The 135,811-nt window shown below is 47.5% G+C and overlaps 1 protein-coding gene across 2 annotated transcripts; it reads right to left on the reverse strand.

The window, feature by feature from the left end:
* Positions 1-439: 439 nt before the first annotated feature.
* USP7 (ubiquitin specific peptidase 7) lies at positions 440-64,272 on the reverse strand. 2 transcript variants are annotated; one of them, XM_088017354.1, is made up of 31 exons: positions 64,126-64,272; positions 33,285-33,389; positions 27,283-27,481; positions 25,373-25,511; positions 24,660-24,748; positions 22,457-22,565; positions 21,395-21,525; positions 20,741-20,795; positions 19,672-19,752; positions 19,482-19,572; positions 16,913-16,995; positions 14,105-14,214; positions 12,403-12,559; positions 11,202-11,346; positions 10,813-10,943; positions 9,878-10,012; positions 9,293-9,394; positions 9,025-9,130; positions 8,187-8,279; positions 8,030-8,097; positions 7,595-7,695; positions 6,581-6,734; positions 5,768-5,835; positions 5,176-5,284; positions 5,014-5,091; positions 4,214-4,314; positions 3,306-3,405; positions 2,510-2,629; positions 2,253-2,324; positions 2,022-2,112; positions 440-1,779 (listed from the first exon to the last, which is right to left on the reverse strand). In XM_088017354.1, the coding sequence occupies exons 1-31, from the start codon at positions 64,202-64,204 to the stop codon at positions 1,673-1,675; spliced, it is 3,309 nt and encodes a 1,102-aa protein (XP_087873480.1). In that variant the 5' UTR covers positions 64,205-64,272; the 3' UTR covers positions 440-1,672. The 2 variants fall into 2 exon arrangements, with proteins under 2 accessions (XP_087873480.1, XP_027973270.1); XM_028117469.2 differs by lacking the exon at positions 64,126-64,272 and adding an exon at positions 32,360-32,535 and having other exon boundaries at positions 33,285-33,357.
* Positions 64,273-135,811: the final 71,539 nt, after the last annotated feature.

Genomic DNA, 135,811 nt, shown 5'->3' on the forward strand with positions numbered 1-135,811 from the left:
AACGATCCTCTCTGGCCTGCCCACACGTCCTCCTTCTACAGCAGAAAGGCTCGGGCACGGAGGGCACCCCTGCAATGTGCCGCCCACACGCCCCGGGAGGCAGCTCTTGGGGAGCGAAGGCAACGCGGGGCCATGGAAACCTGGAAACGTCCTTCCACAGCAGAGACCAGCCCAGAGCCAGGAACCCACGCCGGGGTGGCACAGTGGGCCTGGGCAGCAAGACGCACACGGCTGCCCTGGGCAGCACCTGCCACTGTTCCCGTATTTCCAGCCCCCTCCTGCGTGCCCGGCTTCCTCCTGGAAAACCTCCTCTTGCTTGAGCTGAAACGGAACTAGGAAGAAGCCAAATCCCAAAACCCCCAGGAAACCAGGACCGTCCTGAGCAACATGACCAGTAGAGGGGACACAGACCTCCCTCGACCTCCACGTCACTCACCGATTTTTAGTTTTTATAGAAAATTTTATTCAACATACAACATTTTCCAGCAAAAAGGCAATATACAGGAAGAGTTGGTGTACATTGCTGCTACAGAAACAAACAAAAATCCTGGAAAAGGATGAAAAATAAGTGTGATCTGCTGATTCTATTTTACTGCACTCAAAACTAGACACGCAGCCGGCATTAGCTCCAAAATAAAAGGAAACAAGGCTGGGACTGAAATAAAACTACACACAATGAATATCAACATCAGTGAGAGTCACTTAGATGCACCCAACAAAGTCACCTCCTCCCAGTGGCGAATTTTACATGTTCATTCATTAAATATACAATTTCATTTCTTTTTTTTTTTTTTTTAACTTTTTTACAAAGTCAACAGCTTACTGACCACTAGTGAGCATGCCCTCTTTGCTAAAAGGCTCTCCTTTTCTCCTTCTGTCTGTTCCGTTTCGAGGAAATTCTACTGGTAACTGCTTCACCTGCTTGTTTGAGTGGGGTGAGATCGTTAGGTCTGACGAGAGGCAGCAGAGTACACCTTAACTGTACTGGACAGTGTTTTCAATTGAATAAGAAGACCCCAAACCGCCTGGCGGGCCCGTATTCATATTCAGTGCCTCCACGTTGCGAGCGGGTTGCGGAATGGTGGTGACTGGCAGAGTGAGACACGTTTACTGAGACCCAGGCAGCGGGAGGAGGACCGAGGAAGGGGGACAGTACACGCAGTGAAGGAAAGAGCACTATTTATTAGGTTGTGAGTTTCTCTGTTTTGCCTTTACAGATGCACAAAAGGTCATGGCAAGTAGAACTGAGAGGGAAATACGTCAAACGAGCCTACACGCAAGACCAGCTGCGGGGCTGGTGACCGCGACCCTAGGAAGGCGGCCAGGCGGCCTCTGCTGGCTGGGAACAGACCAGAGGCCTCTCGCCAGAGCCTCGCGGCCCTCACCTCTTCTCCCCCGCGATGCTGGCCGTCGCCTTGCACTGTGGTTACCATAAAATAACTCTCATCGGCATCCAAGCTTTATAAAAACACCTTCATTTTGCTCAAAAAGGGCAGTCAATAGATACAGAGAAGCCAAACTGAACAGCCTCAACAAAATAAAATTAACATCAGCAGCAAATCCCCTTGCTGAAGACTTCGGATAGAGTGCACGTGTACCAAAGTTCTAGGCTGTTAAAAAGGGGCACACACCCACGCACGGCCCCTCGCCTTGCACACACTGGGTAAGGAAGTCAGTTATGGATTTTAATGGCCTTTTCCAGGTAAGTGTAGCGACTCCTCTTTGGGGCTTTGTTGAAGTGGTCGAGCCCTAGCCAAGGCCGAGGATGAGACATGTTACCTGGTGGAGAGAGAGACACGGCTGAAACTGGACGGAGAGCAAGTCCTAGAAGCCCAGGGCCAGTGGCCGACCCGAGGTGTGGCTCCCGGGGAAGCTGGGACTCGGAGCCAAGCACCGCCCACCCTCATGGACCAGACCACCAACGTTTCAACCCTGGTCACGCACTGTTCCTCCCTGCTTCACAGACGCCACTGGAACCCGGGGCGGGCCGCCCACTTCTCGGGCCGCGGGAGGGCGCTTACCAGGCTGGGGCTCAAAGTCTTTCAAGTTCACTTCATACTCATCCTCGTTTATGTACTGGTGTCGGCCCATCATCACAATGGCAAATTTAAACTGAAAGACAGAAGGGCCCCTCCTCCGTGAACTCTGGGCACGAGCAAACACACACCTCTGGCCAAAGTCTTGGCTGCTTCCTGAGCCAAGGTTTCGGGGTGCTGCCAGACATCCCTCACAAGTGCCCAAGACGTGCGTACCTTCTCAAACTCCTTTTCCTGGATGTCTAGCAGACTCTGAATCCGTTTCATGACTTCTCTGAAATGCTCGCCCTACGAACGGTAAAGGACACATGTGTGCACGCTCATCTGTGTGCGCCCCTCCGTGGCAGTGGCCCCTCGTGGCCCGCGTGGACACCACCAAAGCTCATCATCAGCCCGAGGAGCCCAGATTCAGCAGCACAAATCCCAAAGCACTGAGACGGAGAATACTCGACCTATTTACCAAACACCCTCACCTGGTGTATCCTCAGCAAAAATGGAATCCCGAACGTCCCGAACACCTCTTTGTGGAAGTGCGCCACGGTGACGAGCATCTCATTCTCCTTGTCTATGTCCACCTGGTCCAAAGGTATTTCCTGGGGACAGGAGACACACAGAGCTGAGCAACAGTCTATGCAAACAACCTCCGCATTTGCTTCTGACTCGATGCTCCAACGTGGCGTCACTGTGGGTGACGCCAGGTTTGGGTCTTGTTAGAATGAGGAGAGCTCCGAGTTGGAAGGTATCTGCATTTTTACAGGAAACTCTGGGTTTCTGGAGTCCAAACGATATACTAGTCTAGTAACTGGAAATTTCAGCTGCTCCTCAATCAACAGGGAGCCACAGCTTCTAACCAGACTGGTTTGGTGGCCCATACTTAGAATTCACTCCTGAGAACAAGTCCTCTGCGATCCTACGTACATGGGGACCTCCACAGTCAGGCCCAGACCAAGAAGGACGCTGCGGCAGGGGAGCGCAAGCGGGTTTCAGCAGAGCGGGCCGGCACGCTGTGTGACAGACGGCGGGCAAGGCCAAGCAGCACTGTCAACGGGCCTCATGCCACTCAACCCGACACACCTGATGTGCTTGCAGAGGAAGATTTCAATAAAGTATTAATTCCTCAAAATGCGTAAGAGTAAAATTAACCGCAGGGATCACATCTACTGGTACCCTACACAACGCTTAGGCCGTGTCCGCAAGTCAGGGCTATCTGAGAAGGGAGGCGGGTGGCCATCCCACAGGCCAGGGCGCCCACAAGGGAGGGCCCGTTACCTCTATTCGAAATGTTCTACTCGTTGCCGGAGATAAGCATTCTAACAGTTCATCTTCTTGGTGCACACCAATAATCTTGTAGCTTACGATTTCTAGCAGCCTGCACAAAACAAGGGGGGAAATGAACTACATCAATTCATGTGAGAAAAAAGGACGGGTAAGTAGCTTCCTAGAAAGAAATTCTTTATTATAAAGCTATCTACATTTGCTTATTTTCTTCCTCTTCAGAGAGCTGAAAGGCCCAAAGAGGGCATCCTTGGGGAGGAACAGAGGCCCGGTCGGCAGCCCCGGCAGCCCGAGGCCATGCGGCCCCGTGTGGGCACAGGGATGGAGGGGAAACCAAGTCTCCAGGAACTGTGTACATCGTGCCCACGATGGTTCCCAGCTGGGCAGGACCTGTGGTGTTTTTCTCCTGCCCTCTTTACAGAATAAGGATCTCATTCTTTTATTGATACCACAGAGCACGCATTCCGAGAAGCGAAGAGCCCCAAGGCTTGTTTTGTCCTGTGAGCGGGCAGCAGGGCACCGGCATGAGAAGGCCCAACTCTGAAACAAACACTGCCCGTCAAGTCTGGGGCTTCTGTCTGCAGCCGGAATATCCGCCCCATGGATCAGAAGCACCTGGATTTCTCCACTGCAACCAAGAGCAACCTGGATTTCTGCCCTGTTTCAGCTGATGCTCCATTTGAGTCCTCTCTTTACTGTGGGTGATTTTTCTACCCGAATCTCATCTTTCTACAGCTTAATAACAGGAGACAGGGAAGGAAGAAAGAAAACATGGCTCAATTGTGAAATACTTATAAACCGCCACAAAAGCCGGGCGGAGAGCCGGTCTGCCACTCTGCTGCACCGGTCCCGGGAACACGGCCGCAGGGCGCGGGCCACCCCCAGCTGCAGGAAATACTTGCCTAAGTTTCCCTGACGCCTTCTCCCCAAGCTCAACAGCCTTTTTACATTCTTCCAGCAGGTCCCGGACACACCCATGCTTATCGGGATATAGTGTGATTTCCTAGGAAATGACAAGATGAAAGAAAATGTAAGGGGTCTCTGCTCGAGCACATCCTTGATGCTGGAAGAGAGGAAGAAACTGCAAGGGATTTTCAGTTGTCCCTAGCTCCCCACCACATCACCAACGCCCCCAGTCTGAGGGCCCCTGATGCGTGAACTTGGACCCCCGGCCCCGGCCCCAGCCCAGGCCTGCAGGGGAGTTTAAGAAATGCCAATTTGATGCCAAAAGGTTGCCGTTTACAGGACAGCTTCTCGGCAAACTCTCCCACAGCAGGCCAGCTCCTAGCCGGCTCTCTCAGCAAAGTGACAACAGGACAGTGTCAGCCGAGACAACAACCAGGGCTGGACTGGAGGAGGTCAGCCTGTCAATTCCACCCAGATGAGCATGTTTATGACACATGGCAAGCATTTTCCTTAAAAACCGCCAGAGCTACAAACGCGAAACACTAGGGTGCAAGCAGGGAAAGACTTATCTATGCCCACCTCAAGTGGGCAGGCAGCACCCACCCCGCCCTCAGGCTCGCTGCTGGAGACCAGAGGGCCAGGCAGAGGTAGAAATGGTTCAGAAACAGTGGTGGTGGCAAGAGGGGGACAGAGGGCCTCTAACACCTTTATTTCGTTGTTTTAGTTTTCAAGAGCTAGACAAACACTAAACACACACCAATGAAAATAAAAATTCGTATCATTAAAAAGCACGTACCTCTTCCCTAAACTGGCTGTTTAACCAAATACACTTAAAACTTCGTCTGTTTTCAAAGTCTGTGATTTTCATCTTAAGCTATTGAGAAAAGAGAGGCTATCAGATACGTCTCCACAAAACCCAAACCTCATGACCCACGGTTACATGAATTCGGACTCATACCTGCTGATAGTAAAGTTTCTTAGGTTGTCTAGGCTTGAAGAACTGTAGGAGATCTCTTAAAGTCCCTTCATAATTATGTCTAAGAGGGTTACCTGGGCCGTCCCTATAACTGCACGAGAAAACAGCATATAAACAAATGACTTATTTGCCTAAAACAAGTATCAGTGAGTTAGCATAAATGCAAACCACTGCCCGTACGCCTAGCTTCAAACCGTGGGCCTGGCACAGGCCTTCCCTCCATACCCCTGCTGCCCGAGCCCTTAGTCCCCCCGGCGGTCCCACATGCGCTCTCGGCAACGGGGACAGGGCACACGCGGGCTTGGCCGGGGTGGGCCCAGCTGGATGCGAGGGAGAGGTGTTGGTGATGTTATCTAAACAAGTCCGGCTCTAGATGAGGCAGGCTGCCAACTACGCGGACATCTGGGAGCAGTGTGGGCAGGATGTGTGTGGTGACGACTCTGCATCGGAAACTAAGCGGTGGACTGTCAGACGGTGCAGCCAGCTATTACTGGAATTAGTTCCACGATGTCGAGATCAATTATGGAGGGCATGCAGTACAGACCAGACAGCAAGGGGCCAGGGAGCACCTTACCCTTGAGACTTGAAAAACTGGAGCAACATGGGGTCAGTGTTGAGCCTCTGGGCCACTGTCTTTGCAACCTGGGAGGGAAGGGACCCAAAGTCAGAAAAGGCCCATGTTGGGGAGTGAACTGAAATTTGCTTATAAACTTTACCATTAACTATTTACCTAATGTTCTTAAAGAAATGTGAAATGAATAGCCTGAATTTACATGGCCTAAAAACCCACCACCGACTGAGAACAAACTATACTCCCCAGTGTATGCTCCATGGGGGCAGCACGTCGGTGAAATCACCTGTTAAAGGGTTTTCTGCCTTTTTCTTAAGTAGCCTGAACACACGACCCCGAGATTAAGACCTGAGCTGAGATCGAGAGACAGATGCCTAACCGACTGAGCCACCCAGGTACCCCACCTTTCCTTTTAAAGATTATTTAAGCAAACTCTAAACACAATGTGGGGCTCCAACTCACAACCCTGAGATCAACAGCCGCACACTCCTTCCACCCAGCCAGCCAGGTGCCCCAAGGGTTTCTCGCTTTTAACGGTGAAGTCTACAGGTTTATTTTCCAATGGCAAGTTGTAATTGAAGCAAAACTGCCGTAAAAACTATCATCTCTGAAACCAAATCATGCCCGGGTGGATGGGGTAGGGGTGGGAGGGGGCAGCGCCAACACCAATCCCCTCAAGAACCATTCAGACAATGGGGCCGTCACCTTCCTCCAGAACCAAACCCAGCAGCCTCTCTCTCTTCAGTCCTTCCTTTTTAAGAAGAACTTGGTCTCTCTGGTATAGAATCTGAAGGGGAAGGACCACCTGTCAAATACCTGAAAATAATTCATTCGGTTTGATAATGTAACCACAAATCCAGGATCATTAGGGATTGTTTTATCACAGAAAATGACATCAACACGGTGGTAGAGGTCTCGGAAATATTCTTTTGCAGTGGGTAATTCACTGTTATCATTTTCAGGGTCATCCCTGCGGGGGGAGAAAGAAACAGATTGCAGACTGAATCGAAGTCCAGGCCAGGGGTAATGGTTATTTAAAAAAAAAAAAAAAAAAGGCATCACCTCTGAACCCACAGTGACACGGACTAACAGTGTGGATGCCAGGAGTCTGTCCCAGAGAGTCCGTAGCCAGGACAGTTAAGGAAAGGCCACCACACAGAGGAGCTGTGCTCGGAGCCTCCCATGTGCTAGTGCAAACCGCCCCCTGCTTCACCTCCTGACAAGGGCACGAAACCATGTCCTCCCATTAAAGACTCAGCATGACGGGCCTCACGGCAGAGCCCACTCTCTGACCCCAAGCTGGCAGGCGACCACCTTCCTGCTAAGGCAGCAAGTATTTACTACCTGGTCCTCCAAACACAAGTCTGCCAACCCCCGCTCTTGGGGACCCCATCACCGGTGCTCGAGCCCGCCACGGCCAGGTGGCTTCTGCAAGAGCCCAGGCAAGGCTGCTTGCTGACGAAGTGGCTAAGACGGCAGACCTGCTGGTCCGACGGGCCCTAAACGAACTGCCTATGCAGGTGCGTGCCAGGGACGCTCATGCTGAGGGAAAGGAAAACCATCCTGCTACTGTTGGAAAGACCTCTGCCACCCCACTGAGAGCTGCCGTGCTCATCACGGATTCTTAGAAAATGAGACCACTCGTTACATGAGCAAAAGGTCCACTGCCCACGATCCCCCAACCGGGAGAGGCCGACTTCTGTCAACGTTCTCAGCTACTTCAAACAAAATCTAACTCAGGGTCTTGACACGGTTTTGTTTCTGCTTTTGGGGCTTATGAGGAAACTCGCTCTTAGTACAAAGTGATACAGTCCTTCAAAAGGTACTTACTTCTGGAAGACTATAATGTCACCGTCCATTAGTTCATCAAGGGCTTTATCAAGAGACACGTCGTAATCCTGGATTCTCTCTGTTAAATTCGGTTTAACTTCCTACAGTAAGAGAGATGAATGGTTACCGCCTAACGTTTAATATGACCAGACGCCGCAGGTGTTCTCCCTGAGAATTCTGTTCTCTGTGCCCTACATTTCTAGTGAGAATGCTAATGGGAACGTTACTGTCCACAGAGACGTAATGATCACCGAGCCCGAGTGAGGAAAAATCAGACATCTACAAACGTGACCCTCTACTCAACACCACCCGGGGCCTCCACCACTTAGCTGCAGACTGCACACAACAACGAGTCAGGGCTAGCAAAACAAACAAGAAAAGCCCTCCCCAAACCACAAACGATACACTGATTACAGAAAAACAAGACATCCAAACCTCATAGAGGATAAGACTAGTATCTTGGATAAATCCTGCTCTGTCACACATAACCGGGAGCAAGTCACCTGCGTTCGAGAAAAACAAAGAATCCAGAGCTGTAATGGACCGAGACTTTAGCAAAACCAACTCCGATGGTGAGGACAGGAGCACTTACGTATTTTACAGGATATTGGTGTGTAGATGTGCCCACAGTAATTCAAGCTCCGTGTCTTGGGGTCATACATCTTCAAAAATAGCATGACATCATCTACAAGGTTAACAAACAGGTTTTGTTAGGATCTTAACACTTGGGACAATGTCCTAAAAATATTAATAGTAGGCAACCAAGTGACAGCGTCTGGCACCCAAAAGCCACCGTGTCAGGTGAGGTTCATCATAACGCTGACTGACCCTAGGAGTATAGCATCATTCTGCACGTCGGGCCCCCATGAAACAGTAATCCGAGGCAGGGAGGATGGGACCGAGGGCAGTGAACTTATTAGGCATCTTATTTTCAAGGTTAGGTACTAACCAGCTAGCTGACTGTTGCCATGAGAAAATGCTACTATCGTGTGTCTTTGCAGCAATGACAACTGACCATTTTAGAGCGAGCGTCAGCAGGCTCTGACCCACCTGTTTTGGCAGAGTTGTGCCAGAAGATGGCCAACCTGTTCGTTGCCGAGTTTCTGCACCCGCTTTCTGGCAGAAGAGGCCGCAACGGCCCACAGGCGTGAAATACTTACTACCCGGCCCTGGGCAGGGACGGTCTGCAGCCCTGCCCCGTGGCGGCCCCTGTGAGGCACGCGGCAAACCACGCAGACTCAGCACGGCCGCGGCCTGCTCGCCACTGGCAGCCAGTCAGGCCCAGCCAGCTTCGCCAAGAAGCCTGAACACAGGAAGGGGTTCAGGGGCATTTCTGAAACCGGACCTCCTGGCAAGGGAAGCATGCCTAACCCCACGTGTGACTAGACACTGGTCCCGGGCCCCGGCTCTGCTGCTCCGGGGGTACTTACGATCTTTGTCAAACTTGGGTAACGTGGCTCCACTGGCAGCCAGCTCCGGATCAACGGTTTCCAGGAATATCGTCCACGGGTTTTCATTATCACTCAGCTCAATCATCTATTTCCAAAAGAGATGCTGCTGTTAGGATATTTCCAGGGCTAAGTGAGAGTGAAGAGCACGGCTGCCCACCATTCAGCGGGCCAGAGGCAGACAAGCAACAGCGGCGCAAAGCGACTCTGACCGAGGTGCGCGGCGCCCGCCACCCTCACGTGCCCTCACCGTCTTGTTGCCGTCCGCCTCGTTATCCAACATTGCTGGCCGTTTGGTTCCGTTGCTCCTCGCCTGCATGGGCCATAATCGAATCTGATCTTGTGGAAATCCCTGAAAAAAATTATCACTAAATTAATTAAAACAAAATCAGGGGCACCTGGGTGGCTCAGTCGTTAAGCATCTGCCTTCAGCTCAGGTCATGATCCCAGGGTCCTGGGATCGAGCCCCGCATCGGGCTCTCTGCTCCGCGGGAAGCCTGCTTCTCCCATTCCCACACCCCTGCTTGTGTTCCCTCTCTCGCTGCCTCTCTGTCAAATAAATAAATAAAATCTTAAAAAGAAAAAAAAATCAGCTCATACTTTAATTCCGTATGACTGTAAATGATTCTAGGATAAGAAGAAACAAAATGATAGTTTGAGCTCTCCCTGCTGACATGGACGAGAGAGCCGAGCCCACCACCCCACCCCACCCCCAGCTTCCAGGGTTCCCAGGATGCCTGGGCTCGAACGCCCGATCCTAGCTCGTCCAGTTTGTGAGGAAAGCAGACAGAACCTGGAGATGAAAACAACCATCCCCAGAAGGGCCGGCACTCACCATGGTCTGAGAGAGGTTCTGGACAAATTCAGCCAGAGAGGAGTTTTTCAATACTTTGAACACAGTGTATTTCACTTTTTCTTCATCATACATATCATTTCCTTGGTGGCCACAAAACTGGTCCTCTGCAACTATCTGAAAATACACAAGAAAACACACAACAGCTCATACTTTAATTCCATGCATCCAACGGATGCACAGATGCTGTGAGACCACTCCAAGCAAAACAAAGTTTCAACAGTAACAAGCTAAAAAGAGCTAGTCTCTGGCTTCAGTGACCCTTCTTCCAGGGACCCAAAGAGAAAAGTATCAAGATGACAAAGGACGAAATCGGGTGTTTAGTTAGAAAGTACAAACACGGATGCCAGGGTGGCTCAGTCGGTTAGGCGTCTGCCTTCAGCTCAAGTCATGCTCTCAGGGTCCTGGGATCGAGCCCTGCGCTCCCTGCCCTCCCTGCTTGTGCTCTCTCTCGGAAATAAATAAAATCTTAAAAAAAAAAAAAAAAAGTACAAACACCTGCACCGCCACACACCCCCGCCCCCTCCCTGGAGGGCGAGCTGGAAGCCTGCTGCATGGCAGGTTCTGGATACCGCCCGGGCCCAGCCAGGACGCCAAGCTAGCACCTCTTCCCAGGCAACCAACCTGCTGAAAGCAGCACCCACTTCCCAATAGAGCAGCCAAACCATAAACCTAAACCTTCTGGAAGTTCACCTCCCCGTCCAGCTCTCCCTCCTTCCCCATCACTGGCGACGCCTCTCCGTGGCCTGGAGCGCCACCTCCCACCGCAAGCTCACCCTCCCATGCCCCACTCCAGGGGCCCTTCCCGCTCTGAGCTCCTCCATGCCCACGCTGAGAGAGCGTGGCTCAGTCTGGGGGGCCCTTCCCCTGAGCGGCCCCCACCATGGGGGCAGCGACGCCGCAGAAGCAAGGCTGACCTGCACTTGCATGTAGAGGTGGGCTTCCTGCCGCTCCTTCCGCTTCTGGGCCTCGATCCTTTTCTCCTCCTGGAGTCGCTCTACCAACTGCTGAGGGATGTCGTGGTCGGTGACCGCTTGTAAAACCTCACCTGCATGACAAACATGCCTTCTCTCTCACCTGTGTGCAGGTTCTCTGCTCCCCTCCTCAGAAGGTCCCAATGCCATGTGGTTGTCAACACAGCAATCTTATTTGAGTGAAATTGCTCAGGACCGCGAGTCCCCTGTCCAGCTGGCCTGGGGGTGCGGGGACCAGGGCTGCGCAAGCCGAGCGTGCGGCCGCGTGGGGACGGGTGGTAGAGCTGGGCAGCACCCTGGGAACGGGGACTCAGGCCTGCGGCGCGACTCACTGAGCTTGGACTCCCTGATGTAGACCAGCATGTACGCGTTGGTGCAGTGCCGCACGGACAGGTCGTCATCATGGCCCCCGTAGTTGTGCTCGATGGCCTCCTCCTTCGTGCACCTGGACACCACGTCGTCGTCAAATTTACACCACTGACAAGGAAAGCAAGGAGACGTGGCAGAGATAAAGCACACACAGGGGCAGTGTTCTCCTAAAATAAGTCATCTGAGGATGTGCCGGCCCCGGGCACTGTGTCAGGTAAGCCGGCCTCTCCCCAAGCTCCTGGGCACCTTGGCCGACTCTGGCCCGCATTCGGGGTATGGGGGTGGGAGGGCGGGCTGTGAAGGTGCATCTGTTGGCAATTCTTACACTCCAACAGCCCGCTTCAATTTACATTCAATTCACCAACAGTACAACTCTTTACAGATTTGAGAAAACATACAGAGCACACCTCTGCTGCTAGTAAAATCGAAGTTTTATGGTATAGTTATAAAATTAAATAGGGACATTTGATCCTATCTCATGACACAGTCTCACAGCAAGTGAGGGTCTGACTTTAAAAAGTCAGATTTGTACATTATACTTATATTCCAATCTCTTCATTGTGGATCGAGTCACTTTCAACGGTACTAAATCTTACAGTGAAAGGTTCATTGTGGTCTGGCGCTATGTGGGTCCCTCCACCAAATCTCAGCTCGAGCGAGGTGGGCTCAGCCTCTGCTCTGTTCCTCACTGGCCCTATAGTCCTGGACACAGAGCCCGAGGAGACCCTCATCCCCTGGGGACGACTACAAGAGAGCAGATCCACGCAAACCTGGGGCAGACGGAGGGTCACACACCGCGGACAACCAGGCCTGCCCAATGACGTGCCATGAGCACTGCCTCCCCAGCCCGGGCCCGGCCATGGATGATTATTCTGCTGGTATTCTTAAGTGGGAAGTAGGTGCCTCAATTTACATAACGAACGGATCAAGGTTCAACGCTCAATACTAATAAAGAGAGGCATAATACAGTATAATCACTAATTTCCTATTCACCTTTAAAGTATCAGCAATTAATGCATGAGAGCACAGAAATAAATCAAGAGCCCAGGGGGCAATCTTTCATTATCCAGGCCATCGGGCAGGACCGGGCTAAGGTGAAGCTGAGTGCCAGGGTGAATGCCCTAGACACCATCACATCCGACTCCACCCCTGCCCAGCACTTACTTTGCCATCCCCTTTGGGGTTCAGATAAACCACATAATGTCCACCATGATTATCTCCACTGTGAACCAGGACTGCATGAAGAATATAATTTGCAGGGTCCTTAGGATCTGTTTTTTGCAAAAATTCATCGAGTGGTAACTGTTCTGGGAATTCAAACCTATTAAAAAACATTTTTAAAGAAATCCAGGTTTCATTCACAGGTGAAATAGTTTACCTTTATGCTTTATTTATTGCTAGACGTTCTAATTTATTGGCTCATCTTTATTTGGAAAGGCAAGTATCAATGTGACTTGGGAGGCCCCATGAACACTTCGGAGGCAGCTCCCATTCATTAGAACAAGTTAATTATTCAGACAGCAGTAAAAAATTTGAAGCTACATAGGAGAAAAATGCTCTAAATGCACTGAGATAATGCTTCACCGAATTTCAAGTTCAGAATATTACACAACAGCCAGTCTTGTGAGAGATGTACACCGTGATTCTTCTAGGATGTGGATAATTCTAAATGTTATTAACGAATAATTCTGGCTGTCCACAACTTAGAACAAAGCATATACTGTACGTTTGAGAAACACGGGAAATCGGATCTGATCAGTGAAGACATGTAAGCAAGGATCCCCTACACCCCATGATTGCTAAAGACATCCTGAACTTGATTTGCTTTTAAATGACTGGGTCCATAAACATTTTAACAACACGGTCGAAATTAATCAGGAGTGCCTTGAGAGGAGGGCTGTCGAGGACTTGGAGAGTGAGCTCACGGAGTCTGAAGGGGCAGCCGCCCCGGCACCAGCCCAGTCCGCTCTCAGCAATCCTGGCTGCACTGCCAAATGTTCAGAATTCCTAAAGGATGTCAGAAATCTGGGCTTTTACACAAAATCTCATGGGGTTTTTTTTGGGGGGGGGTTGTTTTTTAATGTTGGCAACTAACGCCAATAAAAACAGAAACAAAAGCAAGGTGGGGACCCAACAAAACACACCAGCAGGTGGGCCTTGGTCTGCAGGATGCCAATCTGTGAGGTGTGGTGGAGACGGTTTCGTACAGATTCCACAGCGATGGGCAAGAATGAAAGAGCAAAGACCCGGCTGGTGGCAAGTAACTTGACTGGGTCCGTTCTCCCTCAAGTTTGATGGGTGACTAACCAACGTCTATCCTGTGCCCAAACTAACCAGTACCAAAGTTCTGTAGTCTAAACCAGGTAAAGTAGTATTTACTACCATTCTTTTTATCTGGCATTTTAAGAATGGGGAAAACACCTAGAAGAAGGCACACACATACACCTACATCATCTTCCTGAAAATTCCAACACATTCTAGAATACCAACTGAGAGATTACAAAATATTGAAGGATCGTATTTAAACAAATACAGCAACATCAAATTCCACTCCTGAGGTAACAGCGGCATTCCGGCGAGTGCAAAACAGGTGGAGCAGAAAGCCCTCTCCCCTCAGACCTCCATCTGCCACAGTGTGGAGGGGGCTGGGGTTCCCTAAGAGGGAGCAATGGGAGGAACAGCCTCTGAAATCTCGTAAGGGAAATTATCCCTTTAAAACCATATTCTTGGGACAGTGAGGCGAGAGAGAGACCTAAATACATCAGAGATGGACTGAAAATATAAAAAGACTAAACAAAGCACTAAAACTGACCCCCAAAGTCAGGCGATGATTCAATCTTAACTTTAACATCCCACTATAAATTACCTATCATTGATCTTGATATTTTGGTCCGTCTGAGGGTCATACATAAATCTCATCAGCTGTAGATGTAACACTGGTGGCAAAGTTAGGAATTTCACACCTTTCTCTGCTTCCTGAACATTGAAAAAGAAATGCAAGTTTAGTTCAGCCCTCCTTAGTCCTTGAAGCAAGGACAGCAATAGCGGTTGGAGAGATTTGGTGGGAGAGGAAGGGTAGGTATCCAGCTGGGGTGCTTTTAAAATATTGTTTAAGAAACAGGCTCATGGGTGGCTCAGTCGGTTAAGCGTCCGACTCTTGGTTTCACTCAGGTCATGATCTCAGAGGTGAGATCAAGCCCCCGTCGGGCTCCAAACTCAGAGCAGAGTCTGCTTGAAATTCCCTCTCCCTCTCCCGCAGCTTGCATCTTCTCCACCCCCTCCCTCTCTCTGATAAATGAAATCTTAAACACACACACACACACACACACACAAAGACAAAAGAACCAAGTTCAAACAGAGAACTGGTGGTTGTCGTAGGGCAGGGGTGGGGGAAGGGCGAAACAGATGAGGGGTATCAAGAGATACAAACTTCCAGTTACAGAACAGGTCACAGATGCAAAGTACGTGTAGGGACAGAGCCAGCAGCACTATGCGAACTCTGCGGTGAGCATCTCATGATGTATGTGAGCGCCGCACCACTACATGGCACACCTGAAGCAAATATAATACCGCACACATCAACGACGCTTCAATTAAAGATAAAGTAAGGGGCGCCTGGGTGGCTCAGTCGTTAGGCGTCTGCCTTCGGCTCAGGTCATGGTCCCAGGGTCCTGGGATGGAGCACCGCATCAGGCTCCCTGCTCGGCGGGAAGCCTGCTTTTCCCTCTCCCACTCCCCCTGCTTGTGTTCCCTCTCTTGCTGTGTCTCTCTCTGTCAAATAAATAAATAAAATCTTAAAAAAAATTAAAAAATAAAATGTTCTGCTTAGCTCTTTCTCAGGTTCGCTGCAAGGGCTTGTGTGTGAACAATTTACTCTGGATTATATCCTGATGCCCAACAACAGGGGAACAGCTAAGTAAATTAGGGCTTAATCACTTGCTGGTGTGTTATACAGTCATTAAACACGATAGGAAATACGGAAAAACACAGAAAATCATGCAGTGGAAAGGCAGAAGTCGGGGACTGCAGGGAGGCGAGATCAGGCGTGCTTACAGACACCTGGCCGCAACAAGTGTGGCTGCTCACAGGCACGGGGCGAGACAGCGACCGGTCAGCAGCTTCCTGCCCCTGGTCTCAGAGCACATTCACTTCAGAGCACACGATGCACAGCACACACTCAGCGCTTACAGTCCAACCCAGTTCTGAACACTGTCCTCACTCGATAACAGCAAGACCCTCACATCAGCAACAGAGCCTCGGTGCAGTGGGACACGCCCCGCTTCTCAACAAGGCCTCCTCTGAGGGGGGCCCGACTCCACAGCTCCCACATGCCTGGCCCCACCTCAGCCGCCTCTGGTTTCCTCACAAAAATAAGCCTCTGCACAACCCCACCACTACCAGACCACCGGGCTCTCAACACAGCTCAGCTTCTGATTTAGACCTTCCTTCTGGGGCCGGGTATGTCCGGCCGAGGCACTGTGCCTGTGACAAGCCCCAAGACAAGGCTCTCTGATCAGTCGCATTAGCATGCCGAAGACGACAAAGTATCTCTGGAAAGAAAAATGGAAACCCAAGGAACCTGCCATACAAAGGAACGGCATGGTTTCGATACAACTTAAAAGAACAATAAAAGAATTGTTTCTCTACCACAGTCCACGGAGGCTATGATTCTAAAATACATACTGCTCACCCAGACCCCAAACCATCCAGTGTGGACAAGGGCAATTCTTGTGAGTTGACTGAAGTGTTTCCTAAGCACATCTAGGCACATGCTTGCAAAGTGACTTTCTGATCCACAATGCAGGATCCTGAGTGGCCTGACCAAGCAGAAGAGCAGATCTGTGGCTCACTGCAATGTGGGCACACCAGCACCATGAATTCTAAGGTAGCCAGCTTCGTAAACACAGGATGGTGTGGGAAATCATAAACTGGCTGAGCCCACGTGTCCAGGTTATGAGTCCAACACAGACTCTGGACGCTGCATCCGTGAAGGATGCTACTGACCCACTTACATCTGCCTGACCGGCAGCCAGGAACATGCCGCAGTCCATGTCTCTCCAGCCAGCCACAGACTGACCAGTCACTTGTCCACAATGCTTGGTGCTCTGCCAGAAGCTTAGAGTCCCCACGGGGCTTTGTGGAAAACAATCAGGGACACCGTGTATTCACAGGACAAGCAACAGAAAACGCACTCCTCGTTTTACAACTCATGATCCTTTAGATCCTTTAGAAAACTAACCCCATCACACACACACACACACACACACACACACACGCCGAAGTGCAAACCACCCATGAGCCCAAAGTCCAAGAAAGAAAGAACCTCTACTGCAACTAGAAGCTGAGGAAAAGCTCCAGTGGAAACCAGTGAGGCGAGGAGCAGGGTCATGGGTGCCGTGCAGAACACGCCTCCCTACAGCGGGACGGGGTCTCCCGTGTGCTGGGTGATGGGTCTACCCAAGACGCTGCACGTCAACTTCCCGCCCCCAGCTCAGCCCCACCAGGGGCACAATTGGAGGCCCCAAAATATAGTGTCTGCACTAAGAAGTAAAATCTTTTGAGCTCTAAATATGAACAGCGTATGAAAAGGTACAAGTGACTTTCCTGTCCACAACTGAAGCAAAGGACGTGAAAACACAGTAATGGGAAAGGCGGCACACAGCTCCCACGTTACCTGCAAGCCGTGCTCCCCAGCGTCGTATTTATTGTCACCGTCTAGTTGTTCCACAGCCACGTAGTCCACAAATGATTCAAATACTTGAAAGAGAGAAAGAGGAAAAAAAGTCAGCCGATGATTTCACTAGAGCCCTGATGGTAATGCAGCCGCCCCGACACACTTCGGCATGCTGGGGAGGAGAGTGGAGGGAAGAGCAGCCCGGAGTGGCGGCTCCCAGCCTGTGCCCGAGACCCGCCACGCCCGCCACGACCCCCGGCCTCTGCCCGAGACCCGCCACACCCGCCACGACCCCGCCACAGCTCCAGAACAGAAGCCCTGAACCTCTAAGAACCCCATCGACATGGTTTCCTATAAGGGTGTTAGAAGCGTTCATGTGGAGTCAAACGTTTTACTCACTTTTAACAAAATCAAGGAACATTCAAGTACACATTTTGACCCACTTTTCATAGAGCTACAATTGAGACGATGCAGGCAGAGAGCAGGACCGTGGGGGTAAGAGGGACACGATGGGACATAAGTAAGATGAATCAGGACAAGGGCCTAGTATCGACCACAACACGGGGACTGAGCCGGGAAGCTCCTGTTGTTACGCGAGAACTCAAACGCTCTGACTCACATACAAGAGGACGATGTGCAGGGTCAGATGCGTTCACGGGGATGGAGTGCTCCCTTCACAGTGCGTCCAGAAGAATCACAATGCTCGCTGTGATTAGCTTACAGAGCTGGGGCGCGTGGGGGAAGACAGAGAATTCGCCCAAGGACAACTAGCGGACCAGAAGACAGGCTAAAAACAAATCCACACGGATAGGAACGTCTGCTGACAAAGGTGCAGAGCAATGGGAGAATGTGACGGGTTCACCAGAGACCCACGTGTGGGGGATCAGTCCTGACGTCCTACCACACGCAAAAAACCATTCCGGGTGGATTACGGATAAAGAGAAAAGAGAAAATAGTGAGAGATAAAATAGCTTATGACTTCAGGGCAGGTGTTCTTAACACAGAAAGCAGAGAATGACTGGCTGATTTCACTCAAATTCTGAAATGCCGTTCAACAAGAGCGAATAGAGGCGAGCCCCACGCAGAGCAGCCCCACAAAGCCGATCGCCGGGCAAGCATCCCGAGCGCGTCCGGCAGCACTCCTGCCCTGCTCCTGCCCGAATGACCCATGCGGGACTTGATGTCCTGTGCTCAACAAGGTCACACCCTGGATGATGAGCGCTACAGAACCAGGATCTGGAAGGAGCCCTTCACCTGTCCCCACTCACTGTGCAGAAGAGAAACACAAACAAAGCCCAGCGTCTCCCTGACAGAGGGAAGATACTCTCTGGGGCCGGGGAAAGAAGTGCCCAAAGGACGAGAGAGCAGTCCCCAGAGCTCATGCCGGCCTGCGAACGGTCTCTGCTCCCACCAGCCACGGTGAAAAGCCCCCTCACACATGGAGCTCCAAGAAGGCGGCTCAGAACGGTGCTGCCTTAGCTGTGGGCCCAAGTAGCCTAACACTGTTGAGCTCCCACCTGACAGAGTGTAAAAACGAGCCTCCGAAGAACCACCCTATGTCCAAGTCACTTCAACGTGCCCCAGAACAAAGGATGAGAACATCCCATACCCAACAGTATAAAAATCACCAAGGCAGGCATCCAATAAGGATGCAAAGCTGGAAAACAGAGCCCATGATGAAAAGTAAATCCACCACCGACACAGATCCATAAATCACAGGTGACAGAACTGCTCAACGATGACTGTAAGTCCCTATTAAATACATTCCTGAAGTTCAAGAAGATACCCAAACTACCAGTAAGCATTTGGCAGGGTGACAATGTCGTTGACCTTCAAGGAAACATGTATTAAAACCGAGATGGCACCATACTCCCACCAAAATGTTCATTTGGACGGCTGACAGTTCTGCTGGGAGTGTGGCTCAATGGCAGCTCTCACTCATTGCTGGAGGGACCAGACTTGATAAACTGAGTTGAGAAAGTTGCTGGCTTCACCTACTGAATGTATGCAGACCCCTGGAGCCAACAATTCCGCTCACCATGAATGCAAACGTGCAACGAAGCCGGGCATGAGAACGGTCAAGGAGCCTTCAGCCCAACAGCCCCACACTGAAAACCCTAACATCAAGGAAAGAATGGTTTCAAAACACCTGCAGTTTACCCTCCATGTGGAATACTATAAAGCAGCGAAAATGATCACACGATCACCACTTGTGGCTATGATGTGGAACAGAAGAAATGCAAAGCAGACGCTGTAAGCTACACGATCTCATCTCTATAAGTATTTCAAACATGCAAAAATAACCTAGGAGGGGAGATTAAAGGCCCAAACAGTGGATTCCTTTGAGAAGGGGAGGTCGTGGTCGGGAAGCGCCAATATCCGTGCTGTGAATGCCATGGGGCCTGACCCGGGTTGGGGGCCGAGCCTCTGTGCGCTCTGTGAGCCACACACTCGTCACTCGGGCAATGTTCTCTGTGCAGTATTTCAACGAAAACCACTTGGGTAAATGAAGCATTAACGCAAAACAGAAATTAGCAAAAGGTCGTGCCAATATGTACACAGGACTTACTATTTTTCTTTCCTTTTATACTTAGCTGGATATCGTAATAATCTTCTCTTCTATCAGATCGATAGTCTACTTCTTTACACTGGATATAGGACTACAAATAAGGAAAATAAGATGGCTTAAGTATTAATTGTCAAAATACTAGCATTCTTAAATCGTTTAAAATCATTGTTGAAAGCTGGTAAGCACATACCACCATTTTGCCTCTGAATAATTTAGGTATGGTGCCTTCCACACACGTGCCTTTCATCTTATTCTCCACATTATCAAGCAACTGGAAGAGAAAGTTTCAACTCTAAGAAAATGTTATGCTCAATTAACATACAATAATTTGAAACTTGACTAGGAAATTTCAATGGTCAAAGAAGTTCTAGACTATAAATATTACGACCTTTAGCATGCAATTATGAAAACATACAAAGTCTTCTTCCTTGGTTGGATATTTACAAAAATATCTACATGCAACAGTTGAGATTAACCTCTATACAGCCTTTGGAATGAATTAGTAATCTGTAGTGCCTTTAGAAGCATTTTTTATATTCATTTTACCTCTGTGGAAAAGCATGTAAATTGAGCACTAAACTTAACTCGTATTGGTCCACACCAAGAGATTAATGAGGTTGAGCCTGTCAACAGGATTGACTGGTTTGTCCATGGATATTTAATGAACTGGATTCAATCCAGCTAGTGCTGCAAAAAAGAAAACACACCTTGCCCAGCCAATCACCTTGAATCACCATTTCATGTTGTGTGTGTGTCTGCGTATCTGTGTGTCTCTGGTCACAACTGGAAGGACGGGAATTTGCTAGTGACTACAGATGGTTTTGGGGAGAATCATCTGCACAGAGGGCTGCCTCAATTAGAAACTCTGTGCCAAGGAGGAGTCTGGACACTCCAGAGTAACAATGGAAGTCACGATTCTAACAGCGAAGCAGGGTGATCGGGACAGCTACTTAAGCCAATCTGCGGTTTCTCGGATTAGTAACTCAGGCAGATGTGCCAGTTTAACAAATTTAAACCATACTACCTATTGCTATGTAAATCCAAGTTTCCCCTCACACTGCCCTCTCCAACAGCAATTTTGTTTTCATTCTTTCTGGCTCGTAAATGAGACAGACGCTGCCTCTCCTTCCTGGCCTGGTCCTGTCCCGCACAAGGCGCAATGGCGTGAAGCAGGTCTGAGCTTGGACTTGGTTACCACTTCTGACAGTGCTTTGCAGCAGTCAATGTTAAGGAGTGTACAATTACAGCGTAGAACTTACCACTCGACACAGCTCTTGAACATCGTGCTGCATGAAGCTATCTAAAGTTTCCCACCTTGGAAAGAGAAAAGGAACATTTATATTTAAACTTCCACATTTCAAATAACAGCATATTAAGCAACTCAGACTTAAAAAAGTAAACTGCAGGGGCGCTGGGGTGGCTCAGTCTTTAAGCCTCTGCCTTCGGCGCAGGTCATGATCCCAGGGTCCTGGGATTGAGCCCTACATGGGGCTTCCTGCTCAGCGGGAAGCCTGCTTCTCCCTCTCCCACTCCCCCTGCTTGTGTTCCCTCTCTCGATGTCTCTCTGTCAAATAAATAAATAAATCTTTTAAAAAAAATTCATTTTTGAGGAGGTTATTGGAGGGGGGGAGGCGCCTGGTTAAAAGACACACTGGATTTTATCAGGACACACCACAGCTTTGTCCTGCTCTGAACATCTTGCTGTGTGTGAGAGGACATCATTACGTGGTAAATTACGTCTCAAGCAAAATTCTAAAACAGAGCCTTTACGTCCAAAAAGGACAAACCAAATACAGTGATAAAAACACTCGGGTGTACTTAAATGCCTACACTCTGCTCTCGATTCCCCCACTACATGCTCATTAGTCTTCCTTGCAGAAGGAAGAAGGGAAAGGCAGATTTCCGATACATACCCGAAGGACTTCGTTAGCTTTTTTGTTCCTACAGGCTTATCGCTGTGCTGTAATTCGTAGAACACTCTTTGTAACGCTAAGGGGACGCTTTTGGATGAATCATCACCCTCTGTTGGCATCATGTACACAGCCTAAAATAATTGATTAAGAAATAAAAATGGAATTTTATGTGAAAGTATCATTTCTAGTATCACCACAATGGCTTAAGGTAGTTGATAGGGCTTCTAACTATCCCCCACAATAGGTCAGGAAGTTTTTTTAAAAAGTAATCATGAAAGGCTTTAGAGGCAACATAAAAAAAACACAAGAAAGCAAAAACGAATTTAAAAAATTTCCCACGGCTCACCATCCAAAGAGAACCACTTTTATTTCCTACCTCTTAGAGCCACACTTTTTAGCTTAACGTTACTTGTGAACAGAAGTTGTGATAAGACCTAAGTGCCACTGCGATGATCCACAACCGCCTGTCCTCGCGACACCGTCCTGTCGGGGCAGGGACCGTGCCGCCGGAACAGGAAAAAGCCAGCAGACCAGCCAGCGGCCCCCCCAACAACCAGGAGTCTGTGTTGCCTGCACTGCTCCATGCTGTTCACACGGCATTCCAAAGGGACAGACGACTAGCTATCCTACGTTACAGTCAAGGGATGTCTGTGGTTTTTATTAATATTCTCATGAACCTAAGGTTTACCTGTAAGTGAAAATTAGACTTCACCACCAGGGGATTTTCCAAAAATTCAGTTTTGATAAAAACTTTCAAATGTCGCTGCTAATGGCTTTCATATTAAAAACAAACAAAAACAAACTTTATTATGAGGCTACAGAGCCCCATAAAGTTAGGTTTGTTAGCCAGCCAACTTTTGATCACCCCAAGTTAGCTTTACAAGTGTCCACACACTGAGGAATAAAGATACGCATTCGCATAAAAGAGGGGCCCTCTCTGGAGACAGCACTGTGGTACTGGGAGAGACACGGCAAAGTCGGGTGACAGGACTTTGCCTGTCCCTGAGGACTTGAGCAAGAGGGTGGGTGGAAGGTTGAGGGAGAGAAATACCATCCATTTACCTTTCGTAGTTGATTTGTGAAAAATAAAGTCTGCAGCAGGCTGTTCATGTAACAAGTCGCTCCCTGATTCTTTAAACCGACATAGCCCGTGTGCTTCTTTGAATCCCACCTACAAGATCAGTCGGAGGTTGAGGGAAAACCGCACAGGACACCTCCTCACTTCTGCAGTGTGTGTGGAGCGTTTCGGCGAGACGCCGGCGAGACCCCGCACTGCCGTGCACCATCACCTTTTTCCCACCAGCCTGACGCAGGAATGACAGCCACGCACCCCTCCAAGGGAGAAACTCACCGCCAGGCCCCCGGGCACCAAGGGCACCAGGGCCAGGAGTTCTTAGCACGGTCACGGGCTCTGCTCGCCCCAGCGCACAAACCCAGCACTGGAGAAGCGGCTTAACGCCACCGACGGCAGCCCTGCCTCCTCCTTCCGAGATCAGCACTGACAGACAATCGTGAATTCTATGGGACTGGCTCCCAGTGTGGGTCCGTAACACACACACTAGGTCACATGTGGAGTCAGCAAGAAATGCAAACAGTCGGAACCCCTCTTTTTGCAGTTATACACATAAGCAAAGACAAGCATGTACACTGGGGCAAGTTCTAGCTCAGGCTTCTAAACTCCTAAGTGCTCTTTCTCCCTCGTCTACGGTGCTGGTTGCTGAGGAAAAAGGTACATTTTCTCAGAGTTAGCAGCCCCCACTGCATGCTCCCCCCCATCGTAACAGGAAGCTAGAGAGAATGCCAGTTGAAGCCACCCCCCCATCTCCCTCTGAATGTAATGCAAAGACATGAACAAACACGATCGCCACCAAGCATGACCAACACTAGAGGAGATGTTTATTGTTGGCCGAGGTCAGGGTCAATAATAATACTCTGTGACTCCAGGGTTTAAGCTGTGACCTTGCTGACACGCTCGGGTGTACCAAAGGGCCCTGGTTAAAGTGTGTGGGTGTGTGCGTGCGAGTATCTGTGCGTGCGAGTGCATCTGTGGATAATTTTAAAAACTGGCGAGAAAATGCAAGAATCCTAAACTACAGATGGTGGTTTTAAAAACTATAATCAAAAATTAAGTGACAATGGCTGAACAGGTTTTGATAAGTAAGACTAAAGCAAGAAATCTGTTTTGATTGGTAAGGCTGGAAAACCAAACCACATTTTTAGTCAAGAAAAGTATATCATAAACAAGGGTAAGTTTTTCAAAATGGGGGGGAAATACCCATAAAAAAAATTTAGTTTTCTTGTTTTTGCCCCCACTCCTGATATCTGAATACAATCTGAGCTCTGAAAAGGCCCCTGAAGAAAAGCTGGATTCCTCCTGTACACACCCCAGGCCACAGCAGCCAGGACCCGGACTAAGTAACAGCTCCTTCTTGGCTGCCCCACGGTTCCCTGCCCCGGTCCATCCAGGTCAACCCACACCCGCACTCTTGCCAGAGCAAGGCCACATGAAGACAAAATAACGTGGGCAAGAAACAGGTGCCTGCCGCTGAACTTCTTCCCAGACTGCACCTACGGCCTCACCCTCGGGCCTCGACCAGTCAGCAGGGCCCCACAGCCTGATTCCAGCTTCCGGCTCAACCTCCACACCTTCTGGATGTGCTGCCCAACCCCACCCTTCCCTGCTGGTGTCCTGGCTCCTGCTGTTCTCCCTGCCCCAATCCCTCACCCTCCTTGACAAGTAACCCCCCCCCCATGCTTCCTGTAAGGCCGAACACTGCCTCATGCACACAGACCTCCCACCGCTGAGCAACATCGCATCTCTTATGGGTCCTCTGAGCTCGGCTCCATCGGACTCAGCACCTCCAACCCACCCATTCCTTCCCTGCTTCCTCATCATACCCACTGCTCCCAGCCCTTCCCATCCCTGCCCTCTTCAGAGTAAAACCAGGGCATTTCCTCTGTAGGATCCATGAACCGCCCCACCAGTCTGGACATTTGAGGACAGGAACCCACGGCTGTCCTGCCAACCATTATCACGTTCCTAGTGCGCAGCAGTGTCCGGCCTACAGAAACCTCAAGAAAACAACGCCAAGCGAAGGGGTGAAGGTGAGGCTAGCATACAGAGCCGTGTACCCCCCGTATGTGTGGGCAAGCGCAGGAGAGTGCGTATCTGTTCAGTATGTGCATCTCTGTTCACATGCTAGTGCTTCTCTCAGCACAGCACAAAAGGTGTTTCTTAATAGCACCCAATTAAAGAAAAACTTACGCAACTCCATGGGGAGCATCCGCCTGTACAAAGACTTCAAAAGTAACTTTGTCATCATCTATAAATCCTTTCTCAGGATCAGTCACTTCCTATAAAAAATAAGAATATCCAACTTGCATAAGAACACACAAATGCTCACTTCGTTCCAAAGAGACAATAACCCTAGTGCCCTCTACGTATTAAGAGGAAAATGCTACTTTTTCTAACCCCCAAACGGTGCTTCTGATTTTGCAGTGTTTTGATTTGCTTTAACTAGTGTCCTCTGAACAAAACCAACGAGAGCTTGGTTCCTCTAGGAAGCATCCGGGAGGCACTGGGGGCTCATCCAAGGCACGGCCCGGAGGCATCGGTGCCTGCTCCCCAGAGCAAGGGCTCCAAGAGTTCTGGAGAACCCGCACTGGAGGACCCAGCAGGACACTCCTGATAACACGCTCCTGGGTTCCACCTCTGCCAAGAGCAGCCAAAACAGACAGGGCTGAGAACTGAGGAGGTAACCTAAAACCATGCCTGACTTAGGGGGACCCTCACCAATACTGCCCTGTCGGCTGCTTAAAAACCACAGCTAGCCAACTGGAGAAAACACATTTTCGGACACCTGTCCCACTTAGGAAGCACACATTTTGATTCTAGAATACACAGAAGACTCTGAAGAGTGAAGGAACTCGGGAAGGAGTAAGGCTCAGATCATTCTGCATAAATACTCGGTTACTTACGCTCCAGGCCATGAAATTGGAAAACCCCCAGTCGTTCTCCTTGTGGAAGAACAAGTGGCTAATGCGGCGGCTGAACGACTTCTCATCGTCTCTGTAATTTATTATCTTCAGCACAGCTTGCGCGTGGCAAGACCACGACCTGTTCAAAGAAAATCTAAGCCTCAGTTGATCTATTTAACTGATGTTTGCACACTTTCAAAAAACACAGCGCACAAAAATTCCCACATTTTTTCCTTGTCTTTTATTTTTTGGGAGGGGTGGGAGGAGTTGGGGAAGGACATATTTACCTTTAATGGTGAAAACAGCTAAAAGGGTCTGGGGGTGCCCCTAGGCCATCCGTAGTGATCGACCCATGGTTTTATTACTTTTAATTTCTTTAAAAAGTTTTAGGTCAGGTTTTTTTTTTTTTTTTTTTACTGTTATGAATAAAACAGAGAGGTTTCTGAATTTTAGATACTGGTCTTTAGATTCTATGAGATTCTATTTTCTGGTCACATGGTAGTTTTAGTATCTAATCTGGGTATTATGTGAAAGAACAGAATGAGGGAAGATCAAAGTCGTGCCCTCCAGGAGCCCCCCTCCCAGCGGCTCCCAGGCAGGGCTGTGCCGCGGGCTCCCGGGGGACTCTGAGCAGAGCCACCCAATCACAGCACAGCAGAAGTGTCCCCGCTGCCGTCAAGGTGGGCAGAGATCACAAAAGGGCCTCTGGATCAATGTTTAAAACCCGAAAGGATACAGCCCTTTAAAGGTCCGCTAAGGGCTTGGGGCTACAGGAGAGTTGAACCCACAAGAGCGCAGCCTCACGGCACCTGCGCATCTGCTGGCTCGGGCCCGCCGCCCTGGACACGGACTGCTCTCTGTTTCCCCAAACGACTGTCAGCCTGAAGTTGTCTGTCAGACTAACGTGTAGCCCAAATACTCACCAGAAATCAGGTCATAATGGGAACACAGGAAGAAAAAATTCAACCTACACACGGCCCTGGCTGCAGCATACACTTGGCTTCGCACCTCTTACACATTCAAATCAAAAGCTCAAGGAAACAGACTGCGTTCCCCGAAGCCTGGACAGAACAGCAAGGGCCAGTGCCCTTGGGGAACAGCCTCCACTGAAAGCTCCAAAGGGCCCTAGTCTGGGGGTGGCCGCAGAAGGAAGCAGCCTTCTCATGGGCTCCTCGATACGGAACGAGAAGGACACGATGACCGAGTGACCCGGGGACCCCTTCAAACAATGTCAACTAAGCTTCTGAGAAATGCTGAACAATGACAGTTTTTAATTAAGGGAAGACTCAAACTTTTGAGAATGAATCAATGGGTAGAAAATGTGAAGACTTAATCTTTAGTTTCATCTGAATAAAGGGACCATGAAGACTTTACTCAATTTGAAGACATTTTATTACACACTTTTTAAAAATTATAGGAACAATATTCCTAAAATAAGCTGAAGCGGCCCGTGTTGTAAAACCCTCAAAGAATGTTTTAATTTGATCTTTCTGAATTAACACACAGGAACTGGTTAACACAACAACAGGGAGGCTACAGGACCTGAGGGATTTTCCTGGACTACGGTTTTCCTCTCAGGCAGTGACTTGTCGAGTACGAAAGCCGGCGATCCAGTAGTGAGCCTGCCCAAAGGGGCCCCGATTCCAGGTTCCATGGGCTGGTAGATTCTAACCCGTGAACTTCACTTTCTCATTTGCAAGAAAGAGACACCTTTTCTAGTTTGGATAGAATACCTACCAGTGAGTTTTAAAGAGGGAAATGTATTTCATTGAATGTAAAATCAAAGGGCTATGTAGAGGCAGCAAGGAAACTCAAAACTGTTAAGTTCAAAGAGGCTGATCAGATCGGGCCTCCAATCGCGTAGCGTAACTATTTGTGGGTTTGTAATCGCATCATTTAAACTGTCTTACGTGGAATCAGATTCAGCATTGCACTGGAGAAAGAATCCTACGCTTTTTTGGTGTGGTCTGTCTGGATAAAAGCGTGGCATCACCATAATCTTCCATGGCAGATTTCGCACAAAACACGGAGGGCTAAGGACCGACTCACTCAGTCTGCTGAAGCGCTCGACAGTGAACTGAAAGGTCGCCTCGGAGCGCCAACTCGTGTCTGCAAGAGAAGGCCGTGTCAATCACAGGGCTCGGGCATCATGAAACAGCACCGACGGCCGCCGACCGTGGGACCCCGCGTGGGACAACCAACGACTGCAGGCAACCGCAACCTAACCGCTAAACCCAACTCTTGGGGAACACGAGAGCATCATTTCCCGAGCACTGACAACCTAGAACAGTGAGGTAACACACAGTTTATGTGTGAATGAAATCCAAAACCCAGAGGGCTAACGACACACACCTGCCTGCCCTCGATTCCAGAGTTCGGCCTGTAAGAACATCTACTCTACTCTGGCAATTCCCGAGTCCTCCTCAGTGAGTGGGCAGGCTGGGCAGAGGCCAAGGCCCAGGGAGGGGTGGGGGAAGGCTGACTTCGGCCAGGTCTGCAGAGGAGCAGTGAGGGGGGCGAGGTGCTTGTGGGCGCACAGAGAGAGTGCCACAGCCATGGCCACAGCAGCGCAGACAAGACTGCTGAGAAGCGAGCCCCAAAATCAATGTTAACTTCATCAGTTCACAAGTTTTGTGAAATACCAGCCTGGACTCAAAGAAACTGGGATTCTTCTCCGCACAAATCGTAAAAATTGTTAAATCTACTCAGCAAGACTTGAAGGCCAATTTAGGGAATTAAGGTTTTCTCCAACAGAAAGCTGAGTATGGATATAGTGCCTCTCTCTTAGCAGACTTTCAATTAACAGTCACACTTTAGGGGCGCCTGGGTGGCTCAGATGGTTGGGCGTCTTGCCTTCGGCTTGGGTCATGGTCTCTGAGTCCTGGGACCGAGCCCCATGTTGGGTTCCCAGCTGGACAGGGGGGTCCACTTCTCCCTCTCTCTCTGCCTCTCCCCCTGCTTGTGCTCTCTCTCTCTCTCTTAGATGAATAAATAAAATCTTTAAAAAAAAAAAAAGTCACACTTTAGGGGCTCCTGGGTGGCTCAGTGGATTTAGTGCCTTCTGCTCAGGTCATGATCTCCAGGTCCTGGGATTGAGCCCCGCACTGGGCTTCCTGCTCAGCGGGGAGTTTGCTTCTCTCTCCCTCCCTCTCTCTCTCAAATAAACAAAATCTTGGAAAACAATTCAGAGTCACACTTTAGAATTCCACCTTTGACTGATGGTAACTATTCATTTCCATGTGACATTGGCTTCTAATTAGCCCTGACAAGCCCAGCAATGTCCTCACAGATGCTTCTCAAACTCAAGTGAAGCAGCAGCCCTCCCCAGGCCACCGCACCAGTCTTACTGGCTGGCACTTTTACAGAACATTGGGAAGCTGCTACAGCAAGGTCGAGGTGCTCTAAGTCTCTACATGTGTTCTCTCCACTTCGGTACCTAGCTGGTTGCAGATGGGCTACGGTTCACCGGGTGGAAGGGGACAAAGAGCCACACCGTGAAGAGCCACCACTGGTCTACAGAACACTCTAAGGTACATGGAAGGCTTTTCCTGGTTTGCCATCAGGGGCTATTTGGCATCACTGACCCCCAGGCTCCTGAAGCACCAAGGGAGGCTCTCAAGCTTGGAGAAATAGAATGTTAAGAAGAACACACTGCCTTCCTTCAACCTTCAGTCTCCAAACTTCACTAAACCAACCAAGTGCTTAGGATACAGACTTCTCAGGGTATGGAAATTGCTTATGTTTGTGACTATCTGAATTTGTTCTTAAGAAAACATGTCCATCAATCCTCATGAGAGGGCAGTATTCTTTACCAAAGAAATAAGAAACAAAAGTAAGCGTGACAGCTGGCCCTGATCCCTTCTTTCAACACTCTTCCTCCCCAGTTTTTCTGTCACATGTAACCCTGCTCAGCATACTGCACAGGCCCTTCAGAAGGAAGGGCTGCTCAAGAGGGGTGAGTCCCGTCTAAGAGATGCAGCATGTACTCGAGCTTCTTCAAGTGGCAGCTATGACCTTAACCCCTTCGAGGGGCAAAAGTACCCAAAAGGCCAAGAGATGGGCTCAAGGTCATGTCTTAGAATGGCTTAGAAGAAAGTGGGCCGCTATTTCACAGACTCAAATCACATGTGAGCAGCATTTCAATCCTGCAAGGTAGGCAAGGGCAGATGTTACTCCCACTTTACAGATGAGGGAACTGAGGTGACTGAGGCTAAGTGGTTTATCTTAACTGAGGTGTTTCACAAAATGAGCACAGTGGGTTTCAGTACCCAAGATCTGTGGCCCCTAAATGGTGACCTTGCCTCTGGTTTATAAAATGCCATATTCTAGAGTTTAACATCCCCCCAAATGCAGAGCCCAATCAAACTGGCCTGCTTTATGGAGACCAAAGAAATGCAATCAACCAAATAAAAATCAACTCAGGGCTCGCACTCATGAGACCCTAAAGAGTTCAACGTCCCAAAGTTCTGCCTCTCTTCTAACTCAACTATTTGTTTTCAGATACAATTCCATTCTTTGTCAGATTAGATTTTTACACAGACAAAAACTGAAACATATAAATGCTTTTTTGTTCTCTCCCACACTTTAGTCAAATTCCAGAATTAATCTTAAATATTAAATAGGACCCACAAACCTCAGCATGGCACTGTGTCCACAAGATGGCCAACCCTTCCTTCAGAGGCAGAGAGGTTCAGCGGCTCCTGCCTGGCGCCGTCCTGCCTCACCCAGCTCAGCTCACACGCGGGGATTTATACACTTGGTGTGAGATTCCACCTCACATTCAAGGCACATCCTTAGGACAGACTTACTTCTGAAATATGCTAACTAGGACATTTAACATGAGATTTCATGCAAATAAAAATGTTGTCTTATGGCTTCTCAACTCTTTGTAACTAATTACATAAATGAAAAATAACATTATATACCAAAAGGTCAAGGCAAGAGAGTCTACAAAAGAGCAGAGAAGGCTTGAAACCCATCTTTGGCAGAAAGACCTGGCCTGATCACACTCCCATAAGGAATTACAGGAGACATAAATGTCTTTGCCCAAGAAAACAGGTGAAACGTACTCCAAGATCCTATTTTTGCTACTTCCCTGTGTCTATAATTACTTCAAGATTAAAAAAAAAAAAAAGTGTAAAGCAGTACAGTTGGGATTCTGAAGGATGCCCCACATCCCGCAGAATTAGTGTTTCATCTGAACAGAGACTCTATAACCTGCCTGAATGCCGCACGTAGTGCATTACTTCACACCTCTTTTTATTGTCAAAGACAGGATGATGAGTTTCTGCTACCTGATGTCACCATACAGCCTCAGCCCGAAGACTTGAAGACTCGGTACCCACCACCTCCACTCCTGCCTTCACAGAGCAGCGCCACCGTCCCCATTCATACTCCCACCTTATCTTCACAGGGCAAAGGCCAATGAACCAGACTAGGGTCCAGTTGCATGAAAAAGGTAGAGGAAGATATAGTCTTTTAATTTTAAATCAGAAGGTTAGCCTAAAGAGTCCCCAAATGGCGCTCTTGCAGTAATTTTATCAAACCTCTATTTTTCATTCTTTTCAAGAAATGACTTTTGTTTCATGGGTACCAACAATCTCTATTTGCAGAGGCTGCATTTACTCTGACACTTCTCATCTTCATCTAAGGAAAAATTGAGTAAGAAACTAAAAGTAGCATAGGTAGGTGCAACCAGAAAATGATTCTGACACTTGCCTGTAATCCCATGTTACCAGGACTTTTAAATATGTTCTCTATCTCAACCCAACACCTGTCTGTCTGTACTTTCAGCCATTCAACTTTTGTGGAGAAACTCCCCTCCCAAAGAAGGCCCCTCTGCCAAGTAAACCTAATCCAGCACTTCCTAGATTGTGTGTCCTACTTTACCAGGTCAGAAGGAGATTCAGGAAAAGGATTTCTAAAGTTGAGAGTCTTGGGGAATCATTAACAAAACAAGTCTTTTGGAGAAAGACGTTAAGGTGCGGACAGCCCAGAGAAGCCCGCGATACAGACGTTTGGTTGGCCCAGCACCCCTTCAAACTTCCTAGACCACTCAAGACTTCTCACCACATGCTAACATGCTAACAAAAGAGAGTTTCAAAATACCTACACCACGACCAGGAAAATGCTGCCCTAAACTAAGGCTTCTACTCCTAGAATCAAAACAATCTCCCTCCCGTCCCCCTTAGCACCAAAGAGATAAAATCTTTTCACTCTCTTACGCTGGGCCTTTCAAAAGACACCTAAAATCCCAAACCAGGAACATGGTGCTAACTGAAGACCACTCTGCTTTGTCCTATAATATACCCTTTCCCTGTTTGGTAAACTCACTACAGGAATACTTCCACTATTAGGTTCCATGGTTTGGCACCATTATTTACTACGACTAATTTAGTAAAATTGGCCTGCTAAGGAAAGGGGTTTTATGTACATTACAGATCTCCTAACAGTGGTTCTCAAATGAGGCAATCTGGACCCCCAGAGACATCTGGCAGTGTCTATTTCTGGTTGTCAGGACTGTGGGGAGAGGGCATAAGGGTGGGATGACACTGGCATCCAATCATGCCAACGGCGGCCCCTACAACAAAGAATGATGAGCCCAAAAAGGCAACAGTGCCAAGGTCAAGAAACCCTGCCCTTTATCTACATCTGCACCTCCTCCCAAGCCCTCCCCAAAAACACACGTTAGGAAAGATTCCTTTGGAATTGCTCTGTGGAACTAGACAGAGAGCTGTCTGCCTGGGGTGGACCAGTTACTGCTCCTCAAGGGACTGGCACCCGTCTCTACCTCACACCTGCCATATCGGGCCTAGTCACACCTTCCCAACTGCGCTCTCTGAATCACTTTCGGCATCTCTGGTGTCTGCAATAAAACCAAGAGCCCAGCAACCAAAGAGACCACACCCACACCGTTGCCCTTGATCTACAGTGGAAAGCGCACTCCACAGGTAACAAAGCAGCGGGGTTTAGACCACGCCTCTTTACCTTCCTCAGATATTGCCTCAGCCAGCTGCCAGGGGGTAAACCGCACTGTGAGAGAACTCTCAACTACGGCTGCAGTTTCTCATGGAGGCTGAACTTTTGGCAGGAGGTCTGAACAGCAGTCCTTCTGGTGGTGCAGCCCGTGACTGACGGTTTCTTTCAACTGCCCCGTTACTCCCCTGGGAAGGACACAACCCTCATGAGGATTGATGGACATGCTTTTGACAGAACACGGTTTCATATTACACTGCAAGATTCCAGGGACTGCATAAAGTGATTACTGGCTGCTACCGTCTCAGGACATTGACCTTGCAAATAAGTGTACAGGTCATCTATCTAATAAATTATAAAGAAGAAATAGCCTCGAAAGAAAATGATTTCCTGGGCACAAAATGTCCATGCATATACCTATGCATACACTTTTTGCATAGAAGATACAGACCAAAAGTTAGTGTGGGAGAATGAAGCCCAAAGCCCGACTGATTTCACACCTAATGGGAGCGGGGAGGGATTATCAGCTACAGACAACTGATATACACACTACAATGAGAATGCAATGGAAAGCCAAGTTCCAATGTCTAGAAGTATCTTGCTGCAAACAAAAAGGAAAGGAGAGTAAGATAAACTTGTTCTGAACACTAGCAGTGGCTGGGAAATTGCAAACCTGAATAAATCCCCATCTATTACAAATTTCTGTATTTAAACCTTCTCACCTAGGCTGGGGAGAACCACCTTACCCTGAAATTTGTAGGTAATCTTGAAATTCAAAACCAAAACAGTCTCCTCAATTTTCCTCAGATACAAACCTCCTGAAAACTAGCTACTCCTACAAAACTCAGAAGTACTCAAGGAAGAAATCTATAGCACATCTAGTTGTGTTTCTGAAAGTTTTCTGCCCAATGCAAGTAAACAAACCACATGTACTCACCATCCTCCATATCTTCCTCTGTGTTGTTGTGCCCATCACTCATGGCTACATTCCCGTTGATAACAGGGTTTTGAGTAATTCTTGGTGGGTCATCTGTATCTCCAGCTTTAAAGAAAACAAAGAAATTCCACGGTTTTTACCTTCAGGTCTTGGATTAAATAAATAAAAACATATTGTACTTTTGACGATTTCTAGTCACTAATACCCATCCCAATATGCCATAATCAACACGCTCTAACCCAAAGGACATATATTAATATGTTTACTAAATATTAATTTTCACTGCTTTCAAAATGCTAAATGGGATGCAAACAATCATTATACCACATTTGCTCCATTTGCAATGATATTTTGAAACAGGCCTCCTACTCATTAAGACTCAACCCCACGGGGTGGCTGGGTGGATCAGTGGGTTAAGCGTCTGCCTTCGGCTCAGGTCAGGATCCCCGAGTCCCGAGATCAAGCCCCAATCCCCACGTCGGGCTCCCTGCTCAGTGGGGAGGCCTCCTCCCTCTCCCTCTGCTCCTCACTCTGCTCATGCGTGCTCTCTCAAATAAATCTTTAAAAAAATAAAAACAAAACTCAACCCCAGAGAAAATATTTTTAACTAAATATATACATAGCAGTGTGCATTAGAAGTTTCCACCACATGTCAGCGCTTTAAAACATCACAGCGTGAGTCTCAAAGTGTCACTGGACAAATTACTGTAACAACTGAAGTATAAATCCATGCAAAAACCAGAACTGGAGGTTGGGGGGGGAGGGCAGAGGGAGTGTGAAACGGGGGTCCCCTAGGAAGACTGGCATTTATAGAGTCTGGAAAGGATTGAGAAGCACATAAAAAGATGTGCTACAGATTTCTATTTTTTTTAAGATTTTATTTATTTGAGAGAGAGAGTGTGTATGGGGCGGGGGGGGGGGGGTGAGTAGGCTCCATACTGAGCAGCCCGACATGGGGCTCGATCCCAAGACCCTGGGATCATGACCTGAGCCTAAGGCAGACGCTTAACCAACTGAGCCACCCAGGCACCTCTGTGATATAGATTTCTAAATGCTTGCTGAAATGTGGCTTGACAAACATTTACATATAATCAAAGGCATGGATTAAAAACTTTGCAGCAATGAATGGCAACTATAAAGTGTAAACTCCAAATGTAACATTCTTATCTCTATTTAAAAACAATTTTCTTACACTGACATAGGTCCTTGACGTAAAAGGAAAAACACGCCCAAGTCAGGACTTGGGATTTAAAGAGCCTTCACTAGCCAAAAGGGTTCACCCTTCATATGCAAACCCACTCCTGCCTCCAGATGTCAGAAGAGCTCACTGCAACTAATGTGACCCTTTTATGTTGCCTGTACACATGCTTACTGAAATCAGCCGCCTTAGCTATGAAGAGGAGATGTGGTTTTTAAAAAAAACAGCTACCTCAGTGTGTCCTAGGCCTGCGACATTTCAGAACCTTTCCCCCATTTGGATCGGCAGTCGGCATGATTCAGCACCACGGACAGCGCCCTCCACGTCCCCTCTACACACTCTCCAAAACCCCCAATTACCAGATTACATCTTAAGTAATTCCTGAATATAAACCATGTTTTTTCCCTTACACATCTCAAAACACACCTTAGAAATCCCTGGAGGCCAAGAAACAGGTATTACCAAATTTATATCACTTCCAATCCTGATACTCTTGTTTTATTAACTATCAATATATGCACTTAACAAATGTGTTAAAAGTTATTTTTAAAAACAAACATATACATTTTTGAACTGGTCCCTCAATCATCACACACTCACCCCCCCCCAAAAAAAAACTGGAGTGGGGAGGAGAAATTCTTTTTGCTGTTGCTTAACTAGCTTAAACTCTAAAACATATGTGCTTAAAAAGCAACATAAAAAAGGGTACTTTGAAATGTCTTTCATCCACATTTATGCTCCTAAATTAACCATCATTAAAAATATTTTATGAGGAAAAAACCCTATGAAGGCCTATGAAATAAATTATGGCACATTCCACCAATAGAATATTATGCAGCAGTGTCTTATAAAGCAGTGTTTCAATGTACCTATGTGGAAAGTTCTCTAACCTGTAAGTTCAAAAAAAAAAAAATTAAAGATACCAAGCAATAAATATCTTCACATGCAACCTCCGTTAGAAAAGAGACAGAGTATGCTGGAATAAGAGCAAATAAATTCTCATTTCCCTTTACATGATGAACAAACACTGGAAGGACACATCAACTATTAAGAGGCTCTCCAGAAGTGGCAACAGTGTGAGTCTGCACTATACACACTCTCACATCACACGAATGCACCGTAAATCTTAAAATAATTTGCTTGATGTAATAAGCTTGGTATTCTAATTTAGTTTCTCAGTTCAAATCTGCCCTACAATTGCCTTAAAAAATGGTTTTTAGTGCATGATTGCAAAAATAAAAACCTCCGTATACAGAACAGCATCACACCTAAAACTAGCATGCTTTGTAGATGTAAGCAGTCTGAACTACAGCGGGTCACAGAATTCCCCAACTGATTCATAATCCTGAAGATTCTGAGATCCAAGTGAATTCAGATTATAGCTGAAACAAGGTATCTTTAAAGGTCTTGGTGACTTGAAAGAGTACTTTTTCACCAAAAGTTATGGTAATAATAAAAATCAAGATCAAGTTGGGGCACCCAACTCTTGATTTTGGCTCAGGTCGTGATCTCAGGGTCGTGGGTTACCCGCTCAGGGAGACTGCTTCTCCCTCTCCCTCTGCCCCTCTAGCGGCTCATGCTCGCGTGAGCGCTCTCTAAAATACATCTTAAAAAAAATATCAAGTCAAAAAGATCTATGGATCACCATCCCCAGCACCTTACTGTGTAGGGTACGGGGAAAAATGGGCCACGGTCTTTCAGAAGTAGGATTAACTACAATGCAATGACTGACAAAAGTCTAATATTTGATAAATGAGGGATCCTATTCTAGTGTTAATTAAGACAGGATTTCTCTGCAGTTGATCCCTAAAGGCAAAATAAATAAGAGTTCTACATTTGAACTGGGTTCTCCTCAGCAATACCCCACCTTTTTACACATTTGTGCTGTTCCATTTGCTCTTTTCCACCCTCCTTAAGCATGCAGATGCTGGTCCAGGCCAGTGGCTATGAAATGACAAAAAGTCCCTGGTGGGTCCACCACATACATGAGAAATCTGGCCAGTAACAGGCCCCATGAAGCTCCCAACCAACTGCCATGGGGCCTTGGTAGAAAAAGTTGGCAACTCAAGTCTAGCTCCTAAGGGACTGAATATCCAGTTAAAAAAAGCTCCTTATAAATTAGTTAGTTCAGCAAGAGGATTAAAAATTTAATTAAGACACAGTAAATCCCTGGACCTGAATTCAATGAGGAAAGTACCCAAAGCCCACAAAACCTCTGTATTAGACTTCCAGAAATATCTTCAATGGTTAAGACTGCCTTCATTATCGTAAAAGAAGTGCATGACTGGTGTGTGTATATGCTTTTAGCTCTATATATAAAGTGACCCTGTTCCTGAATGTTATGTCCCAACTGACTGGAACTTCCCCAGATGTGTTAACTCTCATCTGGCCGTCTGTGAACTACAACACTCATTTTTTGACACACAATGGTCTCAAATAAGATTGGGGACATGCTGGGCAAGCACCAAGGACAATATGGCATGCCTCAAATAAAAAAACAAAACCTCCGAAATATGCCAAATATCGGGGGAAGGGAGCAGTTATCGTTCCAAAATATATTTATGACACCCAAATACAATCAAAGATCATTTCCATTACTTGTGACTGGTCAAGCTTTTGATGCCAAACCCTGTGATAAGTCCCAGAGGCGCAATTTTAACATATACATATACAAAAGGACACAAAATGCCTTTTCTAAAGTCTAGAAACACACAGAAGCAGCTAACATGGCTGGTTACTGAGCCTATATATTTCCTCCTCTTTCTACTGAGGAGGCCATGCTTACACTCAGCTTCCCTTCCCACTGACCTCCATTTGTGATGTCATAACACAGGATTATTCAACAAAGAACACTAGTCAATTGCTATGGAAATGATGTGGCACTAATTCAGTGCTGAATCTCACTCCTGGATGAAGCAACAAAGAGCAGAATTTCAATTTGCTGGCTTTGACATTTTCTGTCACTTCACAAAGATTACTCAAACCTCTCCCAAAAAGGCCAGATTTGAGGGGACAAACCACCACAGTAAGACCTTACAGCCTTCCAACTAAGAAGTTTGTATACTGCCACCAGGTGGTGCCTAGGCCACAAAGATCCAGCCACAGCTCAGATTCAGTCTCCACTCAGGCCCCCGATTCCTCCTCAAACTTTCCAACTCTTGATAAACCCAGTGAGCAAAACCACAGTTCAGTTAAAGGCCAGAATGTACGGAGCGTGAACACACAGTACACGGTCTAAACTCCCAACGCCACCAATTCACCTGGAATTCCAAGTCAAAAGCCCCCTGGCCTCTGCTTGGTCCTCCTCCCCTTGTCTCCTCTCCTGGCACCCATTTTAAAGGATATTACATAAAGTAGAAGTTACCACGGTAAATGAGAACACTGGCATCTTCCTGCATACTGATTTCTTAGTTAACAATCCCAAATATATTTCAGTAGGACAATTCAGAAATGTCAGTACTGGTTCTGGAAATCCATTAGCGCCTATGGACCCCCATCTGAAACCCCCCGAGTCACCTTCTCGTCCAAGCTTGTGGTTCCCCGCCATGTCTGCATGGCTCTGCAGTAGTACCTGCGGGGGCTGGGGAGGGGAGGGTTCTCTCTTCCACATCAGAGTGACTGCATAGAATCTCTAGGAGCTCTACCTCAGCATTCTTTTTTTTTTTAAAGCTCCCCCAACACGCACAAAGAATTCTTGGGGTTAGGACAAGGAACATATTCAAGAAACCTCATCAATTTAGATAATCACTTCCAAAAGGCAAAGTGGTCCAGAAAGAGGATGTTAATGGGAAAAAAAGAAGTCGGGAGTTGGGTTACCAGCTCCTTAGCTGCTGATGTAAATTGCTAACAGTGGGGAAAACTGGCTGAGGGGATCATGGGCACACATCACACGAACTACATCTCTCCTGTAAATCTAAAATTCATCCCAAATTAAAAGTTTACTTGAAAAAAGACAAAACAGAAAACCCTTAAGCCTAAGAAGCAAGGAATATAACTGATACTAAACTTAACACGTGGAAAACTTCACCATGCAACACGTACCTCAGCATGTCTGTAATTCTCACACAATTCAAGGCAGAAAAGGGCAGTCTAAGAGTGAGCTTGGATCTGTGCTGGAGCAGGACCAGCAGAGCAAAGAGGATGTAAAAGTCTGCTTCAAGTGTTTCATGAATCTGTAACTCCATTTACTGACCCCCTACTGAGTGCCAGGCCCAGTGCAGATATTCAGGTGATGACCACAAGCTCCCTTTACCCACTGGCTTAAGGCTACAGCGGGATGTGAGGGACACTGCCCCCGGGGGAGCCTGGTCCACATTCCCTGTTCTTCCTCTAAAAGACCAGCTCTGCCCACATGGTCTGTCCTCAGACAAAGTACAAGTTAGATGGAGGCCCCAAATGAACCCAGAGGCACCAGTCAGGAAGAAATAAAGGAAAAAGTCCTGAGTAAAGAGGCACAATGCTGTTTTGTGTTGTTGTTGTTGTTGTTGTTGTTGATGATGATGATACAGATTTACTTATTTGAGAGTGAGCACATGAGTGAGTACGGGGAGAGGAGCAGAGAGAGAGAGAACGTCAAGCAGACCCCCCTGCTGAGTGCAGAGCCCAATGCGGGGCTCCATCTCACAACCCTGAGATCATAACCTGAGCTGAAACCAAGAGTTGGATGCCAAACTTGCCCTGAGCCACCAGGCGCCCCAGCATAATGCTGCTTTGAAGGCTGAATTTCTGTATATGCTTTGTTAAGTGCCTACTCCCAACATAACCTATACCCCTGCAAATTTCTATCAGATCGCCCTGAGTTCATTCTTTATTAAACATACTGTTGGGATAACTGTAGATTCACAATTATTATAGAAATAATAGAGATCCACTTCCTTTCACCCAGTTCCCCTGGTACCATTTTGCAAAATCATAGTACAATTCATAACTAGGATACCAACGTTGACTCAAAACACTAATCTTATTCCTGTTCACTTGCACTCTTAAGACACGTGTATGTATGTCCACCCAGGAAAGACGCTCAACAGTTCCAACACAAGGACCCTTGGGTCCTTTCAAAGAAACCCCTACCCTCCTTGTGCACACTCCCCTCCTGTAACTCCTGGAAACGACAAATCTTCTCCATCCCCGTAATTTTTCATTTTAAGAATGTTATATATAAATGAACATGGTATATAACCTTTTGGAATGCCTTCTGTCACTCAGCATAATTCCCTTGAGACTCAGGTCAACAACTGGTTTCTTTATATTGCTGAGCAGGATTCCATGGCAGGGACACACCATGTGACCTGCAAACATCTGGGTTGTTTCCAATTTGAGGCTATCACAAATAAAGCTGCTATAAACAATTTTGTGCAAGTCCTGGTTCTGTATTTATTTCTACTTTTGGATTTGAAAGAACGAAATGCTCACAGTAGCAAGGCGAGCAGTACAGAGATGAATAAGGGGAAATGATTCCTCCACTCCCGATCCTAACATGAAGGAAGCCACGGTCTCATGTGTCCCCTTCCAGGCGTCTTCACTGTTCCTATATATGCCTATGCAACAATGTACATGCACTTTCTCATGAACAAAAAATGGTATTCACATTACACAAACTAGAGCTACCCCAAGTAGGTATACATATGCACAGGAATTTAATTCTGAATGGCGCCATAACATGCCATGATTTACTCAACCATTCCCCAACCATGACTGCCTCCAGTTACCTATTTTTGTTTTTTGCTACTTGAATGATGTGACCATTTGTATTATGATTTTTGTCCTGCTGCATTTTATCACCAGGTCATCTTTCCCAAACACATCGGAACCACCCCCCCCACCAAGTAGTTAGCCAAACTCTTCCCAATGGCCATGAGTGGCAGAGCAGAGCAATCTAAGACCACAAGGCTGCCAAGTGACACCAAGTGATCCATCAGATGACCCATGTCCTGCACAACATTCATGCACCATTCAGGAGAGCTCTTCCAACTCTTAGACACAACTCCTTCGCTCTTCCTTTGGGGAATTCAAATAAAATTCATGTGCTGATGTTGTGGTCCACAGTATAAATCCTAACGTACAGGCCCTAGCTCTAAGCTCACTGAGCGGAGGAAAGTGACAGCTGAGAATCCAACAGTGAGGAGCAGAGTGCAGCTGTTGGGGTTAGCTATAAAGGGAGGCAGTCCGAGAGACAAAGTGGGCGAATGATGTGTGGGACCCAACAAGTGTCAGTAAGGAGGCAGTCCTGTCAAGGCCCCTGCAAGGGAGGAAGAGGCGGGGAGCTCCGAGGGGAAGAGGGTATCCCTGGAATCAGGGTCTCACAGGCAGTAAGATGGTGCACTCCCTCAGAAACCAGAACCCCTGAAAGCCAGGAAACGCTCCTGGGAAACAGAGGACCTGGGAGCCTCGGGAGCTGTGGAGTCAACTCCAGGCTCTCTGGGGGAGGCATTCCTCTAAGGCAACACAGGGCCTCAGGAAGAACCATGGACCATCTCCATGGACAGAACCTGGGGGTCACAAAGGGGTCACAGTCTCCCAAGGAGACAATAAAGTGCTGGTGGGTCTGCTCACAGCCCAGCTGCAACTGACCTTCTCTCTTCCAGAACTCGGTGGTTCCTGAAGGTAACCACCCCTCACAGTCACAGGGCTGCAAGAAGTGGGTGCTGACCAGGAACACTGCCTGCTTGCCATGTTTGCCTCCCCAGTCACAAAGACCACACAACACCCGGGAGCCGTGAGGAAACACAGATGTTCCCCTGACTGCTCTCTGTGCCTGGCAAGGAAAGGGGAGCCTCTCAGAAGCAGTTTCTGAATGTGGTTCTAAATGGAAAACTTCCAACTGTGCTTCAAAAAGATCCTTTCTAATCCATTATCATTACATTACCAGGATTCAACATATCTCCCTAAAACACTGGCATGCCCAGTGTGCCTGCAAAGTCAGTAACTACCGACTAAGACAATATTTTAATTACTTCCTTGCGGCACACACTGTCTTTTCCAGGCAGGAGTAAGTTGAGAGGTAAAGGCCTGCATTTCCAGTGGGGCTGGGCAGAGCCAGCTCCCTTCTCAGTAGGTCGTCAACCTACTTATCAAGTGCCTCCTATGTGCCCAGAGCTGGGCTGGGCCCTGGGGTTCAGGAGGAACAGAGAGATAAGCCCCCTGGTGTCCTGGTGTTCCCTTTCCTGTGGGAGGAGACAAGACGGGGTAACTGCCACAGAGGGGAAAACAGAGCCCCGTCACGGAGCTGCAGGAACACTAGCCTTGAAGGAAGAGGTGACATCTGGGTGGAACCGAAGACTGAAAAGGAACCAGGCTGGCAGAGATCCTAGAGAAGCACACTCTGGACAGAGCCCACAGGGACAAGGGCACTGGGCGAGGGAGAAGGTGGGAGATGAGGTTCAGACAGAAGGTGGGCAGGGCCAAGGCCATGGAGGACCCTGAAGGCTATGATAAGGACGCTGTTTGCAAACGTTCCCGCTCACCAGGCGAGCCTCCCATGACTTTCAGGGCACTGAGACAAAAGAACCAACCTCCTGGTGCTCAGCCTGAGATGGTCCCAGTGCTCAGACCAGGGCTGCCACCACCCACCACCCACCACCCACCAGGTCGAGCCGTCCCAACCATCCCAGGCAGGAACTCCACTGGCCACTCCCCAGGGGATGCAGATGAGGTGGTTTGGTTTTATTATTGTTCTTTACTATCTTGCCCCTCAGGGCTAGCCTGCCACATTGGCAGTATTGTTAACAATGAAACCATGCCTTAATCAATACCGCAGGGCGCCTGGGTGGCTCAGTCGTTAAGCGTCTGCCTTAGGCTCGGGTCATGGTCCCGGGGTCCTGGGATCGAGCCCCACATCGGGCTCCTGGGATCGAGCCCCGCATCGGGCTCCCTGCTCTGCGGGAAGCCTGCTTCTCCCTCTCCTGCTCCCCCTGCTTGTGTTCCTGCTCTCGCTGTCTCTCTGTCAAATAAATAAATAAAATCTTTAAAAAAAAAAAAAAATCAATACCGCAACTCTAAAGTGGTCTGGTTTTATGACTTGTATGATTTTATATACAATTTGGCCACATGCGGGCGCCTGGGTGGCTCAGTTGGTTAAGCGACTGCCTTCGGCTCAGGTCATGATCCTGGAGTCCCGGGATCGAGTCCCGCATCGGGCTCCCTGCTCGGCGGGGAGCCTGCTTCTCCCTCTGACCCTCCCCCCCCCATGCTCTCTCTTTCTCTGTCTCATTCTCTCAAATAAATAAATAACATCTTTAGAAGAAAAAAAAAAAACAATGTGGCCACATGCATCCCCCATGAGGCTGGCTTGGAGCCCACTTCCAGGCGGCAGTCCTGTCCTAACCAGGGACTCTTTGGTCCTCCACCTCTGGTGGGCCACTACAGAGCCCAAGGGCAGTGTCCACACCGCTCTGTCATGGAGCCTGACAGTTCAAAGCAGACGCACTGTGTTGAGACCTGACAGCTAGCTCTATACTCTGAAATAATCCAGATTTAAATTAGATATATAAAAATAAAATCCCCAAAGACAGCCACCTATGAATTTGTGTACCTTAAATAAAAATATTTGTTTGCGGCCTCCAGTTTGGCTTATGTAAAACTCACTGGTCCCCAAGAGGCTTGCCCTAACTGCCAGTCTTGTCACACACTCTTGTGATTGGTGTGAGTGTGAATGCCGGCAGGCACCGAGAGGGGCTACAATCACACGACCCAAGGGCCTGCAATTCTGTCCGTGTTGCTTGCTCACACATACCATCTTGTTCCACAGAAAAAGAGAAAACGGCATCATCTGCTAGCTTGCATAGCACAGAGCACTTGTGGGAAAGAAAAGGAAGTCCCTGCACACCCAGCAGAGACAGAGCTTCAGGGAAGCCACGGGAAGAAGGGAGGAAGTACTTGCATCACACAATGGATTAATACCCAGAATACACACAGTTCCTAAAACTCGAACAGCAGCCCAACTACCACAAAGGAGAAATTCTTAAAAAACACAAACGAAAAATATATATGTTCAGCTTCCCTAACGCAGGCGATACCACTTTTTACCTACCAAGTTAATAGAGAAAAATACTGAAAATGCCCACTGATGCGGAGGGTCTCACAAAATCAGTGGTGTCAAATGGCTGTCAACTATTCAACCCAAAGGCTTTATGTATCAAAACCAAAAAGCCAGATATCCTTTTACTCTAATGTCATTCCTAGGAACCTATTCCAAAGAAAACCAGCATCCATGCCCAAAGATCTACAAAAGCATATTTCTTACACTGAAGCACCATTTCTTAGAGAAAAGTTAAAACAACATAAATGCCCATTAATACTAAGGGTTACACACAGTAGGAAGTGCCCAGAACAGGCAAATCTATAGAACGCCGTTTCAGCGGCTGCCCGGAGCTGGGGGACAGGAAGGCAGGAGGGGTCCTGGCTAGGGAGTGAGTGCAAGCATTTCTTTTTGGCCTAAGTATCTTGCAAAACTGACTGTGGCGACAACTGCACAACTCTGTAAATATGCGAAAAGTCACGGCATTGTTCACTTGAAATGAGTGAAGTGCAAGGTGAATTATATCTTAATGAAGCTGTATTTAAAAAGACGGAGTCAGTCGGTTGGGCATCTGCCTTCAACTCAGGTCATGATCCCCGAGTCCTGCTCAGCGGGGAGTCTGCTTCTCCCTCTGCCCCTCCCCCGGCTCATTCACGCTCTCTCTCAAATAAATAAGTATGTAAAACGTAAATAAAAAACAAAGGGCGCCTGGGTGGCTCAGTCGTTAAGCGTCTGCCTTCGGCTCAGGTCATGATCCCAGGGTCCCGGGACCCGAATAGGGCTCCCTGCTCTGCGGGAAGCCTGCTTCTCCCTCTCCCACTCCCCCTGCTTGTGTTCCCTCTCTCGCTGTGTCTCTCTGTGTCAAGTAAATAAAAATCTTAAATAAATAAATAAATAGATAGATAGATAGATAAATAAATAACAAAAATACCGGAGACACAGAACTTAATAGAAACGGGCCATTCTGCATGGGAGCAAAGAGTTCCACAATCACAACTACTGCTGAGGGCTCCTGCATAGTAAATGATGTGCATACTAAACAATTGAGTCACGTCAGCTGGAACATACTTGTTCCACTTCCTGCAGTACTTCTCTAGAAATTCTAGAGTACTAAACATTTTGGTATTTTAAAATTTCAATTATCTACAAAATTTACTTATGTGTGGAAGTTCACTCTACACTCATGCAGTTTTAAAGAAAGTAAACTGTAGTAAGGGAGAATGCCCACCCAGAGAGGAGTCACTGAGTCACCAGGATGTCCTCCCGAAATGAGTGAGGCTACATGCACATACCCAGGACAAAGACCCACCACACATTAAGTACACAACGCTTACTTCTGAGGAATGGAGTCTTTCTTTCTTGCCTTGTTTCCATAGTTTGAATGGTTCAGAGAATATGTACTACTTTCTAACAAAGTAAACACACACACACACACAGAGCAAAGCAAACCATGGTGTAAAAGGTACAAACCAAGTACTTCCTAAGGCATGACACCAGCCCAACAGTCCATAGAAGACGCACCAGCTGCGCGCATCTGGAGTCAGGAGGGAGTGGGGGTCCTAGAACAGTCACGGAACAAAGAGATTGCCTCAACTATGTGTGGCCTGGAAAGTCTGTTTACACCTTGGCAGATGGCAGCATCTTCTTAAATGTCCAGGTTTTCCTTAAGAACTAGTTTAAAAAAGGGGCGGGGGGAGTCTAGGGGCTGGGGCTGGTCAAATACAGAGGAGAGATTTTAAGCAAATTTGATTGTGCTAATTAAACCTTTTAAAAAGTAGTCAAACACAGCCATTTCAAATGGGATACTCTATTTGAATAAAACCACAAACAGCAACCTAGAGGGGCACCTGGCTGGCTCAGTTGGCAGAGCAAGGGGCTCTTGATCTCTGTGGGGTCAAGAGTTCAAGCCCCAGGTTGGGGATAGAACAAACTTTTAAAAAATAAACAGCAAAGTAGGATAGAACGCTAAGTGGTTTCTGGTTTCTTTGACACACTGGTGCAGGCAGACTACCACTCACCACACCTCCTCCTGACTCTCCTTTTGAGGGGACCCACCAGGGCTATCAAGAAACAGCCACATTCAAGACCTTTTAAAACACTAGTGGCGGGACACCTAGGTGGCTCAGTAGGTTAAGCGTCTGCCTTCGGCTGGGGTCATGATCCCAGGGTCCTGGGATGGAGTCCCGCATTGGGCTCCCTGCTCAGCGGGGAGTCTGCTTCTCCCTTTGCCTGCCACTCCCCCTGCTTGTGTGCTCTCTGACAAATATGTGTGCTCTCTGACAAATAAAATCTTTTGGGGGGGGGGGGAGGCGCCTGGGTGGCTCAGTCAGTTAGGCGGCAGCCTTCGGCTCAGGTCGTGATCCCAGGGTCCTGGGATCGAGTCCCGCATCGGGCTCCCTGCTCAGCGGGGAGCCTGCCTCTCCCTCTGCCTCTCCCTCTACCTGCTGCTCACCCTGCTTGTGCTCTCTCTGTCAAATAAATAAAATCTTTAAAAAAAAAAAAAAAAAAAAAAACACTAGTGGCCACAGAACTTGTTTAAGAGTTCCTGGGAGGAAGACTAGTTTCCCAGAGAACAGCAAAGGAAATCTGGTTTTGTTAAAAAAAAAAAAAAAAATGGGGAGGTGACACTTCAGTCTACAAACCAGTGGAGACTTTGACCACCTGCTGTGGGCAAGCAACATCCCCTGTGAGAACTGGACATTCAAGAGGAAGGGTCCTTAGAATAGGAGACACCATGTTCGTGGAAAGACTCCTTCCTAGTCAAGATATCAGCTCTCTACAAATCCATCTTTATGTCTGAACACAATTCCAATCAAAATCCCGAAGATTTTTTTACACTTACAGACAAGCGGATTCTAAGTTTTAATGAAACAGTGGAGGAAATACAGCAAATAAACAATTTTGGGAAGAACACGGTCTGAGGAATGACACGACCTGATTAAACTCACTCTAAAGCTTCCGTAATCAACATGGCAACCAGAATAATCACAAAGAGGGCTGTCTTAGCAAAGGGATGAGCACGCAAATGGCACAGGAGAGCCCAGTAACAGACCTACACAAATGTTACTGTTTTTGACAAAGGGGTAAGCAATTCAATGCAAAGGAACAGTCTTTACAACAAATGGTCAAGCCACAGCTGCATGTCCACAGGCCACAAAAAGGAACCTCAACCCCACACCCTATGCAAAAAGTAACTGATAACATGTCTTAGATATAAATATAAAATTTAACATCCTAAGACTTTAAGAAGGAAACACGTGGGGTGGGGCAAAGAATCCATACAAGAACATTTTGACAAACTAGACTTCGCTTTTAAAACTAAAAGGTTCTGCTCCAGAAGGACACCATTATGAAAAAGGACAAGCTACAGATTAGGAGAAAATGCGTGCAAATCACCCCCCTGACAAAGGACCTGTGTCCCCAATAGATAGAGAGCTCAACACTTGACAGCAATAAACAACCCAATACTCAGGACACACTTCCAACACAATAGACGGATGGCAAATCGACATGTGGAGAGCTGTCTGCCCAGCAGCTGTTGGTTGTGCACAAATTAGAACCACAGTAGCATACTACTGCCCACCTATTACAGTTCCTAAAACTCAAAGTACCGACAGTATCAAGTGCTGACAAGGGTGTGGATCAACTGGCTCTCTCATACGCTGATATGGGAAGGAAGACGGCACAGTGGCCTGGGAACCGTTCGGCAGTTTCTTGTAAGGTTAAGCATACTGTGCCAGACGACCCAACAATTCGGCACCTTACTCTACAGAAAGGAAAACTCACGTCCACACAAAACCTGCCACAAATATTTAGAGAGGCTTCATTCGTATTGGCCCAACTCTGGAGGCCAGCCAGATGTCCTTCAGTGGGAGCAGGGATAAAGCGTGGTTGGTGTGCGTGTACACAGGAATACTGCTCACCATAGACGGGAATGAAGTATTGAAACACCTAGCTTGGATGCTGCTCTGAAGAAAGCAGCCCATCTAAAAGGTTACATGCTATACGATTCCATTTACATGACATTTGCAAAATGGCAAAACAGTAAGGGACCGAGGACACATCCGTGGTTGCCAGGGGTTTGCAGTAGGTGGAAGATGTGACTACACAGGAAAAGCCCAAGGGGTGTTTTGGGGTGAGGGAACTGCTCTGTATCCTGATTGTGGTAGTGGTTACACAAATCTATACAGGTGTTATATTCACAGAACCCCCCCCCCACCAAAGTCCATTTTCCTTTATAGTAATTTAAAAAACAAAAAGGAAAAAAATCACCTAGGACAGAGAGAAGAAATAATTCACTGACTCTTTAAATAACACTCCCTTGCGGCGCCTGGGTGGCGCAGTCAGTTAAGCGTCTGCCTTGGGCTCAGGTCATGATCCCAGGGTCCTGGGACCAGAGTCCCGCATCGTCCCACATCGGGCTCCCAGTTCAGCAGGGAGCCTACTTCTCCCTCTCCCTCTGCCTGCCGCTTCCCCTGCTTGTGCGCACTCTCACTCTCTGACAAATAAAATCTTTAAAAATTTTTTTAAAAATTAAAAAAAATAAACACTCCCTTGATATATGGTTTCAGATCTTTTAACTATTTGGGAAAAGAGACCTGAAGGATTTTATACCAAAAAGTGTACGGTCTGACTCTTCTTTGCCCCAAGACCTTCAGACGGTCTTGTACAAAGCAGTACACAAATGTTTGCATCAAAATTTGTTCTTTTGGGGGAGAGGGAGCTGCAAATGTCAAGGAGCCAGGGAAGTGGGAGATGAGAACAGAACTGAAAGCACATATGTACTCAAACAACTGGTTTAAGAATACACACATACTATGTGCCAATAAACTGAGGTGCATAAACATGGTGTGCTGTTTTACCAATCGTGTTTAAATCCAGAATAATTTCCCAATGAGTACCAACTGTCCCACACAAGCTACTGGGAAATGGAGAAAATGGGGGGGGGGAACTATACAAACAAAATAAATATTAACAAGAGGAATGGTAGCTGTTATAAAGGGTTAGGAAGGAAAATAATCAAAATCATAAATTATTTTTGGTTTAAGTGCTCCCTCCTTGAATTCTCGTGAAATACGTGACTCATCTTAACAGGATGGTCTTATATAAACCTTGATGTAGGGGGAGAAAGCGCATAAATCTGGTGTCCACACCCCAGTCCATGGCACTTCCCCATCGCAGGGGGGCCAACCAAGAGGGCCTGCTCCCTCCCCCTGACAACGGCCACCCTGCTGCTGGGACAGGGGACAATGGACAGCTACTAGCTGCCTTAATTACCACCCAACCATCCGTACCCATGCTGCCAACTGGTATTAAGACTTTTCATACACAACAGAAGTCATAGCTCTCTTTGTCCCAATGAGCTTTCTAGAAATATAACTACAACCCTGTTCCCAACTAAGTAACAGCACAAGGCTGCTACCACACATAAACGTGACTCAGGGACTTACACTCAGTTTTTTAAAATGTAACTGTAGTATGCAATGTGTCAACATTCAGAAGATCTGGATAACTCAGTGAATCAAACTTTTCCAAATCACCAATGAATGGTACAGAAAAGGTCCATTCAAAGTACAAGATGGGCACCTGGATGGGCGCCTGGGTGGCTCAGTCAGTTAAGCGCCTGACTTGATTTCACCTCAGGCCATGAGCTGAGGGTCCCAGGCTTCATGCTCAGCACAGGTCTGCTTCTCCCTCTCTCTCTCTGCTCCTCCCCCGCTTCTGCTTTCACTCTCTCTCAAATAAACAAGTATCTCTTTTTAGGGGAGCCTGGGTGGCTCAGTTGTTAAGCGTCTGCCTTCGGCTCAGGTCAGGATCCCAGGGTCCTGGGATCGAGCCCCGCATCGGGCTCCCTGCTCCGCGGGGAAGCCTGCTTCTCCCTCTCCCACTCCCCCTGTTTGTGTACCCTACCCTCTCTCACTGTGTCTCTGTCAAATAAATAAAATCTTTTAAAAAAATAAATATCTGTTTTTAAAAAGACCAATGAATTTCAATGTAACAGAAAAGTTTAATTCATAGGGTTTCAAACTGACACATGGCAATTAACCTTAAGAAGCTACCAAATTTGGGGCGCCTGGGTGGCTCAGTCGTTAAGCGTCTGCCTTCGGCTCAGGTCATGATCCCAGGGTCCTGGGATCGAGTCCCACATCGGGCTCCCTCCTCAGCGGGAAGCCTCCTTCTCCCTCTCACACTCCCACTGCTTGTGTTCCTGCTCTGTCTCTGTCAAATAAATAAATAAAATCTTAAAAAAAAAAGCTACCAAATTTGGTGTATATCAAAAAAACTGTCACAATTATCTGAAAAGGCTATTAAACTACTGCTCCCTTCATGAACTACATGCCTCTGAGAGACTGGGTTTTCTACTTCTACTAAAATACACTGCAACTGACAGAAAGCAGAGGCAGAGAGAAAGCAGAATCCAGCTGTCTTCTATTAAGCCAGACAATAAAGAAATTTGTAAAAATGTAAAAATAATGCCATTCCTCATTAAATTTTTTGTTTTGGAAAATATTTATTTCCTATAATACGTATGTTATTTGTGTTACCATGTTATTGGTTTATTATTCCTAAGTAAGTAAGACTGGTCTTAGTTTTCGCGTTTAAGAGGGCAAATAATATAACCTACCCATCTAAAAGCTCTTTGGGGTTCTCATCAATTTTAAAACTGTAGGGGCGCCTGGGTGGCTCAGTTGTTAAGCGTTTGCCTTCAGCCCAGGTCATGATCCCAGGGTCCTGGGATCGAGCCCCAGCATCGGGCTCCCTGCTCGACAGGAAGCCTGCTTCTCCCTCTCCCACTCCCCCTGCTTGTGTTCCCTCTCTGGCTGTCTCTCTCTCCATCAAATAAATAAAATCTTTTAAAAAAAGTTTTTTTAAAGTATAACAGGATCCTGACAGCAAAAAGTTTGATAGTCCAAAGACCACACCAAATGGTGGATTTGTAGTGTACCGGGTTAGCTAAACTGGAATTACATGCCCTACTTTGCACAGTTCCCATTTGGGAGGCACTATATGCCAGCAATTTGGAAGGCGGGAGTCAAGGAGCCCATATTCCTTTATGGCTGGGGGTTTCTCTGCCTTCTGGGTCATTAGGGCACCTGGAAGTCATGAGAGGCTCACATGGATATGGTTCCAGCTCAGCCTCACTTACCTGGCTTCCCACTCATCTTCCCTTGCAGACTACATGCCTGATGGCCTCCAGCAGATCCATCAGCAAGACTGTCAGCAGCTCTCACGGTTGTGCATGGTAAAATCAAATAAATCCAGGATGCTTGGGTGGCTCAGTCCGTTAAGCGTCTGCCTTCGACGGAGGTCATGATCCCAGCGTCCTGGGATCAAGCCCCCCATTGGACTCCCTGCTCAGTGAGGAGCCTGCTTCTCCCCCCACACCACACTGCTCCCCTGCTGCTTGTGCTCCCTCACTCTCTTTCTCTCAAATAAATACAATCTTTTATCCTCATCTCTACTGCTACTCTGCAGCTCTGCTTGAACCTTCAAATGACAGGAATATCCCTACCCTGCACCACCCAGTTAATTCAACTTAGTAATGAAGCGCATGCATAACCACAAAAAGTTCCAAGTCCCTTTAATTTTTTTTTTTTAAGATTTTATTTATTTATTTGAGAGAGCACAAGCAGGGAGAGCGGCAGGAAGAGGGAGAGAAAGAAGAAGGCTCCCCGCTGAGCAAGGAGCCTGATGCAGGGCTTGATCCCAGGACCTCGGGATCATGACCTGAGCCAAAGGCAGATGCTTAACTGACTGAGCCACCCAGGCGTCCCCCAAGTCCCTTTAAAACATACTGAATAAAACCTACTGCAGATGGCAGAACCATGAGAGCCCACGCATCTTCGAGACCCAACAGGAACCACAGTGAGGTTCCACACGCACAGATACAACTACAATGTGGAGAAACCTGAGGATGGGACTCTTAGTGCAAGAGATGGACACAAAAGACCACATACTGTATGATTCCATTTATACGAAATGTCCAGAAGTGGCAAATCTGAAGAAAAAAGAGACTGGTGGTTGCTGAGGCTGCAGGGAGAAGGGGAGTGTCCCTAATGAATGCAGGATTTCATCTGGAGATGATGAAAATGTTCAAAATCTGATCGTTGAGGGTTGCACAACTGTGAATATACTAGAACCCACTGAACAGTATGCTTTCGATGGGTAGATGGTGATGTCCATGGATTGCATCTCAACAGAAGTTGCTATTTTAAAAAATCATGGTGACTAACACATTTTATCGAAAAGACTTATAGAAAGGCAGGTGAAAATCTAACCATTTATAAATGTTACCAAAGCAGGTAAAATGAAGAGTTTGCATTAAACATTGTGGCATGTTCCCATCTGACTGAAAATAAAATACAAAAATGCAGTGCACCCGGACTGTCTGTACTACTGGGGAGAAAGTGCTGTTCAGGGCATAGAAAATGACCCAGGCTCCCCCCTGGTCCTCTGACCTCAAAGTCTGATGGGGAATAAAGCAAAGAAACAGCACACAATGTGTTAATTACACTACCATGAACATGTCCAGGAAATACAAAGGTGCCTCTTTTCGTCTAGCACAAGCCTCGCCTCTGGCTCCCACCTCCAATCCCCTGGCACTCACATGCTAGGCGTCCAGGCATCTGTCCTTCACAACCCACTCCCCAGCACCACCACACCAGGCCTCGGGGCTTCCCCACAGCCCACGTAATCTTTCTCTTTACTTCCAGCACCCTACCTCCTCGCCTCCGGTGGCACTCACTTTCTACCCTGCAGTAATTATGTGCTCAGAGGACCTATCTACGTCCCGCTGACTTTCCTTAAGCTAAGACATCTTACCACTTCTGCGTCTTTGCGAACCACCCCCACCCCCACCCTACCCTCAGTGCCTGAGGTGGTGATTGTGAGATTACCAGCAAGTCCGTACTTTGCTGAGCCGGTCTAGGGAAACTTCTTCCTCAGTAATTACAGAAGAAAATGCTTGGCTTTCCATTATGTTAGACAATCCTGTTCAAGGCAGCATACACTGGAGAGGCAGAGCTAAAATCCAGCTCATAGGCTGGCTCCAGAGCATCCATCCCTGCCCCACTGAATGTTCTGTGCTAATGGAGACGTTCCACAGCTGTGCGATCCAATACCAAAGCCACAACCCCCATGCGGCAGCTATGGAGGCCCTGGAAAATAGCTAGTCAGACTGAGGAACTGAATATTTAATTTTACTTAATTTTAATTAGTTTAAATCTACTTAGCCACGAGAGGCTACAATACTGGACGCTGTAAGTCTAGAAAAAGCTCCATCCCTCGGAGCCTTGATCTCTTCATGAGAGCAGGGGGCTTGACAGACACTTTCTGCTCGAAAGTCAAATTCTATGACCAGTGCCTTCTGCTAACATACCCAAAATGAACACAGAGGGGCGCCTGGGTGGCTCAGTCGTTAAGCGTCTGCCTTCGGCTCAGGTCATGATCCCAGGGTCCTGGGATCGAGCCCCACATGGGGCTCCCCAATCCGCGGGAAGCCTGCTTCTCCCTCTCCCACTCCCCCTGCTTGTGTTCCCTCTCTCGCTGTCTCTCTGTCAAATAAATAAAATCTTAAAAAAAAAAATTCAAAATGAACACAGAATTTCAAGAAAAATATAAAGGACTTAAAAAAAACTGAAAGGACTTAATTCATCAAAATAGAAATTAGACTGTAAATAACAGCCTCTGATTTCCACAGAAATACTGGCCTTCAAACATCCCTGCTCGGCGGGGAGCCTGCTTCTCCCTCTCCCACTCCCCCTGCCCATGTTCCTGCGCTCGCTCGCTCGCTCTGTCAAATAAATAAAAATAAAATAAAAAAGAAAGAAATGAAAGATCCTGTGCTCACACAACACTGGGTCTTGTGTTGTGCTGTGTGGGCAGAGGGGACGTTCAGGAAATCTAAGACCAAAAGGCCACCTTCCTTGAGCTTTCTTCAATCAGTTACTTAGTAGGCAAAGACTAGCTAGCACTCAGCCACGTAAGGGTTTCCTTATTTAAAACTGTTCTGCCATAGTTGACTGCTACAGCAGCCTATATATATATATATATATATATATGTATATGCACATGTATGTATATGTATGTGTGTGTGTGTGTGTGTGTGTGTGTGTGTATTTTTCCCCCCAAATTCCCTGTCAGGGAAAGAGGCCCAAAAGGAAAATATTCAAAATATGCCATAAAAACAACGCCACACAGCTAGTTGGCCGCTAATGAGTCAAGAAGAGTAGCCACTCAGGCCACCCCACTTCTTCCAGCCCCTGCCTCCTTAAGGAATCCGGGGCTCTGGTACCCAGGTCCGCATAATCAGGGGCTCTGAAATGCAGTATGTTTCTTCTCATACTAAGCCTTCTCAATTTTTCATCTCTCCACATACCCAGAGTCCTGAATGGTCTGCTTTTGGGATGATTCATTTCAGCTGAGGATCTTATTCTACCATGTTACTGAATACCTGATTCAGTTACCTCCATTCTCAAAGGAGGGAGGCACCTACCTTTAAAAACTCGGTACGATTTTACTCTGTATCTTCTTATGCCACCATATTCCTCTTGCTGAACTGTACATGTGGCCCCAGCCTATCTTGGCAGTGAGGTACTTTCTATATTCAAAGCATGTGGTGTACCACACAAAAACGTTCAACTAGGAAGCCCAATTACAGCGTACCACTTTGGGGCGGTGAGGTAAGAGACATGGGAGAAGGCAGCAGAGGGGTTTCAACTACGCGGCAGTAACCACAACTTCTATGACCAACAGGGCCTACTGGGTATGATGAATTGCAAATGGCCAGACTGCATGGGTTCAAATCCTGAACCTGAATCACTGACCTTGAGTAACAAGTCAGTGCCCGGTTGTGCTCTGCTGTGAGCCAGGGATGAGAACACATCTATCTCAGAGTTGTAGTAGGAAGCGCATGAGTTAACACATGGACAGCCTGGCACACAGTGAGCAGTCCTCAGTGAGGGTGAGCTGCCACATACTCATCGAGCCTCTCCAAAGCCTCCTACAGGTTTGAGGCCAGCTACATATATCGGGCACACACCTGCTGCTTCTCACCCACTTCCCTGGATCCTGCATTAGTTTCTGATCCCTGCTGGAACGGATTACCATAAACAGTGGCTTAAACAACACGCACATTCTTTTACAGTTCTGGAGATGAGAAGTCTGAAAACGGGCTCACCGGGCCTCCCTTCTGGAGGCTCCAGGGGAGAATCTCTTTTCTTGCCTTTTCCAGCTTCTAGAGACCTCCCCCATTCCTTGGCTCCCCTTTCTGTCCTCAGAGCCAGCAACGGCCTTCCCACACCACACCTACACCACACCACCAGACCTGGACCTCCTCCTTTCACATGTAAGGACCCTTGTGATTACACCGGGCCCACCTGGGTAGCAATGGATAATCTCCCCATTAGGGATCCTTAATCACCTTTGCCATGTAAGGGAATACAGTCACATGCTCTAGGGATTTCTACATGGACATCTACAGGGGCCATTATTCCACCTACCACAGATCCTAAACCTCTGCCACAGATTCAGGTCCCGATCCGACCAACCTCATCGTACTATTCTACATCAGCCTCTGACGACCCCAGTGCCCCCCTACTCAAATTGAGCTGTGGTCCCCTCCTCAGCAAAGCCTCAGCTGACCCACCCTTCCCCAGGGGAACCAGCCCCCTCCGGTCCACCGCTCCTTCAGAGCCCTCCCCTGAGGGCCTTCCCAGCACATGGTTTCCAGGCACCTGCACTCAGGCAGTCACGCCGTGGGGCGGCCAGCACTGTACCTGCCAGTTCAGAGGGGGATCCTAAATGTTTGTCCTGTAAACTGGGCTCTGTGAGCACCACAGCAAGCACACCTCTGCTGCCACTAGGGTGCAATGGAGTCAGGAGCAAGGCTCGATCCCAAAACCAAACAAGCAAAGAGGACAGGGCTAAAAATGACATGCCCTGCGCTGTGTCCGCAAACAGGCGCCCCTCTGTGGACCTAAAGCACAATGAAGAACCAGTGTAGAAACTTTCCAGCAATCTGACTTTCCTGTAACACGAAGCATGGGACAGTTGGGGTGTTGTCTAATTGGTGTGGTTCGTCACACAGGACCACGTTACACCTTGTGAGAGTGTCGTGTTCATTTGTTAACTGTAACCCAAAAGCAGGTATCACCCGCAACCCATTTCTTTGAATGAAAGGTAATTTAGCTGTATGTTTAACAGGATACAGTTGAAGCTGTCCACAGAAAAATTCTGGAAAATCGCTTTAAACCCCCACCCCCCAGGGGCGCCTGGGTGGCTCAGTTGGTTAAAGCGACTGCCTTCGGCTCAGGTCATGATCCTGGAGTCCCGGGATCGAGTCCCGCATCGGGCTTCCTGCTCAGCGGGGAGTCTGCTTCTCCCTCTTCCCTCTCGTGCTTTCTACTTCTCATTCTCTTTCTAATAAAATCTTTAAAAAAAATAAAAATAAATAAACCCCCACCCCCATTCTCATCAGCGTACATCCGCAGCGCTGGATTCACAGGATTATTAGCAAAACAGAGAAATGGTCTGAATAAACATCATCCCCTATGAGTAGTAGACGTGCCATCCATCTGAGCAGGAAGCAAGATTATTTGTTACTTTAAGAACTACTCATGTATGCTGCATTCCTTCCAAGTGTGCATGTAGGCTTTCAATATGGGGAATTGCTATTTCACACAAAATTGTGTTTGGTCACCATGGTGGAACGACAAAGTTACAAGTGTAAGCGAGTTTCTTTATATTAACAGCCTATACACACACTTTCAATGAACATAAACAGTTTCTACAATTTTTTCTCCGTATGTGTGTTTGTTCTAATAACTGATTTCAACAGTTAACTTTACATTTGTTGAATTTAATAATCAACTGGGGCTTGTATTTTGTGGGTCTATTTTATTTCACGTAATTTGTTTGTACCGTATTTCTACAAAAAACGTTTTAGAAACTGTCCACAATGGACTACAAATTAAGGGGAAAAAACCTGGTTCTTCACAAATAACTGGACAAGCCCTGCTGTGCAGGGTTTGCCCCGAGAACTATTTTGTTCATTTTCCCTGAGCTTTCCCAAGACACACTGTAGTTTCAATGCAATACCAATGCTACCAGAAACCCCTCCAGCCAAGGAACCGAGGAGACCATGGAGGCCAGCGCCGGCCACCACTAACACTTTCTGCCGTTGACGGGCGTGCCCTGGACCTGCGCTGCCCAATGTGGTGGCCACCAGCCACGTGTTGCTATTCAACACTTGAAATGTGGCTATTCGGTTGAGGAATGGGATTTTTTTTTTTTTTTTTAATGTAAGCCCCACACCTAACGTGGGGCTCAAACTCACAACCCTGAGATCAAGAGTCACACGCTCCACCGACTAAGACAGCTAGGTGCCCCAATTTTATTCTAAACCTAGAATCGCTGCCCCACGGCTAGTGGCCGCCACAAGGCACTGCACAGGTCTCACCCTGACATGCGTCTTCCCCTGTCCCATGAAAACAAGTCGATTTCTGGAGAAAGATGGGTCTAAAGTAGGAACATGATCTCGATTTGTTCTCATCAGAACCAGCAGACCTGCAGTGCTTCAGAGAAATGAGGACTCCTTCTGGCTAGGGCGGCGCACCGCTCCCATCCAGGAGAAGCAGTTCCTTAGCCATGGTAGCTCCCAGTCTTGAGAGGGAGGGTCAGCCCAAAGGCTGGGGCTCAAAAAGGGGCCACAGCACCCTGCCCACTTCCCCTGCCAGATGCTTCTGAGGGCATTCTGCTAGTCAGGCTTTTTCCACCCTATTTGTGCACTCTCTTAATCCTTAACACACTCCTTAAAACAGAAGAGAGAATGGCTGAGAATCACTGGGGGCAATTCTTACAAGTATCTATGATGGTTACAAAACAGCAATATGGACTGAGGAATGTTTTTAACCACTTCACAGTTTCTTTGAATAATGTCTCCTCTGAGGTAAGAATGTAAGAAGTACCAAACGTAAGCAGCATGCACTAGGAGGAGCTGGGCTCTGTAACCACAGGAACAGTGAAGAAGGGATACAGGTACCTGTTTTAAGACAGCCACCGCACAGGGTCAATTAAGCGCCTTGAGATAGAAGGTATTCCCGAAGTGCATTGATGAAATACACCTGCAACCCCAGCCACACGGCCCATAAGCCTGTTTATAAGGGGGGGGCCCTCCAGTAACACGCTTTGCTCAGCACACACATTACAGCAACAGCACGTGGTTTCCCCTGAAAAAGCCCCCATCAACTCCTCAAAGTACTAGGAATCAGGTGGCAGGAAGGGGAGCCAAGAAGTTCAACTACCACCCAGACACCCTGGGGCGTATCATGCTCTGCAATATGGGTCACCTTAATGAACTCATACAACCGATTTCCACACCAGAGGCCAGTTTAGCAACTCACTGTGAGAGCTAGACCTTGTCCAGGTGGATATTCTGAGGGCTCGCACATAATGCAAGACACTGCCCTACCAGTATCAGGATGTCAGGAAAACTGATTTAGTCACCGGCATGGAATTCAAACCAGAGAAGGACCTGGATTTTGAACACTCTATGCCAGGCAGGAAAATCACATAGAACAGTTGTGGGCATACAAGGGAACCTCCTCCTCTTCAGCTTTTAGATTTTCAATGACACACACTCCCCCCCATAAAAAGAACTGACCACCACCTTGAGACTTGGACTCAACACTCACACTTCAAACACTGGGTAAGCTACAGCTCCCTCAGGCAGGTGACCTGGGCTCTTCTAAAGGACACCTGGGCATCTCAGTCCCTATTAGCAGCTGCGACCTCAGAACGAAGGGCTGCACACCTCAAGGTTGCCCTAAGAACAGAACTGGCTACAAGGCAGCATATACACAGCCCAGCGAGGGTCCCAGCCCACGCCAGGCACTGAGCTCTGCACTCACTGTAACCCCCTGGAGGCTTCTATCCCCAGCTCCCGTCAACCCAACAACATCAACCCAACAACGTGCAGTGACACCCACTTCTCAGGGTATGTCCTCCCAGACGCTGCTCTCCCTCCCCAGTCTCCTGCTAGTCTCTCACTCAGCCGTGTCATCACCATGTTCTGGAAGCATTCAGCTCTTGCCCAGGTCAGTGTATTTCCTGACATATAAGAAACTTTCTCGTTACCCCCATTCCCAACTCCCAAGTTAAATTCACCAACCCTCAGAAGTAGGCCTGCTTCTCTTCAAGAGAATTTCAACACGTTTGAGTTCTCATTAGCCAAGGCATGTGTTAACTTACTAGAAAAATGGCATAACTGACCCTTGCCTATGCATGACACTCAAAATCCTGCTTCCTCCAACTTTCTTAAGTCCAAATTAGTTCAGAACAAGTTCATGAAGCAGGTGACACCATTTAACTGTCACAGTACGTGTTAAATACCTCGTTACAACGCTTGGTCTCCAGAGTAAGATCCCTTTGCCTTGGAAATCAAACAAATACCCAGGCTACATACATACTACTCATCCAAAAAACCAGGAACAACAAAAACACATTTCGAAATACTCAGAAGAAGCCTTCAGTAATTTATGAAAGTCCATCAATGCCCTTGTCTGGAAAACAAGCTTTTCTTTCCATAAGGATCAAAAATGCCATTGTTCAAAGCAATAAAACTGAATTAGCAGCTATCAAAGCAACATCGGTTTACGGCTGTGGCTTTCTCTTTCACACACCACCTTGCCAGCCAGCCACCGCCTGTTCTACCGTTTGGACTTAGAACTGCTGTTTCCTGAATGAGGAGCTCCCACAAATACGCTGAACAAAAAAGGATGGTCACCTTCCACACAAACCACCATCGAGGAAGAGGTGGGAAAGCGTGCTGCCCACATGATCTACACGACTCTAATGCAAGCCAAGCAGCTGAGACCACGTTTCTGGTTTAGAAGGTGGCACTGAAATAGGTTCTGAACCACCATCCTGGGGTATCTATCTGTTCTGTTTGCATTCCCGAAGAAGCCATCGCTGTCTATGCAAGCGTGAGGCCCCAAAGCCGGGGCTGCACCCCATGAAGCACAAACCTGTGTGTGCTCGGAGCCCAAAGCACAAAGGAGGCCAAGACCAATCCTGAGGATCCTGACGGGCTAGCCTGGACCGTGTGACTGCCCACATCCAGGGAAGACAGCCACACCTGCGCCCTCTTAAGCAGGGGGGTGACAGGGCATGGCAAGTCTGTAGGCAGTCCGTTTTCATAGCTGTGTGAGCTTTAGGAAGGATGGAAGCAGAGACCAGTAAAAAGGTTATCGCAAGGTCCCACCATGAGGCAACAGGGGCCTCATTTAGGGTGATGGCTGGAAAACCAAAAGGACTTGGTAACAGGATGTGGGGATCCAGAGGGAAGGATTCAAGGCTGACTCCCAAAGTCTGGAGACCCGGTGACCTGAGTCTCAATTCCAAATTCATCACTAGATGCTCTACAAGTTATTCAAGAACAAGAGTCCTCTTATCAGAGGGTTACTGAGCTGAGCACACTTCAGTACCCATGTCACAATGCCCCGAGTCCCCTGGTCTCCTCCATTACCCGTTTCATGTTTCTTAAAATATTAGACCACTAACCTTAAGTAGCTATTGAGGCATCTCAAGCCCAGGATTCCATAATGGTGCTTAAATTGAGGCTCGTTATGTTTTTTCCTAATCCACATTAGAATATAATTACCGTAGGGCATTTTCTGCACACCACGGAAAATCACAACATGCTTTGCTCCTAAGTAGATCCCTTCCTCGGCTGTGACGCTTACCATCCACCCGGAATACCATGAATTGAACATCCACGCTCCCAATTCTGTGTGTGGCACTTTGCAAGTGCTTTGTGCCTCCACCCTCACAATTACCTTGCAAGATAGGACTGACCTCCTTTTTGACGATGCAGAAAAACTGAGGCACCAAGAGCTTAAGCAACGCACCATGAGGTCACACAATTAAAAGGCAAAGTCCACACTCAAACTCAGGCCTGGCCCGAAGCGCACCGCACAGCCCCACAGAGCCCCGCCACGAAGAGCTGTCTACTCAATGGCCCCTTTCTCCCTTTCCACAAAATTCCAAAAACTAAAAATCAAGGAGGAAAGTATTCGCTTCCTTCCCATTTTTGCTGTTATCAATCTTTTCTTTGTTCACCAATAATCAAAATCAGCAGCTAAAGAAAATCAGGAGGGCTGATGCTTGTGGGGAGTAACTTCCAACCCTATCAAAACCTGACAGGCTCAGAGTCAGACGTTTCTAGGTTTGGCCTAATTTTTTCTATACTTCTTCTGGGTTCTCTGAGTTGATTTTCATTTTGTAGCTTCGAAGAGTTCTTTTACCAACCAAAACTAACGTGAGAGAAAAATCAATACTCTCATATTCCATAGATTTTTTTCTGGTTACAGTGCTATTTGAAGAGGAAACTTGCATTTCAGATAGAATAAAATGCACACGTTTGGTTTACCTGGGTGCATGTGTGCAAGGCAACTCCCTAACCTGCCTCAGCACTAGAGTAACTTGAAACTCCACCTACCTAGGTTTGAAAGAAACAGAAATCCACGAGGGCTGCTGCCCCCCAGACAGAAAACAGACCTCAATGATCAATTCTTTGCAAAAACTGCAGACGACTCATTGATTTGCTCCCAGCTTGGCGTCCTGAGAGCAGTGGTCTGAGTGTTGTACAAAAAAAAGTCAAACAAAACTGTCTGTCCCCATTAGTCGCAGAGATTACACTCTGAAAGAGACTGCTCACACGGGCAGAAGAACCAGGGAACAAACATCAGGGTATTTACGTTTGTGCTAGCCAGTCTATGCAGCAGAAACAAGGCCTTGGGAAAACTTCCTGTTGACTGGACCGGGCATAACACAGACCAGATTATCACCTCTCCAAGTACTCAGGGGGCAGAGGCCTGTGCAAGTCACTCCTTCAGCCACTCGGCCTGCACCGCCTGAGTTAGACAATGAACAAACTGCTAAGCAAATTCCTTCCTGGCCAGACCCAATAATGCCACTGCTCCGCGGTTCTATTTGCCTCCCGACCTGAAACGTGGGGCTCAATTACTCCAGACCTTACAGAAAGCATGTGGTCCGACCCCGATGAACTGTCGGCATGTCCCCCCATCTCCTCCCTCTTTGCCCTTCACCCTTAACTTTCCCAACTTCTCAGAGCAAGCCATTTTTAAAAATAATCCCAAGCGTTGTTATTCTCCAGCGGATATGCAAGGACTGTGCAGAGTTCAGTAGAAAGCAAATGCTATCCCAATAAAGTAGAGCAGGAGAGCAAACTAACATTGACCTATTGATAGGAAAAAACCAACCAACCAAACCAGTCTCCCAAGCTTCTTTGAAACCTGCCCTGCCCAGGAGGGGTGGGTATGATGCTCCTCATTGACAAAGCCTTCCTTTCCTCAAGCTGATCAGAACCCTGACAGTTTCCAGCTGCTGATTCAACTGGACTCAGGGCAAAGACACCAAACAGGTTCAAGGCACTACCACAGCCTGGCATATGAAGCCAAGTGGAGCTGATATTCACTAAATCCCACCCCTCTGGCTTTTTAATAGAAAGGTTTCTTTCACGCTTTCCGATCCTCAACTACAATATCTACACCTAGCACCACGTTTTAGCAGTGGGAAGGCTAAGAAAGGCTGGCATAGACTGCTTAAGACACAGGCAGCTTTTTAAATCACACACCTGTGGGTGCTCACGGGGTGCTAACAATCGGAAGTCCTACAGAGACAGGTACCTTCTGGATAATGAGTGTGGGACAGAGGTCCACTCAAAAGAAATGAGCTTAAGTTTAAGGAACCAGCATTAATAACCGCAACCTCCGCCATCCAATTTTGAGATTTTAGTGCATCTGCATATTAATGATTTTAGGGGTGACATATCCAGTGCAAACTTTGATATAAAAATAAAACTCCAGGAGGAAAGAAAGTTGTACTGGAAGCATGCATGGACTTCTGAAAATTCTTCCACCACCCTTCTACACTCTCCAATCTTACAGAAAAGTCCTTGGAACTTGTGGGCAGGACTCTCCCCAAACACACAGTTCTGCACCAGAAATAGGCTCTTCAGTGAGGTCCACGTTTATTGCTTCTCACTCGTGTTCAAAAACACTCGAAAAGTGGTGAGACAATGGAACGGGCAATCGGTATGCTGTGATATTCAAAAAGGAAACTGAAAAAGCAACCCTTTTTGTTATGTGGCATAAAAGGAATATACAAAATTGTCTCAGCAACATATTCCTGCGACTAGCTGGTGTAATCACACAGGCCAAAAGCTCTAGTGAAGCTATTACTGCCTTGCTGAGGCCAAGCGAAATATACACCCCGGGGTCGTTGGCGTGGACTCGGCTCTCCTGCCCCCCATGACTGCCATTGTTAAGTACCACTGGGAAATGCTTTCTGCAGGCATTTCCACCGCTTTGCCTTCTGCAATCTGGCAAGCATTTTTTCAGTGAACATCCAGTTACTGGCAGTAGGTCACAGGGGAATACCAGTCATGGTTAAATGTTCCCACCAACCAGGGTGCACCGCCCCACACATGCAGCCACCCCACAAGACAAATGGTGCTTTGCCTCAGCTTCCTGAGCAAGGTTCCATTCATTCATACAACCCAAGATCTCTGCTCAAAGCAAAATAAGAACATTCACTGCCCCGCTCATTTAGGTACCCCCTTTTTGACCCCTGCCAGTCTCACCCCAACAAGGCAGGTGAGAAAACTATCTTTTAAGACTTCTTTGGCTTTGCCCTTAAAGTAGTTGTGGCCATGAGAAAAGATGCCTTCCAATGGCCACCTGTGCCCGAGCCATGTAAACCAAAGGCTCTTTACATCAAACCTTTACAACCAAGACCTTGTATCTAAAAGTACTTGGGAAAACTGCTGCCACATGGGCAGAAAATTAAGTTACCTTTGGAGTCAGCTTTGATTCGGCTGTAGGTAGCCATATGCGGCGGGGACTTTCGCGCAGTTTCAAACGCACACCTGGCCGGAGGCTGACCAAACCGCACAGAGTCAGGTCACCAAACAGCCCCCCCAAAAGAGGTAACTTAGAAACGAAGAGCGCCCGGCTCAGAACTCGAGGCCAGTCCAAAGGCTGAGAACATGTGCCTTCTTTGCAGGTGTTTCAAAATGAAGCCCGATGCTAAGAAGTGCCGGTTTAAAGCGATCCCAGGGAACGCCTCGCAGCCCCGGCGGGCTCTCCCGGGGAGCGCACGCGAGCAGGTGCGGGCGAGCCCCGCGTCCACGGAGGGCCAGACTGCTCCCTGAGCTCGCCGGCCGGAACCAGGCCAGACGAGGCAGGCCCCGGGGACGCCCGCGAAGGGGCACGGCCCCCCGGAGGCCGGCTCCCGACCCGGCGGCCACCAGCAGCCAGAGTACGCCTCGTCCCTCGGCGGCCGGGGCGCCCTAATTCACAAGCCCGGGCTGCGGGCGCTTTGTGCCGGGAGGCGCCCCGGACAATAAGCCGGGCAGGGGGCCGCCGGCCGCCCCCCGCGCGCGGGCCCGGCATGACGGTGCAGCCTCGCCGGGCCCGGCCAGGCCCCGGCCCGCGGCCGCCGGGGCCTGCTTAAAGATGGCGAGCCCCTCGCGTGGCTCCCGCGGCTCCCCCCGGCCACAATGGAAGGCGCCCCCGGCCCCGCCGCGGCCGGCCCGCGGGCCTCACCTTCCATCTCCATGTCCTCGGGCTCGCTCAGCTGCTGCTCGCCCGCTTTCTGCTGCTGCTGCTGCTGCTGGTGGTTCATGTCGGCCGCGGCCTGGGCCTCGCCTGCGGCCGGGAGCCCGGGCTGCGGGCCCGGCGGGCGGGCGGCGGCGGCGAGCCGGGGCGGCGGCGGCGGCGGCGGCGGCGGGGCGGCCTCCTCCTCCTCCTCCCGCGCGTCGTCGGCGGCGGCGGCGGCCCCGGGGCGGCCCGCGGCGGGCGGCGGCGGCGGCAAGGAGACGCGCACGTACTTGCTCGCGATTCGCCCAATCTCGGCGCCGAGGCGGGCGGGCGGCCGGCGGGCCGGGCCGGGCGGCCTCGTCGCTCGCTGCGGCCGCCGCCGCCGCCGCCGCCGCGGGGCCCGCCTCCCGCCGCCGGGGCCGGGGCTGCGGGGCCGCGGGCCGGCCGGGGGCGGAGGGCGGCCGGGCGGGGGCCGCGGACTCAGCCCCGCCTCGGGCCGGGCGCGGCGAGCGGGAGGCCTGGCCGGCCGCGGCGGGCCTGCAGGGCCTGGGGCCGGCGGGAGCGGCGGCGGCGCGGGCGGGCGACGGGCCGGCCGCGCTCGGGGCGCTGCGGCCTCCGCCTCCTCGGCGTCGTCGTCGGGGCTCCGGCAGCGGACGCGGCGCCCGGCGGCTCGGCTCGGCTCGCTCTCAAAATGGCGGCGGCGTGAAATGTCACATCCGCATGGGGGGCCCGAGAGCGAGCGAGCGAGCGAGCGGAGAGCGGGCGGGCGGCGCAGGGAGCGGGCGGGCGGGCGCCGAGCCGGAGGGCGGAGCGGGAGCGGAGGGCGGAGCAGGGGAGGCGGAGCAGGGAGCGGCCCGCCCGCTGGCCGCCCGCCGCCCCGCCGCCCCGCCGCCCCGCCGCCCCGCCGCCCGCAGCCGCCACCGCCGCCTCCGCCAGCCCGCTCGCTCCGGCTCCCGCTCCCGCCGCGCCGCGCCCCCCGCGCCCCCCCCCGCCCCGCGCCTCCCGGCCCCTGAGCCCCGGGACGCGCAGGTGCGGCTTTCCCGGCCTTGGGGGGAGAGGGCCGGGTGCCTTGCCCAGCGCGGGGGGCCCAGGTCCGCCCCCACAGACCCGGGGGCCCTCGGAGCGGCGGCCGTGTGACCTTGGGCGTGTAGCTGACCGGGCTGCTTAGAACAGGGCCCGGGACAGAGGTGGGACGACGCGTACCACCCGTGACTGTCGTGGTCATTAGTACTACTAGTAGTATTTGACACCCCCCCCCTTCACCGAGCTGTCATGTATGCACCCAGAACCTAACGTGGGAGAACTTAGGTTCTCGCCATAGTCCAAAGCAGAAAAGTTTAGTCTCTCGGAACCGGCCCAAATAGCTCTTCACGTGGCCTTCATCGGTTCCCCTCACATGAGCCCAGACTAGTAGCGCGTCTCAGCTTTTCTATGGTAACCGAGGCAGCGTAGGTGAATAAGAAAATGGGCAGAAAGGATATACATCTCCCCACCCTGAAAAGAACGTCTTGTGCGCTGTGGTGTCCCAAATGCCTGGGACATAGTAAGGACCCAATAAATATTTGTTCAATGAATGTATGATTCAAATGTGACTGGGCACCCCCGCCCCCCAAGCATTTCAGTTACGCGACGGTTTCCCATCAGTGGAATTTCTTGCTAGACCAAGGAAGGCAGCAAACAAGAGGGAAGGAGTGACTTCCCCAGAAATCAATCCCAGTCCCTGGGTCACCCCCAGATCCCGAAGAGGTGTTATTCACACAAATTCTCACAAATGCTAATGAGACGTTCTCAGATGCAAAGGAATCCTCTCCTCCAGCTCTCTAGAGGCTTGGGGGAGGGCAGAAATGACCTTTGGGGTGGAGAAAGGGGTGATAGGGAGTGATACACAATGCCTACCCGGGTTCCACACCGCCCAACCTTATCTTCATGGCTGGGTTCAAAACCAACCAGAGAAATAGATGAGTAAAAAAGGATGCCCTGCAAGATGGGTAAATTAAATGGGGTATAGCCATCCCATGAAATACTATTTGGCAATTCGAAAGAATGAAGCACTGTGACATGCTACCACGTGGATGAGCCTTAAAAACATGGTGCCCCAATGAACGACACAAAAGACGCATAGGGAACGATTCCCAGTATGTGAAACATCCAGAGCAGGCAAAGCAATCCATGGAGACAGTAAGTAGATCAAGGACTGAGGGGTAGAGGGTTTGAGCAGGGCCGGCTCCCAGGCACAGGGCTTCTTTTGGGGAGTTCTGAAAATATCCTAAAATTTGATTCTGCTAATGGTTGCACCACTCTGCAAATATGCTAAAAACTGCTGAATTATACGCTTCAAGTGGGTGAATTGTATGATACATGAATCATATCACAGTAAAACTGATTTTTTAAAAAGGGTATCTTGCGAAGGACAAGAATGAGTGAGGAAGGCCAGGATGGGGGCTGGTCTCAGTCTAGGGGAGAGATGGAGATGAACTGGACAGGTGTGGTGGACATGGAGAAAAGAGTTCAGGTGTAGGTGTGCTGACAGGTCGAACTGGCTGGACTTGCTGATACGCTGGAGTTGGGTGGGAGGGGGAGAAGAGAGGTTGTTTTAAGCCTCTGAGTTTGTGGTAATTTATTACACAATAATAAAACATGAAAACAAATATCTGTCTCCCGTCCTAGAAGCATCTCAAGGAGAGAAATGTCACAGCTGTATCCTCAGCACCTAGCAGAGTGCCTGGTACATAGTAGATGCTCAATAAAGGAGTAAATGGTTTCACCTCAGCTAATGTTTACCATCTGCCAGGAGCTAGGGGGTTTGCTTGGGAGACAAAAGACTGCCTGCTGGCTTTAAAGCCCTTTCATAAGGATTCAATGACATTACTGCTTTGTTCTTTCCTGCCTTGCTCTAGGAGTAGCTGGTAAGGTGGAGAGTTCACTTCTAGGCCACCTCAGCTACCCAGAAAAAGCAATACCAGTGCCCTTTGAGGCCTACGAAGAAGGCCCAGACTCAGTTACTCCAGAGGCTCCTGCTAGCCTGTCTGCATCTTCCCCTGGTAGAATCTCATCTGCATTAGCTATAAAGCCCATTTGCTCACAGAAGGGGTGCATAGGAAAGAATGCTACAGAAGACACAAATCAGCTGAGTAATGCTGGCTTCCTGGGAGGTTGAATGCCAAGATGTCTCCAAAGGGCCTGGAGCTGCGAAGGGCAAGGCAACTCGGGGCACCCTTTCTAATCATTGCCAATTTTTTGTTTAAATTTCACAACCCTCACCGTGGTTCAGAAACCGGGGACCTAAAGAAGGCAGAGGAAAACCGGGGAGACAGGAACCTCTGGAGCAGCTGACTTGTCATTAGGTAGAGTCAGTAGGTGCAGGGAGGGGCCACCCTATCATTACTCCCTGAGCAAAACATATTTTTGCCGCTCTCAGGGCCCATGCCATGACTTGGCATAAACAGCTGGTTGGTTTTTCTTGAGAACCAAAATAGTTATCTACCTGGCAGCAATGTTGGCCAGGGTCTAAAATAATTTAATGGAAGTGTCAGAGGGGAAAATGGAATTAACAGGAGATTTTTATTTCTCAGGATAACTAAATTCTTAGATAATCCATGCCTGGAAAGATGACCTAACCCCACAACCACTGGGTTAGTTAGGAAGATATGAGCTTAAAGGAGATAAGGCATCTGGCCAAAGTCAAGGTCATGAAGCTAGAAGCGGTGTGGGAGGGTAAGGGGTTTTAGGATTCAGAACCAAAAGACCTAGGTTTTCACAGGTGGTTCTGCAAAGTTGAACTTGGGAAGCTTACAACCTCTCTGAACTCAAGGTTCTTACCAGGGAAACGAGGAAGACAATTTCTATCTAAAGGGGCCGTTGCAAGTCAAATGAAATGATAAAACTTTAAAGACTTCAAGATCCAGAGATTGTGAGATAGTTATTGGAAGAGCAAGGGCAGAATGACCCAAGACCCCAGCTCCCAGTTCCTGACCCACCATCCTCTCACAGGTTGAGTACCTACTGTGCGCCAGGGACTGGGCTACTTTCAGGGAAAACGACGAGCAGAAATGAACACAGGGTGTCTCATTAAAACAAAATCCCATGACCAACATTTTCCTGGCCTGTATTTTGGGAAAGGAGAGGCAAGACGTTAACGCAAGCTCTTTGCTAAAATGACTGCCCATGGTTGGTCACGTGTGCATGTGGACCGTAGCGTCTTGTTTTTATTTTTTGAAAAACAGCTCACAAAGATGCTTTGGTAGTGTGACCTGGCACTCAAAACAAAGATCCACTGATAAGAGGCCATGAAAACATGGGCAGACATCGGTGTTTTCTTTGCCTCTTTTTTTTCTTTCATTTTGTTGGTTTGTCTGTTTTTAGGAAAATTCGTCAAACCATTACCCATCCCTCTTGGTCAGACCCTCTTAAAAGGATAAGAATAGGGAACAATGGGGGCGCCTGGGTGGCTCAGTTGGTTAGGCAACTGCCTTCGGCTCAGGTCATGATCCCAGGGTCCTGGGATCGAGCCCCGCATCGGGCTCCCTGCTCGGCAGGAAGCCTGCTTCTCCCTCTCCCTCTACTGTTCCCCCTGCTTGTGCTCTCTCACTCTCTCTATCAAATAAATAAATAAAATCTCTTAAATAAATAAATAAAAGAGTACTTTCTGTGAGCCCAGGACTGTTTAGAGCATTCCATATGTTAATTATTTTATTCTCACGTCTATCCTACAAGGCAGGTGCTATTTTACAGTTGAGGTCCCTGAGGTACAGTCTCCAGATTAAGTAACCAGTTCAAGGTCACACAGCTAGCCAAAGACAAGCCCACATCTGAACCCAGGCAATCAGGCTCCATAGAACCCAAAAGGAAAATATTAATAAGAGATTCACTTTATAACCCAAATGTGATCCGGAGTCCCGTCACTTCCCAACCGCATTTACACCATTTTCTCGTCCAAGTTAGCTGGAAAACAGACACAGGCCACCTTTCCACAGAACTGCTCTTGAATCATGCAAAATCTTCAGTAAGCACCCTTTGCTTCAAAGGCAACCGCTCTGTGTTTTTATTTGGCCAATATTCACCTCGAAGTTTGTCACTTTAGGTACATTTTTTGTTTAAGATTTTATTTATTTATTTGACAGAGAGAGACACAGCGAGAGAGGGAACACAAGCAGGGGGAGCAGGAGAGGGAGAAGCAGGCTTCCCACCGAGCAGGGAGCCCAACGTGGGGCTCAATCCTAGGACCCTGGGATCATGACCTGAGCCGAAGGCAGATAGTAAACGACTGAGCCACCCAGGCGCCCCCTTAGGTACATTCTTGACACAACTGTTTCAGCTCCAACTGTAAACCAGGTAAGTTACTGGTCGCTTCACCAGGTAAGATGCATTATTAAGTGGCTATCCTGCTAAATCCTCACAACCAGGTAAGCATGATAATCATCGCTAATATTTATTGAGTGCTTTCGTCCTGCCAGGCACTGTCCCAAGGACTTTACATTAACTCCTTCATTTAATCTGTCAACAACCCTGAGAAATAAAACTGTCATGCACTCCTCTTAAGAAATGACAAAACCAAGACAGAAGAGAAGGAAGGCGATTGGTGTCTCAGAGGTGACAAAGAGCAGTAGAAGGGTTACTTCATAGAAGTCGAACACAGAACTAGCAAGGGAGTGACCCAGCTATTCTACTCTTGGGTCTCTACCCAACAGAACTGGAAACAGGGTCTCCAACAAAACCTTGCATACTAAATGTTCATAGCAGCCCCATTCACAACAGCTAAAACGGCGGAAACAGCCCAAATGTTCATGGACAGATGAATGGATACCAAAATGGAGTCTATCCAGACATCATTCAGCCGCTATAAGAAATGAAGTACCAGTCCACACTACAAGACAGATGAACCTTAAAAACAATCTAGGAAGTGAGGGGGCACCTGGCTGGCTCTGCCTGTGGAGCGTGCGACTCTTCATCTCACTGTTGTAACTTCGAGCCCCACGTTGAGTGCAGAGATTACTTAAACATATAATCTTAAAAAAAAAATTGCTAGTTAATGAAAGAAGCCAGATGCAAAAGGCCACATATTCTGTGATTCCATTTATATGAAATAACTGGACTGGACAAATCCACAGAGACAGAAAACAGGTTAGTGGGTGCCAGGGGCTGAGTATGGGATTGGGGGGGTGGCTGCTTCATGGCTATGGGGGTTTCCTTTTGGGGTCATAAAAATGATCTGGAAATTGAGCAGTAATAACTACATAACACAAATGTACATAATGTTGCTAATGGTAAATTTTGCTATATGTATTTTACTACACTAAGAAAAAAAATAACAAGGTAAAGATTTGAAGTAAGATATTCTCTTGTTCCATAGCATATGTTTCCAACCACTATGTCCTATCTTTGCATTCTGGTAGAAAGCATTATTATTTTCATTATACAGAAGAGGAAACTTAGGCATAGGTAGGCAGTGGCGGAAATGGGTTTCAAACAACTCTGCCGGCTGCAAAGGTTGAGACACCACGTGCTGCCTACCAGTCCCAGGCTCCTTGCTTAGGATGGGTTTGGCATGACTGCCACTTGGACCCGTTAATCCTTTGCAGCGGGGGGGGGGGGGGGGGCGCGGTTATTCTGTGTACTGTAGGATGTTAAGCAGCGTCCCTGGTCCACCCACTGGATGCCAGGAGCACCCCCAACCCCAGCTGTGGCAACCAAAAATGCCTCTAGAATTGCCACTGGGTTATTATTCAATGACTCAATTTACTTTCCTATTTATAACTCCAAAAATAAAACTGCTGACCTGGATAATTACATTATTTTCAAAGACATTTGGCAAGGAAGGTGGAGAATATGTGTTAAAAGTAAAATTAATTCAACACTTCTGAACCTCACACGCATTCATTCATTCAACAAACATGGGCAGAGCGCCTCTCCTGGCCCTGGTGTTCAAGGTCTAGATTGGAGGCTGGTCCACCAGGAGCAGAAAAAAAGAAATATTGCTGCAAGAGAGCAAGGTGGGTCCCCTGTCGCGTGAGACCGTGGCTCATCCTCCAGCTGGAAACACCTGTTCTTGGAACCCCTCCTCCTGCGTCTCTGGGCACTTAACACACAGGACACAAGGCGGCTGGGCTCCCTTGTTGCCAATCAAGGAGCAGGTCCTCCCTTTCATAGTGCTTGCACAGGAAATACTTTTTATCAAATCAGTGAATACACACACTGATACCACTAGCAGGCAGATTTCTTACAGCACAGGAAGAGTTCAGTGACTGTTGCAAACAGCAACTGGATTTTATCTGCCAGATGGGAACTCGGGGAATTTAAATTAATTAAAATAATGGCATTTGATATCAGGGTTGATAGCGAAAGAGTTTCAGTCCCAGGTTCTCAGGGCAACAAGCAAGCTTGAGAATATCGGGATCCCTTCTGGATTAAAGAAAATTACAGGCAAGCAATGGAGAACATTTATTAAGCACTTACTGTGTGCCAGGCAACCTGGTGAGTGTTTTCCCTGGCTTTTTTAATAACCCAGAACCCCCGAAGACTTAATACAGAAAGATAATGTCCTGTGTTAATAACTGTCACATTTCTTTAGAAAGTAATTTTGTTCACAAATAATCTCTGCTGCTCCTCACCCATGTCTACCAAAGTAAGGCATAAAGGAGATTCTTGTGTATAATTCAATTATCTACATTTTGTGAGATCCTTTGGAATTTCTTTTAAAAACAGTAACAATATTTTGAAATGGCAAAGAACAATGTGTTTCAGGATTAGGTATTATTTACTTATATATTTTTAAGGATTTTATTTTATTATCATTATTTTTTAAGTAGGCTCCAGACCCAACATGGGGCTTGAACTCACAACCCTAAGATCAAGAGTTTCACGCTGTACAGACTGAGCCAGCCAGGCACGCCAGGATTGGGTGTTATTTAGGTATTTTTTCTCACAATAAGAAAAACTGAGGGGCGCCTGGGTGGCTCAGTTGGTTAAGCGACTGCCTTCGGCTCAGGTCATGATCCTGGAGTCCCGGGATCAAGTCCCCATCGGGCTCCCTGCTCAGCGGGGAGTCTGCTTCTCCCTCTGACCCTCTTCCCTCTCGAGCTCTCTATCTCTCATTCTCTCTCTCTCAAATAAATAAATAAAAAATCTAAAAAAAAAAAAAACTGAGGCCCTAAAAAGAGTGACCTTTTAGCAGACTCCCAGTGTGACCACTTTTTTTGTTTACTTATTTATTCAGAGGTGAATTCTGCTATTGGCTTGAAGTAACAAAACAAAAAGGAAACAATGGTAAAATACAACTAAGAATATGGAATGAAATTCTTAGAGATATCTCAGAGTAGAAATTTAAGAGAAGAGGAAAAAGAATACAAATATGCGATTAATAAGTCTACATTGTTGCTATTGCTGTTTCAGGTTTTGCATTTAATTTCCTGAGCCAAATTTATTTTTTTTTAAAGATTTTATTTATTTATTTGAGACAGAGAGAATGAGAGATAGAGAGCACAAAAGGGAAGAGGGTCAGAGGGAGAAGCAGACTCCCTGCCGAGCAGGGAGCCCAATGTGGGACTCGATCCCAGGACTCCAGGATCATGACCTGAGCCGAAGGCAGTCGCTCAACCAACTGAGCCACCCAGGCGCCCCTTATTTTTTATTTTTTATTTTTTTTAAGATTTTATTTTTAGGTAATCTTTAAGCCCAACATGGAGCTCAGACTTAAAACCCCTGAGATCAAGAGTCACATGCTCTATAACTGAGCCTGCCAGGAGCCCCTAATTTACTGGGCCAAATTTAAATTGAACTGCCCTGATTCCTGCCTGAGAAGAATGATTATTAATTCTGGAGGGGCTTTTTGGGGGGGTATTTTAAATCAAATAATGGAACAAACATTTTTGGAACATCTATTGAGTTGGTCATTAACCCAGCTATATCAACTATTTATGGTAGAACATCTTTGTTACTTCTCAAATCTTTGATATGGTTTATCAATTCAACAATACATTTTTGTATGTCTATTATATTCAAGGCAGTGAGGGTGGGAAGTGGATTGAGCTTTTTCTTTTTCTTTTTTTTTTAACGTAAACTCTACCCCCAACATGGGGCTCAAACTTACAACCCCTGAGATCAAGAGTCATTATGCACGTTCTACCAACTGAGCCAGGCAGACATCCCTGGGCTTTTTCTGTTTTACCACAAATTATGATATTACCTGGCTTGTTTTATTTCTCTTTTATACAATAACTCTAATATTAATAGTGTCCCCATTTTATATATCCATGAGCACAAAGGAGCCCAGATAGGATCTAAGACATCTGGCTTCCAAGCCCCACTTTTAGCTACAATACTATGCACAAGAAACTGTTAACATAGGTTTCTTCTGAGGAATGGCAACAAGAATTGGGGGGGTACCATGTCTATCTTTCACTTTACACTTTCCTCTTCTATAGGGATCAGCAAACTACGGCCCGTGGGACAATTCTGCATGTGCCTGCTTTTTTGAATAAAGTTTCATTGGAAAACTGCATTAATTCATTTACGTATTGTCTGTGGCTGCTTTCACCCTGCAAAGGCTGAGTTGAGTAGCTGAACCAGAGACCGTGCTGGGCGCCTGGGTGGCTCAGTTGGTTAAGCGACTGCCTTCGGCTCAGGTCATGATTCTGGAGTCCCTGGATCGAGTCCTGCATCGGGCTCCCCACTCGAGAGGGAGTCTGCTTCTCCCTCTGACCCTCCCCCCTCTCATGTGCTGTCTCGCTCATTCTCTCTCTCTCAAATAAATAAAATCTTTAAAAAAAAAAAAAAGAAAGTAGACTGCTGAACCAGAGACCGTGTGGCCTGCAAAGCCAAAATATTTACTACCTGGCCCTTTATGGAAAATTTGTTGACCCTTGCTGTACTGTTTGAATTTTTTTTTATCACATGCATATAATACTTTAATAATAACATTTGGAGTAAACATACACCAACACTATCACATTAGAGCAGACCTACAGGGAACCTCCAAGACGGGGAAGGCTGAGAGCCCAGGAAACAGGCGTTACCCAGGGAATCAGAGCGCGTTAGCAGTGGAGAGAATCCAGGTGACCATCATCTGAGATCTCCACTCCATAACCATTTTTCTTGGTTGACTCTCTGGGTACAGTGGGCTCCCCAGGTTCTGCCAGAGCAGATAGCAGACACTTCCTTTGTTCCCTTTCACCCTAGAGATACCAGGATTTCTCCAGCGCTTTCTGATCCACATTACACAAGCCAAGCCAAAGCTACGTCTCAGGGTGTGTGCAGTCCCATGATCTTTTGTGCCACCAGCCCAGGAAAGGCTCCATTAAGTATCCCACCAAGGGAGACTCTCTGTAGGTTGAGGGTACGGCCAGAGAGGGGCATTTTTCAGAAGTGCCCCCAGGTGATGCTGACTCAGTCTCTGCAGTTACTTTGCTGGTCTCTAGCACCCCCACCCCACGGTGGACAGAGCCCACCAGGCGGTGGCCCCTGAGATGTCTTTGATAGTTAAAACAGCTCATATGTGATGGGTACTTAATATGTGCCAAGCCCTGTCCTGAGTACTTTCCATAAACTAATTCATTTAAATGACACAGGAACCTCATGAGCAGAGAGCCATGCTCATAGTCATAAAGTGTGGCTGCAAATCAGTGTTTGGGGTTTGGGAAGGAGTTGAACACACGGGATTTTTTAAGATCTTCGTTTTTATCATGGGGGTGTTACACGGCCCTATGCATTTGCAAAACCCATAGAATTTTACATCACCAAGAGTGAACTCTAATGTAGATAAATTTTTTAAAAAACTCAAGAGGGGAGGGGCAACCTGGGTGGCTCAGTCATTAAGTGTCTGCCTTCCACTCAGGTCATGATACCAGGGTCCTGGGATCGAGCCCCGCATCAGGCTCCCTGCTCGACAAGAAGCCTGCTTCTTCCTCTCCCACTCCCCCGCTTGTGTTCCCTCTCTCACTGTGTCTCTCTCTGTCAAATAAATAAAATCTTAAAAAAAAAAAAAACTCAAGAGGGGAGAGATGCCTGGCTTGCTCAGACCATAGAGCACAGGACTCTTGATCTCAGGGTTTTAAGTTCGAGCCCCATGTTGGATGTAGAAATTACTTAAAAAAATGAAACCTTAAAAAAAAAGTTGGGGCACCTGGGTGGTGCAGTCATTTGAGCATCTGACTCAGTTTCAACTCAGGTCATGGAATCAGGCTCTGCACCCAGTGCAGAGTCTGCTTGAGATTCTCTCCCCATCTCCCTTTGCCCCTCCCCGCTCAAATAAATCTTTATTTTTATTTTTTTTAAGATTTTATTTATTCATTTGAGACAGAGAGAACATGAGCAGAGGGGAGAGGGAGAGGGAGAAGCAGACTTCCTGCTGAACTGGGAGCCCGACGCGGGGCTTGATCCCAGAACCCAAAGATCATGACCTGAGCTGAAGGCAGATGCTTAACCATCTGAGCCACCTAGGCACCCCTAAATAAATCTTAAAAAAAAAAAGTCAAGGGAAATATTGGCAGATCCCAAAATGGAATACGGACAGTGACAAATAAGTGTATGACAAAGAAGCTCTCATCTCTTTAAAGGAGGTAAAGGAAAGAAGGAGCTGACTTAAGTGACTTTGGAAAATGGCATTTTTAATGGAAACTATAAAGCTAAAATCAAAGAACTGTACACTTAAAGGGGAAGGGCTGAAATCCAGCCCAGGAAGCCCTAGCTAACCTTGATTCTGGCAACAAAGGCTCAATCTGTTCACCCTCCCATGGGATGAGACAGGTGTCTGCCAAGAGGGGCACCTCTTTTGAATTTGCATGGGGGTGTCTATAGAGGGTAGTAGTGGCCCTGCCTATGATCAAGGTGCTTTATTGCCCCCATTTTACAGATGAGGAAGCCAAGGCAGCAGGAGGTTAACTGGCCCAAGAACCGATCCAATAAAGCACCAAGATTTCATGTCTGGAAACAACTCAAAATGTCCCCTGACAGATGGATAAATAAAATAGTGGTCTTTCCATACAACGGAATATTACTCAGCCATAAAAAGGAACATCACACTGAGACCTGCTACAACATGGGTGAGTCTTAAAATCAACACACTGAAGTGAAAGCAGCTAGACACAAAAGACCATATACTGTGTGATTCCATTTATAGGACACGTCCAGAATAGGCAAATCCATAGGGACAGAAAGTAAATTAGAAGTTGCCAGGGGCTGGGGGTGGGGGATCAGGGAATGGGGAGTGACTGCTAGTAGGTCGGGATCAGGGGGAGAAACGAAGATGTTCTAAACTGACTCTGCTGATGGTTGCACGACTCCCTACAAACACTCCAAACCACTGAATTAATTATGCACTTAAAATAGGAGAATTATGTAGCATGTAAATTACATCTCGATAAAGCTGTTATTTAAAAAAAAAAAAAAATTCAGCTCTGACAGCCTGCACGCCACACCATGGGAGCTCTTAACAGATGAGCCGGGTTGCCCTCATCCAGGCAGGCCTGGTAATATTTCCAAACCCACATCCAAGGAATTCCTAAATTAAAACTCTGCCACTGAATGCACACAAGTTGCCATTGTTTTGCCTGGTCCACTCTGTGTCAGCCACTTTTTCTATATTGACTCCACTTTTCACAGCAGCTGGGCAGGTTGGGTTCCAGGCTCCCATATTTTCTGGGAGGGTGGTGTTCCTGAAGACTTGGCAACATTTAAAGCTAATCATTCAACACTACCTTTGACCACGGCGGGGGGGGGGGGGCAGGTATTTCTGTTTATCAGCTCAGGGAGGGGTTGCCCTAGTGGCGAGAGTATAGGCAGGGGGTGCTACAGACTCTCTGTCCTACCCACCCTGAGGCTCCTGGATTGTTGCATGATTTCATGCATGATTTCGCTTCAAGACAAAAAGTGAGCCTTACCCCGATATTTATTGTGCCGATTCAAATTTGCACTGAAAATGACAACCCTATACGATGATCTTTCTTTCATGGAGAGATTAGCAACTTCTTGTCCAAAGTCACACAGCAAATAAGTGACGGAACCAGGATTCTGAGTGAGTCTGTCTAACTCCGTGAAGCTGGAGCTCCAGTGTCCCAACCTCCTAAGGCTCCGCCTCCCTCTGGGCATCCTGGTCTCGTTTGAAAGGCTCATCTTCGCTGAGTGTGAAGTGGGCAGCATTGATGGGATCCAGTTGGGCAAGGAAAGTATTGAGATAGTTATTCTCAGAGGGACACGAGAGTATGCCTTTTTATAAGTATCTGATCTGGGGGCACCTGGGTGGCTCAGTCGGTTGAGCGGCTGCCTTCGGCTCATGTCATGATCCCAGGGTCCTGGAATCGAGCCCCACGTCGGGCTCCTTCCTCAGCGGGGAGCCTGCTTCTCCCTCTCCCTCTGCCTGCCACTCCACCTGCTTGTGCTCTCCCTCTCTCTATCTCTGTCAAATAAATAAATAAAATCTTTAAAAAATAAAAAATAAAAAAATAAAAGTATCTGGTCTGGAGGTGCCTGGGTGGCTCAGTCATGAAGCATCTGCCTTCGGCTCAGGTCATGATCCCAGGGTCCTGGGATGGAGCCCCGCATCGGGCTCCCTGCTCTGCGGGAAGCCTGCTTCTCCCTCTCCCACTCCCCCTGCTTGTGCTCCCTCTCTCGCTGTGTCTCTCTCTGTCAAATAAATAAATTAATAAAACCTTTAAAAAAAATAAAAATAAAACCTTAGAGTTTAGTAACCTTTAAGTTTCTAAAACCTGTTACCACTTTGGATTTGAACAGAAGCTTTTGGCTTCCACTGACCCGTTTGCTCTCATTTGTTTTTCTTTGGAGCATGTATATGATGGAGCCGGACCCAGCCAGACCACATGAGGTCTGTGCCTTCATCTGTCTGAACTTGCTTCTGCATGTACTGGAAATAGAGACTCACGCCTCCCTGTACACCTCACCAAGAGATAGTCAAGTTCAAATGGGATAAAGCAGACACTGGCAAACTACAGCTCATTGGCCACATTTGTCTGGTTTCTTTCCTGTTTTTGTAGAGCCCAGGAGATAAAAATGGTTTTTACATTTTCCAGTGGTTGAAAAAAAAAATCAGAGAATGATATGTCACAACACATGAATATTATGTGAATTTCGCATTTCAGTGTTTTCCGTATTCTGTTTGAATACAGCCACACCCACTCATGTACTTATTGTCTATGGCTCTTAGACTGGCAGAGCGAAGAGTGGGGACAGACTTCGTGGCGACCAATTCCTAGTGGACCTTTATAAAAAAGGCTGCCAGGGCACCTGGGTGGCTCAGTCGGTTGAGCATCTGACTCTTGATTTCAGCTCCAGGGGTGACCTAGGGGTGGTGGGATCCCCACTCCGAGGGGAGCTGGTTTGTCCCCCCCTCTGCCCTTCCCCTGCTTGTGCTCACTCTCACTCTTTTGTTATCTCTCTCTCAAATAAATAAATAAATCTTAAAAAAAAAAAGTACTGCCCCCCAGGATAAAGGATGCTTTTGGGAAAATAGCCCACATGATATATAAATATCAGTTCCTGTTTATTCTTCCTCACTAACAATGTTCCCAATATACACACCCAAGTTTTTTTAACCTTCCTATATTTGTGAACTATGAGATTCATTTGTGAGCATGCAGTATCTTTTATATTTTTCAAGATATTAACCCAACAAATGATAAATAAGGGGAAAAATACTCATGATATAGACAAAGGGCAGGAATCCTTGATGTGGATTTTATTTATTTATTTATTTATTTTTAAGGATTTTATTTATTTATTTGACAGAGACAGACACAGCGAGAGAGGGAACACAAGCAGGGGGAGTGGGAGAGGGAGAAGCAGGCTTCCCGCGGAGCAGGGAGCCCGATGCGGGGCTCGATCCCAGGACCCTGGGATCATGACCTGAAGCTGAAGGCAGACGCTTAACGGACTGAGCCACCCAGGCGCCCCCTTGATGTGGATTTTAGATACGGACCAACTAAGCTTATATTCATTTATTTGGTCATAAAACCAAATAACAACTAGTAAAACATGTTCAACCTAGTTAGTAAGAAATCCAAATTAAATACAAGACACTTTTTCATCCTGCCGATCAGCCATGGTTAAAATTTAAAATGATGGAATACCCAGGGATAGAGAAGATGCAAGAAAATGGACATTCATGGCACATGGGATGGTTCCCTGAATACGAAATAATTTTAGATGTGTTAACCTTTTTACATTTTAAAATGCCTTTAAAAAATATATAGGTTTGGAACAAAAAGACATAAAACATTTTCCATTATTTATTCGACACGTTTTTTAGGAGCAGCAAATGAGTGCCAGACCATGGGAAAGAATTTACATTTGATAAAATTGCAATGTAAAGCCACTGAAGGGTTTTCAAGCAAGGGATGGCGTGATCAGATTTACACTTTTAAAAATATCTTTGACTGCTGGGTGGAGATTTAGCCCCGGGGCAGAGAGACCGGTTAGCAGGCTTTGTCAATTACCATCAAGAGAGATGAGGAAGGTACATAAAATAAAAATATAAAAGTTACCCAAGGGTACCAACCACCTCTCTGCCCAGCACTACCTTTCCCTCACCTAGGAGTCTTTAGTATATTCTTTTTAACCTTTCACAACTATGCTTGGGCCCAAAGTAGACATTCCAGGCCAGCTGTACCACACAAGTATCATATGAGCCACATTTGTAATTCTTAACCTTCTAGGAGTCACATTTTATTTGTGTATTTATTTTTAAGGTCTCCGCCCAACGTGGGGCTTGAACTCATGACCTCATCAAGAGTCCAGTGCTCTACTGCCCCAGCCAGCCAGGCGCCTCTCTAGGAGTCACATTTTAAAGATTTTATTTATTTATTTGAGAGAGAGAAAGGGCACAAGCAGGAGGGAGAGGCAGAGGGAGAGGGAGAAGCAGGCTCCCCGCTGAACAGAGAGCCCAACGGGACTGGCAAGCCAAAGGCAGATGCTTAACCAACTGAGCCACCCAGGCGCCCCTAGGAGTCACATTTTATTGTTTTTAAATTTTTTAAAAAGCTTATTCATTTATCTGTCAGAGAGAGAGAGAGCACAAGCTGGGGGAACAGCGGGCAGAGGGAGAAGCAGACTCCCCACTGAGCAAGGAGCCTGATGCAGGACTTGACCCTGGGATCATGACCTGAGCCTAAAGCAGACGCTTCACCGACTGAGCCACCCAGGCGTCCCAGGAGTCACATTTTAAGAAGTAAAACACAGTTCCTCAGAAAATTAAACAGAGTTACCATATGACCCAACAACTCTGCTACATTTAAATCCAAGAGAACATTTCTGTCCACACAAAAGCATATACACAAATGTTCGTAGCAACCTATTCTTTTTTTTTTTTTAAAGATTTTATTTATTTGAGAGAGAGAGAATGACAGATAGAAAGCATGAGAGGGAAGAGGGTCAGAGGGAGAAGCAGACTCCCCGCTGAGCAGGGAGCCCAATGTGGGACTCGATCCCGGGACTCCAGGATCATGACCTGAGCCGAAGGCAGTCGCTTAACCAACTGAGCCACCCAGGCGCCCGTAGCAACCTATTCTTAACAGCCAAATAGTGGAAGCAACTCGTATGTCCCTCCACTCTTGGATAACAGCGTGTAGAATATACCCATACAACAGACTATTATTCGGCGGTAAGAAGGCATGAAGTAGTGATAGATGCTGGACGTGTATGACCTTTGGAAACAATATATTAAGCGAAAGAAGCCAGTCACAAAAGGCTACAAAGTATATACTTCCTTTTATAGGAAATGTCCAGAATAGGCCAATCCTAGACAGAAAGTAGATTAGTGGTAGCCGGGGCTGGGGGCGGAGGAGTGGGGAATGGCAGCTAATTGGTATGGGTAAGGGTATCTTTGGGGAGCAATGCAAATATCCTGAGATTACAATTACAGGAATGCTTGTACAATTTTGTGAATATACTAAAATCCACCAAACTGCACACGTTAAAAGGGTGAATACTGGGTTTGTGAGTTTTATCTCAATTAAAAATATATATATATACACATATACATATGTATATGTGTATATATATATATAAAGGGGTGCCTGGCTGGCTCACTCCATGGAACGTGAGACTCTTGATCTTGGGGTCATAAGTTTGAGCCCCACGTTGGGTGTAGAGATTACTTAAAAATAAAATCTTAAAAAAATATATACATATATATAAGATATATATACACAGGATATATACATATAAACATATATATATATACACAAGTAAAGAGAACGAGTGATATTTATTGTAATACTACACCTAATTTAACCTCACTGCATCCAAAATATTTCAATAGGTACTTGACATAAAAAGTTATTGATGAGACATTTTATGTTATTTTTTTCTTTTTTAAAGTTTTATTTATTTAAGTAATCTCTACACCCAAGAGATCGAGTCACATGCTCCTATGAATAAACCATAAACCAGGCAGGTGCCCCTCATTTTTTTCTTACGAAGTCTCTGAAATCTGGTATATACTACACACAGTTTATCTCAACTTGGATTTTTTTTTTAAGATTTTATTTATTTATTCGAAAGAGAGAGAATGAGAGATAGAGAGCACGAGAGGGAAGAGGGTCAGAGGGAGAAGCAGACTCCCTGCTGAGCAGGAAGCCCAACATGGGACTCGATCCCGGGACTCCAGGATCATGACCTGAGCCGAAGGCAGTCGCTTAACTAACTGAACCACCCAGGCGCCCAAAATTTCATTGGGAATATGTGATTTGTATCTAGATTTCATCAAACTTACCTTTGAAAAAGTAGAGTCAAAATGCTATCATGAGCTGTTTAAATATGTGTCTTAATGTATACTTTCAAATTTCCTTTGAAGATAATATACTAATTTTTTAAAAAAGTAGAAACATATATCCAAATGGTTTCAAATGTACTTAAAAGTCTTCCAGTAACAGGTGCCCCTGGGTGGCTCAGTCGTTAAGCATCTGCCTTCAGCTCAGGTCGTGATCTCAGGGTCCCGGGATCGAGCCCCGCATCAGGCTCCCTGCTCAGCAGGAAGCCACCTTCTCCTTCTCCCACTCCCCCTGCTTGTGTTCCCTCTCTGTCAAAAAATAAATAAAATCTTTTAAAAAAAAAGTTTTCTAGTAACAAAATCAAGCACCAGTTTTTTTTAAACTAAATTAATTAAAATTAAATTGCATTAGAAGTTCAATTCCTCAGTCACACTATATTTCAAAGGCCCAACTACACATGGGGCTGGTGGCTCCTACTCTGGGAACCCCAGATAAAGACTATTTCCAGTGGCGCCTGGCTGGCTCAATCAGAGCGTGCAACGCTTGAGCTCAGGGTCCTGATTTGGGCCCCAAGTTGGGCCTACAGCTTACTTAAAAAAAAAATTAAAATTAGGGGTGCCTGAATGGCTGTCGGTTAAGTGTCTGCCTTTGGCTCAGGTCATGATCCTGGGGTCCTGGGATGGAGCCCCACATCAGGCTCCCTGCTCCACGGGAAGTCCACTTCTCCCTCTCCCTCTGCTGCTCCCCCTGCTTGTGCACTCTCTCTCTGTCAAATACATAAATCAAATCTTTAAAAATGATAATAATAAAAATAAAAGACTATTTCCATCATCACAAAAAAGTTCTTCAGCATCCTCTCTTAGAGGGTAATTTCGAGGGATTAGCTGAACTGACGGACAGGAGTGCTCAGCACTATGCCTGTCAAATTCTCAATACTCATACCATGTAGCTCTTCCATGGCTGCCTCCTCCAGGAAGCCCACTCTTGCAGGCTGGGCAAGACCCAAGCCTCCCATCATGCTTTTCCCTCTCTCTCCCCACTTGTAACTCTTTTCTGCCTCCTCCTACTCCTAAATGGACAGGTACCCTCCCACACCATCGATGGGCAAGTCCAAGTTTCCTGAGGGCATCCCCAGGCCTGTCCAAGTGTTGCCACCCTCCAGGTGGCAGCCAAAGTCATCCTTTCAAAATGCCATTGGATGGAGTAACCCCCTTTCTTAAGAACATTCCAGATCTGGCCTTGTTTGATTGGCCCCTCCCAGCCTGCCTTTCCATCCCACCTTGGATTTGGAAGTGCCTCTGGCCTTAAGGCCCTTCCCCAAAATGCCACCCTCCTGCCTCCCACAGCCTTTGCCCCAGGTGAGTCGGGTCACGTTCTTAGGGTACCCCCTCCCCCCCCCCACCACTGTACCTCAAACTGCTCCTTCCCAGCAGTTGCAGTTGGTAGCCATCTGTCTGTTACTCTTCAGATTAAAAGCCTTAATGAGTTAATGTGTTATTATGTGCTTATAATGCCCTTCTTCCGCTAGATGTGAATTTCTTGAATGAGCAGGGCCCCATCCACTTCATCTGTCCCCTACCCCCAGGGCCCGGTGCACATAGGTGCTCAATCAGTGTATGTGAGTTGAAATTTTTTCTTAATATAGATTTAAAAAAAAAAAAAAAAGTCTGCCTCCTCTATTGAAATGTAGCCTCGGAAAGGTAGGAACTGCCCTTATCTGTTCAAGGTAGCCTGGGCAGAAAAGACTCAAATATCGCCTGAAGGAAGAAACCGATTCATTTCATTCATTTCGTTTGCAGGTTTCTCGGAGCCAGAATGTCTGAGAAAGCTGTGGTCAGGAGCCTACTGCAGCGGGGAAGCCTGCCCCGTGCTCCAAGGAGCCCCCCCAGGGACCCCCCTGCAAACACGGAGGGAGCTGTCAACCACAAAGGAACGAGAGTAAGGGCCCCCGGGGGTTCAGATTAAATCAAGGGAGGGAAACCACCTTGCGATCTTATGGAGGTAAGAACCAACGGCCAGTATTTCAATGCTAATTTACAAGATTTCAACTCTGGACTGACGTGATTCCCAGATTTGCAGTTTTTTGTTTGTTTGGTTTTGGGAAGGGGGAGATGTAATGACATTTCTAAATACAATAGTCAATTCAGCAGTACTTGGTAAGGTGATCTGTTCCTACTCTGGAAGAGAATTGGATTTAAAAAGATGATAAAGGTCGTAACAGATTTTTCAAGGGGAATTATGACCACACTTCTGCATCTGTGCGGATCTCGATCTCCAGAGCCTGGGTTCGGTGTAGGAGCCCTTTCGCCCTTTCGCCGTTCTTCTGATTAGACCTTGTAACAGCTCTCCACCCGGCCTCTAGCCTCTGCCCCAAATCCATCCTTCCACTGGTTACCCAGGACGCAACTCCATTTTGGTTAATCCAATCAACTTCCAAAGGAACGCCGCCAAAGGCAATAGAAGGGAACTCAGACAGGCTCTACTGCAAAGGAAGAGGTCAAACACGCATTTGCAAATCACATGCTTGCACACCTAAAACCCTCCGGATGAGAGGCAAACCCGCTAAGGAAGGCAAAACCAGATTTCCACAAGGCGGTGGCCGCCCCTACCCCTCACCCCTGAAACCCACAGCTTTCTCAGGAACCAGCAGCAGAGTTGGAAAACACGATTCTTAAAAAAAAAAAAAAGCCTACCTTGTTTTTTGCTGTTGTCCCTCCAGCTAAAGCTAGTCAGGAGCAACCTGGATTGGAAACTGGTGCTGGAGACGTGAGGGGGAAGCTCCCTCAGGCACCTGGGGAATGACCACCGAGGGAGAAACCAAACTCGGCGCCTCCGGCTGGGCTTACAGTCCTGCCCTGGCATCTGCCTCCCAGATGGTCTTGACTCCTTGGAAAATGCCATGAGAGAGAGCGAGGCCTCTGGAGACTCGCAGGCCGTTCTGCGCCCACTAGAGAAGACTTGGCCAAGAAGGGGAAAGAGATCTGGTCCGCTCCTTCCCAACCTCCAGCCTTTTATACGCCCCCTCCCAGTGGCCTACCCTCCACCCACCGCCAAGTCCAAAACAGGGGCTGGAATCATTGCTTCATTTGCATAAGCTAAAGATTTACTTAAGGTGTCCTTCCAGATCCAGAGTGGGAGCTACTCTAAAGCAATTTTGAAGACACCACCTCTCTTCTTCTTCTTCTTTTTTTTTAAAGATTTACTTATTTAAGTAATCTCTATGCCCAACATGGGGCTCAAACTCACTGCCCCAATATCTAGAGTCCCATGCTCTTCCGACTGAGCCAGCCAGGTGCCACTCCACCTCTTCTTGAAGTGTAGTGGACTTGAAGTGGTGAGGACTTTCAGTCCAAACACAGTAGCACCTCCTCCCCCTTATCAGGAGGATACAGTCCAAGATCCCCCAGTGGATGCCTGAAACCATGGATCATACAGAATCCTACATATACTGTTTTTTCCTATACACACATATCTATGATATGCTTAACTTTTTTTTTTTGGTAACATTTTATTTTTAAGTAATCTCTATGCAACAGAGGGGCTCGAACTCACAGCCCCAAGATCCAGAGTTGCATGTTCTACCACTGAGCGATCCAGGAGTCCCTACACATACCTATGATAAAGTTTAATTTATTAATCAGGCACAGTCCGAGATTAACAATAATAACTAATAATAAAATAGAACAATTATAGGGGCGCCTGGGTGGCTCAATCGTTAAGCGTCTGCTTTCGGCTCAGGTCATGGTCCCAAGGTCCAGGGATCAAGCCCCACATCGGGCTCCCTGCTCAGCGGGAAGCCTGCTTCTCCCTCTCCCACTCCCCCTGCTTGTGTTCCCTCTCTCGCTGTCTCTCTCTCTGTCAAATAAATAAATAAAATCTTGGGCGCCTGGGTGGCTCAGTTGGTTCAGTGACTGCCTTCGGCTCAGGTCATGATCCCGGAGTCCCAGGATCGAGTCCCACATCGGGCTCCCTGCTCAGCGGGGAGTCTGCTTCTCCCTCTGACCTTACCCCCTCTCATGCTCTCTCTCTCTCTCTCTCTCTCTCTCAAATAAATAAATAAATAAATAAATAAAATCTTTAAAAAAAAGAAACCATATTTTTAAAAATAAATAAATAAATAAAATCTTAAAAAAATAGAACAATTATAACTATACTGTAACAAAAATTATGTGAATATGGTCTTTCTCTCTCAAAGTATGTTATTGTACTCTCCCTTCTTCTTGTGATGATGTGAGATTATAAAATGCCTACGAGATATGCGGAGGGGAATGAGGTAGGTGCTGTGATGTTGTGTTCGCTACTGTTGACCTTCTGACCGTACACAGAAGGAGGATCATCTGTTTCTGGACTCAGGTTGACCATGGGTAACTGAATCCTGAAAAGTGAAACTACAGATAAGGGGGAGCTACTGTATTCGCTAGGACACTTTGTTAGGTAGATAGATAGAGAGAGATAGAGAGATAGATGATAGATAGATGGATAGATGATAGAGAGATAGAATGAATTTAGCTGTGGTACAAATAAATGTCTGCTATTGCAATATTGTATGTTTCATCTTTATCCATCCTTTCCCTGCGGACTTAGCCTTTAATGGGTCCCAGTGTTGACTTCTGCCATGTACCTTGGGGCTAATGAATCAGGCCCTCTGATTCATTAGATAGTATCTTTAAAATCTTAAACATATTTTTTCATTGTTTAATTACATTACAATACAGGTTCTTTGCATGGTTAAAGGCAACATAATTTAACATAACATGATTGCATGTCATACATGCTGCCTAATAGTGGTGCATACGTCACACTGCTCCACTAATAAGTTCATTAATGTGAAATAATCAAGCAATTTTATTTATTTTTATTTTATTTTACTTTATTTTATTTTATTTATCTTATTTATTTTTATTCTGTGCCCAGCGTGGGGCTTGAACTTATGATCCCCGGATTAAGAGTCACATGCTCTACCAACTGAGCTAGTCAGGCGCCCCCTTTTTTTTTTTTAGTAATAATCTGGTAATCTTATTTTTTATTTTTTTTTAAGATTTTATTTATTTATTTGACAGAGAGAGACACAGAGAGAGAAGGAACACAAGCAGGGAGAGTGGGAGAGGGAGAAGCAGCCTTCCTGCAGAGCAGGGAGCCCAATGCGGGGTTCGATCCCAGGACCCTGGGATCGTGACCCGCGGCAAAGGCAGACACTTAACGACCGAGCCACCCAGGCGCCTCTAATCTGGTAATTTTAAATGCTTTATATTTTGCAGAAATCCTTAGTAGGTTGTGACACAGGTGTTTAGGAATATTTTGCAATACATTTTGGGAACATATTATTAACTGGAGAACGCATCATTCTTTTTCAAAATAATGGGATATCCTAGTAACAGCAACAACAAAACTAGAAACAACCCAAGTGGCCATCAACAGGGAAATGGCTAAATTGTCTATAGTATAATCCTACAATGGACTACTCTACAGCAATAAAAAAAGAACAAACCATTGAGACACACAACATAAATGACTCTCACAGACGTGTGGTTCTATTTATGTGGAACACAAGAAGAGACAAAATTAATCCGTGGTGCTAGAACTTGGCATCATGATTACCACTGGATGGGGAATGGGTGGTGCCTGGCTGGCTAGGCCCTGAGGGAAGCTTTGGGGTCCTGGAAAGTTTCTGGGGTTTTCTTTTTTTGTTTTTTGTTTTTTTGTTGTTGTTGTTTTTTAAAGATTTTATTTATTTATTTGACAGAGAGAGTGCACCAGCAGGAGGAGTGACAGGGAGAGGGAGAAGCAGGCTCCTGCTAAGCAGAGAGCTGGACAAGCCTGGATCCCAAGACCCTGGGATCATGACCTGAGCTGAAGGCAGATGCCCAACCAACTGAGCCACCCAGGCACTCCTGGAAGTGTTCTGTTAGTTGGTGTTGGTCTGCACGAGGTTATGGGATGTGTCCATATGTAAAGGTCATTAAGCTGTATATGGAAGCTTAGCGCACTATACTACACATGAATGGATTCTCCTTGTTCCCAGTAGCTGTTTTTTATAAGGTCACCACATGTACTGCATTAGTGAGCACTGAACAATTGCTCCTAGGGAAAATACAGGAGTTAGGTTCCTGTAAGCCTTGGGTCACATTGCCCAATCAATACATAACCCTGTTTTACGTGTGTTTCTGTTTAAGGACACCTTACTTAATAGACCCTGTTGAGTCCTAGACATGGAATTCGAGGACAGCTCGCGCCTGAGTGACGGTTATCGAATGCATGTATTTTCTCTGTGAGGCACACCATGGCCTTCTTGCACTTAGGAACATGAGCCCGCCCCACTATGCTTGGAGGCCATTTTTAGCAAAATCAACAAAACACACCAAAATGCAAAAAACGTGGCACTAAATAGACCACACAGAGGACATTTGTTCGCAGTACGAGAGCTCAAACAGGATGCAGAGCATCACTGCTTCGTTGGACATTGGCGGGGAACGTTCCTGTCGAGAGATTCGGTTACTTTGCTGCTCTGTGCACCTCCAGGGATGACCTCCAAAAAGCACCCCAAGTATTGATTTGGGGGTTACAAATAAATTTTAGTGAGTGAATTCGCAAATACAGAATCCACCAATAATGAAGACAGACTATTTTATAACTCAGTGAGAAAAGTTTTAAGAAAATAGGGTGTAGGGTAGACTGGGCGGCTTAGTCGGTTAAGCATCCAGCTCTTGATTTCGGCTCAGGTCATGATTTCAGGGTTGTGAGATCGAGCTGGCGTCAGGCTCATGCTGACATGGAGCCTGCTTGGGATTCTCTCTCCCTCTCTCCCCAGCCGCTCACACTCTCTATTTCTCTAAAAAAAAAATTGGGGCTCCTGGGTGGCTCAGTCGTTAAGCGTCTGCCTTCGGCTCAGGTCATGATCCCAGGGTCCTGGGATTGAGCCCCCACATCGGGCTCCTTGCTCAGTGGGGAGTCTGCTTCTCCCCCTCCCTTTGCTGTTTCTCTCTCTCTCTCCCTCTGTCAAATCAATCAATCAATCAATCAATCTTTAAAAAAAAATAGAGTGTAGGCTCTGGCTATCAGAAAATTTGCTATCTGGGGACACCTGGGTGGCTCAGTCGTTAAGCGTCTGCCTTCGGCTCAGGTCATGATCCCGGGGTCCTGGAATCAAGCCCTGCATCAGGCTCCTTGCTCCGTGGGAAGCCTGCTTCTCCCTCTCCCACTCCCCCTGCTTGTGTTTCCTCTCTCTGGCTGTCTTTCTCTCTGTCAAATAAATAAAATCTTAAAAAAAAAAAGAAAATTTGCTATCTGATACATTTTCAGGAAAAGACTTCATTGGGGGCATCTGGGTGGCTCAGGCGGTTAAGCGTCTGCCTTCAGCTCTCAGGTCATGATCTCAGGGTCCTGGGATCAAGCCCCGTGTCCGGCTCCCTGCTCCAGCGGGAAGCCTGCTTCTCCCTCTCCCTCTGCCCCTCTCTCCCAATCATGCTCTCTCTCTCTCAAACAAATAAAATCTTAAAAAAAAAAAAAAAAAGGAAAAGACTTCATGGTCGCCAGCACTGTTCTTAAATATCTCTTTTCTCATTTTCTCCCTCTGTTGATTGTATAGTGTATCTCCAGTGACACTACAAAAATTTATTGAGTACCTATTGAGACGCTGCCCAATGAAATCGATGACAGAAATCTCAGAAATCAAAAACACAGTCTTGTGGACACCTCCTTTACCTAACCATAGTACCTTTTTTGTTCTTAAATAGAATATGAACACATGGTGAGAGATCAAAATTCTAATAGTATAGAAAGGCATAGAAAGGAAAACAAAGGCTTCCTCCATAGTCCCAAGGTTGCATACAATCCATACAGCGGTGGTTAACTGAGCTGGCTCGGCAGCAGATCTCCCTGATAAGCCTCCGTTTCTTCACGTGGAAGACAGGGACCAATCATAGTATTTAACTCAAAGGCTTAACCCACCTGCCTGTACGTGGCAGCTCTGTCTTCCTTCCATCATTAAACAGTTATTGAGCACCAATTATAGGCTGTTGTAGGCACTGTGACTATAGCAGAGATTAAAAAAAAAAAAAAGGCCACATACAAATCCCTGATCCCATGGAGCTTACGTCAAGTGGGGGGCAACAAAACAAGTCAATTATTAAGTCTATTAGAAGTTAACAGGTCTATGGAGAAAAGGAAAGGAAATCAGGGAACTTGGGAGTTTGGGCGGTAGGTAAAGTTTTGAGAAGGATGGCAGCTTTCACCAGACCAGGTAAGCAATGCTTTTGCGGAGGTGACCTTTGCACAAAGAAAGTTGGCCAGGAGGAGAAGAATAGCAAGTGCAAAGACCCTGAGGCAGGACTGTGGAAGGTTTACTGGAGAAAAAGCCCAACAAGGCACAGCAGATGAGTGGAGAGAGCAAGGAGGAGTAGGTGAGAGCCAAGAACTAGGAAGTGCGTGGGGTGGGCTTGTAGACTATGGTCAGGACATTGGCTATTACTCTGAATGACATGGGTTATCGACCAAGAATTTTTGTGCATAGAAGTAATATTATCTGACCCCCTTCACACAGTATTAACAATATTTAGTGTATCCTTTCAGAAAGTTTGCATGCATATATAGACCTACGCTCAAGGCTACCTTCCTGGGCTTGCAACCTGCACAGGGGCATGTAAGCCCACGCTCCCAGGCTTCACTCTGGTTTAATGCTCTGCTGTTGCCATCTTGAAATTCTTCTTCTTTTTTTTTTTAAGATTTTATTTATTTATTTGTCAGAGAGAGAGAGAAATAGAGACTGAGCACAAGCAGGGGGAGTGGCACGCAGAGGGAGAAGCAGGCTCCCCGCTGAGCAAGAAGCCCCATGCCGGACTTGATCCCAGGATCCTGGGATCATGACCTGAGCCAAAGGCGGCTACTTAACTTAATGAGCCACCCAGGCATTCCTGCCCTCTTGAAATTCTTAATAATCGTTGACGAGAAGGCCTCACCTACTCCCCACTGGCCTGAGGGCCCTATGGGAGCCAGGACAATGCCTCTGTGTATGTGTATGGCCCGCACAGAGCCTGATACACAGGGTGGCCTCCACAAATGTTGAAGATCAGCACCAGGAAGGGCTAAATCCCACACTATCCGCATTCATGTTGTCATTCTGCAGAGCATGCGCGGGATGGGCAGTGAGTCCTATGGATACAAACCCGAGACGTTCTCAGTGGCCTCCCTGCTTAGTTAGCTTCCAGTGTAATTGTATGTGTGTAGGTGACACCAGAGACTATTTGTTACTGATCTTTCTGTTAATAGGCAGGGAAAGGTGGTGGGCAGGGAGATAATTTATCATGATTATACCATTTCAGTCCAAACCGCCAGTCTAGAGAAAAAAAATCCCTACTGACCAAATTATATATTCCACACAAAACAATAAAAATGCTCAAAAATGTGGGGACACCTGGGTGGCTCAGCCGGTGAAGTGTCTGCCTTCGGCTCAGGTCATGATCCCAGGGTCCTGGTCAGCAGGACCTGCTTCTCCCTCTCCCTCTGCCCCTCCTCTCCTTCTCATGCTCTCTCTCTCAAATAAATAAATAAAATCTTTTTTAAAACATGCTCAAAAATCTGAAACAGCAAATGTACAGGCTGAACAAAGTGTGCACAGTGGGCTCTTTCCCAACTCCAGATACCCTAATTTAAGCAGGAGATAATGCTACAAAGGAGGTTTTTTCCAAACTTTGATCACTTTCCTCAACAGCTCCTGAGGCTACTGTTTTAACAAGAGAGAGACTCTACCTTATGGAAACAGACTCCATTGCCTGGGATTTTTCCAGGAGGATGCAAGTGACGGTGGATCTCAAGTTTCCAAATGCGCAAAGGGCTTCTGAGAGTGAGTGTGGTTAAGGGTGTGACCCCTACAGGCTAACAGTTTCTGCTGGAGTCTCAATTCCACCACCACCTAGCTGCGAGGCCTTGAGGCCCAAACAAGGCACGCTCTGCACCTTCTTTAAAAAAGCACTTCTCGCAGGGAGCCTGGCTGGCTCAGTCAGTAGAGCATGTGACTCTTGATCTCAGGGTCGTGAGGTCAAGCCCCATGTTGGGCATAGAGCTTACTTAAACAAAACAAAACAAAACAACACTTCTCAAACAGTATGGGCAGTTTTGTAATGAGCATTAATTCACCATACAACCATTCCGCTCCTAGGTATCTACCCAAAAGAAATGACAACATACCGCCACATAGACTTGCTGGCAAACATTGCTCATGGCATTATTCACAACAGCCCAAAACTGGAAGCCATTAAATGTTCATCCGCTGGTAAACGGATAAATAAAACAGAGCCCATCCACACAATGGAATATTCAATGGCCCTAGAAAGGAATGGAGTACCAGCACATGATACAACACGGATGAAGCTTGAAAGCATGTTAAAGGAGCCAGACCCAAGACACCATGCATGGATTGTGGGATTCCGTGTATACGAAATGTCCAGAATCAGCAAAGGCATAGAGACAGAAAGTGGATTCAAGGCAGCCAGGGCTGGTGGAGGGATTAACTGTAAAAGGACCTAAGGGATCATTTCACAGTGATGGAAATGTTCTAACATTAGATTATAGTGATGGTCGCACAACTCTGTAAGCATACTAAAAATCATTGAACTGTACACTTTAAATGGGTAACTTTTATGATATATAAATTATACATACCTCCATAAAGTTAAAAAATAAAACCCTTCTACTATTGATGTGTAAAATCTGCAGCCGCTTGACTAATAACTACTTGCAAAAGGACTCATTGGCATGACGAACTGCTATTCCCTGCGAAATGCTCCCACCCTGCTGCCCTAGGCCCCTGCAGGTCCTTCGCAGTCAGCTACACACCTCCACCTCTGTTCTAGCCGTTCCCACCATCACTGGCATGAGGAGAAATCCTGGTCAGTTTTCAGGGTCTTGCTCAAACCACAGCTCTTCTGAAGCCTTCCCCAGTGAGGACACCCCGCCCTCCCACCCCCACCAAAGAACCGATTAGTCCCCCCTTTAACTTGGTTCTAACTATAAGATCAGTGAGTTCTAGAGATCTGTTGTAGTGAATAGCACAGGGTTGTGCCCTGAAAAGCTCGTGAAGAGGGTAGATCTCAGGTTAAGTGTTTTTGCCACCAAAAAAGAAAAGAGAAAAAAGAAAAAAAAAAGGAAAGGGACCCAAGAAATCTTTGGGGTGTGATGACTATGTCTCCTACCCTGATAGCGGTAATGGTATTGTGGGTATGTGTATAGTTGCCGAACTGAGACGTGTACATTACACATGTGCCATTTGTGTAGATCAAGTATTCAAAAGCTGATTTAAAAAAACAAGTAAGGGAAGGCTGGGTGGCTCGTTGGTTAAGCGTCTGCCTTCAGCTCAGGTCATGATTCCAGGGTCCTGGGATCGAGTCCCACTTTGGGCTCCTAGCTCAGTGGGGATCCTGCTTCTCCCTCTGCTTGTACTCTCTCTGTCAAATAAATAAATAAAATCTTTTTTTTTAATTTATTTGACAGAGAGAGACACAGCAAGAGAGGGAACACAAGCAGGGGGAGTGGGAGAGGGAGAAGCAGGCTTCCCGCTGAGCAGGGAGCCCGACGCGGGGCTCGATCCCAGGACCCTGGGATCACGACCTGAGCCAAAGGCAGACACTCAACGACTGAGCCACCCAGGCGCCCCTAAATAAAAATCTTTAAAAAAAAAAAAAAAGCAAGTGATAGGAAAATAAAATAATATAGTGCTCAGCACCTTATATTAAAGGGAATTTTTTTTAAAAGATTTATTTTTTTAAAAGATTTTTATTTATTTATTCATTAAAGACAGACAGAGAGAGAGAGAGAGAGAGAGAGAGGCAGAGGGAGAAGCAGGCTCCCAAGGAGCAGGGAGCCCAACGCGGGACTCGATCCCAGGACCCTGGGATCATGACCTGAGCCGAAGGCAGACACTTAACCATCTGAGCCACCCAGGCACCCTATTTATTTATTTTAAAGAGAGAGAGAGAGAGAGAGAAAGCACAGTGGGGAGGGGCAGAAGGAGAGGGGGAGAGAGTCTTAAGAAGACTACCCTGGGGGCACCTGGGTGGCTCAGATGGTTGGGCGTCTGCCTTCGGCTCAGGTCATGGTCCCAGGGTCCTGGGATCGAGCCCCGCATCAGGCTCCCTGCTCGGCGGGGAACCTGCTTCTCCCTCTCCTTCTACTGTTCCCCCTACTTGTGCTCTCTCACTCTCTCTGTAAAATAAAGAAATAAAAATCTTAAAAAAAAAAAAAGAAGAAGAAGAAGAAAACCACCCTGAGTGTAGAGCCCAACATGAAGCTCGACTTGGGGCTCGATCTCATGATCCTGAGATCATGACCCTGAGATCATGACCTGAGCCGAAACCAGGAGTCGGCCGCTTAACCAACGGCACCACCCAGGCATCCCCAAAGGGAAGTTTTAAAAGTATGTCTGTGGAACCCACTATTGTGAGCTTCATGTCATTTTTCATCTGTGATCCAAGGCTCTGAGAAAGTGCGCAACATCTAGCAGGGACTCACCAGTTGTAGAAGGAAAAAAGGCCGGAAGGGGAGAAGTATGGAAGGAGGGAGGAAGGGAACTGAGGACAGCGTGGTACGATTTAGCAGTGAAAGGAGAAACCAAAACGACTCCAGTGAATTCTCTCAATGAGTATTTACTGAGCATCTACTATGCGCCTGGCATTGTGCGAGGCCCTGGGAACGTGGGTGTAAACCACACACATCTAGCAACCAGTTCCATTAATAGGAGAGCTCTCAGAACCGAAAGGATCTTATAGGGCTAATCAAAGTCAGTTGCACTCATTTCTTTCTAAATCCAATTATTTTTGGCCTTGTGCACCATGCCGCCAGCAAGGGATGACTCACGTTTCTAGAAGCCTTCCTTTGGACTTACACGCTGGTGGAGGAGATAGACGTGCAGCAACTACATCAGTAAAGAGGAAGGAGCAAGGCAGGCTTGGGGGGACCAATGTGGTGAAGGGGTCCTTTCGGAGATGGTCCGGAGTGCCTTCCAAGGAGGGCCCGGAGAAAGCAACGCTCAGACAGCCCTGGTTTCACAGCCCACCAGCCCTGCTACTTGTCAGGGGAAGCACCCCCCCACCCCAGGGCCTCAGCGTGGATTCTGAAATATGGACATACCAATGCTAGCCCCTGGGGTTACAGTGCAGTTGCAACAAAGCAATGCATAAACCACCGGAGCGCTGACTGTCACTGTCTTGAGTACACAGATCGGGCAGGGAGCCTTGTGTTTCCAGGAAGTTTCCCTCTGATTCTGACGCTATGCCCACAGATGAAGAAGTGAGGTCAGCTCACCTCTATAGAGAACATCCTAAATAATAATTTGTTCAGCTATTTAGTTAATGGCCATCTGCACCTTGACTGTCAGCTTCAGGAGGCAGAAAGAACTGCTTCTGCCTCCTCACCATCTCCGTGGGGCCTGCCCATAATTGGGGCTCAAGACCAATTTGGAGAATGAATGAATGGATGGGTCTAAGAGGTGAGAAAACACCCATGTGTTGTGTTCTTTTCCTTGGAAGTGAATGGGGAAGGGGACAGGACCAGGCAGGGCCTCCAGCAGGGAAGGCACATGTGTGCTGCACCCCCCTCCTCCATCTCTGCACCCCAGCATACAGCAGGAGCTCAATAAATGTGTGCTAGGCAAGTGAGTGGATGTCCTGCTTGGTCCTCTCTGTCCTTGGAGGGTGGGAGCCTATCTCGTTTTGCATCAGGGTAAAAGCATACTGGCGTGCCCCATGTATGAGCCTTTACTCCCAACTTCGGGTCCATTTTTTCATTCTCCAGATAGTTTTTGAGCCCCAATTAAGGGCAGGCCCCAAGATGGTGAAGAGGCAGAAGCAGCTCTTCCTGCCTCCCGGAGCAGACCGTCAAGGGGAGATGGGAAGTAACTATCTGAACAAAGGGTTATGGTTATGATCATGGACCTATGTATAGAGGTGAGTTGGCCGTATGCCTCATTTCAAGGTACAAGATTGGAACATAAGCCACGCCTCTCATTCTCTTGTTTCCTCCTTCTCTTCCCTCGCCTCCCTTCCCCTTTTCCTCCATTCCCGGCCCTCGCTTCTTTGAGGACTTGACTTTTTAAGCCGTGCCTTGAAGCTACGCAAAGAAGGAGTAGAAGACCCCCAGAAGCTCCAGAAGGTGCAAGACAAGGATGGGGGTTCCTGGCCGCCCCTGAAGCCGTGGGAAGAACAGGATGGGCTCTCGGTTGGTCGGTGCGATCAGTCCGGGTGGCAGAGAGGAGATCGGGTTAGGTTTCTAATATTGGTTCTGCTCCCACACCTTGGGCTTGACCTTGGACCATCTTTCCTCTGAGAAGGAAACATGTCCTTCTCTTCCTTACCAAGGTGGTCCTCAGAAGACTTCCTAGGGCTGCTCCCAATCATGTCGGGAATGTTCCCTGTCTCTGCAGCCCAGCGTCCAAGCACCATCACCCCACCCAGACTCCTGTAGTAGGCTCTCACCTGGCCCCCACGGGTACTCTTGTTTCCTCCCATCTGCAGGGTGATGTTAGGACTTCATCTTCAACAGTTGAGTGTCTGTCTATTGAACACCTATCAGATGCCAGGACCTGTTTTATTTATTTATTTATTATTTTAAAATTTTTTTTTTATTTTTTGAGATAGAGAGAATGAGAGGGGTGAGGGTCAGAGGGAGAAGCAGACTCCCCGCTAGACCTGAGCTGAGGGTAGTCACTTAACCAAATGAGCCACCCAGGCGCCCCTGCCAGGCCCTGTTTTATGTGGCAGGGACACTGTGGTGAGAAATGTCCCTGGCTTTGAGGTAGGTGGAGAGAGAGAAGCCGAGAGGTGAAATGTGTAGGGTCCCAAGGGGTCCCTGGAGAGGAATACAGTTGGGGGGAGGCAGAGGTAGAGGGCTGTGTGCAGGTCAGATGCGTTGTGTGTGTGGTGGGGGGCTGAGGGTGCGGGGAGTCTTGTCCAAGCCCCAGCAGACACCATCGCTGCTGATGGGAAGTCCAGGCTGGGGAGAGGTGGTCCTTCCTGGGGTGAATTAGGTCCCGGCGTTCCCTGGCTTCACACCTTCAAAGGCCCCTATTACTCTTAGGACAAAGACAAAGCTTTCCAAGGGGGGCAGCCTGCGTGTGTGACTTGGCCTCTGTGGTCCTCCCACTCCTGGCCTCTTCCGTCTCCTCTACCCTGTCCCTGCCACACAGGCCACAGGGTCTTTGCACAAGTGGCTGCTTCCTCCACCTAGAATGTTCCTCCCTTCCCACCTCTGCTCGGGGACTCCTACTCATGTCTCAGTTCCTGACTGTCACTTCCTCCAGGAGGCTGTCCGCAAACTCCCCTGACTAGTTGGAGTCGGTTTTCATGCCCTTTTCCAGGTACTTTCCTTCTCAGCACGTGTCTCCGTTGTGAATACACATCCATCTGGGCGAGTGGGTGAACGGTCTCTCTCTCTCTGTCTGCTGAACCCCAGCATTTGGTACAGGACCTGGCACATAGCAGGGGTGCAGCTCATGTTTCTCGAATGAAAGAACTAAAGGATGAAGGGATGAGGGGGCAGCCGCGGTACCGCCCTGTGGTGCTCGGTGTTCCTGACAGTGTCGAGCACGCTGGGACACAAGGCAGGCTGAGCTGCTCCCAGCGCCGTGAGCCTGGGCAAGCACAGGTGTCTCTGAGCCTTGCTTCCTCTCATTTGTCATATAGGTGTGATCACCACAGCTCCTAGGAAAAGGAGCAGGCATGTGCAGTTTCCCCGGCCTGCCTTATGCCCAGGTGTGTGTGCGTGGGTGGGGAAAACAGACATAACATCGCATTTACCGTTTCAACCATTTAAAGCACACAGTTTGCAATTGGGAGGCAGTGAGGACATTCACAAGATTGTGCAACCATCAACGTTATCTGGCATTTCCATAACCTATTGTTTTGTTTTAAGTGATCTCTACACCCAATGTGGGGCTTGAACTACAACCTCGAGATCAAGGGTCACATGCTCTCCTGACTGAGCCAGCCAAGTGCCCCCAGAACCTACTGGATTTTTATGAAGATTATATCGCATACCTAAAGCTTTCAGGGGTTCAAGGAGGGCTTGTTAAGTATGTTTAATTATTACTAAGCAGTACTGGTAATGGTACCAAGAACACTTAATTCTCACCTGCAGAATCACAGGCAGCAAGCACTCTGGGCCCATGACATACATTCATACTCATTAACTCACTCAATCCTCACCTCAACCCAAAGTGGTGTAGGCCCCATGATCCCCGTTTTACAGGTAAAGAAACCAAGGAAACAGAGCGGTTCGTTAACTTGCCTAACATCACACAGCAAAGCCAGGGGTTCAACCTGGCTCCAGAATCCACACTCTTGACAGCTCCGTGTAATGCCGAGCTCAGGTGAAGCCAGAGCCCTCCGTGTTTTCCCAGAAGCAGGGAAGAGCAAGGAGTTCAGGTTTCCCAAGTGAAAACAGGGGACAGTGTTCTCGGCTCACTCCAGGTGCCCCCTGTAGGTGACACAACCCACGGCTTGCAGGAAAGCAGGGCGGGTGCACAGAAAGCATCTCCTCCCTCCTTCTGCCGGCCTTCTCTTTGATGTCTGGCCTTGTACACCATAGCTGTCACCTTGTTAGGCTGCTAACAGGTCGCTGAGCCTCGAATTGCCTTTGCCCCGGGGACCCTGAGGGACCAGCTGTGGCTCTGATGGGCTGAGCTGCGGCCAGACAGGAAGGCAGGAAGCACCCATTTGCTCCTGGCGTGGGCTGGCCGGGAGGTGATTCAGATCCAGCACTCAGCGTCCCCTCGGCACGTCTGCCATCAGAGGGATGCCAGGCAGCAGCGTCCAGAGAAAGGAAAATGAGCAGGCATGTCCAGTTTCCCTGGCCTGCCTTATGCCCAGCTGCTCGTGACATCACAAACAATGGGCTATAATCTTCTGAGGTTTTTTTTTTTAAAGATTTTATTTATTTATTTGACAGACGGAGACACAGCAAGAGCAGGAACACAAGCAGGGGGAGTGGGAGAGGGAGAAGCCGGCTTCCCGCGGAGCAGGGAGCCCGATGCGGGCCTCGATCCCAGGACCCTGGGATCATGACCTGAGCCGAAGGCAGACGCTTAACGACTGAGCCACTCGGGCACCCGATCTTCTGAGGTTCTTAAAAAGAGACAGCAGTTTTTCAATTTAGTAAGCCTAAGAATCTCTGGGGAGTTTTTTAAAAAAAATGCAGATTCCTACGTCCCGCCTCTGGTCAGGCTGGGCTGAGGTCTGGGCATCTGCAATTTCCACCAGCACCCAACCCATCCCAGCCACACACACACACACACACACACACACACACACACAGACACACACACACACACAAAATGACTCCAATAGTTGTGGTTTTTGGACCATGCTTAGGGAAACGTAGGAATACAGCATGGATTTTCATTTTATTATCATTATTATTGTTATTGGTATTTTATTTTAGTTATTTTTTAAATTTTTATTTATTTTATTTATTTATTGTTTAAAAGATTTTATTTATTTATTTGAGAGAGAGAATGAGAGAGAGAGAGAGAGAGAGCATGAGGGGGGGAGAGTCCGAGGGAGAAGCAGACTCCCCACTGAGCAGGGAGTCCGATGCGGGACTCGATCCCAGGACTCCAGGATCATGACCTAAGCCGAAGGCAGGCGCTTAACCAACTGAGCCACCCAGGTGCCCCTAATTTCATTTTTTTAAAGATTTTATTCATTAGAGAGAGAAGAGAGGGAGAGCATGAGCGGGGGGTGGGGAGAGGCTGAGGGAGAGGGAGAAACAGACTCCCCACTGAGCCGGAAGACTGACATGGGGCTCCATCGGGGGACCAGGAGATCATGACCCAAGCCCAAGGCAGACACTTAACCCCTGGCATTTTTATTTTAAATAGGGATAACTAACTAGCTATAGATTTTCCTTTCTCTTTATTCACGTTTATACCAGCCGATGGGACCACCTGGGTCTAGAAAATGTACCCCCTCTTAGTTTCCTATCACTCCTATTGAGATAATAGTAAAACCAAGAGCAAACATTTATTTAGGGCTGACTAGGCAAATTTGCATGACATTTGCATTTTTACCCTTGCAACACTCCCAGGAGACGGTACTATAATTATCATGTCCGTTTCTTGAGAGGAGAAAATAAAATAACCTAACCAAACTTACCCAGCCAGTAAGAGGCAGAGCGAGGATTTGAATTCTGGGCTGAGTGCTCAACCACTGTGCCACGCTGCCTTCCTACCTGGGGCACCCTGAACAGAAGGCAGGCTCCGATGTGCACCACACATCGTGTGGTGTGGGCATCCCCAGGGAGATGTTTCCCAGGGCATAGGGTTGGCATCCAGACCTCGTTTGTCTTTTCCTCCAGTGGCCACAGAGACATCTCTCAGACATCCCATCAATCCCAAGGACACCATTCACACCAGGAAGGGAAACTGGCTGGGAATTCTGTGTGTGGGGCTGGGTTGGTCAAGGCCACAGTTTGGATCCCAAAAGCACTAGGTATGTTCTCAGCATGGTGCCACCCACAATAGGGTAGATTTTTAAAAAGATTTCATTTATTTATCAGGGCGCCAGAGGGGCTCAGTCAGTTAAGCATCTGCCTTTGGCTCAGGTCATGATCCCAGGGTCTTGGGATTGAGTACCACATCAGGCTCCCTGCTCAGCCAGGACCCTGCACCTCTCTCTCCCACTCCCCCTGCTTGTGATCCATCTCTTGCTGTGTCTCTCTCTGTCAAGTAAATAAATAAATTTAAAAAAATAAATTTTAAAAAATTAAAAAATTATTTATCTGCAAGAGAGAGAGCTTTTTAAGGTGACTCAATTAACTGTATCAGTCAGGATAGGGTTCCACTGCATAACAAATTACCCCGAGAGCCCAGTGACTCCAGCAGCCAAAAACAACAAAGGTTTACTTCTTGCTCACACTACACATCCATTGCCAGGCATCAGAGACTCTGTTTCTCATGGTGACTCAGGATCCAGGCTAACATGGCTGGATACAGTGCCAGAGAGAACGGGAGCCGCTAAATGTCTTACACAGTCCCTTTCACGCACAACTCGGCGGCCGGACGAATCAGGGAGCCTCACATATACAGCAAGGGGCAGGAAGTGCCATCCCACTGTGTCCCCAGAAAGGGGGAACTGGGAACATGACTTCACACATGACCCTCCTCACCCTTAGCAGAGAGTTTCTGGAAGCCATGTTTGGATGGCATGCCCCCCGTACCACTTACTAGGCTAGGGTTGTATGTCTGACTCCTTTGGGGGCAAAGAGGAATTCTTTTCCTGGGAATTTGGAATTGGGACTGAATAAGAATTGGACTCTGGAGCCAGGTTGCCTGAATCCAAATCCAAGCTTATTACCTGGGGGGTCCTGAGGAACTTACTTTTCCTGCTTGGCCTCAGCTTTCACATCTGTGAAATGGGGATAATTACAATAGCACCTACCTCATAGGGTTGTCATAAGGAGTAAATGAGTCTACACAAAACGTGCTTTGAACAGGGCCCGGCACATAGAAAGTGCTCAGATATGTCTGTTCTTGTGACAGCTGTTGTAAGTTAGGGTTCTTTGGTTGTAAGCAGCATACAACTTTACTCTGACTATCTTAAGCAACAAATAGGCATTTGTTGCAAGGAGAAAGGATAGATCAGACAATCAAAGGAAAAGATGAACAGGGACAAGAGCAGCCTTGCGGATCCAGGAGGCAGGATCAAACAGTCTCTCCAGGCACTGCTGCTGGGCCAGTAGGCTCCAAGATTGAGATTCCAAGATAGACCTAACTTCAGCACATCCTTACCCTTTTGATACCTTGATTGACAGTCCCAACCAAGCTGCAAGTAGCTGGGAGAGAACAGTTCTTTGAAGGGATTCAAGGGCTGTGGTTGGAAGATGAGTCCAGAGTTCACTCTGGGTGCCACTAACCCATCCAACAGCTTTGATGAGTTAGGGGAAGAACTTCCCTGTGGGTGGAAGTGCCCCTGAGCCTGTGCACATGGCTTGACAAACACAGGGGGGGTCTTCTAGCTCAGGGGTCCTTGTCCAGTGTGGAACCTGCCAAACTGTCCATGGCGACCCTACCTCCTTTGCCAGGCCGCAGAGAAAGAGAGTGAGAGAAAGACACCATGTGGCCAGGACTGAGCTCTAGACCTGCCACAGCCCTTGGGAAGTCAGGCTGGAGAAAGAAAGAAGAAATCCGACTTGCAGAGAAAAACAGAGCCAAGAGGCTCCTGAAATGAAAATCTGGTTTGCAATTCTGATGGCTTTCCATTTCTGGACCCTCCTGAGGCCTTTAGGTTCTGCAAGACGCTCCGTATCCTTATAGTAAGCCCTCCCTTTTGCTTAAGCTAGCTGCATTCCAGCCCCAGCCGACTCCTAACAAAGGAGGAAGCATTTGGTTACAGCTATCATTCTCTTGGGTTGACAGGGAGACTCTCTTGCTGAACACCCCTGGGAGGTGAGATTCAGACGATATCCAGGGTACAAAGGGGAGCGGTGTGGTGGAGTTAGTGTTCCGGGAGGTCGTGATGAAAAATGACGTTGGATTCTCTGTGGATGATGGATGAGAATTTAGCTACTTCCACCCCCTGCACCGTAGCTATTCTCGGAAAGCAGCTCTGGCAGCAGGGAGAAGCCTCTGTGGGTATATTAAACAAAATGCCTTTGATGAGACCCTAAAGATTCCTGCTAGACAGTCTGACACCAGGTCTTTCCCATTTTTTCTCGGTCGCAAGGCCCAGGATGATGAGTCCATGTCAAGCATCAGGGTAAACATGGCACTTTCTCCCTTCGCCTGTGAAACACCCGGGTGGGGCGCCTGGGTGGGCTCAGTCGATTAAGCGTCTGCCTTCGGCCGCGGTCATGATCCCAAGGGCTTGGGATCAAGCCCGGCTTCGGGCTCCTTGCTCAGCAGGGACCCTGCTTCTCCCTCTCCCTCTGCCTGCCTCTCTGCCTACTTATGCTCTCTATCTCTCTGTCAAATAAATAAATAAAATCTTAAAAAAAAAAATAAACTTCAAGGTCCTATTTCCCTGTCTGTGATTGGTTCAGGAATCCAGGCCTAAGCCAATCAGCTTCGGGCACTTCCCAATCCACGGGTAGGTATAAGACCAATTACACTGCAAAGATCTGGAGGGAGAGGGGGGCTCTCCATCGCTCATTGGGTATGAATAAGGCGTATAGCCTCAATTACCATGAAAAGCCACCCAGTAACCACCAAAGAAGCTCAAGCTTAGCCTGAAGGCGAAGCCTGGATAGAGAAGGAAAGTTTCTGGGTTCTTGAGGACCAGATTCAGGTTCTGGATTAGCCATACCTGAAGGACACCCCATCTCTGGGCTCTCTGCTATGTGAAATGATACATTTTCTTATGGTTAATATAAATTTCTGCTCCTCTTAGACAAAAACATCTGACTGAAGCATGTAGATATTTACCTTCATTTTACATTCGAGAAAGCTGAACTCCAAGATGTTATGTAACACAAATGAGTCACTCGGGTAGTGAGTGCCGGATCTGGGGCTGTCTGACTTCCATGCTAATGCCTTCCATCATGCCAGTGTATGGATTAGCTTGAGCATCCATGTCCCACTTCCCCCATTTCTGCAAAGCAACTAATGACAACATCAACAGCAATAATTATGATAGCTAATACTTGTTGAATTGTCTATGTGCCAGGTACTGTTCTAAGTGATTCACCTTTGTAAATTATTACTTTTTCTTTCTTTTTGAGAGAAAGAGAGAGAGAGAGCACGCTCGAGCAGAGGGGCAGAGGGAGAGAGAGAATCTCAAGCAGGTTCCACACTCAGTGCGGAGCCCGACGTGGGGCTTGATCACAAGACCCTGAGATCATGACCTGGGCCGAAATCAAGAGTCAGTCGCTTAACCGACTGACACTTGGCTGAGCCGAGAAACTTGTGGCCACAGACCTCACCAATACCCTATCCTAACACTCAGGCTGCTTCACTTATTGGCAAAACCAGCTAGCTCCTAAAGGCATAGAGTTTCCAAACCTTGATGCAGAGCAGGGAGGCAAAAAATAATGGGCATTATTTTTCTATATCCATTTATTTCCTGGTTGATTTTGCTTGTTGGCTAGCTTTTTCCAGCTTGCTTTTGTATCTGCACTGCCACCCACTTCCGTATGTTATGACTTAAAATGAATTACATTCTTGGAACATTCACCTCCCTTCTTCCCTCTCCTGTCTGAAGCTCAGTAAACCCAGTTGGCAAGAGGTTCATCTCCTCCTTGTTTCTTTTTTTCTTTTTTTTTCTTTGGACAGAGAGAGACAGTGAGAGAGGGGATCACAAGCAGGGGGAGTGGGAGAGGGAGAGGGAGAAGAAGGCTTCCTGCTGAGCAGGGAGCCCGATGTGGGACTCGATCCCAGGACCCTGGGATCATGATCATGACCTGAGCTGAAGGCAGACGTCTCATGACTGAGCCACCCAGGTGCCCCTATCATTTTATTTTTAGAAAAATTTAAATTACATACATGTCTTACATTATGTTTCTATTGGATGTCACCCTTCCAATGCCCCTTCCTCCAGGAAGCCTTCCTGAACAACCTCACCTAGAGTAAGCCCCTTTCCCTTAGATGGGTTCTAACCACAAGTATTTAGTTCTCTGTCACCTATTGGTCTGAACGTGGGCAGTGCAGAGCTGGGATGGGGCTTCCTGGTGTCTGGATTCCAGGCTCCTTCTAACTTGTTGCTCTGCTGTGCATAGCCTTCCTTACATGGTTAAGATGGTGCTCCAGCATTTGCCTTTCCAGCAGGAGAAGGACCTGCCTGCTCTTTCATGACACTTCCCCATCAGCTTCCATCTCATGGCCAGGACTCAGTCACATGGCCATGCCTGCTGCGAGGGAGCCTGGGAAATGTTGCATGGCCATGTGCATGGCCAGCTACAAACTGGGGGACTCCATGACTATAAAAAAAGAAGAGAGATGGGAGAGACAACCAGTCATCCCTGTTCCATCTCCTAGAAGCAGCCTCCTCTTGATTTCCTAGCACAGGTTACAATCTATTACTATTTTGATTGCTTATCTGTTTCCTTTGGGACACACTCCCTCCTTTGATAAGTTCTAAGAGGGTAGAAACTTAAGTCTTTTAAATTGGTTCCCACTAATGGTGATGTGCTACCCAGCACAAATGAGGCACATACTTAAGTCTTTTAAATTGGTTCCCACTAATGGTGATGTGCTACCCAGCACAAATGAGGCACATAGTGGCTGTTTGTTTCTTAGATCAGTGTTTGTTTGGGGGCACCTGGGTGGCTCAGGTAGTTAAGCGTCTGACTCTTAATTTCAGCTCAGGTCTTGATCTCAAGGTCATGAGTTCAAGCCCTGTGTTGGGCTTCACGCTGGCCGTGGAGCCTGTTTAAGAGTTTCTCTCCCTGGGGCACCTGGGTGGCTCCGTCATTAAGCATCTGCCTTCGGCTCAGGTCATGATCCCAGGGTCCTGGGATCGAGCCCCACATCGGGCTCCCTGCTCAGCGGGAAGCCTGCTTCTCCCTCTCCCACTCCCCCTGCTTGTGTTCCCTCTCTGTCTCTCTCTGTCAAATAAATAATAAAATCTTAAAAAAAAAAAAATAAGATTCTCTCTCCCTCTGCCCCTCTCTCCCTGCTCACATGCACACTCTCTAAAAATAAATAAATAAATAAAATAAAAATAGATCAACATTTATAAAAGCCCAATCATTTCTAGGAGAGCCATCATGCAGGTAATGAGTGGGGTCTATAGCATTTTGCCTATCACAAAGTCAGGGTACTAAAAGAGATAGCATTCCAGATGATTGCTGGGCAGGTGTGGGGCTGACATGACTCTAACTTCCCTTTACTACTAAATCAGAGCAGTGCCCCAGCGGGAGTTTTTCCAGAGAGAACAAATCCTACCTTTGCGTGGCTAAGGGCCTTCACCAATCTTGGACACCTCTTAGAATGTTCCCTGGAATGATTATGGCAACCCACCAAGACTCCAATCCTTGCTGTCAAATTCATCTCCCTCCATCCGACTTAGCTCCTTCCCCCAGCCCCAGTGTTGTGATGTGTGTGATCAAATCCCAGCTCCCACAACTGTCCTTCAGGGATTTCTCTCATGACCACACCTTAAGGAGGAGTGGCCCATTCTTGCCAATAATCCCAACGATGAGGAGGATGATGAAACAACTCAATTCTGTGTCAGGCGCTGTCAGAGCCACAATAACACTTTTCATGGGCTTGGGGCACCGGGCTGGCCTGGTCAGCAGAGCATGCCACTCTGGATCTTGGGGTCGTGGGTTAAAGCCCCACATTTGGGGGTAGAGATTCCTTAAAAAAAAAAAAAAAGACTTTCATGGGCTCTTCCCTTTTAAAAAATATATTACATCTTGTGACTGTGTTGTTACAAAGATAAAAACCAAGGGGGATGCCTGGGTAGCTCAGCTGGTTAAGTGACTGCCTTCGGCTCAGGTCATGATCCTGGAGTCCCGGGATCGAGTCCCGCATCGGGCTCCCTGCTCAGCGGGGAGTCTGCTTCTCCCTCTGGCTCTCTCTCTATCTCAGTCTCTCTCTCAAATAAATAAATAAAATCTTAAAAAAAAAACAAAGATAAAACCAAGGTAGGTGGGATTATGTTCATTTTTTCTTGATATTAAAATGAATTAAAATAGTTCCCCAGGCCCCTAAAAGTATCAGGGCACCTAGGCCTACTGGAGAACCAGCCCTGGACACTGTCCTAAACCAAGTCTCATTTATTTGTCACGACAGCTGCCTGGAGCAGGGACAGGACGGAGCACCTTGCATGTCTGGGATTCCTTCGTAAAGATGTGGCATGGTTTTAAAATTTATATAATTTACCATAAAATCCAACCCAAATTGGCAAATACTTCTATTTCCCAAAGACACGATATAGCAGGAGTCATCAAACCATATTCAATATCCTGAGCCTCACATTCCTGGTCATTTTAGAAATTTTATGATTCCTGACACATTTAACATTTGAGAGGCCATAAGGGCTGCAGGAGCTCGAGGGACTTTACTACAAGCCCCCCAAGGAGGGTGCTGGGCAAAGCTGCTGGCTGCTGGCTGCTGCTAGCCCCCGGATGCCGGAGGAACAGGGCCCTGAAGAAGTATCCAGGCATACTCCAAGGGCCTGCCAAGTAAGCACACGGCCCCAGGAAGTAAAGCCCTTTCCTCCTGGAATGTCTCTCTGGTGCTGTCTCTTGACAAAGCTTCAGTACCAGGTGGCCCGGGAAACAAAGTTTCAAAGGGCCCAGATCCATTTTCACAGGGCTGATAAAAAGGGTAAATTTTGGTAACTGGCATACACTATAATGATTAGGATTCTTCTGGTGGCAAGGGACAGATATCCAATTCAAACCTGCTTTTTAAAAAGCTGTATGTGGGGCGCCTGGGTGGCTCAGACGTTAAGCGTCTGCCTTTGGCTCACGTCATGATCCCAGGGTCGTGGGATCAACTACAGCACCAGGCTCCTTGCTCGACAGGGAGCCTGCTTCTCCCTCTGCCCGCCACTTCCCCTGCTTGTGCTCTCTATCTTTCTCTCTCTAAATAAATAAATAAAATCTTAAATAAATAAATAGATAAATAACATTTTTTAAAAAGCTGTATGTGTTGGGGTACCTGGGTGGCTTGCTTGGTGAAGCATCTGGCTCTTGATCATAGCTCAGGTTTTGATCTCAGGGTCATGAGTTCGAGCCCCACATTGGGCTCCATGCTAGGCATGGAGCCTACTTTATTTATTTATTTATTTATTTTAAGATTTTATTTATTTATTTGACAGAGAGAGACACAGTGAGAGCAGGAACACAAGCAGGGGGAGTGGGAGAGGGAGAAACAGGCCTCCCACTGAGCAGGGAGCCCGATGTGGGACTCGATCCCAGGACCCTGGGACCGTGACCCGAGCCGAAGGCAGACGCCTAATGACTGAGCCACCCAGGTGCCCTGGAGCCTATTTTAAATAAAAAAATTTAAAAATAAATTAATAAAATAAAATAAAATAAAAAGCTATGAGTATGTGTAGAGGTGGAGGTATACAGAGTCTTAAACTATCACCCCACAGGTTACCTATCAAGTACCAATGACAGAAGATGCCTTTATGGGGGATAAATCTGGAAGATGCCACCTTCAATAAATGGCCAAATTTAACATCACCAACGGTGAGAAAAATCAACATTAAGTGCCCTCTGTTGGTGAGGAACTAAGGGACACAACATCACTTAGGAAGTACTCTCACTAAAAACATTTCATCAGCATCTTAACAGTGGAGGTGCGCCCAGCTGGCTCTGTCAGAAGAACAGGTGTCTCTTGATCTCAGGGTTATGAGTTCGAGCCCCACACTGGACACAGAGATTACTAAAAATATAAATAATAAATAAATAAACTTTTTGAAAAAGAATCTCAGCAGTAGAAACCAATTTTACAAATCCAAATTGAGATACTCTACAAAATAACTGTCCAGACAGAAGCATCAGTGCCACGAAAAGCAAAAATGGTTGGAGGACAGTTGTGGGTTGAAGGAGACTGGGGATCTGACAGGAGAGTGCGGTGTGTGATCCTGAACCGGAGACAAGAAGGACGTTGTGGGAACAATTGGGGCAAATTGCCTGTGAACTATCTATCAGAAGACAGTAGGGCGTTAATGTTAAATTTCCTTCTTTTTTTTTATAAGATTTTATTTATTTATTTGAGAGAGAGAGAGAATGAGAGACAGAGAGCACGAGAGGGAGGAGAGTCAGAGGGAGAAGCAGACTCCCCGCCGAGCAGGGAGCCCGATGCGGGACTCGATCCCGGGACTCCAGGATCATGACCTGAGCCGAAGGCAGTCGCTTAACCGACTGAGCCACCCAGGCGCCCCTCGTTCTTTTTTTTTTAAGTTGAAGATAGTAATAGACAAACACAACAAAGAACTAAAGAAATGTAGGAAAAAATAATTTTTAAAACAGGAGCAGAAGAATTGACCCACACAACTGAAAAGGAATATACTAGCTTCGGGCATAGTCGGATACACCTGTCAAGTAACGTGTCAGGAATCTGTCTTTCTCTATCATCTCTGCTTTGCTCCCATTGGTTCTCCAAGCTCATACCCTACCAGCTTAGCCAGGCCAATGGGTAGACAATATCTCTTTCCAGGGCTGATGCTCATTGGACACACTTGGGTCATATGTCCACCCCCAAACCATTATGAGGATGGGGTGCCCTGATTGGTTAAGTTGGGTCATGGGTCCACCCCAGGAATCTAGGAATGGGATCAGCCCCAAAAACACAACTTGAGCTGAGATGAAGGACTGGTCATTCCCCAAAGAAAATTGGGGAAGGTGTTACCAGAAGAAAGAAGAATCAATGCAGGGTAGGTAAAAATAACATATATGGTACATACATATATATATATTTTTTTTTTTAACTATCTATACTTTACATCCTTTTCTGAGACTAACATTTTTCTTTTTTTTAAGATTTTGTTTTTTTAAGATTTTATTTATTTATTTTAGAGAGATAGAGAGCATGAGCAGGGGGAGGAGCAGAGGGAGAGGGAGACAATCTCCAGCAGACTCCACACTGAGCCCAACACAGGGCTTGATCCCACAACCGCGAGATCATGACCTGAGCCGAAACCAAGAGCCAGATGCTCAACCAACTACACCACCCAGGCACCCCTAAGATTTTAAGTAATCTCTACACCCAATGTGGGGCTCAAACTCACAACCTCAAGATCAAGAGTTGCATGCTCCACCAACTGAGCCAGCCAGGCGCCCTGAGACAAACATTTTTCATTCATCAAGATATCACTATCAATTATATCTCAATAAAGGTGGGAAAAAATATTCATCACAGACAAGAACAAAATCACGGACAGTAGAGAAACCTGAGAGACATTACCTCATCCAGGTCATCGTCAAGGTCAACACCAACAGTGAGAAGTTACACTGGTGATCTGCACCCTTGATTTGATGCAGTGAGAATGGCACTTCATCTCTGTGGTCTTCCTCCCCAGCTCCATCATCCCAGGCTCTTCATGTGAAAAACATCAGACAAATCCCATCTGAGGGGCATTCTGCAAACACCTGGCTGGTACTCGTCAAAACTGTCAAGGTCATCAAAGACAAGGAAAGTCTGAGAGGAACCTAAAGAAAAATGACAAATAAATGTAAAGTAGTATTCTGGATGGGACCCTGGAACAGAAAAAGGACATTAGGTAAAAACTAAGAACATCTGAATAAAGTTTGGATTTTGGTTAATAAAAACGGATCAATATTAGTTCATCAGTTGTAACAAATGTACCTTACTAATGTAAGACAGTGATAGGAGAAACTGAGTGCAGGTAGATGGGAACTTTTCATGCTATCTTTGCAATTTTCCTGCATCTCTAAATAAATTTTATTTTTTTTTATTCTTAAAGATTTTCTTTAGAGTCTGCCTTCGGCTCAGGTCACGATCCTGGGGTCCTGGGATTGAGCCCCGCATCGGGCCCCCTGCTCAGCAGGGAGCCTGCTTCTCCCTCCCCCCACTCCCCCTGATTGTAAGCTCTCTCTCTGTCAGATACATAAAATCTTTAAAAATAAATAAATAAAATAAACCAGGGATCAGCAAATTTTTCTACATTGGGCCAGAGAGTCAATTTTTTTGGCTTTGTGGGCCAGGCTTTCTTGCAACTATTCTGTTCTACAGAGGCAAAAGTAGCCACGGACAGTACTGGGTGAATTGGTGCGGCTCTGTTCCAAAAAAAACCTTGTTTGCGAAGACAGGTGGCAGGCTGAACTTGACCTGTGAACCATAGTTTTCTGACCCCAACCCAAACCAATAGAGCTGGGCCCATTTCAGTCTGCACAACATCAGGATGCTGTGAGCCAGAAGAAAGAGAAATGGTTTGCTGGCAGGGGGAGAGGCGGGCATGATGGTGAACTTCTTGAAGACAGGAACAGTGTTTCCTTCATCTAGTTGTGTACGGTCTCTAGCACAGGGGCTTCTAGCTCAGGCAATGTTTAGTTGAATGAAAACAACCAAAGTGAGTAGTTTATGGAAAGGCTTGCAAAACATTTTTCCTGAAACACGATTCAGGATCAGTCGAATCTCCAAAAATGGTTTGGGAAGAAATGTAGTAAGATCGGGCAAGTGTCTCTCTTCCTACCCTACGGTAGGCAGAAGAATGTCCCCCAAAGATGTCTGCGTCCTAATGCCTGTAATCTATGAAGACATATGTAACGTGGCAAGGGGGAAATTAAGGGTGAGCATGGAATCAGGGTCACTAATCAGGTCACCTTGAGATGGGGAGGTTATATCTGGATTATTCGGGTCGATCCAGTGTAATCATAAGGGGCCTTCTAAGGGGAGGCAGGAGAATCAGAGAATTAAAAAGGGATGTGTTGGTGGACGCAGAGGTTGGAGATGTGCTTTGAGGAGGGAGAAGGGACCACAAAGCAAGGAATTCGCTGGTGTCTAGAAGCTGGGAGAGCCAAGAGAAAGGATTCTCTCCTAGAGCCTCCAGAAAGGAAGTCATCCAGGGCGCACTCTGAATTTAGCCCAGGGAGACCTGTTTTGGACTTCTACCCTCCAAGACAGTCAGACAATAAATACATGTTATTTTAAGCCATTAAGTTTGTGGTGCATTGTTCTAACAGCCATAGGACACTGGGACTCATCTCTGGTGTCCAGACCCCAACAGGGGTAGCTCCCCCGCCACACACTGAGTCTGCATTGCCTGGGGCTTCCTAGTGGGCAGTGACAGATGAGATTCGAGGTCAGCTCCAGACCCAAGCCTCAGAAGGGCTGGTGGCTCCACCCTGCACTTCTGGGGAGACCCCAGTTGCAGTAGACAAAGCTCTGCGGTCCTGCTGGAGGAAGCCGGTGGACAGGAGAGATCCTCAGGCAGGCAGCTTGGAGTGCAGAGGGGCCCAGTCTTCTCAGGGTCCCCCTGGAGCCTCCAAGTGACCCCAGCCTGTCAGACCCGAGGTGAGACCAGCCTGCCAGGTCCACCCACAGAACTGGAAGGATAATAACATGGTTGTTTTAAGCCACTGTCTAATTTTAGCTACCATGAATTGAGGCCCTGCTGTGGGGAGTGCTGGGGAGCCATGGTCTCCTATCACTGTCCTGAATGTCACCCCCACTTCCAGGATGAAGAAACTGAGGCCCGCAGAGGGAAAGTAACAAGAGCTGCTGGTAGATGGGAGAGCTGGGTTTGAACCCAAGTGCGTCCACCTCCAGAGCCCCAGGCCCTTAGCACCTCCCGGTGCCAGTTCTCCTCTATGCTCCTAGGCCTGGCCCCAGCCACAGCTTCAGCTGCCCATGGGGGCCGCCATGTTGGTTCAGGCGAACTCAGAGCTATGCTTCTGCCCTTTTCTTCCTCTTGCTCTCAAGACTCACCGGAGGCGAAGCAGGATTACTTACAGTAAGTGAAAACCAAGACTTAGGGAGGAAGCACAGCCTGATCCATTACAGGGTTATTCTAGCCCCGGAATGGACCTGCGTGCTCTCAGACCCAGCCAGACTGTCTGGAGAGGGGCTGGGAGGGTTTCAGGCTGCCCTGTGGCTGCTCCTGGGGTCCCGGGCTCAGGAATGCAGAAGTGAGGGGACCACAGAGGGTGTTGCTCCGGGTCTCCAGGAACTGCCACCCCACACTGCCAGTCAGCCTGGCTAGAGGAGCCACCAACAGATGCTCTGCCACGGAATGTGTTTACCTGCCGTCCTGGGGCTTTCCAGAACCTGCTGTTGCTTCCCCTGTCAGGCTGGGAGGGCCTCCCGGGGCTGATCACTCCCCTGGGCCTGACTCCAGCGGCCTGGGCAGCGCCAAGGTCCAGCAGCAGCCCGTGGTCCTTGCACCCTCTAGTGGCCGTGGGGAGAAAAGGGCCGCTTGGTAACAGGTCCGCGGAGATCGGGGAGCTGGGAGGTTGTCCCCGCCGACATTGCAAAGTCAGACTCTCCTGTCCCTGAGCTACCAGGTAAACAGAAGAGACAATTCAGAAGAACGGAGGGCCCCAGTCAAACCTCTCTTCTCTGGCGCTGAATAAATGCAGGTGTCCATTGCCTCGAATAGATTGCTCCAGACAGATTAGCTGTGAAGGGAATCTTGCTTTCTCATTGTTTTTTCTTAAGACTCTATTATTTTTTGTAGAGCAGTTCAAGGTTCACAGCAAAATTGAAGGGAAGCTACAGAGATTTCTCATACATCCCCTGTCCCTACACCTGCACGGCCACTTCTCAACATCCCCGCCAGAGTGGGGCATTTGTTATGGTGGATGAGCTTCCATGGACATATCATCATCCCCCAGAGTCTGTCGTTTTCATCAGGGTTCACTCTGGATGGTGTGCATTCCGTGGGTTTGGACCATGCATAATGACATGGGTCCATCATTGCAGTATCATGCAGACTAGTTTCACTGCCCTGAAAATCCCCTATCCCTCCCTCCCTCCCTCCCCAAACCCTTGGCAACCACTGATCTTTTTTACTGTCTCCATAGTTTTGCCTTTTCCAGAGGGTCACATAGTTAGAGTCATACAGTAATGCAGCCTTTTCAGTCTACCTTCTTTGACTTCGTGTTGTGCATTTAACGTTCCTCCGTGTCTTTTCATGGCTCAATACTTTCTTTTTAGCATTGAATAATATCCCATCATCTGGATGTGTACAGTTATCCATTCACCACCTACTGAAGGACATCTTGGTTGCTTCCAAGTTTTGGCAATGATGAGTAAAGCTGCTCTAAACATCTGTGTGCAGGTTTTCGGGTGGACATCACTTTTCAACTCATTCGAGTAAATACCAAGGAGTGAGACCGCTGGATCATATAGCAAGAGGATGTTTCCTTTTGTAAGAAATCTCCAAACTGTCTTCCAAAGTGCCCATACTACTGTGTGCATCTGCATCAGCAAAGTAGGTGAGTTCCCGTTGCTCCGCGTCCTCGCCAGCATTTGGCGTTATCCGTGTTCCCGAGTCTGGCCATTCTTTTTTTTTTTTTTTTTTTTAAGATTATTGATTATTTGACAAAGAGAACAAGGGAGCACAAGCAGGGGGAGCAGCAGAGGGAGCTGGAGAAGCAGGCTCCCCGCTGAGCAGGGAGCCCCACACGGGGCTGGATCCCAGGACCCTGGGATCATGACCTGAGCTGAAGGCAGACGTTTAACCGACCGAGCCACCCAGATGCCCCCTGAGTCTGGCCATTCTAGCAGATACGTAGTGATGTGTCTCTGTTGCTTTTCTCATCGTTTTTCACCATAAAATCAAAGATCGATTCTCATGAGTTAAAAACAAAAAACAAAACAAACAAAAAAACCAACTCTTAGTTGACTACTGGGAAAGTGTTCTCTAGATACATCTGACATGACTTTCCCTTTTGCAAGTGGCTCCCTATCACCCAAAGTGTTTCTCAATCTGGAGCCCATGGAACACCAGAGGGCTTCAGAGAGAGAATCCTCTGAAATCGTCTGTTAAACTGTTTGAGTGGATTGGGGGAGGAAGAGTGTCTTCATCAGCTGCTAGTAGGGGGTCTCTGACTCCAACCCCCCCAAAAGTTTAAGAAAATCGCTGAAAATCCTGGTTTCTTAGCATAGCCTCTCCCTCCCTCATGATCCAGCCTGTTCCTACCTCTGATCACCTTCCAAAACCAAAAACAAATAAACAAAAGTCACCCTCCTTCCTTGCCTGCTGTATTAGTGGGGAGAGGGCAACTGTGTAAATCAACCCCCACATCTCAGGGGCTTAACCCCCCTCCTGCCACACACACACACACACACACACACACACACACACACACACACACACACACACACACACACCATGCCTCAGCCTGCCTTGGCCCTGATTCCATTAGATTAATGCTCCTCAAACTTTAATGTGCCGTCAAATCACTGTGGGACTTTGAGAAGATGCAGATTCGGAGTCAGTGAGTCTGGGGTGGGGCCCGGGATTCTGCATTGCTGACAGGTACCCTGGTGATGCCAGTGCTGCTGGTCCATGGACTGAACTTGGTGGAAGCAAAGAGTCAGATGCCTCTCACCTCATGTCCGTAGCCCCCCGTGCTTTCCTCCATCAAATCACCATGTGGCTGACATGGTTTATTCTTGGGGCTGTCTCCCAGTCTCCCCGAGACCAGGCAGCTGCATCTGTTCATTGTTGGGACTCCTCCAGGCTGAGCACAATACCTGGCCCAGAGTAGGAGCTCAGGGAATGCTGTGGTGTGAATGATAGATGAGTCTCCTCCTTTGTAATTTGAGCTTCCCCCTTCTGGCCTCCTGGCAGAGCCACAGTGGGGTTGGGGGACAATTTGAAATTGCCAAATTGATCAGCGTCCGAGCTGGCCCCTTGAGGTACTCTACGATGCTAGAGGAACTGGGAAAGACCCTCTGGGTTCAGGATCCGAGGTGGGCTTTGCAGCAAGTCCCCCACCCCCCTCCACCAGCCCCATCCCTGGACTTTGCTTCTCACAGAGCATCCCCTGGTCTCAAGATGCTGTGTTTTTGATTTCTGTTGTTACAGCAGTGACTCCCACCCCAGAAGGGGTACCCCCCTCCTCTTGCTGACTGGGATACCTGTGCTCAGGGGAAAGCCTCTTGGCCTCATGCTGTCTAGGCCACTTTCCTCAGAAGCAGACCTTGTGACAAAGATTTGTGGACAAGCATTTTTTTCAAGAAGGGCTCTCCAGAGAAAGCAGTAAGGCTGTCTCACGCTTCGGACTTGTTCTGGCCTCAGATTCCTTGGGTTCAAATCCCAGGTCTACTTATTGTCTGCCTTGGGTCAGACACAGATTTTCCAAGTCGTGGTCCTGTGAGGATGAAATGAGCTGATGTGTGTGAAGTACTTAGCTTTTGTGGCGATCAATAGTGAAGATGAGCCATATCTACATTTAGCCCTTCAATAACCAGGGGTTAGGGGCGCTGACCCCCCCACACAGTCAAAAATCAGCATATAACTTTTGACTCCCCCAAAACTTAACTACCAGTAAACTCCTGTTGACTGGAAGCCTTCCGATAACACGGTCAATGAACACATATTTTGTATGTTATTTTTGTTGTATAGTGTATTTTTACAATGAAGTAAGCTAGGGAAAAGAGAATGCTGTGAAGCAAATCATAAGGAAAACACATTTCCAGGACTGAACTATATTTATTTATTTATTTATTTATTTATTTTTAAGATTTTATTTATTTATTTGACAGAGAGACACAGCAAGAGAAGGAACACAAGCAGGGGGAGTGGGAGAGGGAGAAGCAGGCTTCCCGTGGAGCAGGGAGCCCGATGCGGGGCTCGATCCCAGGACCCTGGGATCATGACCTGAGCCGAAGGCAGACGCTCAACGACTGAGCCACCCAGGCGCCCCTGAGCTATATTTATTGAAATAAAAATTCACGCATAGGTGGACCCACGCAGTTCCAATCCTTGTCGTTCAAGGACCAGCTGTCTATGGCAGGAGACGCTGTTCTCCACTGAGCATAGGAAGAGAATGGGGTTGGAAGTCAGACGGACTTGCCCACAGCCACATGGCCTTCGCTTCCTGAGCCTCAGTTTCTTTGTCCGTGAGGTGGAGCTGAGTAGGCTTCATTGAGATGATGTATATAAGGCAGTGAGCACAGTGCTCATGTGCATTCAAAACGTGGTAGTTACTTCGTTTGAAGGATAATTGGCATATAGTAAAGGGCACATATTTTAAGGGTACCTGTTGGTGAGCTCGACATATATACATACACCTACAATGCCATAGCCATGGTCAAGAGGGTGAGCATCTCCATCCCCCCCTCATGTCTTCATGTCCTTTGTCACCCTCCCTCCCACTCTGCCACCCCCATACCCCACACCCCCACCACCCCCTCCAGACAACCAGTAGCACCTGCCTCCAGTGAGGGAGAAAGTAAAACAAAGTGTTTGCTCCTGGGAGCTGCTAGTCTCCCCAGTGGCCTGGTAGCTCACACAGGTATTAGGGCTGCGGAAATGGACATTCTCAAGCCATCCAGAGGTTAAGCAGACATTAGCCCATCTTAAAGTAAGTGTGTTGGAGAGAGAGAGATGACACCAAGTGCAGGGGCTTCCAGGAAAAGCATCTCTGATTAACCAAAACATCTATAATACACGAGTCAAGGAACTGCAAACTGGCTTGGAGGTCTAGAGGGGGAATAGTCAAATGTGTTCTTCTTCTTCTTCTTCTTCTTCTTCTTCTTCTTCTTCTTCTTCTTCTTCTTCTTCTTCTTCTTCTTTTTGATGGGCAGCAAAGCAAAATTTATTGAGCGATAGTACAAACCTCCCAAAGAAGGAGGGGACCTGAGGGTTGTCCTCAAAGTTGTTCTGATGTGATCTGTTTCACACTAAAAACTCATCTGCCTTGTCTTTGGAGAGAAAGAGGACTTTTTCCCTGGTAGTGGTGGGAATTAGTAACAGGCAGAGGGAGAAGCAGGCCCCCCGCCGAGCAGGGAGCCCCATGCAGGACTCGACCCCAGGACCCTGGGATCATGACCTGAGCCGAAGGCAGACGCTTAACCGACTGAGCCACCCAGGCGCCCCATAACCTACTTTATATTCATATCTGCACTGAGAAATGTCCGGAAGGATACACACCAACATGTCAATAGTGTCCGTATGTCTGGCAAGATGGAATAGGAAAATGGTAGGAAAACCTTTTATTTCTTCGTTGTTTGAGTATGTTACGCTGAACAAGTACTATTTTTGTAATGAAAAGTTTCCTGTTATAAACATTGCCTCCATGTCATTAAGTCTTTGAGGAAAACATGATTTTCAGTGACTGCATGATATCTGAAGGGCTGAATTCGGGTTGGGGATTAAATCCACTGCCTGCCTGCCCAGCCAAGCCCGACTCCTGGTTTCTCACTGGGTGGGAGTCCTACTGGAAAAAAGACTCATACACAGGGGAGGGAAGATACTCTCAGCTCCTTTTCTTGCATAACGGATGCAGAGACGTGGGAATAAATCAGCCAGGCCTCTTCTGCTGAGGAATGAGCATGAGGTGCTCTGCTTTGGCACACCACGTTAAGCAGGTATGATGAAATCGCAAGCAGCTGGACAGTGGAAATAAGGAATTTGGCATCACCAGAACATACTCTAGGATATAGGAGGATCGTCCACCCCATTGTTCTCAATCCCGACTGCACCTTGGAATTACCTGGGGAGCTTAAAAAAAATCCTGATGCCTGGATTCCATGTCCAAGGAGTCTGGGGCGGGGGGGTACGATTTAATGCAGAGAAGAAAACACAAACGAATGGAGGCTTTAAACCACAAGCATCCTATAAATTTGGGTTTGGGTCCTGACTTCACCTGGACATCACAGGGGCCAGACTGTACACTGGCCAGATTTCATGACCTCCCTGATCTGTAATTACCTGTAACATGGGGCGGGGGGCGGGGGTGGGCAGCAGCAGCAGCAGCGTCTCCAGAGACTTCTCTTGCTCTGAATTCTCCAGCCACACTGGACTTCATGTCCCCAGAGAGTGGCACTTCTCAGGTCTTCATGATTCTACCTGGACTCTCTTCCCTGAGTGGCTCACCTCCAGTCCGTCTTCAATATCCAGTTCAAGTATCTCTTGCTCTGAAAGCCCTTGTGAGCACACGTAGTTCCCTCTTCCTCTTGCTTGTGGCAGAGACCACTAACTACACCCTTGTATTCATTCTTTTCTGATTCCTTTAGTACTAGATTCCTGAGTGATAACTGAATACACAGACACTCAGCGGAAGGTTATAGTTCTCACTTGATTGAATTGTGGCTAAAGGAATGTGAGTCCTGTGATGTCCAACTTCTAGGTCATGGCCTTAAAGGAAAGAAGGGTGCTCTCCATTTTCCTTCGTGCTGTCTGGAATGTTAGTGTGATGGCAGGTGCTAAAGCAGCCATTTTGGATTATGAGGTAACAATTTGAACCCCTGACACCGAGAAGCTGCCCTATCAGTCCTGGACGGAGGTAAGTTAAATAAGAGAGAGAGAAAAAAAAGTTAAATGAGAGAGAGAGAGAGGATGAGAGAGAGAGAGAAACTTCTGTCTTGTTCTCTCCCCCATTAATTTGACCTTTGTTGCAACATCCAAACCAATATCCTAACTAACACACCACTCATTCCTTGGCTAATATCTACTTACTCTTCAAACCTCAATAAAAATATCACTTCCTCGGAATGCCTGGGTGGCTCAGTCAGTTAAGTGTCCGTCTTGGGCTCAGGTCATGATCCGAGGGTCCTGGGATGGACTCCAGCATCGGGTTCCTTGCTCAGTGGGGAGCCTGCTTCTCCCTTTCCCTTTGCCTGCCACTCCCCCTGCTTGTGTGCGCTCTCTCTCTGACAAATAAATAAAATCTTAAAAAAAAAGATTTAAAAGTATCACTTCCTCAAAGAAGTCTTCTCTAATATCTTCATATCTAAAATAGGTCCCCCTTCATACCTACGCCTCCATCTAGTGTGCTAAGTATTTTATATACACTATATCTTTGAAGTTTTTCAGATCTTAGGAGGCAGATCCTCATTAATCCTATTTTACAGATGAGAAAGTAGAGCCACAGAGAGATGGTCTCCTAGGCTAGTCTGATTCCAGGGCCCATTACTACAATATACAGGTCACAAATGCAGGTGTGCAAAAGCAATTACTTCCTTAGTGTTCTAGAATTCAGGTTCACCCAAACCCCAGTCCTTCCCGGGACTCCCACCCCTCTCCGTGGTTGTGCCGTGGTCTTGGGGTCTCGCCCATTGCCTAAGTGGCCCTCTGCCATTGAGCCACACCGGTTGCCATGGAGACTCCCACCATCTTGGTGTATGTGTCTAAGGCTCTAGACTTCTCTGCTGCTTCTACATCCTGTTCAGGGCTCCAGGAAGCCTGGCTTCATTCGTCACTCTGCCACTTGCAAGTCCTTTCACCTCTCTGGGCTTTGGCTTCCTCACCTGTGAGATGGGGATGGAAGAATCTGCAGTCCCTTTTACTGGGGTGCACCACCCAACCAATTCCTCCCCAGTATCTTGCATCCTACCCCCTAGCTCTGCCCAAGGCAGAGCCCTCACTTCTGAGACCCACAGACCTCTGCTCCCACCACTTCTTTTCCTTCGCCCTCAGCCAAAGGAAGTCTGTTTCTGCCCTGGATTGAAGCACCACCCTTATTTCTCTTTCTGCCTTTGGCTGTCTGACTTGACCAGTAAATCCATTTTACAGTAAATCCATTTTCCTTTTTTTAGGAAAGCCATTTATATGCTTAACGTACATAAAAGGATACAATGAGGAGTCTTCCTCCTTCCTCCTTCGCCTGTCCATTTCCCTCCAACTCCTGACCCCGGATGTCAACCTTGTTACCAACTCCTTTAGTCCTTCCAGAGACAATCCATGCAGATCCTAGCAACTAGTTCTATATAGCCTCCCTCTCCCATGTGTGCACACCGTTATTTAAATATTTTTTTAAGAGAACTTTTTTTTTAAGATTTTATTTATTCATTTGACAGAGAGACAGAGAGACAGCGAGAGAGGGAACACAAGCAGGGGGAGTGGCAGAGGGAGAAGCAGCCTTCCCGCCGAGCAGGGAGCCCGATACGGGGCTCGATCCCAGGACCCCGGGACCATCACCCGAGCCGAAGGCAGACGCCCAACGACTGAGCCACCCAGGAGAGATTTTATTTTATCTATTTGACAGAGAAAGAGAACGTGAGAGAGGGAACACAAGCAGGGGGAGTGGGAGAGGGAGAAGCAGGCTTCCCGCTGAGCAGGGAGCCCGATGCGCGGCTCCATCCCAGGACCCTGGGATCATGACCTGAGCCAAAGGCAGACGCTTAACAACTGAGCCACCCAGGCGCCCCCGTTATTTAAATTTTTTGAGGGAAATTCCAAACACACGCCAAAGTCTAGGGAACAGCATAATGACCCCACCCTGTGCCCATTGCCCGGTATCAACCACTTCCACTCACGACCAGCCTTGTGTCATGTGTACCCCCACCCACTAGATTAATTTGAAGCAAATCCTAGACACTTTAGTATTTCATTCATAAATATTTCAGAATGGACCTCAAATATATAAGGACTCCTCAATGCAATAAAACATCAGTGTTCAAATGTCCCAGGTTGTTTTACTGTTTGTTTGGATCAAGATACAAATAAAGGGCCTATGTTACAATTGCTCCATGTGGCTAAGTCCCTTTTGATATTGGTTCCTTCCATCTCTGCTTTTTTCCCTTGTAAGAGTTTGCTGACTGCATGCGCAGTTATGTCACTTCACATACTCCTCTGTTCCCTGTGCTGCCATCACGTTGGCACTTAAGATCTGACCCGCATGACAAGGCTCCTGGCGATGCAATCCATGCCAGGCTCTCTCACAATCTAGAGATCTAATGGCTTCATCAGAATCAGATTCAGATTTTGTGCCAGACTGCTTCCTCAGGGTGGTGCATGCAGCTTGTCCGTCACACTGGATACTGTTAGTGCTCTTTGCCTCCATCTATTACTAAATCATTAGCAGTTGAAAACCGTGACACTCTGACTGCATCTATTCCTCTTCCCGTGTGAGGTGGAATCTTCCCTTAATCAACTCTTTGCTAGGGCGCCTGGGTGGCTCAGTTGGTTAAGCGACTACCTGTGGCTCAGATCATGATCCTGGAGTCTCGGGATCGAGTCCCATATCAGGCTCCCTGCTCGGCGGGGAGTCTGCTTCACCCTCTTTCCTCTTGTGCTCTCTGTCTCTCATTCTCTCTCTCTCAAATAAATAAGTAAAATCTTAAAAAAAAATCAATTCTTTGCTTATCCTCGGAACTAGAAGGCAGAACAAATGCTCATTTCTTTGCTTTCATTTACCAGTTTTCAAAATCATGAGTTAGTTTATTACCATGTGCCAAGGTGAGGCTTTTTTTTAAAGTATGATTATGAGTTTATAGATTTATTTTTTTAAAGATTATTTATTTGAGGGGCGCCTGGGTGCCTCAGTCTTTAACCGTCTGCCCCGCATCGGGCTCCCTGCTCGGCTGGGAAGCTTGCTTCTCCCTCTTCCGCTCCCCCTGCTTGTGTTCCCTCCCTTGCTGTCTCTCTCTCTGTGTCAAATAAATAAACAAATAAATAAAATCTTTTTAAAAAGTAAATAAAGATGATTTATTTGAGAGAGAGAGAGCACGCACAAGCAGGGGGAGGGGCAGAGGGAGAGGGAGAAGCAGACTCCCCACTGATCACAGGACTTCATCCCAGGACCCTGAGATCATGACTAGAGCGGAAATCAAGAGTCAGATGCTTCACCCATTGAGCCTCCCAGGCACCCCAAGTTTATTGATTTAAATATATTTGCTACATTTTAGCCTGTTTGAGTTATCCTTATTGCTACTCAAATCATCCCCTCTTTGGCCTATGGAAGGCTCTTGAACTTGGCACCTGAGATGATTTGATAGGACTCCAGTCATCTTTGATAGCTGCCATGCTCACCTTGTATACTTTCTGCTCCAGACCTAAGATCAGCCATTTCTCCACGGAGCCATCTGAGCACTAGGGTTACACAGCTCTGTTTTCCACACACACAAACTCAGGCGAACTAACCAAGCCCTTCTGCATCTTCTTCATAAGACGGCGTATCTTCGATACCGTTCCACATACGTACTTTCAACTTTGGAAAATGAAAGTCCCAAAGATTCCTTCTATGTTGTCCCCTACTACATCTCTCCCCCCTGAGGCAGTGAGCCCCAGGCTTACTTCAGTGTGAATTCAGAGAAGAGGAAGGGGGAGATCCAGGGAGAGAACTCAGGGTATATAAAGTGCATAGCATGTGAAGTAGGTGGTAGATAAATAATTACTCTCATCCTTCTTATTTGCTCTTTCCTCACATCTTTTTTTTTTTTGGAAGATTTTATTTATTTATTTGACAGAGAAAGACATAGCGAGAGAGGGAACAGAAGCAGGGGGAGTGGGAGAGGGGAGAAGCAGGCTTCCCGCGGAGCAGGGAGCCCGATGCGGGGCTCGATCCCAGGACCCTGGGATCATGACCTGAGCCGAAGGCAGACGCTAAATGACTAAGCCACCCAGGCGCCCCTCTTTCCTCACATCTTTAAAAAAATACCTTTCAGGGTGCCTGGATGGCTCAGTTGGTTAAGCAACTGCCTTTGGCTCAGGTCATGATCCCGGAGTCCCGGGATCGAGTCCCGCATCGGGCTCCCTGCTCAGCGAGGAGTCTGCTTCTCCCTCTGGCGCTCGCCCCCTCATGTACTCTCTCTCTCTCTCATTCTCGCTCTCTCAAAAAAATAAATAAATCTTTAAATAAATAAATAAATAAATAAATAAATAAATAAATAAATACCTTTCAGGGGCTCCTGGGTGGCTCAGTTGTTAAGCATCTGCCTTTGGCTCAGGTCATGGTCCCAGGGTCCTGGGATCGAGCCCTGCATCAGGCTCCCTGCTCGGCGGGGAGTCTGCTTCTCCATCTCCCCCTCCCCTGCTTGTGTTCCCTCTCTCACTATGTCTCTGTCAAATAAATAAATAAAATCTTTAAAAAAATAAAAATAAAAATAAAAATAAAAAAATACCTTTCAGTTCAATGATTCTTAGGAGCATTAACACAACTACTTCTTATTGGAGAGGGAAAAAAATGCACAGAATCCAGTGGTTACACTGTAAGACACATTGCTGAGAAATGCCTTCTCTGATCTCATGCAACTCGGTGGCTTGCCAAAATTGCTGGCTCTGTTTGGGTGCTTGAAGAAAACAGCAGTCTGTCCATCTCCTGTTCCTCAGAGCCTCCTAGAACTTGCTTTCATGCCCCAACATTAGATTTTGTCGCCGCAGTGCAAATTTGAGTCCTGGAAACTCCTCCGGGCTCTCTATTCTCCCTCCACACCCAACCCCTCCCTCCTCATCTTGTCAGCTTCTGACAGGTGTTAGAGAGAATCTGAAGTTCAAAAAGGCAAGTTCGTGGAACTAAATGCCAAAGAGCCTTGTCATCTAACTTTCCTGTTTTTGGTAGAGAAATGGGTGCTGAGAAATATTGCTGTGTGGAAGGAAGAACAGTGATCCTGGTCATTGAGCCTTTGAATCGATCTTGTGTATATGGTGTGGATGCAACTTTCGCATGTGGTTATCCAGTTATCCCAACCTGTTGGTTGGCCTGCCTCTGTAATTGGCAGTTCCTCTGTGTTGCAGTGTCTCTGTGAATCTGTTAGATAAATATCTTTGGGGGGCGCCTGGCTGACTCAGTCAGGAGAGTGTGCTACTCTTGATCTCGGGGTTGTAGGTTTGAGCCCTACATTGGATGTAGAGATTACTTAAAAAAACTGGGGCCCCTGGATGGCTCAGTTGGTTAAGCAGCCGGCTCCTGTCATGATTTCAGGGTCATAGGATTGAGCCCCAGGTTGGGCTCCAAGCTCAGCAAGGGGTCTGCTTGAGGACTCTCTCCCTTTGCCCCCCTTCGAATAAATAAATAAACCTTTAAAAAGATTTAAAAAATCTTTTTAGTGTCATGTTTCTAATGTACAGTCAAGACTGAGATTCACTTTACTGAATCGTTATCAAAATTATTTCACTAATTATTCTTATGATTTCTTTTTTTTTTAAGATTTTATTTATTTATTTGAGGAAGAAAGAATGAGAGACAGAGAGCACGAGAGGGAAGAGGGTCAGAGGGAGAAGCAGACTCCCCGCCGAGCAGGGAGCCCGATGCGGGACTCGATCCCGGGACTCCAGGATCATGACCTGAGCCGAAGGCAGTCGCTTAACCAACTGAGCCACCCAGGCACCCTCTTATGATTTCTTTTAAAAAGGATACAGCAAGGGGGTATGTCATGACATCCCACATAATTTGGTTCCTAGTTTGAAGTCCTCTGATAAAGATAAGGAACTTTGATGCAACAAGGTTATTATTACTGAGCAGTGAATGGAGATTTAGTTTCATAAAATGTGAAAACAGGGGCGCCTGGGTGGCTCAATCAGTTAGGCGTCTGCCTTCAGCTCAGGTCATGATCTCAGGGTCCTGGGATCCAGCCCCGCATCAGGGTCTCTGCTTCTCGTTCTCCCTCTACCTGCCATTCTGCCTATTTGTGCTCTCTCTCTCTCGCTCTCAAAATAAATAAATGAAATCTTAAAAAAAATAAAATGTGAAAACAAATCTCCTAACCCTTTAAAAAATAGATCTGACCAACTCCTGGTCAAAAGAAAATAAAAAGGGAAGTGTCCCATCATTTCTTCCCCTTTCTTTGTATACAGAGATCTACTGTGAATATTTCTGATCATATTTATGACCTCCCCAATAATGCACAATTACCTTTACGTCAGTAAAGCACACAACTGTTAAAAAGAGACATTTTGGGGTGCCTGGCTGGCTTAGTCAGTAGAACATGCGACTCTTGATCTCCGGGGTTGTGAGTTTGAGCCCCACATTAGGTGGGGCTTTTTAAAAAAGAGAGACACATTTTGTAGTGGGGAAGCAGACCCCGATTGTGGTGGTGTTTACACGGATCTGTAGACATGTGGTAGAATCCCATATGTTGGAGCACACAGACAGAGTGCATGTAAAAACTGGTGAAACTGGATGAGGTTTGCAGTTTGGCGAACAGCATTATACCGGTGGTAATTTCCTGGTTTTGATAACAGACTACATTTATTTATGTGAGATGTTATCATTAGGGGAAGCTGGGTGGAAGGTATATGAGAAATCTCTCTACTATTTTCTTTGGAACCTTTTGTAAGCATAAATTATTTCCAAATAAACACTTTATTAAAAATGGAGAAGGGGGGGCTCCTGGGTGGCTCAGTCGTTGAGCGTCTGCCTTCGGCTCAGGTCATGATCCCAGGGTCCTGGGGTCAAGCCCCGCGTTGGGCTCCCTGCTCCGCGGGAAGCCTGCTTCTCCCTCTCCCACTCCCCCTGCTTGTGTTCCTGCTCTCACTATCTGTCAAATAAATAAATAAAATCTTAAAGAAAAAAATGGAGAAGGGGCATCTGGCTGGCTCAGTTGGTGGAGCGTGTAACTCTTGATCTCAGGGTCGTGAGTTCAAGCCCCGCATTGGGGTAGAGATTACCAAAAAGAACAAATCATTAATTTTAAAAAATGGGGAGGGCTGTGGCACCTGGGTGGCTCAGTCGTGAAGCGTCTGCCTTCAGCTCAGGTCGTGATCCCAGGGTCCTGGGGTCAAGCCCCGTGTCGGGCTCCCTGCTCCGCGGGAAGCCTGCTTCTCCCTCTCCCACCCCCCCGCTTGTGTTCCCTTTCTCTCTGTCTCTTTCTGTCAAATAAATAAAATCTTTAAAAAAATTTAAAAAATTGGGGAGAGCACCTGGGTGGCTCAATCAGCTAAGCGTCTGCCTTCGGCTCAGGTCATGATCCCAGGGTCCTGGGATCGAGCCCCGCATCGGGCTCCCTGCTCCGCGGGAAGCCTGCTTCTCCCTCTCCCACTCCCCTGCTTGCGTTCCTGCTCTCACTATCTCTCTCTCTGTCAAATAAATAAATAAATACTCTTTAAAAAAATGGGGAAAAACTGAAGAGCTACTTTGGGCATGTTTATTTTAAAATAAACAAACAAAACAAAGAAAAAAATAGCAAAATTTCAGTGGCTTCCTGCTGCCTTCAGAATTCAGTTCAAAGCCCTTGGGATGGCATTCGAGGTCCTTCCTGGTCTGACTACTGTTCCCAGATCATTTAAGGTTTGGAACACACAATCAAAGTGTGTCATCAGTAGACAGCCTAGAAACCCAGATGTGAAAGACAGTTAACAACTTTGCTCCTCAAGGTCAACTCGAGAGCTGAGCCAGGTCAGAGCTGGGTCATGTGGACAGTTCATCAGATCCACAGCTCCCTTTTAGTGCAAATATTTTATGACCTCACTTAACTATGCTGAAAGAAAATTCGTGAATAAGGTAGCCTCTCTCTACACATAATTTACAAGACTCATGATAATTCCCCAACTATATTCTAAAAAGGAAAAATGAAAAGAAAGCCATTTGAAAAATAAAAAAGAAAAGAAAGCCATTTCTAATAAAAAGAGCATGCATTTTTGTAAGTAAATGCTTCAAGTTTATTTATCTTTTTTTTTTTAAGATTTTTTATTTATTTGACAGAGACACAGCGAGAGAGGGAACACAAATTCCCCAAATGTTCCCCTCCTGGGAGGGGTGATCATTTCTGGTTGAGAACCAATGTTCTAAAACTGTGCTTTCCCATATGGGTGCCACCAGCCACTGAGTCTTTGCAATGTGGGGAGTCCCCAAACTGAGATGTGCTGATATATATATATATATTTAAAAAAAACACACACAGGATTTCAAAACTCAGTATGAGAAAAAAGGACACAAAATATTTGTGTCCTCCTCAAATTCATGTTTTTGGGAGGTGAGTGGTCATGACGGTGGAGCCCCCGTGATTGGGATTAGTGTCCTTATAAAGGAGACCCTGAGAGTTCTCTCGCCACCACGTGAGGACACAGTGGAAAGACGCCGTCTGTGAACCAGGGAGAGCCCCTCACCAGGCGCAGGATCTGCCAGCACCCTGATCTTGGACTCCCCAGCCTCCAGAACTGTGAGAAATAACGTGTGTTCTCTCAGCCCCCACCTGTGGTATTTCTGTTATAGTCTGTCCTATACAGACTTACATACAGTAGACTTGGACTTGGACTTAGCCCATCGGATCAATACAGTAATTACGGTTCTGATTCTGTCCCACTTCTTGATTTCTTGCTTAGGTAGGGAGAGGCCTGGCCTTTGCATCTGTCCACCTTGGGACCTGAAGTCTCTGAGGATTTGGTTTATCTGTAGAGGTTGGGAGACGCTTTGAGAAGGTGGAGAAGAAAGAAGAAGCACAGACGGGTCGGGGGGCTGTGGTCACCAGAGTCCTGAAGGCCCTCCCAGGTCACCCGGGGCACTGACCCAGTGAAGGAAGCAAGGCTGTTTCAGGACCTCCTGGGGAATGATGTGCAGCTCTGGAAAGGCATCCACAGAGTAATGTCCTCCCGCTATTAAAGGGGATGGTGATAATGACAAAATGTGCTCGTTTGGTGAAATTAGCCGGGAGGCCTGCCAGGAGCCATAGAGAGCAGACTCTTTCCTGTGGAGAAGGCCTCCCCCTCAGGAGACAGGCTAGCTGGACAAGGCTGGACGAGGCTGACCGGTATCGGGGTGTGGGTGCCCTCGGCAGTTTGGCATCGCCACACTCTCAAGGGCACGTTGTGGGAGCAGAATGGGAGTGGTAGGCAGGGCCAGGGCATGAGGGTGGCCTGAAAGTTAGGTTGGGGACAAGGGTGAGGATCTCTAGCTGCACCCCAAGTCTGGTGGGTGGCCTGAGGAAGGTCAGATCAGCCATTTGGTAGAAAGATGACGCTGACTGCAGTATGGAAAGCAGCCAGCGGGGGGCAAGAGGAGGCCAGCAGAGGTCATCCTGGGACGTCCACCTGCAGGCCTGGGGACACCCCAAATAAGGGCGTCCTGTTCTGGATGCCTCCACAGACAAAAGCCCATACAAGACGTGGCCATGGTCCTCAAGGGTGTTAGGGGAGACACGTGTCCATTGTCCCTGTGCCGAAATAAGTAAAAGATGAGTGGGTTTCAGCAGAGTTCTTACTGCAGCATGAATAAATAAATAGCCAGATGACAGGCAAATCTGTTGTGGGAATGTGCTTAACCCCCCAAGCCCAGCTGACTGAATGTCGTACCCAGCCACAGGCATCTGTGTCCCAAATACTGTGTCTAGAGCTTTTCCTGGAAGGCAGTATGATGTGTACTTGTAAGATCATGACCATTCCCTCCTGTTAATTCACCTTTCAGAACTTTAGTTTCTTTATCTGCAAAATAAGATCACAAGTTCCACCATAGCGTGGTGATGAGGATTCGCTGAAATGATGCACCAAATTGCTTAGTCCAGTGCACCAAGAAATGATAATAATTATCATTATTGGTGTTATTTTTTTCTTGAATAAGAATGTAATCCACATATATTATTATTAAGTCATTGTTCAACCACATAGGCTGTTTCTCCCATAGGACTGTGAGCTCCCCAAGGGCAATGGTACATGTTAGCCACCCGTGTCTGCCGTGATGAACCTATTACCAGGAGTGGGAGTGGGGGAGTGAGCCTGCCCCTGTCCACAGTGCTGAATTTTTATGGCTTGGCTAGTTCCTGTGATGTTTCCTCTCCAATCCATTCACATCATGTTCTTTGCCGATATGCCCTCTGGAGTGGGGCAACTCAGTGGCCCTGGGCCTGATCTACCACATATGTTAACGTGTAGGAAAATACTGACTGATGTCACTGTTGAAAAACACACTGTATGCACATTCATTTTTTTTTAAGATTTTATTTATTTTTTGACAGAGAGAAATATAGTGAGAGAGGGAACCCAAGCAGGGGGAGTGGGAGAGGGAGAAGCAGACTCCCCGCTGAGCAGGGAGCCCGATGCGGGACTCGATCCCAGGACTCTGAGATCATGACCTGAGCCAAAGGCAGACGCTTAACGACTGAGCCACCCAGGCGCCCTGCACATTCATTTTTGTAGAATACATATTGGGCACAAATTACTGAACATGTTTATAGAAATATGTAAAAGGAGGGGCGTCTGGCTGGCTCAGTCAGAAGAGCATGCGACTCTTGATCTCGGGGTAGTGAGTTCGTGCCCCATGTTGGGTGTAGCGCTTACTTAAAAAGAAAATCTTAAAAGAAGAAAAGAAAAGAAATATGTATGATATATACCAAACTGTTAATGGTGGTTGTCACATTAGGGTGGGAGTGGTGGGGCTCCTGGGTGGCTCCGTTGGTTAAGCGTCTGACTCTTGATTTGGGTTCAGGTCTTGATCTCAGGGTCATGGGATCAAGCCCCAGGTCGGGCTCCGTGCTCTGCTTAAGATTCTCTCTCCCTCTCCCTCTGCTCCTTCTAGGAGCTGTTAGTGATCCTTGGAGTTCTTTGCACCCCACCGGTTTCTTCCATTGTCATGTGGCATTCTTCCTGTGTGTGTCTGTGTCTCTTTTCACGAGGTTACCAGTGATTGGACTTAAGGCCCACCTTAATCCCATTGGACCGCATCTTAATTTACATCTGCAAAAGACCCAATTTTCAAACAAGGTCGCATTCACATCCGCCAAGGGTCAACACTTGAACATATCTTTTTAGGAGACACAGTTCAACTCACAACACCCTGTTTCAGCCATACCAAGATGCCTCATTGTTCAATAATAGCTATTATGAACAATAAATTCTAATTTTTACTGACGACTTGGTACATCATAGGCACAGTGCTAAGCACTATAAATACATCCTTTTATGTGATTCTTTCTCGACACGGTAGACGCTATTATTATCCCCATTTTACTGATGAGAAAACTGAGACCAGAGAGGTGAAGCAAAGTGCTTGGTATCTTATATAGTTAGTGTGGCAGATTATCATTTTCCAAAAATGGTCACAGCAATATTTCTGGTTCCATGTGCCTTTCCAGAACCTTGTGACTCCCCATCAAGAAGCAAAATCTACTTCCTCTCCATCTGACCTTGGGCAGGACCTTGGAACTGCCTCAATTAATAAAATATGGTGGGGGGGGTGCTGGGTGGCACAATTGGTTGGATACCTGACTCCTGGTTTTGTTTCTTTGTTTTGTTTTGTTTTAAAGATTTTATTCTTTGACAGAGAGAGACACAGCGAGAGAGGGAACACAAGCAGGGGGAGTGGGAGAGGGAGAAGCAGACTTCCCGCCGAGCAGGGAGCCTGATGCAGGGCTCCATCCCAGGACCCTGGGACCACAACCTGAGCTGAAGGCAGACGCTTAACAACTGAGCCACCCAGGTGCCCCTGACTCTTGGTTTTGGCTCAGGTCATGAGCTCAGGGTCCGGGGATCAAGCCCCACATCGGGCTTCATGCTCAGCACAGAGTCTGCTTAAGATTCTCTCTTCCTCTCCCTCTGCTCCTTCAGCTTATGCTCTCTCTCTCAAATAAATGTTTCAAAGATAAAATAAAATAAAATATGGGGGAAGGGATGCTACATAACTTGCAACACTAGGTCATGAATGGCAATACAACTTCCAGCTGCCTCTGTTTCTCAGGATGTTTGGCCCTGGAATCCAGGCACCATGCTATATGAAGGCCCAAACCAACCACGCGGAGACACCCGTGTGGAGAGAAACTGAGGCCTAGCCTACAAGCAACCTCAACCGCCACCTATGGGAGTAAGGGAGCCTCCCGAAGTCTTCCAGCTGCAGCCCTGCAGGTAAGGAAGCTCAGAGACAAGCCACCATTGCTGGCGTGCTCTGTCTGAATTCCTGACCCACGGTGTCGGTAGGCATAATAACTGGTTGCTCTGTGGCACTAAGTTTGGGGGTACATTGTGTTGTAGTCATACGACTGGAGCAGCTTGCAAGTGGGGGAGTCAGGGTTTGAAACTGGGAGTCGCCAGCTCTTTCCTTTCTCCTTCTGCCTTTTCCCTGCCCTTGCTACCTGGTGAACCTGCCGTGTTGTCAGCAGTCAGGAGCCTCCCCTCTCCTAGCCTAGGTATAACCTCGGACTAATCTCAAGAGCAGTCATTTGTATTTGGAAAAGAAAACCCAGAATTCAAAGATGATTATTTGCAGAATGTATAAGAGTCTCCCTTGGTGAGAGATGTGGTTCTTTCCACAAAAGGAGAGCGTCCAGCCCACGGTTCGCCTACACCCACGCCAGAAAACCTGAGTCAAACAAAAAGTGATGAGAATGGCTGGCTCTTCATTCCTGCCGCCCCTGCTCTTTGCTCAGATCACAAAGGCTCCTCTTTCTTGTTTTTTTGTTTTTTTAAATGAAGTCTTCAAGCATCTGCCAAGGCAGGCATTCTCTTTTCTATGCCTACCTTATCTCCCCGACTCTCGCAAAACAGTGGGGCTCATTCCTTCCATTTGGTTTAGCATTTTAAAAAAAATTGCACTTAACTTTTCCTGGGCATGCCTAGAAGCACATCTGTGCACCTTCAGGCTGGAGGGCTGAGTTTGGCTGAATGTGAATCTGTTTTCTTCCTTTGGGCATGAGGATGGATTAGGATGCATTGCAAGGTGGGAAACGGAAAAAAAAAAAACTAAAAAACTAAAATCCAACCATCTCGACTTAAGATCTTTAAAAATAAGGATAATTAAGATAAAGAAATGCATTCATTTATACACCACCAGGAAGTTCAAGCATAATTTGACTGTGGACAAGGCTGGACCCAGCAGCTCAGACAACACCATCCAGACTCAGAATCTCTGCATTCCTCAGCTTTGCCTTCTCTGTGATGTCTTCATTTCCTGGCTCCTCCTGGGGCTCCAAGGCCATTTCAGGTTTTCCATATCACTGAACCCAAAGCAGAGGAAGACAGAGTTCCTCTGTCCAATGGCTTGAAAAGACTTCAAAGATTGGAGACTTGTTTTCTCTGGCTGGCCCTTCTTGGCTTCTAAGCGCTGTCTTAACCGATCAGCATGGCCCAGCAACCAGAATGCAAACTCAACGGCTGTGAGTTTGAAAGGGTTGGGGACAGAGGGCCTGTTATCCCAGGAAAGGGGAGAGGCTTTGGACAGCAGAACATAAGTGGCCACGACTGGATGGAATTGGGATGTGCAGAGAAAGAAACATTAAAAATTCACAGCCTCTAACAGAAGATATCCAGGGGCACCTGGGTGGCTCAGTCGTTAAGCGTCTGCCTTGGGCTCAGGTCATGATCCTGGGCTCCTGGGATCGAACCCCGCTTCGGGCCCCTGTTCTGCAGGAAGCCTGCTTCTCCCTCTCCCACTCCCCCTGCTTGTGTTCCCTTTCTCGCTGTCTCTCTCTGTCAAATAAATAAATAAAATCTTAAAAAAAATTACCCTAGTAATACATGAATATATTTTTGTGAGAGAGTCTAACAATTCAAATCTATGTAGAGCAAAATATGTTCCTCTTCATCAGCTTCTACTATCAACAGTTTGAAGCACATCCTTACAGCCTCTTTACTTCGCATTTATGTAGATATGTGCACAGGGCTCCTAGCTAAAACTGATGGGGCACTTACTACCTGTCAGGCACTGCTCCAAGGAACTTACATAGATTAATTTGTTTAATCTCCACAACGACATGAGGCAAGTTCTATTATCTTTTATTTATGTATTTAAAGATTTTATTTATTTGAAAGAGAGAGAACACGAGCAGGGGGAGGGGCAGAAGAAGAGAGAGGGAGAAGCAGGCTCCATGCTGAGCAGGGAGCCCGATGCAAGGCTCGATCCCAGGACCCTGAGATCATGATCTGAACGGAAGTCAGATGCTCAACCTTTTGAGTCACCCAGGCACTGCTCTATTATCTCTTTTACAGAGGAGGAAACACAGGTCCAGAGAGGTGAAGTTACCTCCCCAAAGCCACACAGCTTCAGAGAGGAGGAGCTCACATTCAAACCCAGATAGCCTGGCCCCAGATTCTATATACCTAACCATTGCATTCTACTCTCTTAAGAATTTTCTCTTTTCCATAAAGGGGATCATACCTTGTGTATCCTTGGCATGTTGCTGTTTGCATTCGATACCTTTTAGAGAGCATTCGTGTCAGTTCACGCGGGTCTTCTTCTCTCACTTCAAGGACAGTGCAGTACTGGATGGTGTCCCAGCACGAAGATGCTCTAATGTATCTGTCCATTTCTTGTAGACAGACCGTCAAGGGGTTTCTACCCTTTCATTTTGACAAGCAATCCTTTGGCCCTCATCACTTGTCCATATGTCTCTGGGCACTCACAGCGATTTGCGGTTTACACCCCACTATCAGCGTATAAGCACCCAATCCCCACACTCTTGCCGGTGCTGGATGGGTACAGCTTCTGCTTACAGCCCCTGGATGGGGGAGGTGGGAAAGTTATAGCTCTTTTGATGTTTTGCTTCGCATTTCCCAGATTACCAGTGAGCTCAGGCATCTTTTCAAGTGTTTACAAGGACCATTTCTGGATTATCTTCTCTGAGTGGATATCTTTTTTTTTTTAAAGATTTTATTTATGTATTTGACAGAGAGAGACACAGTGAGAGAGGGAACACAAGTAGGGGGAGTGGGAGAGGGAGGAGCAGGCTTCCCGCTGAGCAGGGAGCCCAATGTGGGGCTCGATCCCAGGACCCCGGGGTCATGACCTGAGCCGGAGGCAGATGCTTAACGACTGAGCCACCCGGGTGCCCCTACTAGGGTAATCGTTTTAAAGCTCCCACCCTCCAATCCCTCGCCGTGATATCCATTAACATGCTTCCTTTTGTGGAATATTCTCATTCCGTGAGGGACAGGGCAGGGTCTGGCATGGTCCAACCCCCACTCTTGTGCAGCTGGAGAAAGGGAAGCTGCTAGAGGTTAAGCTATGGGTCCAGCCTCAAGCTTTGATTCAGCAGCCAGCCTGGGGCCCCCACTCAGAATCTTGTTACCTCCATCTCCACCCCACAGCCATCTCTGTCACAGAGTTTAGTCCTCAGCATTCCACTGTCTTTATACCCTTAGAGCATGTTTTCCTCCTTCTTTGGGCTGTGCAAATAGCCCTCACTCAAAATGCCCCGTTCTCTCCTCTTGCCAACTCTCAGAAGCAGAAGATATTTCCTCATTTTCCAGATGAGGAACCTGAAGAACAGAATGGTCAAGTAGCATGCCCAAGGGCACGCAGCTCATAAGCAGCCGAGCTGCATTTCAAACCCATCTCTTTCTGGTGTTAAGGTTTGTGTCTTTTTTTAAAAAGTTAGATTTAGGGCGCCTGGGTGGCTCAGTCATTAAGCGTCTGCCTTCGGCTCAGGTCATGATCCCACATCCTGGGATCAAGCCCCACATCGGGCTCCTTGCTCCGCGGGAAGTCTGCTTCTCTCTCTCCCACTCCCCCTGCTTGTGTTCCCTCTCTCGCTGTGTCTCTCTCTGTCAAATAAATAAATAAATAAAATCTTAAAAAAAAAGCCTCAAAAAATAAATAAATAAATAAATAAATAAAAGTTAGATTTAGGGGCACCTGGGTGGCTCAGGGCTCCCTGCTCAGAGGGAAGCCTGCTACTCCCTCTCCCACTCCCCTTGCTTGTGTTCCCTCTCTCACTGTGTCTCTGTGAAATAATTAAATAAAATCTTAAAGAAAAATAAAAGTTAGATTTAATTAGTGTTTTAAATAAGTTACTCCTGGTGCCATCCATCCAAGAAAACCTAAAAGCAGGAGTGTATTCTGCGGTCTCACACTGCTGGTGTTCAGAGCCCACCATGGCTTCGGATGCTTGTGTCCAAATCTGCACAGCCCCCTGGGCATGGCTGGCCTGGACTGACATCTGTGGTTTCATCTGCATCATAATGTCCCAGCCAAGAGGGCAGAGTCAAGATGAGAAAGGAGCCTTGGACTATGTGAGCCCCTGGCCTCACCCCAGCACAGAACTCGTGGAGGCCAAGGCCTGGAGTATGAACGAGTCAGCACAGAGGGAAGCAAAACTGATGACTCAGCTCCAGGTCATGATTTCCCTCTCCCTTGCCTAAGAGATGAGTCATGGCCTATGCCTTTAATTTTCAGACTTCTAACTCATCCCAGCAGGGACTAGGAAGCTGATGAGGGAAATCTCCCTGTAGCATAGGCTCTGCCACCGGATGGCCTGAGTTCAAATTCTGTCTCTGCTCCTTACTAATTCTGGGACCTTAGCAAATCACTGAGCCCGCATTTCCCCACCTGTAAATTGCAGGTGCTAACCCCTCTCTTGTGAGGTAATCTATACCTAATCTAACCCACCTAATCAATAATTCATTGAACACCTACTATGTGCCAGGCACAAGGAATGTGGTAGTAAACAAAACAGACAAAACTCCTGCCCCGGCGAAGCTTACATTCCGGGGAGAAAAAAAGAAACAATGATCAAATAATGTGTGTACATTGTAATGTCAGCTGGTGATAAGCAAGGTGAGGAATCAAACAGTGAGGTAGGACAGAGGGTCAGGAGGGTTGACAGAGACAGTTCCTATGAACTACTTGGCACAGGGCCCAGCACATAGTAGGGCCTCCACAAGGAGATCTGAATTCCCCTCCTTGTGGTTTAGGGAGTAAGAGCTGCATGGTCTGAAGAACTGAACAGGCCTCCGCTCGCTGGAGGAGACAGAAGGTCATTCCTAGCTGCAGGGCAGGAAAACTCTTTGCTCAGTGTGTGTGTGTTTAAGATATTTTTTATCGAGATGAAA

This window comes from Eumetopias jubatus, unplaced genomic scaffold (genome assembly GCF_037043125.1).
Source record: "Eumetopias jubatus isolate StellerSeaLion01/CBP00866 unplaced genomic scaffold, mEumJub1_p1.0 scaffold_12, whole genome shotgun sequence".
NCBI classification, from domain to species: domain Eukaryota; kingdom Metazoa; phylum Chordata; class Mammalia; order Carnivora; family Otariidae; genus Eumetopias; species Eumetopias jubatus.

Excerpts from the sequence above, each read along its gene's own strand:
- USP7 (XM_088017354.1), bottom strand. The coding sequence starts at position 64,204 with ATGAACCACCAGCAGCAGCAGCAGCAGCAGAAAGCGGGCGAGCAGCAG. Across the intron at positions 33,390-64,125 it reads CGAGGACATGGAGATGGAAG|CTGGAGATACAGATGACCCA; the intron begins GTGAGGCCCGCG and ends TTTTCTTTAAAG. Across the intron at positions 10,013-10,812 it reads ACCTCTACATGCAAGTGCAG|ATAGTTGCAGAGGACCAGTT; the intron begins GTCAGCCTTGCT and ends GTGTATTTTCAG.